Below are 137036 nucleotides of genomic sequence, written 5' to 3' on the forward strand. Positions count from 1 at the left end.
ACATTCATAGCTCCAATGAGCTCATGATACCTTGTGATCCGTCCTGCAGTAACATCAATTCGATAGTTCTCAGCAACCATCAATGCAGAGACGGGGAAGGTAGAGAAAGTCTTCTCAATCAACATCGCATTTGTGATCTCTTTACCACAGAATTCCATTAAGGATTTAATGCGAAGTGCTTCCGAGTTGTAGTCAAGAACTGACTTGAAATCACAGAAGTGGAGGCTATGTCATCTCACTTCTAGGTCAGGAAGCAGGGAGTCATGGACGTTGCCAAATCTTTCTTCGAGTGAGACCCACAGCGTTTTTGGGGTCTTCTTCATTCATACACTCGTACTGGAGCGAATCATCCATATGACGAGTCATTAGGATGATGGCTTTCGCCTTATTTGCCTCTAAGGCTGCTCTATTTGCTTCCAAATCTTGAGCTTGCTCAACAGTTAGCACGTCCTGGCTAGGCTCGAGAATTGTATCCAAGATTCCATCGGCCTTGAGATGCTGGCGGATATCACGAACTCACCTGTGATATTCAGAGCCAGGTGTTCCCAATGGAGCAAAGTCCAATTTGTTCAGTTTACTCATCCTGAAAGAGAACAAGAAATTAGGGTAAGTTTCGGAGCAAAAAAGGCTACCACGAAAACAAATAAATTTCTGAGTGTAGTCGCTTCCAAGAAATTAGGAATTTCCGAGCGTAGTCGCTTCCAAGAAATTCGATTTCAAGAGGGGTTGGATTAGATCGAAACAATGATGTTTACGGTCGATCATTTTATCTCAACAAACTCTAAGTTTGGAGAACTCTACAAGCTCCAAGCTTGGAGTGAGCACGAACCCCCACAGTTCGGCTTAATTTGGTCTCCCCTATGATAAAGAAAGGGGGATAAAAGAAGGGAGGTTGCAAGTCCCCGAAAAAGAAGAGAAATTGAATTTAAAAACTCTACAAAAACAGGAATGTTTAGTAAAAAATACCTCGAAATAGGTCGCCGGAAAATTTGACTGGAAAAAATCGTCGGAAAAAGTGGGCGGGGTCGTTGACCGGAGTTGACTGTTGACCGTTGACTGTTGACCAGGGCTGACCGTTGACCGTTTGGCCAGGCTGACCGAGCTGACGTGGCAGTAGGTCCCTGGATGCTGACAGTGGGTCCCCCGGATGCTGACATGGCGGTTGACTGATCTGCTGACGTGGCAGTGGGGTCTGGTGCTGATGTGGCTTTGGGCCTCTACCTTGGGCTTGGGCTTCTGGGCTTCTTTTCCTTTCCCTTTTTTTTTTCTTTTCTTCTTTTCTTCTTTTCTACCGGTTCAAGATACAGCTGCTCAGGTGGCCGGTTCATGTCTTTTTAGGCCGGTTTTTATACTTTTTCTTCCGGTTCCTGAATCTTCAGATCAACGGGCTTCTGCTACCAAAATTTAGTGGAAATTGGAGGTCCGGAAGATGGTGAACCGGTGGAATATTTGCTGCGAGTTGTATGGGGCTTCCGGTGGCCGGTTCGGTAGGTTTCCGGCCGGTTCTTGGGGTGCCGCCGCCGGTTCTGGACTCCTGGGATCGAGTTCTTCAAGGTGTGAGGTGGAGGCAGAAAAGGCTTCAAGGTTTTGTATTCGGATTCAAGGTTTTTAGCTTCTTGAATCAGGGTTTGACTATTTGTTTCAGGGTTAAGGCTTCGTGCTGATAACGTGTTTAAGGAAAACTGAATTGGGAGAGAATTGAGTCATACTTTCATTGATAATAGGGGCCTCTTTATATAGAGGATTACAAGCATAGAGATAGAGTTGTACATGGAAACATAATCGTACATTGATTGGATATCTCTTAAGATTCTCCGAGAATATCTCTAATATAAACCTTATTTCAACTAGAGAAAGTAACTTCGAGTTTGGGCCAGACACATATTCTGGATTTACTTGAACACGCTTAAAGTTTTTCGTTAAACTCAATTTACGTGCTAGAGCATATAAAGATATATTGGTATTTGCTCACAAAATGGGTTACTTAGACTTGCTTTTAGTTACCTAATCGGTAATGTGAAAATAAGTGATTACCCTTTTTGGACATAAATAATGAAAATGCTCTTACAAAATAGGCACTTGAAATCCTGAAAATTTGGATGAAATCATGAAATTATTGAAATTGACGAGAGAAGGTAATTGGACAAACACTAGAAAAAATTAGAATTAATCAAAACTAAAAAGTCATTGGGTATAGGGCTCAACTCCCCACTATTTCGACATCATTGTTTGCCGGGGGTAGAATATTATTTGCCGGGGGTAGAATATAGTTTGACCATTCGACCATATTGTTGAACTGAGAATACCTGGCATCATATGTACTAACAAATTGACCCGCGCGATGCTGCGGATATTTTTTTTTTCTCCAAGTTTCATATGTAATAGATGAATACTCGCAATCTAAAAAACATCGGTGCTACTTAGAATATGATTTGTTTTGTTGTTAATAATAGATTAGCAACAAATGGGATACAACAAAACAAAAAAATCTCTTTTCATGATTTGTAAAAATTTACAAATACAAAACAGACTTGTTCTCCTTTAAAAAAAAAATAATAAAATAAAATAAAACTGAAAGGATATGGCAGGATTGTAATTTCAGTCAAAAGTCGGGGGTAAAACCGTCTTTTCTTGTGAATGTGATGAATAGTTGGAAATGGCAAACCGTAAATCATGAAAAACAAATGGCAAAACCGTATTTTCCCTCCATTATGAACAGAGCCACGAGCTTTAGAATATTTAAAATTAGTGAATGACATTGTTGAGAGAATCATAGTTGATTATCCAATTTGATTTTGTTATCTTAAAATCAACTATATAAGTAATACAATTCTCTTATCATGAACTCGATCATGCATGAGAGGGACTAATCATGAACTCGATCATGATCTTGGTTGATTGTATTAGGTTATTGGTTAAAATTTTGTGAAGCAGCTTTCTGTTCCATTCATCTTTAAAGTAGATAGAAAGAAGTTCTGAAAAGAAATTTTATATTGTGCATTGGAATCTAAGAAATGAGGTCAAGGAAAGAAAAAAAAATCCCTCCACTGTTATACTTGTAATAAGATTAATTACCGATTGCTTAGTGAATAGCTACTTTTCATAAATTAATATGTACAACAACTATGGAGTCACCATTTTTCAAATATGTAAGAGAAATACAAAGAAGAAGAAAAGGGGATAGAATAAGAGAATTGACTTGTCTGATTCTGTTATCTTAAAATCAACGTGTCTGCTCTAGGTAGGCGGAGAGTTCCTTACTTGGTCAAATGGTCGCAGCCTCTTAGTGGCAGAGTGAAGTTAAGTGTTACCGGATTTATCTTCTGGTGGCAACATAGTGGGAAAGCTGTGTTATTTGTAATGATGCTTCTTTATAATAGAGTTATGTTTCCGGTATGTCACCACAATTGTAAAGCGAATAGAGTAGCCAGTAGAGCACTATTCGTTAATTGGTGCTTGTTAGAATACATTGTTTTAGTTGAGACTCTTGTTACTATTTCATGAAGTTCTCTTGATGCGTATTGTAATATAGGGTTTAGGCACCTTGTCCCCTCATGTATTATGCTGTTTTAGTAATCAAGGCTTGAAAGCAGCTGCACCGCCCCTTTTTCAGGAAAAAAAAATGGACATAGAAAAAAATCAATTGAGGTCTAACAAAATAAAATCATATAACAAACCTACCAGATTTAGATTCATGAAAGGAATGAATAAAGTTTAATTCTCCCCAACATCTCATTCTATAATTTTACTTGCTCTTTTTTCTTTTTACACAATTTCCTTAGAGTATTAGAGTGTCATATATCGAATGAAAAGCTCACTTTCACATGATTTCATGCATTTATCGTTACAAAGCTGTAAGAGTGAAAATATATATCATGTGAACCTTAATGTAATTCATGTTATCACACTAAAAAATATCTTGTAACATGTGATGTTCCGTTTACCATGTTACATCTTTTTTACCCAAACTGTATAAATTTACCTTGGGGAACATAAATTATGGCTAGGGATCCATCAATAAAAAAACATTTAAAGAAAGTACTCTTTCAGAAACCTAATTGCAACCACAAGATCAAGTGGTCCGTAGAACATCAACTGCTAAATGGGTTAAACCTCAGATTCCCTTCCTCAAGTTAAATGTGGATGGTGCAACTGATGATGAAAGAGCAGGAGTTAGAGGCCTCGGCGTTGTTCTTCGAAATGAGTTGGGAAATGTGTTTTTGGCAGCTTTTAAAGGATTGTAAGGCAGATTCAATCCTAAGGCTACTGAGATCCACATAGCAGGTATGGGATTGCAAGTGATTTAAAATTATGGTTTTCATTCTTCTCATATAATTCTGGAGTTTGATGCTTTGTCGGTGGTCAATGACTTAGCTAAAGATGTGGCAGACTTGTTTGTAGAAAGCATCTTATTAGAAGAGGTGAAGTCCTTGTTTCACATCTTCACTTCAGTTGTTTGTACTTATTGCCCACGTAAATGTAATCAGGCTGCGTACTTGTTAGTTAGAAATGAGGTTTTGTCTTAATTCAGCTGCTATTTTGAAGTTTGCTTGGGACTCTTTTACCTCTTCTTCTCAATGGGGAGAATATGTGCGGTCTAGATATCCAATTTTGTATAATCGCAAATTGGGTTATCGTAAGTCTTCAATGTGGACAAGCTTCCGATCAATTGCTTCTCATTTTATTCACAATTGTCGATGGTTGATTGGGAATGGTAAATCTGTGTCATTTTGGAAGGATAAATTGCTTCTCATTTTATTCACAATTGTCGATGGTTGATTGGGAATGGTAAATATGTGTCATTTTGGAAGGATAAATGGCTTCAAGCTCTTATATTGGAAACCTTGGGTATCTAATATTGGTCCCATTTTAGCAATCTTTAGGTGACAGATTTTATTTCACATCATTCATGGCAACTTCCTCCTTTCTTTTGTCACTCTTGGCTAGACAAATTTCAGATATTGTTCTCCCTCTTACTGATGAGTCAGATATGCTTATTTGAGAGCCTTCTTCCTCTGGTGAGCTATTTTTCTCGGCTAGTTATGAATTTTTGAGGCATCATCTAAGTGTAAAGGATTGGGCTTCTAATTTATGGCGGTCTTTCATCCCCCCTTGTTACTCTTTGATGGTTTGGAGAATCCTATTTGATCGGTTACTTACTGATGATCGAGTGAAAATATGTGGGATTCTTGTTGTGTCTATTTGTCAGTTATGCTATTCTTCTGCGAAATCATCATTACATCTATTCTTACACTGCCCTTTTGCCCAACGGGTTTGGAGATGGTTGGCTGCTCAATTCGGTACTTCTTTTTCTTCTGTTGCCTCTCTGTTAGACTTTTGGGTGAGCTATTGTCGAAAGTCTTTCTCTTCTCAGCTCTTTAATTTATGGCTAGCAGCTGGCATGTTTACTTTTATGGCAATATGGAAGGCTCGAAATAGGCTCGGGTTTAACAATCGTCCCCTTATCTTTTGTACTATGTGTTGTTCAATTTTGGCATGGATTCGTCAAATTAGTCTGTTTGCTCATGGTCACTGTAAGGGTGTTTTGGATGACCAATTATTGTCTTCTCTTGGAATTGCTCCTAAACGTGGTAAGGCTCCCAAAGTTCACCATGTTTTTTGAAAATGGCCAATTTTTCCTTGGGTCAAAGTAAACACTGATGGCTTGGCGCAAGGCAATCCAGGCCCGGCAGCTTGTGGGGGTGTGTTTCGGGATGCCTCAGGTGGTTTTTTAGGGAGTTTTTGTCAGTCACTTGGCTAGAATTCTTCCTTCTATTATGAACTTTATGTTGTTATCTTGGCTATCGAAATTGCCTATGCTAGAGGGTGGTTCTATTTATGGTTGGAAAGTGATTCTATTAGTGTGGTAGCTTGCTTCTCTTCTAGATCATTTTCTCCTCCATGGAATTTAAGAGTTCGTTGGCGCAATTGTCTATCTAAAGTACATCAAATGAATTTTCGATGTAGTCATATTTTTAGAGAAGGTAATGTTGTAGCTGACAAGATGGCAAATTTGGGAATCTCAAACGCAACGTTTGCTTGGTATGATAATCCTCCTAGTGAGCTCCATAAGTTTCTACAAGTTGATTATTTGGGTTTTTCAAATTATCGTTTTTTATAGTAGAAGGGTTGACTTAATTTTATGGGTGGAAAAAGCATGAAAGATAAGAAGTGCCTCTTTTTCTTGTCTTTCAATACTATGTTTGTTTTGGAAGCGGTCTTGGCCTAGTCCCCCGCTTGTCAAAGGATCTTAGTTATCTTTTGTACTTTGCATTTTTGTATTTTCTCTTGGCAAGGTTTGGTATAGCCCCCCTTGCTATGTATCTTGTTTTCTTGATTTTTAATAAGTTTGGATAAAGGCGCTGAGTTAGCTCTTATACCGCTTTTTTTTTTTTTTTTTTTTTTTTTTACTTTGGACGACAATGTAACTCCCCACCCCACCCTATCCCTGATGTTAGTGAGATTTGAACCCGTGACCTCCACAGTGTTAATTATGCTAACTAACCAACAGGTCACGGCTCACCGACTATACCGCTTCCTTAAAAAAAAAAAAAAAAATTAGCTTTTGTCTCTTGCTTTACGTGTTTGGTTTGAGAACATGCCACAATGGTTATCCCATGTACTAAGAACTTATGTAACTATCTAAATTGTTCATCAATGCAGTTACTACTTTTCTTCTTCAAAAAAAAAAAATGAACGACAGCAGGTTGTTGGACTAGTTCAGAGTGACTGGATGTTGATTTATTTTCAACTATGGCGGAAGATCAGAGCGCTAGAATCGAGGCCCTCGAGAAAGGTTATCACAGGAAGAGGCTGTATATTTCTAAAAAAAAAATAAAAATAAATCAAAGACAACAGGTAATTGGACTAGTTTAGAGTGACTGGATGTTGATTTATTATCAACTATGGCGGAAGATCAGAGTGGTGGAATCGAGGCCTTGGAGAAAGGCTATCACAAGTTCTGAGGAGCCAATTTTGTGACTTTACTGTGATTAAGACTTCCACTTGTAGTAAGCTTTGAGGAGTATTTACTTATTTTATTGTTGTGGCAATTTAATTCATAACTTGTGTAATATTTGACTCTGCGGAGCGAGTCTGTATTAACATAGTAGGTTCAGGGCATCGGTATGCATGTACTTGGTTTAAAAGGAAAAAGTTTTCCAAGTATTTTGTATTGATGGCTGAATCTTCACGCATGCATAATTATGGGAATATATATATCGATTTTTAAGTGTGTTAAAAATCGGGGCGTGACAAATTTGGAGAAGTTATGCATCTCACCAACACCTGATGCTTTGTGTTCCTAGAAATCTCAACTCTTTCTTGGTCAACACAACATGCTTTCTAACTGCACGCTTGAACACTTCTGCATTTAGGAACACCATTCCAAGACAGAACCTTGGATTCTTCATATTAGTTTTCTCACTAAACTCTACCAAGTCAGCAAACCTCTTCTTACCCTTTACCCTAAAGGGACCAACATCATTTTCATCACTATCAGACTCATGTGCACTGACAAAACCATCTAAACCTCCATCTACTTCCTCATCTTCACTAATGTTTCCCTCATATCCCATTTCATCTTGCCCTTGCACCCCATGTGTCTCCCCATCAACATGGGAATAAAACATTGCATCATCATCTTCTTCAGCCAAGTCATTGTCACTGTCCACAATTCCATCATAGTCCTCATCACTTGATTCCTCCTAGGCTGCTGCAGGCATAGACCTAGAACACTCACCCCCACTCCTGGTATTATATGGCCCCTACTTGTTTGATCTCCTAACCTTTCTCTTTGGTTTCTCCACGACCTTCTGCTTCCCTTTCCCTTTATCCTTTGTCACTTGAGAAGATGGACTTAGTTGAGCTGGCCCATCACTTGGCTCAGTAATGCGTATTCCAGCCCTTGACCTTGTCCTTGGGCCATTTTGTGGGCCTGACCTTGGATTCCTCCCATGTGACAACCTGAATTTTAAAGTGGAAAGTTATTATTGAGAAAAAAAATTTATCCAATTTTACTAGTTTTAAAGCTCTTGAAAAATATTTGAAATTCTTTTTAGTAGGTCAAATTTTATTTTCAGTTACATAAGAATAAAGTAGACATTTTCACGAGTTCGTAGCAATTTTCGGTGATTTTTTCGGATTCTCCAGCTATTTTTAATGATTTTTTGAAAGTTTGAGTAGAAATTACATTAGTTTGGACACATGTCGCGTTATTATTGGTCGGTATGCATTACTTGGTGACCAAGGACAGCAGCCCTACGTGTTGCAAGTGGGAATATGTATATCAGATGTTTGACATGTGGCGGATAGTGATAATGCAATTTATCAGATTTGGACATGTGGCGTACAAGTGTTGGAAAATTAGTAATGCCTTGACATGTGTCATTCACTTATGGACCAAAACCTTTTTTTTTTTTGACTTTGTCAAGGGAAACCCAAAAGCTTCCTAAGCCCAAGATAAACCCCTTCGGCGCATGTGAAATGCTTCAACTATACATTGCAGCACAGTGTCTGACCATTTTGACAACTTCGGGGTTCGAACCTAGGTTGGGGAGCACACCCCACTAGGCAAGAACTACTAGACCACTTGCAGTGGTTTATGGACCAAAACCATAAAATTGACCTAATTGTGTCGGTTATTCAGCCCTATAAATAGGACCCAACCAGATCATTATTTCTCCACAATTTTCGGAGTTTCTCTCTCCTACATTTCTCTCTTTCCATTCTCTCTCTAGGATTTGTTTTTGGCATAACTTTTGAACCGTAAGTCAGATTTAGGATCCGTTTTCGCCTACGGATTAGTCTTGACGAGCTCTTTCTATTGGTGAAAACAAAATTTATATTTGGTGAAACTATTTTTTGACGACCTAGGAGGCTTGATTTTATTTTGTATTGTCCACGATTATCAGAAATAAGATAGGGGGATCTCGGGGTAACTTTTTATGATTGGATATTGATTTTATGTGCTTCGTGTATATGGTATTCTTGTTAATATTATTTTTGAATGATTTATTTGATAATATTTGAATTACATGTACTAAATGTACATTGATCGATGTAAGTGCATGTTTTCATGGAGGTTGTTATTTATCAAGTGTAAAGGAGTTGGGGGGAAATTATGGTTATTTGGTGATTGTGGGAATTATTTTTTGTGTAGTTGAGTCTGAACATTGTAGGGATCAAGCTCAGGCGAGCCCTTGTGCACAATTAGGTTTAGAATATCGGCTGTATAATTGTCGATATATTTGGGTGATTTGGGCTTGGAGATCAATGTTTTCGGACAAGATGACTAGCAAAAGGGATTTGGGGGATTTGATTGAGTCAGGGGATTAATTTATATGTTTGGATATTCAAGTCACAGTTGCAAAACTGTAAAGTACACGGTATGGGACATGTAGGCTTGTGTATTCTGGTATATGAATTAACGGGTATATAAATGGAGTTGGATTGCATCATTGTTTGATATGCATGTTATAATTGAAATATATGATGGAATTATCTTTAGTCAATTATCCATGAGGAAGTTTTATATCCCTACTGAGCCGCTGGTTGAGCTCACCCCTTAACAGATTTTGCAGGTATGAAATCAAGATACTAGGGCAAGAAGTTCTGATATGTATATAATGTCAAATGGGTTGTGAAACTTGTGTTTCCTTTATGTTTGTTTGGAATAAAGAATGAGTACTAATGTACTATGTGATAAAGACTATGTAATATATGCTTCCGCTGGAATTTTGAGATCTTGTTATCTAGTTTTAGTTCACGATTTATTTATTTATTTTGTCACATTTTGGTTATAGAAATATTAGTTCTATAATTAAGATGTGATTCACACCTTAATTCGAGATTAGAAAATTAGCTCGAGTCAGGGCGTGACATCCCATCACCATAAGGCTCATTTCTTGCACTAAAAATTTGGTCCATCAAGTCATCATTATCCAAGACACCATCCATACCCATTGGAGGCTATGCTGCAAGCATAGACTGCTCCCTCCCTATAGGGTCTTCTGACTGGACAAGCTCTTGTTCTGGAATTAGCATTTCTTCAACCACTGGTTCCTCCACTTGCACATCCTCATCATCTGTTAAAGGGAGGTCCTCAATAAAATTTCCAACAAAAAAAAAACGGATATGGTCCACCACATCATCAAACTGTTCCAACTCCCACTCTTGGAACTCTCTCATTGGCACCAAATAGACAATGTAGACATCCAGGATCCTCCCATTTGCATCTGCATCAGTTGTCACTGGCAAGTACCCAGTGCCTTCCTCCGAGCCAGGGATCCTAAACCAATAGCCAATTGGGCCTTCAGTGTAGCTGATGTGCTTATATTATCCTATATTTCTATGCCTCTTAATCTTGGTTTTTATGTTTAGTTCTCCTTATTTATGACTCATTTATATCTTTTACTGTTTTTGTAGGTTTGTTACATAGAAAGAAGAAAAGAAGCCAAAATGAGCTAAGTAGGATTGAAAGGCAATGTGCAACCTGAGACTGGGAATCTATCTGTGCAGAACACCCATCTTCCCTGAATTTCTGGGAGTTACCAGATCGAATCAGACAATGATCCTTCTATGCATGGGAAGCTACGGATGTCTACTTTCTGTAGAATTTTACTGATCTCGATTTCGATACTTCTGGAGAAAGTTATGATTATTTGAGTGAAGATAGGTCGGACAGGAAATCTGCTCGGGAATTTACAACCATTCGTGGAGAACTCAAATTCCGTGGCACAAGATCTTCAATCCTAATGTTTCAAGGAAGTTAATTTAGATGAGGATTAAATGATGAACTTATTCCTACTTCTACAAGAGATATTTCAAGGTTTTCCCATTCCAAATGAAGAAAGGAATCTAAACTCAAGTTTTACAAAGAAACATGAAGCCAAAGATGAGCAGAAATCTTCCCTATATAAGGGAGTACGAATTTACATGAGAAGAGAGTCTCGAGAGCACAATGTAGACGCCTAAGGAACGGAGACGACTCATCCATCTTCCCCATCTTTTCCCTTCCATTCTTTTTATGTTTTTTCTATGTTTTATTTAGTTATCTTTTGCTAAACCTTTTTCTTGGGTTAGGATGATGCCCTAGCATGATTGTTTATGTACTTTGATGATTTGTTGATGGATTTATAGTTTCTTTATGATGAATTCTTAGTCACTGTTTGAATTGATGCTTTATGTTTAAGTTCTTTGATTGATCACCTTAGGGCTTTGAATCTAGTAATTAGAAGACGAATTTGAGGCGTACCTGCAATATAATTCAAATTAGCTTCTTGTGATTAAGTGTGGTAAATTACATTATTATTTGAGAAAGACTAATGGTTTGCTTGATTCTCTTGTTTTCTAGAACGTAATGAATCCTTGCATGTTAAATTTATACCTAAGAAGGATAGACTGCATAGCTAGGGTATAAGATCTTGACCCGAGAGGGAGAGCATCATACACTTAAAGAAAACTATGGTCTAGAGTACCTGAGAAGGACTTAGATACGGGAATTATCATCTAGAGAAACAAAAGAATCTGTTAATTGCATCGAAACATAAATAGGATTATTAGTGGTTGATTATGAAACCCTAGGTTTTATCATCTTTACATTTCAACTTATAAACTTTATTTTGTTTGTTTCACATTATTTCTTTATTTGAAAATCTAAAAACAATACTTTCTTTATCTTAATTGTTCATTGTGTTTTTGTGATTTTGTGTTTGGATTAATTGAGTTAGGGTTTAAATTAATTATCAATCCTCAGTTGGAACAACCTCGTACTTGCACATTATACTAACGACAATTCGTGCGCTTGCGAGTTTTAATTAAAATTTCACAACAGTAGCCCAGGTCATTGGCCCAGTAATTAAACCCAGTTAGTGACAGCTTATCCAGGTCTACACCATCCACATATACAACTGGGAAACCACCCCTGTACACCCTATTCATGCCACCATTACTGTGAAACATACCATCATGATGGATGGCTAATGTAAAAACGCATGGTCCTGCAAAGATGGATACAAAAATTGAATGTCAACAAAGCATCCAACCCTACAATCCATATCCATCCAAAAAGGAAAAAAACAGTCATCTAATACTTCCTCTACTTTCTATGTCAGTTATTAATTTTTCATCCATTTTTCATTCAATTCTTCTGATTTCACTTCACTTACCTGTTTCAGGTGGATAAATAGCAAATGCTTTGCATTCTACTTATTAACCCCCAAACCTCCATACCAACCAAACAATATTACACCTAAACCATCACCAATAGCAGGTTCCAAAACCCTAATCACATTCAATTTCATTTCTCAACCAACCCTAATAGTATGAAATTGGGGTTTATTTGAAAAAGCGGGAAGCGACAATAGAGAAAAGTATTGATTATACACAGTACCCCCCAAACCCTATACAGTGCGATATTGACTTCCATAAATAAATGTGGAATCTTTGGACCACAATCATTCAAAAATACCATAAATAGAGACAAACCCCTAAAAGGAAAAAAGATGGGTAAAGCCGTAAAGGCAACCACGTTTTCCATACCTCTGAAATTGGTTGGATCTCCATCGAGCCTAAAGTACCTCCAATAGTTCCTAAGATTTCTGAATAAAATCTCCTGCTACATATATCCTCTCCTCCCAAACTTCTGCAAATATTCTCTGCTCTCTCTGTTTCTACAGGTTTTTCTGAATAAGAAAACGACAAAGCAAAGCTTTCGGGAAGAAGAAAGGACTTTGACTGTCACTAACCCCATGTGGACTTCGATATATACACGGATAGGGGGTTTACAAATATGCTAGTACTATTTTACCCTTCAATTTTTTTCACAATGGCATATGTCGTTACGGGGAAAGTAACGCGTGTATATATTTTGGGTCGGGATTTCAAGTTCGTGTACCGAAATGATTGATTTGAAACTTAATGTACTGAAGTTTGGAGTCACCTATTTGGGGTATACTGTTGTTAAAAATTTCCCTCTTAAAATGGTATCATGAAGCCACCAAGGAAATCAGTAATTCACCAAGGTAAATGATTAAAATGTATTTACCTTAAGGTAAAAGCAATTATGGTATGGGAATATGAGATCCACGAAGAGAAAACATTTAACGAAAGTACTTTTTGAAAACCTAATTGCAACCACAAGATCCAGTCGTGCAGAGAACATCCAGCGGCGACAGATAGTGAGGTTCGAAAAAGAGTTTGAAGGGCCAGGTAGAGTTGTCACTTAATGATATTAAATTGTCGGAAGCATCTGTCTATAAAACGTGGGAGATTTCAAAGTTATTCATTAAAGGTTGGTCGCCGGTGGAACAAGCCTTTTTGGGTTTTTGTTTAATCCTATTCTCTGTGAAAGTTTCGAAGCAAACACAGAGAGAAAGAAACAGAGCAGCAGAGAGAGAGAGAGAGAGAGAGTGGCTGAAATTTTTTTGCTTGGTGATGTGAAACAGCCCAAAGAAGAAGCTGTGGAAATTGAGGCCTCTTCTCATGATCTGCCCAAAGAGATTACCATTTTTGGGCATAAATAATGAAAATGCTCTTAAAAAGTAAGCACTTGAAATCATGAAAATTTGGATGAAATAATGAAATTATTGAAATTGACGAGAGAGTGTAATTGAACAGACTCTACAAAAAATTATAATTAATTAAAACTAAAAAGTCATTGGGTATGGATCTCAGCTCCCCATTATTTCCACACCATTGTTTGTCGGGGGTAGAATATAGTTTGACCATTTGACCATATTGTTAGAATTGAGAATACCATATTAGTGATTGACATTGTTGATACGAGGGAGAATAATAGTTGATTATCCAGTTTGATTCTGTTAGCTTAAAATCAACTATAGGGGCACGTTTACTTACTTGGAAGGAAAGGGAATGATTACGAGGTAAAAACATTCCTGCGTTTACTAACACATAAAGGAATTGGAATGATTCCGGGTAAAAGAAATCCTGCATTTACTAACACATGAAGGAATCGGAATGGATGTAGGTCCCACCTCCTTATCAGGAATCGATTCCTGAATACTCAGGAATTCGATTACGAAGGGGGGAGATGAGTTTAGGAATCATTCATCCGGAATCAATACCGATTCCTTTCTTCTCTCATTCCACTTGTCTCCGATTCATGATTATTTTCCATTCCAAGTAAGTAAACGTGCCATAGAAGTAATACAATTCTCTTATTCTATACCCTTTTCTTCTTCTTTGTATTTCTCTTACATATTTGAAAAATGGTGACTCTATAGTTGTTGTACATATTAATTTATGAGACGTAGCTATTCGTTAAGCAATCCGGACTTAATCTTATTACAAGTATGTTAACAATGGAAGTTTTTTTTTTTTTTTTTTTCCTTTACCTCATTTCTTAGATTCAAATGCACACTATAAAATTTCTTTTCAAAACCTCTTTCTATCTACTTTAAAGATGAATGGAACAGAAAGCTCCTTCACAAAATTTTAAACAATAACCTAATACAATCAATCAAGATCATGGTCGAGTTCATGATTAGTCCTTTCATCCATGGCCATTCAAAATTCATTTAACATAAAATCGACATAGAAAAAAGGGTCTTGGACCAAATGCACCAAAATTGGCCAAATTTAATCCACTTATCCTAGCAACTGATTTTTATTCCTACTAACCCGATTTCAAAGGAAATGACAAATTTACCCTCAACTTAATTAAACAATTACATCAAAGCCACTATCTCTTATCTCTCTCTCTCTCTCCGTACATATAGATCACCAGTCCCGGCGAGAGGCGTGACGACGACGAACCGAGCCCGGCGTTGTTTCTCCCGCACCGTCCAAGGTCGAGCCCGTGGCCTCTACCAGCTATGACACCAACTACAATCGCTCCGAGTTCGACTCCGACAATCACCGATCTGAGGGTGTTCACCTTCTCCGAGCTTAGAGCCGTGGGTCCAGTCGAGCCTTGCTGATCGGAGACTTCAAAGCGGCGTCGTCGCTAACAATGAATTGGAGTTTTGAATCTGAATCGGAATCGGAGGATTCACGGTCGAGAAAGGGGAAGACGGGTTCGGGTTCTCAGCCGGTGCTCTCTCTCTGCGAGTTCGACGCTCTTCCTCTGCAACACCGCCGTTTTTGCCCCAAAACAGCTACTATGTGTCCTTCTCCGGTCTCGGTCGTCGTCCTGGTCTTTCTCCGTTCTTGCCCCGAAACAGCAACTGGCGAAAGAGTGAGAGGCGGGTGCCCAAATCTTTTTTTTTTTTTGTAAAATGGGGCAGAAGGCCCTTGGAAGAAAAATGAAAAAAAAAAAAAAAAAAAGAGGTTATATTGGGGGCAATAGAGGTTTGTTAAATGTCTATTGGGGGGCAATAGACATCTATTGAAGGGCAATAGACGTTTTGAATTGATATAATCTCTTCGTTTTTTTCTTTAATCAAAGTTTTATTTGTCTAATTTTAGAAAAATTAATTCCCATTCCGGCAACCGAAAGTTCTATTGGGGAGCAATAGGCGTCTATTGAGGGGCAATAGAGGTTTATTGCTCCTCTATTAGGGGGCAATAGACATCTATTGGGGGTCAATAGACTATTGGGGGCAACAGACGTCTATTGGGGCACTAAATCTTTCTGACGACCTATTTGGGGACCTCCGGCGAGGTTTTCGGCAAAGTCCGGCAGGCGGCGACTAGTGACCGGAGTCCGGCGACTGGATTCCTGCGAAATTTGGCCGGATTCCGGCGGTCGGTGACCGGGCTCCGGTGAAGTCCTATGGTTTCTCCCTCTTCCATTCTCTCTCTCTTTCTAAGTAACAGAGGTGAGGGTAAAATGGTATTAAAAAAAAGGATTAAATTCTACTTACTACCTTGTACTTTCAAGGGTTCATCAGGTCAGTCCATGTACTTCTAATTTAATAAGAAAAGTCCTTGCACTCTCCAATCTCATCAAATCGATCCAATCCATCACTATTCCATCAATTTTCGCTGTTAAAATGCTGATGTAGGACCTTCTCACAGAAAAAATTCCCAAACTACCCATCGCTAGGCAGCCCGCCGACGCGTCAGTGTTGTGAATGCAGATGGGTAGTATGAAAATTTTTCCCAAAAATTGACGAAGTGGTCACGGATTGGATCGATTTGATGAAATTGGAAAGTGCAAGGACTTTTCTGATTAAATTAGAAGTGCAGGGGCTGAACTGATGAACCCTTGAAAGTATAGGGTAGTAAGCAGAATTTAATCCTAAAAAAAAATCTTAATGGGGTATTAGGGAAGATCTCCTTAGAGTGTTTTGAGTAAGAGGGAATTAAAAAAACTTAATGGGGTAGTGGGAAAAAAATATCTAAAAATGGGGTAAATGGACAAAAACCCAATCAATTGAGGTGTGACAAAATTAAATCATATAACAAACCTACTAGATTTAGATTCATGAAAGGAGTGAATAAAGTTTAATTCTCCCCAACATTTCATTCTATAATTTATGTTACCCAAGGTAAATTTATACAGTTTGGGTAAAAAATATGTAAGAAGGTAAACGGAACATCACATGTTACAAGATATTTTTTAGTGCGGTAACATGAATTACATCAAGGTTCACAAGATATATATATTTTCACTCTTACAATAAATGCATGTAGAAACGCGTTGTTCTCTCTTGCTTTACGTGTTTGGTTTGAAGACATGCCACAATGACTGTCCGATGTACTAAGAACTGATGTAACTATCTAAATTGCTTATCAATGCAATTACTACTTTTCTTAAAAAAAAAAAAAAAATCAACGACAACAGTTAGTTGGACTAGTTCAAAGTGACTAGATGTTGATTTATTTTCAACTATGGCGGAGGAGAGAGTGCGTGTGTGGTGGGAAAAAAAAAACTTCAGAAATTAAAATTACTCATACACCCTTCAAAATATGTCACTTGAGGAGACGTTGTAACGAAATTAAGACTCTATGTACTTATGTTGGGTTGATGGCAAAATCTCAGATGCCAATGTTACTAATGGGCAAAACGTCACACACTGTTTGTATTTTTTTCCTTAGATACGAATAGTTTTTTTTCCTTCTTAAAAATGGTATCACGAAGCCACCAAGGAAATCAGTAATTCACCAAGGTAAACGGTTAAAAATGTATTTACGTTAAGGTAAAAGCAATTATGGTATGGGAATATGGGAATATGAGAATATGAGATCCACGAAGAGAAAACATCTAACGAAAGTACTCTTTTGGAAACCTAGTTGAGTAATTGCAACCACAAGATCCAGTGGTGCAGAGAACATCCAACGGCGAACCGACAGGTAGTAAGGTTCGTAAAAGAGTTTGAAGGGGTCAGGTAGAGTTGTCATTTTAATATAATTGTCGGAAGCATCTGTCTTTAAAACGTGGGAGATTAAAAAACTGTGAAATCATTAAAGGTTGGTCGCCGGTGGAGCAAGCTTTTTTGGGTTTTTGTCTATTTCTATTCTCTGTGTAAGTTTCGAAGCAATTACAGAGAGAAAGAGAGAGAGAGAGAGCAGCAGAGAAAGAAAGAAAGAAGAAAGAAAATGGCTGAAAAATTTGAGCTTGGTGATGTGAAACAGCCCAAAGAAGAAGCTGAGGAAATTGAGGCCTCTACTCATGATCTGCCCAACATTAAGAGCAACAGGTACTTTGCATCTTTTGTGATTTATGTTACAAATTTACAAGCTTTAGTGGTTGTATAAAGGTTGTTTTTTGAAGATGAAGAAAACTTAGAGGTTTTGGGTGTTTCTGTAGTGGAATTGAGAAGATTGTTGTGATGGGTTTTTGAGAAGTTTTTATGTCGTGGAGTTTTGGGTTGAGAGAATTTGTAAAAAAGACTGAAACTTTGGCTATTTGTGATTAAGATAAGGTCAATTTGGCTTTGCGAGAGCCCCACAGTTGAAATTCACTGTTTATCTTTGTGTTCCCACAACTTTTTCAAGGTTATGTAGTTGTTGGTTAGCAATCTGGCAAAGTAGTTGTTGAATGATGGTCTAGGTGAGGTTTGAATTGTAATTTGTGGTGCTGGAATACAGTAGTGTCAGATTTTGGGTCTTGGGTTTGATCTGGGAATGAGTTAGAACTATGGTGCTTTCAGTATTTGAAACAAGAAAAACAGATGAGTTATGTGCAAATTTTACACAGAACTCCACACTTTTAGTGCTGTGAAACCGTCTGTGACTGTCAAATTACATATGACCTGACATCACTTTGCCTTTGTTGAAATGCTAAGCTAATTTGTGTTTGACATACAAAAGATGCGTGTTTTATTTCTTCTTATTCGGTTAGCTAGATCATGTCAGGCTTACAGAAAATTTGGTGTGTTATGTTTTGATGTTTGAGGGACAGAAACAAGCCATCTGCACTTAATATCCCTGCTCGTGCTCCTGCTCAGCTTACCATCTTCTACGCAGGGAGTGTTACCGTCTTTGATGCAGTTACTGCAGAAAAGGTGAGATCTTATGAACTTCAATAACCTTAATATCATAAACAACTTGCATCCGTGTACTATAGAGTCTGTACTTTGTCATTTATGCACTTAACCTAATCCTTTTAGCCCTTATTCATAATAGGTCCGTGAACTTCTTATCGCGGCTGCTGCAGCTGCTGCTGATAAGGTCATTGATGTAAATAATAGTGGCAACAGCTGTCCTCCAAGTCCACAGATACAAACTGGGTCGAGTTCTCTTCAAAATTCTTCTACTGCTCCTGGTTCACCAGTTGTCCAGCTCTACCCTGACCAGAAGAGCTCCATTTGCAAATTGCAAGCTGGTAATTATTTTGGTTACTAAACTAAGACACATCATTATTGATACAAATGGTTTCATAATTTACACTCTATTTTCTTTGTTGGTTCAGAATTCCCAATTGCAAGAAGACACTCTCTTCAGCGTTTCCTGGAGAAGCGTAGGGACAGGTACTCCCCGTAAATACTGTCATCAAATTGATTAGAATTCAAGTTCGCCATCACATGATGTATGCCTTTTGTTTACAGGACATTAATTTGTTTTCTTACTGTTTTTGTTATTGCAGATTGGGCAGCAAGAGTCCATACCCTACTTCTCCAGCAACACCGGTGGATGATAATGCAAAGACAAACCTCAGCAATAATGCTTCTTCCGGTTTGGGTTGTTTCAAACAATCTGCCGTGGGTCAGGAACAAATTCAACCAAGTTCTGCGGCCTAGCCATCTTGAACTTATTATGAAGAACTTCTGGATCATATGAAACTTCTATCTTTATTAAAGTCTCAACATTTCTATGGTCCTTTAGCAAAAACCTTTTAACTGTTGATTTGTATGTTTCACTTGCCTGTTCAGCGTTATCGGGGTGACATGCATACAAGTTCTCCCAAGCAATTGAGCATAGAGAATGAACCTCAGGATAGATGGAGGGTCAGGTCTCGTGTTCCGTTGCTAGTTGAGAATTTGTAATCATGTGGCCTGGGTTATGCCAAGGCATTTGAACTGTATTTGAATATGGATTGTCTAGCATATGACTATTTGCGACATTGTAGTCTTGCCTAGAACAAATAACGAACTATCTGGCGCAACTGTTGTTGTGTGTTGACTATTAAGTATCATTGTTCGTTTATATCTAGATAATTTTAGTATTGGAAATCATTTATCGGGATATTTTTAGATCAACAGTTTTTCTTGGTCTACATCTAGTTGTAATTTGCATTTTGCCAGAAGGAATATATAGATTTGGAAAAGCACACGACCTGTCAAGTAGGGTTATTAGGCATGTATGCATGCACTAATCTTTTAGACTTGTCAAGTAATATATTATTACTAGACCTGTCAAGTAATATAGGAATATATAGATTTGAGATTCATGTGCTTGGGTATTAGGCATGTATGCATGCACTAATCTGAATCTGTCAAGTAGGGGTTTGGTTTAAACATTGTTTCATGTTTGGCAATCTACGAATCATATTGCCATGACCTTACCTGAATTTGGAAGGAAGGTATCAGACCAACCGGTTGGCGGAATAGTAGAGAACAAGAAGCTCATATCTATAGAATTAAGCAATGTAAGAAGCTCATATCTATAGAACTAAGCAATGCATAATCCAACGGCAAGCAATATCATCTTTTGACAATCTTTTTTTGGGTCCAAACTATGCCTGAGACGCGAGGAGAGGAAGACATGAGCCATGACCATAAGTATGGGAACACATTATATCATTGAAAGCTGTTATTGAGCTCCTAGAAGGCCAACACAAGAGGGAGTGGAAGATATATATTCACAAGCAATAATTTGTTTCTTTTACTTTATAATGGATAGGATGCTATAACTGCAAGCTCACAAAAGATTTTCGAGTTCTAAACCAATTCTGGTGGGTTTCCATTTGGGATTAAAATGGGGACTAAACAAAAGCACAATTCATGCGTATACATGCATCCTGGTTCCATATCGTTATTATAGGATGCCAATTCATCCCACAGTAACCTTTCAACTTTGTATAAAATGCTGCAAGAGGTAAATGGTCTTGTGTGTGCAAAGCAATCTTCCCATGAATCTCAAAGATACGGGGTGCATTGCTTTGTGATCGAAAATCTATCTTTTATATCATTTCATGCCTCGTGCAGTCTCAGCGTAACACCGTAACTCAGGCTGTTGGCAAGTTCCGCTTCAAGAGAGTTGAGGATCCATGATAGGATCATATCATTGCATCTTTTCCGTGACTGGTATTCAAACGGCTGCTTCAATGGTGAAGGTTTCTCGATTGTTCCACTAATGAAGGCCAGATTTTGCACTAAGAGCAATATTCATGGAACGGCTCCAAGTAGCATAGTTTTCTCCAATTAATGGTTTTGAAACCAAAATCATTACGGGGTGATCGGAATGATTAATGTAATAAGGACTTAAGGGATCATTTGTCCCTTCAAGACTGCTTCTTCTGTAATCACCACAAGGTTGAGCAAAGCGGCTAGGAAAAAAAAAAAAAAAAAGACACGATCAGGAACCCTAGAAGGGCTCTGGTACCATGTTAAAGTCTCACACAAATAAAATAAGTCAAGTAGTATACAACGTCAAGTTGCTTGGAGAGCAAGACTAAATCTCTTTCTGCGAAAAAAAATAATAATAATGCAAGACAATTAAGTTGCCATGTGATTAGTTGAATAAGGGCTGATATTGGTGCACATAGGTGCCTTAAAATCAGTCCTCCTTTTCCGATCAGAAACCCTAATCCTCAATGTCAGCAAATTCCGTTACCAAGTTCTACTGGTGAAAGGATTCAGACACTCTTAAGCTCCTATATAAATCGAAAAATGTAGCATTTGATCTACAAAACCTTACTGTTTACTTGTTTTCCTTCATCAATTAATGTCTACGGCTCAAGACTCCACGGTAGTGATTGGATATCCAGCTGGGGCGTATCAAGTCGACACCGGCTACCCTTACCCTCCATCCCCTGCCCGCTCAAACTACGACCAACCCACGAGGTCGGACCAGCGCACTAAGTCCGTCAACCGCGCAGTAGCTATATTACAAGGCGTCACTCTTGGAGTCTTCATCATAGGGATGGCTCTTCTGGCCTTGAGACGGAAAGACCCCGAGTTCAAGCTCGAGTCGGCGACGGTGTCTCGACTCAACGCCACTGGCCCCGAGTTAACGGCCACGTTGAACATCACTCTCCTCATCACCAACCCCGACCACAGATACAGAGTCTCCTTCAAAACCCTCCAGGCCAGGCTCCTCTACCGGGACCACAGCCGTCCCATGCTGCAGGCTGCGACGCCGTTGCCTCCCTTAGTTGTGAACAAGAGGAACCAGACACGTGTCGATATGAAGCTCGCGGCGGTGAGCCAGTGGGTCGGCCGTGACGTGGGAAAGGAAATCTACGACGACAGGAGTCGGGGGTTTTTGAGTTTTCGACTTAGGGTGAGGGCTTGCTCTGGACATGATGTCCACAACTTTGTTACAGGCTGGTGTTTTCGGTTCGACTGTGATCGGGTTTATTTCGGGTTTTACCATAATGAGACGGGCACGTTGATCGAACCAAGAAAATGCGATTTATTGATTGGCCCAAAGTCAAATCACTGACTAGGAGTTTACCTTATTTTTTTATTTTAGACTACTAATATGTAATTTTTGAATCGATCTAGATTTTTTATTTTTTTAAAAGTCTTAATATTTCAATATATATGATGTCTAATGAGTGGACTTATTTCTATGTATCATTGCCGGTATTTTTAGATCTTCTTGTTTGCCTATAGATGATAGCGGAATAACATGTAACGGTCATTTCAATTTGAGATGAATATATTGTTGCCCATTTTGAGTTTGATTCAAAAAAAAAAATGTAATTTTTTAATCGATCTAGATTTTTTCTTTAAATGTCTTTATATTTGTTTTTCCTTTCGATAATCTTCATTGCCTTTGTAACAATAATCAATAAATTTATTCATTCTTCTCGAAAAATAAGCCACTTAATTGTTTCTTTCTGCTGTAGTATGGCAATCTATGGATCATAATGCCTTGACCTTACCTGAATGGCTGAATTTGGCAGAAAGGCATTGGACCAACCGGTTGGCGGAATAGTAAAGAACAAGAAGCTCATATCTATAGAATTAAGCACGTAAGAAGCTCATATCTATAGAACTAAAGCAATACAGAATTCAATGGCAAGCGATATCCCCTGTTGACAAATTTTTTTTGTTGGTCCAAAGTCCAAACTATGTTTAAGAGCTGAAAAGAGGAAAGACATGAGCCTAACCATGTCCAAAAATATGGGAGCACATTATATCATTGAAAGCCGTTGATGAGCTCCTAGAAGCGAAGAGACTTCTATGGACCAAGGTCCACCTGCACCAAGCCGTAATTCCGCGCTTGACAGACACGCGCGGTGAGTTGACCGCGGCTGGTTATGCAGAATTTTGGATGGGTACAGTACTACAGTTGAGATACACATGGGAGGCACGTGATAGCAATATAACCCTAGAGCCTATCTCAGATCGATCGATCCCTCTCTCTCTCATCGTTCTCCTTGTCTCTCCACCCCCCGAATCAGAGGAGGTGATTGAGATTGCGAGTTCCGGCAGCGATCGGAGGCACCTGATCGATATCGATATCGTTCTCCTTCTCATCGTCATCTCGCTCATCGTTATCCTTGTCCCCCCCAATTTGATTCACCTCCCCGATTCAGAAATTAGAAGGTGTTGATAGATTGGGGTTTCGAATAAGTCATTCGATTGGCGGCGGCGTCGTATTGGGTTTGGGTAAGCTGCTTTACTTTACTCTCTCAATTACTAGGTGTTCATATATTGGGGTTTCCAATTAGTTCTGTGATTCATCAAGCAGAATAGATTTTTGTAATTGCTGAATAGGTTTTGTGGTTCATCAACAGAATAGATGAGCTTGAGCAGTGGTTTTGTAAATGCTGACTGGGTTTTGTGATTCTCTCTGAAACCCCCGACTTCTTCAGGATCGGATGTTCTCTGGGGTTTGATTCTGGATTGCTTATTCAATTTGTTGCTCTATTTGTTTGTTTGGTGCGACAATGTGAGATATTTACTGCTATCCACTGCCAAGCTTACTGGCTTTGTGGAAACAATTGTAGGTGTGAAATTTTCACTTGCCAAATTCCTCAGGAACTAAGTGAATTTCAGTTTACTATGATGGAATTTGTTCTACTGTGGCCGAGTGTCATGATGTGGTGCATGTTAGGTATTTGTGAAATGTTCAGGGTCGGTAAAAACTTAGACTTTTGTGTTTTGGGGTTTTATTTTGGTCAGGGGCTGTAAAGTCAACCTTTTTTTACCGTACTCTTGCAAGCACTGAGATATAAAACACCAGTGGCGTTTCCCAGTCAAATTATGTCAGAAAGGCGGCCTGGGTCTGTTTGAGACCTATCTATCTATCAAGTTTTTAATTTCAGAGGAAGTAGGAAAAGAATGGGGCAAAGCAACCACTAAACCACAACATCTTTTCTTATGAAATTTGAGAGTACTTTTTCTGAGGGGTTACGTGAATGCATTGCGGTCCTGTTACCTCACAATGGAAACTGCTTTTGTCTTGCATGAGGGGTGAGAGTTAACCCCACTCTTTTCTTCTGCATTTAGTGTCATACCTACTACTGTGCAAAATGCCTTTACTCTAATGATTCATCCATAAAGAGATGATGATTCCTGAGCTTTTTCGATTTACTGCCTTTTGAACAGCTCTGATTTATGGAATGTACGATGTAATGGATTGCCGTATGATGGAACTGCACAACTTTGTTCATCGAATTTGCCCATTTTGTCTTTCTAGATGTTAGTTGAGTTTGTTATTAATTGATAACAGTAATTGGGGTTACAAATATTGTCATGATAATATTTGTAAGGTTGTGTTGAAGATGATTGGTAGCTAAAGCATTCATGAGATTGCTTGTCTTCATGCGGCCTCACAAGTATACATTCCTTTTTCTAGTTCTGCATTCCATGAGGGGTGTCTCCAATTTATACTATTTTGTTTACTCAGACACAAAGCATCTTGAAGTTTCTGAATTTTTAAATGCAAAAGAGCCAGATGTTTTACCTTTGAAGTGGATTTGCAGGATTTGTGAAAGCTTGTCTGTACCTGCGTATAGCTTCTGGTCTTCTAGTACTAGAAGCCAAGCTGTTTCTGCATTTGGAGGATTTGCTTTATGTGGTTAAAGCCAAACCCCATGATCACAGGATGATGTGTGACGCACCGATTGTGCAACCTAAGTTGAGCGAGTAAGGCTGCATTCTTGTTCTTTGTAGTTACTCTTTCTTGTTTTTGTTATATATGCAGGGGATCTCTGAGCTTTTCCTTTTTAATGATTTCTTCTTTGTTCTTTGGTTGCATTTTGCAGAAATGATTCTCTCTGTAAATATTCTCATTCTAGCATCTCATATAATTTTATGGATACCTATTCTATATGTTCTAAGCTTTTTAGTCTATTTTTCTTGAGACATTTTCATTGACATTTATACTTTAAAGACTACATTCTTAATGTTTATTTATACTTTTTTAACTGTAGATAGTCATTTGCAGGTTAAAGATTTAACTGAGCAGTTTCCAGCCGCTACACGCCTTGCTTTGGTACTGAAACAGTTCTTGGCAGATCGTAGTCTGGATCAGTCTTATTCTGGTGGCTTGATTTCCTACTGTTTGGTGAGTAATGCTGGAACACCTCTCGTCGGGCTTAATGTAATTAAATTATATCAATGCTTAGTTTTTAAATTTAACCATTTTTCAGTAGGGACAAAAATGGTGTCAAAGGTGATATAGAGTTTTAAACATTTACTGAACATTATGCCTGATCAAAGTATACTTTTCTTCCTTCCAAAAAAAATATATATATATATATATATATATATATACTTTGCTTTAATACTTATTCTTTTGCTGGTCAGTAGTGGACTTGATATATCAACTCATACAATTAGATATGTAGTGTTGCCGCAAAAAGGTACCAAATCATTGAGGGTTTATCTCAGATTTTAGATACCGTGATGCTTCATCAATCACCAATTTTTGACAAAGTTGAGCAAGCTAGTCTATTAACAACTTTTGTGGTTGCAAAGAGGGAAATGATACTGCAGCTTGATTTCTATTTAAGTCTCTTGTATTGCTTTACAATTCTGACTGAGGATAGGTTCGCAAAGTTCTGTCCATCTTGAGTTGATTTCAAAGACCAGGAACAAAGGGAACTAAGATTGATGAAATTCCATTCTTTATGGAACTGATAACCTGTTTGACTAGGCTGTAAATATTATATCACGAGTTTTGGGAACACAACCTAAGCATTGTCTTTGTGATATGTACTTATTCAGTTGGGGATAGGGCATATTCTAGTTGGAAAGGATGTTTAAGTTCACATATTCTAGTTGAAAAGCAAATGTAATTGGTAGCTGAAAAAATAAAAATGAAGTTGGGGAGTCAAGTGCTGTGTGAATTGGAGAGTTTTTCTTTGGTATAGAAAGTTGAAGATAAATTAGAACCAGCCCTTGGCTATGCATGAAGTGTCACTTGATTCCCTACTCATTTTTAGGAAGCATGAACATGTTATATTTTCTGGAGCAATTTAAGTAACTTGGAGCCTACAGTAATAATGGCTCTACTAACCTGTTGTTCTCTCTTAGTGGAGCATTGCATGATATAGTTTTGCATTTGAAAGTTTGTTGCTTATTCTTTTAGTCAGGTCTTTGATATTATTTTCAGACATATTTTCTGGTAAGAAAAATGCAAAAATTCAACAGGTACTCTATGTTTCTTTAACTTGCTGTTTCACTCTTATCGTAGGTACTACTAATTGTGCGTTTTCCCCAGCATGAGTGTCTTCTTGGCCAACCTATCAACCAAGTAATTTCATTTGCCACGTTATATATTTGTCTTGTTAGTATGCATGGTTTCTGTTGGATGACAATACATCATACTAGCATTTATAATCTTCTCTTTCGTAGACATAGTAGGATATTTTGTACATTTATAGTTTTTCCATGGATCATAATATGATTGTACTGTGGTTTCTAACTCTGTTTTTGTTGTAAAGGGTGTGAAGCTATGTGTTAAAATATGTATTTAACTAAAGAAACAAGAATAAGTATTGCATATTTAAAACCTTAATTAAAAATTAGAGAGTAATGGAATTTATATGCGTGGTATCAACCAATTTCTCTCTGCTGCATATTTTAATTTGTTTCCTGTCTTGCATTGGGCCATGGGCTTTGCTGCCATAGCATAACTGTAGTTGCCTAGGTGAATGCTTGTTTGATTCAATAGTGGGGAATTTTTTCACTAAACAAAAGGGATATTTCAGAACTTTACGCTGTTTTGAACCGGCTTTTGCCACACCAATGTAAGTAAATACACCAAAATATAGAAATCCACAATTCTTGTAGTGATAGAGTTTTGATGGGCTGTAGACACCGGGACCAGACTGCTTTTATGGACCCTATCCACCCAAAAGAAATTTCCATGCTCTTGTGAAGCACTAAGTAAAGATTCCAGATATATTGTGCAATGCTGGAAATAGTATTCCATGTCCTGATAATTTTTTTCCTGTCTTGTTCTGGTGAATTTCATGTGGCTGGGTTTAGTTTGAAGTTCCATTTCAACTTCAGTACTTTCTGTCCTTTTCTGTTCCACAATTGTGCCAATGATTATTACTAGATTGCTTTTGCTTAACCGCTATACTAATGATCTTGCAGGACTTCGGAGACCTTCTGATGAATTTTCTTTATTTTTTTGGGTAAGCCAATTGTTGATAACGATTTCTTTTGGTTTATTTATTTATTTATTTTTCTATCATTCATAGTGCTTCGATTTAGCTTTACACTGATGATAAGCCTACTTTGTTTTTTATAATACAGGCATTAAATGGCTATTGTTTAACATTTGATCTTTTTCTTCCCTAGGAATGTTTTTGATCCTCGGAAAATGCGTATTTCCGTACAGGGAAATGGAGTTTATATAAAGAGGGAAAGAGGTTGCAGGTAATGATGGCATCCTTTGCTTTCTTATCTGTGCATGACATATGGATTTCTTGACGTCCACTACTTATATCTTGTTCGTTTACTCCATGTAGCATCGACCCCATACACATTCATGATCCCCTTTTTCCGACTAATATTGTGGGACGCAATTGCTTTTGGATACATCAATGTATCATGGTAAACTGTGTTATTTTTTGGTTGGGTTATCATGATATTTGCTGATCAATTCCCAATAAGTTTGTGCGAAAACCTGATGTTTGTTGAGAGAAAACTGCTTAAATAAACAATTGCAGTTGTCTGTAGTCTTTACTGATAAATCAGTATATTTCACACGAGTCCACATGTTGAACTGGGTATCATATGTTGAATGTTATCAAAATAATGTGAGGATTCTGGAGGATTTTGGCTACTGTTTGCACATGCAAGTGCTAAAACTTTTATTAGTAGGTCTATAACTTAATATCATCTCTCTGGGTACCGTCCCTAATTGGGTGATTTCTTCCCCGACTCTTTCGAAGATGGGTGCAGTGTGTGCAATTTCCTTTGACTCCGTTTCAAGGATGGGGTGGTATACCCCGTCTGGAGACTGGCCCAATTCTTCACATATATGTACATACATTTTTATTTTATTTTATTATATAAAATTTACTAAATACTAATGAAACCCAAGTTGAACACTTTAATTAGCTGCCTTTTCATTTCTCTGTCAATATTTTGATTATCAGATTTATAGAATGATGTGCGTGTGTGTGGGCGTTTTCATAAGATTAATTCTATTTTGGAGAATGAGCTTGCTTCTATTTTACAGATTTCTTAAGAAGGAAATGGATTTGAGCTGTTGAGTTCATAGATGCATTAATTGCTGGTGCTTGAGTGTAGTTGCCCTCATTCTCCCATATTTGTTGACTGACATTATAACTTCTCTTGTTGCTAATGTAGGTTTTGCACCGCTGGGCTTCCTAGTGATGTTGTTGAAGTTGGAGAAATGTCTTTCCATCTTCATAATGTAAGTTTTGTTCTTTTCATGTTTACATTTACATCATTTTGACATGTATATTTTTGTCACTTGTAGTTATTGGTTATATACATTGGAATAACTTTTCAACTTCTAACACAGTTCACTAAGAAAATGATCTCTAATTTTATATACACGATGTTATAATGGTAGTTATAATTTTATTTGGTTGCCAAGTTCACACATAAATTGTATTCGATGCAGTTTCTTTTGCTCTCAAGAAGTGAGTTCATGGAAAGTTGATTTAAGAAGCATCCGAAGATGGAGAAGAAGCATGCAATATAAACTTCCCTGATATTCGTGGTAGGCTAAAACTTTCGAACTGGTAGCCAAGTTCTGCTATGGGGTGAAACTTGAACTGACTGCCTCAAATGTTGTATGCCTGCGATGTGCTGCTAAGCACCTTGAAAGGACTGCAGAGTATGAGGAAGGCAATTTATCCTAGTCTTCTGAGGAGAGTTGGCTGCCCATCGCTAGCATCGTTTTCTGCATTATTTATATCCAGGTACAATAGCCCTCTCTGTTATTCTTTTTAGCTAGTTCAATATGTGTATTATGTGCATCTTGCAGAAACTAAGTTGTACTTTAATGATAATGAATACTCATACGTACAAGTGAATAAAGTTTGTTGCCTTTCGGTTTCTGTGTTATTGGAAAGAAATAGAGGAAACTATAGAGATTAGGCTCATTTCCGGCAATGATTCGATTCAGCTTCTGAACTTGTTCAAAAATTATGATTCTTGAAGAGAAAAGAATAGGGTTGTTCCACATTCTAAATTGAGGAACTGAGCTTATTAATAATTTTAGAGAAACTATTAAAAAAAATCAATTAGAGTTTGCTATAGAGGACAGAAGATGGTGAACTTCGAATTTTAATACTTAAGATCTAGAAGGGGCATAACAGGTTTTCAGAAGTGATCTTATGGAAACTTGAAATTATATGTTCAGAGACAGATTTTTCATTATTGCCAGGTAGCATATTCTCTGGTTTATGTCAGTTGATAGGTGGACAGGGTTTTAAAAACGTTCCTCGATTTAAAATGCAAGCTTAACCAATGAAGTGAAGGAACTCAATTAAATCGATAGAAAAAATTCTGTAATCCCATGAAGTGAAGGAACTCAATTGTCGAGAGAGTGACAATTTATAATGCATTAATTCAATGGTAATTTCTGAGAGACCATTTCTTATTCTAGAAATTAAAATCCCAAAATTGCAGCTCAAGGGTTTCTTTGTCTTGACTGATAATGAATGCATTGAACCAAAATGTGAATATTTGTATGTGTGTGATTTAGTAATATGCTAATACTCTTTTCAATTCCTCTGCATCCTCTTCCTTCTTGTCATTTTATTATTTGATGTTGGTATCTCTATACATATGCAGGCTTGAAGAGGATTGAGCTCTGTGCATTTGGAACCAAAATCGACGATACCAGCTCATTGGCATCAAATGATCATGTCAGTAGATTGCTTTCTTCCCAGGCCTTGATTCAACTAAATGACAAAAGATCTCTTCTTTTGTATAGTTTTCTTCTTATTGTTGCTACCCAAAATTTCTGGCGGAGACCTCCGGTGAGCTTAGTAATTCAGGGGAGAAGGTTTCCAAACCAGATATGGTCTCAATTATTGTTATTTTCGAGTTCTAGGTATTTAGTATGCTACTAGCTTATGATGTTCGAGCACTAGCTTTTTGTTGATAGTTTGTTACTTTTCTTGCTGTTACTAATGTTCTTGTGTCTGACATGTCTTGCTGCCATATATATTTTCTTTTTTCTATCGGAATCTTGCTGCCATGTTGAATGGGAAAATTTTGGTGGTTACTGACTATGGCTTGCTGGATACATCTTGATAGGGGAGCCAAAGAGGGCCGGTGGATGGGACATATTCCTGTTTAATTGTTGTTCAAGACCACCTTGATTACAAGCTCAATCCTAGTATATCCATATATAGAATTTCTTAATCTTGTTGTCAATCTATTCCTTACATGGAAATATAAATTGTGTGTGAGCTCCTTGGAGAAATTAAGTTTAAATTACTTTCATTGTATAGAACTAGTGTATAAATTACTTTCTGAATATAGATATGTATGAACTCAACCTAATAGTTTGACCATTGTTGAACTTGCACACATGCAGATAATCTGTAATGCATTTGGTGGTAAATAAACTTCAATTCTAGGACAAGTTACAGATAAACATTGTCTAAAGATGAAATTGGCTGTTTTCATTATTTTGCTTATTCCAACTTCTAGAAAGTTAGTGCAAGTACTTGATATGACCAAACTAGAGTCTGTATGCTTAATATTTGACAAAGGGGACTAGACTTCAATCACAACTTGATGCTGAATTCACACCTCGGCCTGTTTTACATTCTCATCAAAACTACCACCTTTCATTTCTACTCTAGTGATGAAGAGCTCTAGGTTTGATCGCCATGCCATCTCTTTACACATGTTTCAACATCCAAATTCCTCCAATGCTAAAATAAATAAATAAATTAAAAAAAAAAAAAAAAGAGAGGCTTTTAATGCCAGTGTGCCAGATTGGAAGAATTTATATGGATGAGTTCGGAAATATGTTTTGGGGAAACAGATAAGCATTTCAGAAGGTTGCGTCGCGTCTGAAATTGGCATTAAAAGAAACTTCAATGTAGGGAGATTCCACTTAATTTACGGTTGTTAAATGAAGCCGAGAGTTCATTGGTCATTAATATGTTTCTTAAGTTCAAGTTGATTACATTGACCTAAGTAATAAGACATTTTTATTGTATTGTGTGGAATATTGCAATGCAATGGCCATATAAAGTCGGTGAAATGGAATATACACAATTTTACAAATTCAGAAACTGCTGAACAGGTCATTTTAATTTCCGAATGGTGATCGCAACTTCCATTTCAGATACCTAATATTTCCGGAAGACTAGTTTTCAAATTCAGAAACTGCCGAACAGTCCATTTTAGATTCCAAATGGTGATTGCAATTTCCATTTCAATATAGGCACTTCAATATAATTAGTTGACTTTTTTATCGTCTACATCTTTGGTTTCGAAAACATCACATTGGAGACTACAACATGGTTTACACTAGTGTTCTTTGAGCTGAGCTTAGCACGGACAGGACATGTATCAAGAAATAACCATAATGCAGTGCCTACTTATCCGGTGAAACATAACGTAGACTAAATTGGGAAGCATTATTGCTCGAGAGAATTACGGTAAAACACCATAAACTAAATTGGCATCACTAAAAGCCCAAGGGGGTCAACGTAAATGGCCATTACAACCCCAGGCGGGTTATTGGTTCTTTGACCGGTACGCTTAGCATTACCCTCCAAAGTGGAATTTCGAATACGATTAGCGGTTTGCTTCCTTCTCACCATGACCAAACAGCTTCAGCTCGAATAAATGTAAAAAATGGGTCAGCATGTAGTTAAGAACTTGAGGAAAAATCAATTGGATAGTGTATGGAACGACGTATTTTGTTCAATCAGTTCAGATATTGTTGCAATATAGAGATAAACTGTGTTCGAACTAAACGAGACCTACAATTCTGCAAAAATAAGAGGAAGCCATTAAAAGAATTTTGGATAAGGATGCAATTTAAAGAATTCTCATGCGGTCCAATTGTAATTTTATAAGGCCGAAATCATTAAGCAAATGAAAAACATAAAATTATATGAACTAGTCAAGTAGCCCGCGCGATGATGCGGGGTTGAGTTTTTTTTTTGCATACTTACCATATATAAAAAATGAGGTATAGCGAGAAATTGTGTGATGACTGATGATTACAAAAAGTAAGGCACACATTTGGGATAAATAAGATGCATCTACAGATTTTGTTTCCATCTGCAAGACTTGCAGACAGACAAATTAAAACTGCACTGACAGAGTAGAAACCCCATCATACTAAGGCTTTCGTGAATAGTTACCGAATACTTGGACCTTTCACGTGTCCTTAAATCATCAATGGCACTGTCATGCTTCACTTATTGATTATGATCCTCCTAAGTGCAAATCAAGGCACACAATTGTATAGATGAAGTGAAAGCTGAGATTTGTAGCCAAAGAAATAAAGGCACGGATATGAGTGTATAAGAGCACTTACATTCTGTAGAAACCCCCCATCATACTGTGGTCTATTCAGGTTTTCGGCATGTAATGATGGAATACTAAATTACATCCTTCTTCATTCCTTGGATCATCAATGGCATTGCCAATGCTCCTCTTAATGTTTTAGTTCCTGGTCAGTTCAAATCAGGGGAGACAACTATAAAAGTGGATAGAGTGAAAGCTGAAATTCAACAACTACCGGCCTTTAGGTTTTAAGAAAGCCAAATGTGGGATTGTAGCTTTTGAAATTAAAAAGTCAAGCCTAAACAACAAATATAAACTATGGGGCATAACTTTCTTAAGTAAACAGTCGTGAAAGTCAATGACAAACCCTTAAAGCTATTGCCACCATCTCAACTAAGTTTATAAGCCCAGGTTACTAATACAGAAAGCAACCATACCTTGAAAAATAAGGCATAAATATAACGATGACATCAATATTATTAAAACAAAAATAAATTACTAGAAAGATAAAATCGCTTAACAAAGTTAAAGTAGCAAGCTTTAAATCGTGCAATACTCAAATTGTATATATCATGTGACAAACACTAAAACAAATTTTATACCAGGTAATTCCAGGCAGGAAACTACGGGAGCTGGAACAGATAATCAAAAGATAAAAGAAATAGAGAGAAAGATAATTGACTTACCAAAGGGTTGTGTGATCCTCAGTACTGAATGATGCGAAACCGATGAAGATGCTAGTAGAAAAGGCTGAAAATACATTGAGTCGGCCTTGTGTGCTAGTTCAGTTAAGAAGCACCACAATAGCAATTTAAATAAATGAAATGATCTGTATCTTCAATAACAAATTAATTTAGCAGTCTCTCTTTTGTCCAAACATAGGCTCTATGACTCATTTATAAACAAAGTGGTTCAGATCTAAAATCAGAGCAAAATATAAAATAACATACATACTAGAGTGCTTGCATGTTATTGCTTTGTAAAGATATTACTACAGTTCAAATACATAGGAAAGACTGTTATCTTCCGCAGCTAAACCATACTACTTAACTTCCAACTTCCAATGTTAAACTATTTTCATCCGCAAAGTATTGAGCCCTACGGAATTCCTATTTATAGCAATGCAACTACTATGTCTAAACCCAGTTGCACAATACATATAAGCTGAATACGGAACTGCTAAACAGGCCATTTGAAGTTTCAAATCAAAGTGCAACTTCCAAAACATTTTCTGTGCTTAATAGGCAACTGCCGAACAGACCAGTTAAAGTTCCGTATCAAAATGAAACTTCCATGACTAACTATAAGCTGAATAGGCAACTGCTCAAAGATAATTTCAGAGTAGAAATGCAATGTGCCGAAAAGTAACAGCTGAGACTTCCCTCCAGAGCATATCACAAACGTGGTGATAGTGCCAACAGATATGTTTAAACCATAAATCGTGCGACTCGGTTCTGAGCACTACCTTTAATCCTGCTGGTATCCATGCTTTCCTCTTTGCTCCCACTGAAACAGAAAGGTTTGCACTTAGAATTGAGAACACAATCCAATAATTCATGATTATATATGAACTGAAAACAAGGGTCATACTGTACTAAACAAAACAGTTAAACATTAAAGGTAATCACCAAGTAGTAAACTGCAATAATAGAGAAACATATACTAGAGCTATTAATTACTCCTACCACACTAAACCAACAGTAACTGCGAAGAAGATGGTTGAGGTTAGCTATTGAGTCAAGCTGGAGAGTCTGGTATGTTAGGAAATTAATCAAACCGTTAATAGAAGCTTTGTCATCCTTACATTGGAGGAGTAACATTATGAATCAATTTCCCAACATTGAAAACCAAAAATGGCAGCTGTGTTCAAGAAGAAGTTGGCAACCTTAGATAGTTTTTACTGACATAGAATTACTAGTAGTTTTATGAAATATCATTTCATTTAATTTAATTTTCAGCTTATGGGGTTTGCAAGCACAAAAAACACTTAATAATAACCATGTAAACTAAATTCAGAGATTGCATACTGAAGGAGTTGCTAATGACCCATGACATCAAGTAACATACATGATTGACATGACCTTTTTGGTCTAATTAAGAAATCAATCTAACTCAAATCCTAATTCATTGATTATTGCTATTGTTGCTACTGCAATCACTACTACTCTGTATATTATCATTACCATTTCTACTACTACAAATAGTAATTATACATAATCAGACAAGCAAAAGCAATATTGCTACCCATGACTATTAGACTTATTTTTGTGATCACTTCCACCCTCTAGAGGTGTTACACAACCTAACAGATACTCATAAAAAAACCCTTGTCATAATATAAAAACCCGGTATAAACCTGTGGAAAGAGGCAATGTGAATGTTGCTGCATGCTCTCAAGCTAAAGCTACTGAACTATTCTCTCTTTTATCCATGTAAGAAATCTGGTATCACAGATAGGAATTAAATGGAAAATGTAAACGAAAAACATGCAAGGAACAAATATTAGTCATATTTAGAATGTGACGTGGGAGTTACATATGTTCTGACAGAATGAATATCTAATATATGGATTGACAATAATGCAGAAGGCAAGAAGGAATTTTGAATGATTTGTGGGAATAAGTTTACCACAATGCAGTTATGTAAGCTAACTCAGGGAATAGTTACCTGTTGTCTCTATTTACGGAAATTCAAACAGCTTTTGATTACCCCGCGCTCCCACCCAACTGAAATTCAAACAGGTTTTGTTAGTAACATCAGGTTATGGATTGACGGTATTGGTTTTGCATGCAGGACAATCTTTGGGGACCATGCAACAGCGAAATGGCACATCTTTTTTTGTATAAGAGTCATTGGGGTGTTTTTAGATCAGGAAAGGTCTTACCATCTATGATTATGAAGCACTTCTGATTTCTGATACAATATTCGACCAAGGTCTTGCCATATCGTAGATCATCTGATAGTGGTAGCAGCCCATCTGCTATCCTACAAGAGGATGACAAAATGATTTCAAGTCTACCATAAGCATATAACCATGACAAGCCAAAGGAGGCATAGATTCAAACAAATGATAAAAGTGTTCGTACAGATAACATGACTGAGAACTCATTATCTGAACATTCTTTCTACCGCAGTAAAGGATAAATGCATGAATCAACCAGGGGCAGATCCAGTATTACAAGCTCGATGGGGGTTGAACTTCTTAACAAAGGGGGAAAAAATTTCCCTTCGTATTCGGATCATGATTTCACATTTTAGTGTAACACCTAATTAACTTATATTAGATATATGAGAGCAATGCCAATACAATTATAATTCACACACATGCAGGCTGAAGCAATACACATACACCCCACAAAAAATGTACAGCTAACATAATGACCTAAGAAAGTACTAATGATAGATAGTAATTAGTAAATGCTGATCCTTCATTTGTATCAAAATAGGAAGATTTAATCAGCTTGCTTTTTTCCTTGTTTTTTTTCAAGCTTTCATTTGTGGAATTGTGGCCATCTGCTTCTCAATACTAACTTTTATAGTGAGCAGTTGCTGGGTTTTATAAAAGCTTAGAAGTTACAACATCTTTACTGTAATTTCAATGTTGATTCACACGCACAGTGCCACAAATCTCAGCACACCCGACACACCCAAGAACTGGGTTTTATCAGCTACATACAATTTCATAATTTCATTACAATTTCAATTGCAATATCAAATGGGTGTGCCTTTATACCTCTTTAACCTGACGGATTCAATTTCAATTTCAAATGGCCCAGCCGCCCAACTGCCGAATAACTGATCAATTGAAGTAGAAGAATAAGTCAATAACCCGCTAACGATGTGAAGAACTGAAGATCAAAAAGTCAGAAAAATAAATAAAAAAATAGAGCTTTCACATTACGAATAAGAAGAGAAGAAGACGAAGAGGGAGAGAGATACCTGGAGGTCGGGACTCCTGGAGCTCGGTGACCGAGAGGAGGAGAAGAAGTGAACAGAGTCAGAATCGCCGCTGTGCTAGGTAGCCTGGGTTGGTGTCTTCGGTTTCGCGGGTTATTTTTGGTGAACAAAAAGAAAAGATAAAGTTATGACCTAGTTTATTTTTGGCCCCAAAAATGTTGGTGGGCCTTCAGCCCAACCGAGTTACTACTTGGATCAGCCCCTATAATCATCTTGGAGTATATGTATTTTTTTTTTATTTTTTTTTTTGAGAAGTACATATCATTAAATTAATAAAAAACGCAGAGTTTAAGTACTCTCTTTCCTTAAAAGAGGTAAGTACTTTCGATCCACTAGGTCAACCAAATGAGGTGTAATACCGCAATATGTATCAACTCCACGCTTGAAAATGAATATTATAAATTTTGCTTGACAACCTTCGAAGGGCAAGGTCGTCATCGGATCGTGCACTTGAGAATCATTACGTCATATGTCCCAAGTACAATATTTTAGGATTCCAGTCAAAAATTTAGGAAAATCTGTCATTGATAGTATGTCCATCGGCTAGGTCAAACGACTAGGGCTTAATAAACCTATTTTTTATCTATACAACCTTGAAAGGGCAAGGTCGTCATCGGATCGTGCACTTGAGAATCCTTCCGTCACATGTCCCAAGTATAATATTTTAGGATTCCAGTCAAAAATTTAGGAAAATCCGTCATTGATAGTATGGCCATCGGGTCGGTCAACCGACAGAGAGTTAACAACCCAATTTTTTCCGTATACAACCTTCCAAGGGCAAGGTCGTCGTCGGATTGTGCACTTGAGAATCCTTCTGTCTGATGTCCCAAGTACATTATTTGAGGCTTCCAGTCAAAAATTTAGAAAAATCCGTCATCGATAGTATGGCCATCGGTTCGGTCAACCGACAGAGAGTTAACAACCCAATTTTTTCCCCATACAACCTTCCAAGGGCAAGATTGTCGTCGGATCGTGCACTTGATAATCCTTCCGTCAGATGTCCCAAGTACATTATTTGAGGCTTCCAGTCAAAAATTTAGAAAAATCCGTCATCGATAGGATGTCGATCGCATCGGTCAAACGACTAGGTATTAATAACACATTTTTTTCCCTATACAACCTTCCAAGGGTAAGGTCGTCGTCGGATCGTGTACTTGAGAATCCTTTTGTCTGATGTCCCAAGTACATTATTAGAGGCTTCCAATCAAAAATTTAGAAAAATTCGTCATCGATAGTATGGCCATCAGGTCGGTCAAACGACTAGGTCTTAATAACAGAATTTTTTCCCTACACAGCCTTCGAAGGGCAAGGTCGTCGTCGGATCGTGCCCTTGAGAATCTTTCCGTCTGATGTCCCAAGTACATTATTAGAGTCTTCCAGTCAAAAATTTAGAAAAATCCGTCATCGATAGGATGTCGATCGGCTCAGTCAAACGATTAAGGGTTAGTAACCCTATTTTTGTTCTCTACAACCTTCAGAGGGCAAGGGCGTCATCGGATTGCACTTGAAAAATCCTCTGTCAGATGTGCCATGTACATTATTTTAGGCTTCCGTTCAAAAATTCTAATAACTCCGTCCTCGTTAGGGTGTCGATCGGATCGGTCAAACGACTAAGGCTTAATAACCCTATTTTTTTCCTATACAACCTTCCAAGGGCAAGGTCGTCGTTGGATCGTGCACTTGATAATTCTTCCGTCTGATGTCCCAATAATATTATTTTAGGTTTCGGCTCCAAAATTGAGAAAAATATGTCATCGTTAGCATATCGATCGGCTCAGTCAAACGATTAAGGGTTAGTAACCGTATTTTTGTTCTCTACAACCTTCAAAGGGCAAGGGCGTCATCGGATCGTACACTTGAGAAATCCTCCGCCAGATGTGTCATGTACATTATTTCTGTCATCGGTTCAAAAATTCAGATAAATTCGTCATCGTTACGATGTCGATCGGCTCGGTCAAACGACTTAGTTTTAATAACCCTATTTTTTTCACTACACGGTTCAAAGACCAAGGGTAAAGTTGGATTGTGAGATTAAGATACCATCCGTTAGATGTGCCAAGTACATCATTTTAGACTTTAGGTAAAAAATTCGGAAAATTCCATAATAGGTATTACGTTGATCCGCTCGGTCAACCGACCAAGTTTTTTTTCTTATTTCTATTAACTCACACTTCAAATGACTAGACCGTTCACGAGTAAAAGTTTTGAGACACAATATTAAGGTACATGTCACGTTGAGTTTCTGAGAATTTTTATAAATTTTTGCCGACCCCAGATCTATTTATTACAATTTTTAGAAATTTGAGAATTAAAAAAAATTATTTACGTATTATATTATTAAAAACATATCAGTTATTTATTAGAAAATAATTTTTTAGAGGTTCGATCTGGACCGTACGCTCTGCAGCTTTTGATCTGCACCGTTAATAAAAAATTTATATATATATATCTCGACGTCGCCGCTATCGGCCCAGAACTTCGCATCTACAACAGCACCACCGCCAACGTCGACGTTGTAGGTTACGGTTTTGGGGTGGTGCTTCTGGAGCCACAGCGCTGCCGTCGCAGATGAGCTTTAGGGTGGCGGAGCCGTTCTCGTTGAAGCCCATCGGGGGTTTCGGGGTTGGCTTGTTGAAATCGCCGACCATGGAATCGATGAAGGGGTCGCCGTCTCTGGATCTCCTCCGCCTCGGTGGTCTCCGTTGTGCAGGTGGTTTAACGGAGGACGGAAGGAACCTCAAGGAGGACGAAGTCGGGGAACAGTCAACAACCCAACAGTTGCAGATCCCACGCCGTCAGATTTCTTCTTCACTCACCCCTAAACCGCGCTTGCTCTTCACACGCCGAATTTAACCGTGGTCTATCTGGACCTTGGTCCATATTAGAATTTTGGCTCATCAAAATCATTTGCAATAGGACAAATAGTGAGGAAACCACCTAGACCTGTAAATGGACCGGATTTTGATCCGGACCCGCTCCAGATCCGTGACTATTGGACGGGTTTGGATCGAAAGTTTTGATCCGTTAATGATCTGAATCCGTTAACCCATCTATTTAACGGATCAAATACAGATCTAGGTCGATCCGATCAGTTAATGATCCGGCCCGTTTTTGAAATAATAAAATATTATTTTTTAATTAATATATTATTATTTTTAAAATATATAAAATATAAAATATGAAGAATCCGGCCCGTTTTTGAAATAATAAAATATTATTTTTTATTAATATATTATTATTTTTAAAATATATAAAATATAAAATATGAAGAATTTCTAATACATTTTTTTAACAGAAATCTAAGGGACAATCTATCACCCAAGATTCCAAGAAGCATTAAGAATTTTGATAATGTAATTCTACTTTTGGTGATACTTTTCATGTTGTTTTAATATTTTATTAATATCTTATGAGGTATCATGATATAAAATTAATATTACTATTTAAAATTTTAAAATATTTGAAATTATAACGGGTCGGATTAGCGGATCAGGTATCCCTTAATCCGGCGGATGCAGATTTGGATCGAGCTATCAACGATCCGCCGGGTTAACGGAGCGCGTTTGGATCGAATTTTTTTAGGGGTTAGGTCCAAAAATCATTTCATTTTGCCACGATTAGGAGTTCGATCCACTAGGTCAACCGAATGAGGCGTAATACCGCAATACGGCTAAATAACTCTTTTTTTTATCTATACAACCTACAAAGGGCAAGGGCATCACCGGTTCGTCTACTTGAGAATCCTTCCGTCAGATGTCCCAAGTACAATATTTTAGGATTCCAGTCCAAAATTCAGAAAAATTCATCATCGATAGGATGTCGATCAGTTAGGTCAAACAACTACGACTTAATAACCCTATTTTTTTATCTATACAACCTTCAAAGGGCAAGGGCGTCATTGGATCGTACGATTGAGAATCCTTCCGTCAGATGTGGCACGTACATTATTTTAGAGTCTCGTTTCAAAATTCAGAAAAATCCGTCTTCAATAGGATGTCGATCGGCTGGGTCAAACGACTAAGACTTAATAACCCTATTTTTTATCTATACAACCTTCAAAGGCCAAGATCATCATCGGATTGTCCATTTGAGAATCCTTCCGTCTGATATCTTAAGTACAATATTTTAGAATTCTAGTACAAAATTCGGTAAAATCAATCATCGATAGGATGTTGATCGGCTAGGTCAAAAGACTACGGCTAAATAACCCTATTTTTTATCTATACAACCTTCAAAGGGCAAGGGCGTCACCGGTTCGTCTACTTGAGAATCCTTCCGTCATATGTGGCACGTACAATATTTTAGAGCCTCGTTTCAAAATTCAGAAATATCCGTCTTCAATAGGATGCCGATCGGCTGGGTCAAACGACTACGACTTAATAACCCTATTTTTTGATCTATACAACCTTCAAAGGGCAAGGGCGTCATTGGATCGTACGATTGAGAATCCTTCCGTCAGATGTGGCACGTACATTATTTTAGAGTCTGGTTTCAAAATTCAGAAAAATCCGTCTTCAATAGGATGTCGATCGGCTGGGTCAAACGACTAAGACTTAATAACCCTATTTTTTATCTATACAACCTTCAAAGGGCAAGGGCATCACCGGTTCGTCTACTTGAGAATCCTTCCGTCATATGTGGTACGTACAATATTTTAGAGTCTCGTTTCAAAATTCAGAAAAATCCGTCTTCAATAGGATGCCGATCGGCTGGGTCAAACGACTACGACTTAATAACCCTATTTTTTTATCTATACAACCTTCAAAGGGCAAGGGCGTCATTGGATCGTACGATTGAGAATCCTTCCGTCAGATGTGGCACGTACATTATTTTAGAGTCTGATTTAAAAATTTAGAAAAATCCGTCTTCAATAGGATGTCGATCGGCTGGGTCAAACGACAAAGACTTAATAACCCTATTTTTTATCTATACAACCTTCAAAGGGCAAGGGCATCATTGGATCGTACGATTGAGAATCCTTCCGTCCGATGTGGCACGTACATTATTTTAGAGTCTGGTTTCAAAATTCAGAAAAATCCGTCTTCAATAGGATGTCAATCGGCTGGGTCAAACGACTAAGACTTAATAACCCTATTTTTTATCTATACAACCTTCAAAGGGCAAGGGCATCATTGAATCGTACGATTGAGAATCCTTCCGTCAGATGTTGCACGTACATTATTTTAGAGTCTGGTTTCAAAATTTAGAAAAATCCGTCTTCAATAGGATGTCGATCGGCTGGGTCAAACGACCAAGACTTAATAACCCTATTTTTTATCTATACAACCTTCAAAGGGCAAGGGCATCATTGGATCGTACGATTGAGAATCCATCCGTCAGATGTGGCACGTACATTATTTTAGAGTCTCGTTTCAAAATTCAGAAAAATCCGTCTTCAATAGGATGTCGATCGGCTGGGTCAAACAACTAAGACTTAATAAGCCTATTTTTTATCTATACAACCTTCAAAGGCCAAGGGCATCATTGGATCGTACGATTGAGAATCCTTCCGTCCGATGTGGCACGTACATTATTTTAGAGTCTGGTTTCAAAATTCAGAAAAATTCGTCTTCAATAGGATGTCGATCGGCTGGGTCAAACGACTAAGACTTAGTAACCCTATTTTTTTTATCTATACAACCTTCAAAGGGCAAGGGCATCACCGGTTCGTCTAATTGAGAATCCTTCGGTCATATGTGGCACGTACAATATTTTAGAGTCTCGTTTCAAAATTCAGAAAAATCCGTCTTCAATAGGATGTCGATCGGCTGGGTCAAACGACTACGACTTAATAACCCTATTTTTTTATCTATACAACCTTCAAAGGGCAAGGGCGTCATTGGATCGTACGATTGAGAATCCTTCCGTCAGATGTGGCACGTACATTATTTTAGAGTCTGATTTAAAAATTCAGAAAAATCCGTCTTCAATAGGATGTCGATCGGCTGGGTCAAACGACTAAGACTTAATAACCCTATTTTTTATCTATACAACCTTCAAAGGGCAAGGGCATCATTGGATCGTACGATTGAGAATCCTTCCGTCCGATGTGGCACGTACATTATTTTAGAGTTTGCTTTCAAAATTCAGAAAAATCCGTCTTCAATAGGATGTCGATCGGCTGGGTCAAACGACAAAGACTTAATAACCCTATTTTTTATCTATACAACCTTCAAAGGGCAAGGGCATCATTGGATCGTACGATTGAGAATCCATCCGTCAGATGTGGCACGAACATTATTTTAGAGTCGCGTTTCAAAATTCAGAAAAATCCGTCTTCAATAGGATGTCGATCGGCTAGGTCAAACAACTAAGACTTAATAAACCTATTTTTTATCTATACAACCTTCAAAGGCCTAGATCATCATCGGATTGTCCAATTGAGAATCCTTCCATCTGATATCTTAAGCACAATATTTTAGGATTCTAGTACAAAATTCGGTAAAATCAATCATCGATAGGATGTTGATCGGCTAGGTCAAAAGACTACGGCTAAATAACCCTATTTTTTATCTATACAACCTTCAAAGGGCAAGGGCGTCACCGGTTCGTCTACTTGAGAATCCTTCCGTCATATGTGGCACGTACAATATTTTAGAGTCTCGTTTCAAAATTCAGAAAAATCCGTCTTCAATAGGATGCCGATCGGCTGGGTCAAACGACTACGACTTAATAACCCTATTTTTTTATCTATACAACCTTCAAAGGGCAAGGGCGTCATTGGATCATACGATTGAGAATCCTTCCGTCAGATGTGGCACGTACATTATTTTAGAGTCTGGTTTCAAAATTCAGAAAAATCCGTCTTCAATAGGATGTCGATCGGCTGGGTCAAACGACTAAGACTTAATAACCCTATTTTTTATCTATACAACCTTCAAAGGGCAAGGGAATCATTGGATCGTACGATTGAGAATCCTTCCGTCAGATGTGGCACGTACATTATTTTAGAGTCTGGTTTCAAAATTCAGAAAAATCCGTCTTCAATAGGATGTCGATCGGCTCGGTCAACCAACTAAGACTTAATAACCCTATTTTTTATCTATACAACCTTCAAATGCCTAGATCATCATCGGATTGTTCAATTGAGAATCCTTCCGTCTGATATCTTAAGTACAATATTTTAGGATTTTAGTACAAAATTCGGTAAAATAAATCATCGATAGGATGTTGATCGGCTAGGTCAAAAGACTACGGCTAAATAACCCTATTTTTTATCTATACAACCTTCAAAGGGCAAGGGCGTCACCGGTTCGTCTACTTGAGAATCCTTCCGTCATATGTGGCACGTACAATATTTTAGGATTCCAGTCCAAAATTCAGAAAAATCCGTCTTCGATAGGATGTCGATCAGTTAGGTCAAACGACTACGACTTAATAACCCTATTTTTTTATCTATACAACCTTCAAAGAGCAAGGGCGTCATTGGATCGAACGATTGAGAATCCTTCCGTCAGATGTCCTAAGTACAATATTTTTGAGTCTGGTTTCAAAATTCAGAAAAATCTGTCTTCAATAGGATGTCGATCGGCTGGGTCAAAGGACTAATACTTAATAACCCTATTTTTTATCTATACAACCTTCAAAGGGCAAGGGCATCATTGAATTGTACGATTGAGAATCCTTCCGTCAGATGTGGCACGTACATTATTTTAGAGTCTGGTTTCAAAATTTAGAAAAATCCGTCTTCAATAGGATGTCGATCGGCTGGGTCAAACGACCAAGACTTAATAACCCTATTTTTTATCTATACAACCTTCAAAGGGTAAAGGCGTCACCGGATCGTACGATTGAGAATCCTTCCGTCAGATGTCCCAACTGCATTATTTTAGAATCTTGTTTCAAAATTCAGAAAAATCCGTCTTTAATAGGATGTCGATCGGCTGGGTCAAACGACTAAGACTTAATAACCCTATTTTTTATCTATACAACCTTCAAAGGGTAAAGGCATCACCGGATCGTACGATTGAGAATCCTTCCGTCAGATGTCCCAACTGCATTATTTTAGAGTCTGGTTTCAAAATTCAGAAAAATCCGTCTTCAATAGGATGTCGATCGGCTTGGTCAAACGACTAAGACTTAAAACCCTATTTTTTATCTATACAACATTCAAAGGGCAAGGGCGTCATTGGATCGTACGATTGAGAATCCTTCCGTCTGATGTCCTAAGTACAATATTTTAGAGTCTGGTTTCAAAAGTCAGCAAAATCCATCATCGATAGGATGTCAATCGGCTGGGTCAAACGACTAAGACTTAATAACCCTATTTTTTATCTATACAACCTTCAAAGGGCAAGGGCATCATTGAATCGTACGATTGAGAATCCTTCCGTCAGATGTGGCACGTACATTATTTTAGAGTCTGGTTTCAAAATTTAGAAAAATCCGTCTTCAATAGGATGTCGATCGGCTGGGTCAAACGACCAAGACTTAATAACCCTATTTTTTATCTATACAACCTTCAAAGGGCAAGGGCATCATTGGATCGTACGATTGAGAATCCATCCGTCAGATGTGGCACGTACATTATTTTAGAGTCTCGTTTCAAAATGCAGAAAAATCCGTCTTCAATAGGATGTCGATCGGCTCGGTCAAACGACTAAGACTTAATAAACCTATTTTTTATCTATACAACCTTCAAAGGGCAAGATCATCACCGGATTGTCCAATTGAGAATCCTTCCGTCAGATGTTCTAAGTACAATATTTTAGGATTCCAGTCCAAAAGTCAGCAAAATCCATCATCGATACGATGTCGATCGGTTGGGTCAAACGACTAAGGCTTAATAACCCTAATTTTTGTTCACTACAAGCTTCAAAGGGCAAGGGAGTCATCGGATCGTATATTTGAGAAACATTCCGTCAGATGTGTCAAGTACATTATTTTTGTCTTCGAGTCAAAAATTGGAAAAAATCCGTCTTCAATAGGATGTCATCGCCTCGGTCAAACGACTAAGACTTAATAACCCTAATTTTTTTTGCTACAAGCTTCAAAGGGCAAGAGCATCATCGAATCGTACACTTGAGAAACCTTCCGCTAGATGTGTCAAGTACATCATTTTAGGCTTCCAGTCCAAAATTAGAAAAAATCCGTCATCGTTAGGATGTCGATCGGCTTGGTCAAAGGATTAAGGTTTAATAACCCTATTTTTGTTCACTACAACCTTCAAAGGGCAAAGGCGTCATCGGATCGTATACTTGAGAAACTTTCCGTTAGATGAGGCAAGTACATTATTTTAGGATTTAGGTAAAAAATTCAAAAATTTTTGCATTAGTTATGACGTCGATCGACTCTGTCAACCGACTAATAGTTTTTTTCGTATTTCTATTAACTCGCACTTTAAATGGCTAGATCGTTAATGAATAAAATTTTTTAGACACAATATTAAAGTACACGTCACGTCAAGTTTCTGAGAATTTTCATGAATTTTTTCCGACCTTAGTGCTATTTTTTACAATTTTTAGAAGTTTTAGAATTTTAAAAATTATTTATGTATTATATTCTTAAAAACATATTAATTATTTATTAGAAAACAATTTTTCAGAGATACGATCTGGACCGTATGCTCTGCATCTTTTGATCTGGACCGTTGATATATATCTCTCTCTCTCTCTCGACGTCGCCGCAATCGGCCCGGAACGTCGCCGTGTACAACAGCACCACCGCCAACGTCGATGTTTCAGGCTACGGTTTTGGGCAGCGCCGCCGTCGCAGATGAGCTTCAGGGTGGCCGAGCAGTTGTCGTTGAAGCCCATCGGGGGTTTCGGCGTTGCCTCGTTGAAATCGCCGACCATGGAATCGATGAAGGGTTCGCCGTAATGGGGCTCCGGTTGGGTGGCGGATCGGTTGTCCGGTTGAGCTGTGGATGTGATCTTCTGCGCGTCGGTGTTCTCCGCTGTGCAGGTGGTTTAATGGAGGACGGAAGGAATTCGACCCCGACGAGGACGAAGTCGGGGAACACTGACAAAACCCAGCATTTGCAGATTAGCGGGTCCCATGTCGCGTCAGATGTCTTCGGCTTTCTTCCTCACTCGCCTGAAAACCGCGCGTGCTTTTCACGCACCGGATTTAACCGTGGTCCACCTGGACCCTGGTCCATATTAGAATTTTCGCTCCTAGAAGGCCAAAACAAGAGGGAGATCGAGGAAGCTATTTTCATAAGCAATAGTTTGTTTCTTTTACTTTATAATGGAAAAAAACTATAGCAAAAAGATTTTTTGAGTTCTAAACCAATTCTGGCAGGGAGGGGTTCCATTTGGGATAAAAATGGCAACTAACAGGAATTGAAACACATACAAAGTAGAATCAGCAAACATAAAATTTCATTATAAAAGTTAAAACTTTCAAGCACCACATCCTACAGTCAAAAGTCTAGAAGTTGTTTATACTCTAGAGATCTGGTATTGAATACCAGATATTTAACAAGAAAAAGTGGGGGAAATATCCAAAATATCATAGTAACTCATATTATTACATCAAGCATATTTCAGTGCATGCCACGTAGAATTCCATGAAAGTAGCCACCAGTCATTATGAGTGACACGAGAGATACAACGCCGGCTGGAAATATCTTCCCTGACCTCTTGAAACGAGAGCCCATCACAACCAGAAGGGCAGCAGACAGCCCTGAGGTTGGAGAAATAAAAACCGTTAAGGTTGAAGAAAATAAAGAAATACAACTGCACATGCGCCTAATATGACCCAAAAATATATGTACAAGCAACTGGTCTTATATTCTGAAGGCAGATGTTGGTTTCCTTTGCAAATCTCAAAAGCTAAAATACCATGATGCTAATCAAAAAGGAAAATCCAGGAACTTTGAGTATTTGGAAGAATCAAACAATTGAAATAACAGAGAACATTTTGAAGAATAACTAGAGCAGGTTTTGTCCATAAAGTACAAGAGGTCCTCTCAATTGAACACTAGCAATTAACAATATAGTGCTCAAATATGTAACAGTTTAGCATAGCAGATGATCACTTACCAAGCCCAAGAGATGATGCAAAAACTGTTCTTTTAGGAAGCTCAGTATAAACAAGATAGAGTAAGGATGCTGATATTCCTCCTGCCAACAGTGACTTGTTGCTGCCGCTCTTCAAAAAGCCCATAACGCCACCCACTGTCAACAAAATTAACTGTGAGAGTCCAATACAATCAATGCCATAGACTCAAGATACACACCAAAAACAGAAAAGTGACCTGTTGAAGGACTTGCCATAATGCATAAGAATTGGACATAATAGAGTGATATATTTGTATTGATCATTGCTGTCCAAAAGATCATTATTCATTCCAGAATTTTTTTTCATTCAGTCCACTCTCTTGGGACACAAGATGCTAATTGGAGAACTGAATCTAAACAGGTAATTCACATAACCATCTAGACCTCCTTGTGGAAGAAAGCTTTTCAACGGGTAAGACCCACAAGGTATTTACGACTTAGTGACATTCTTGTGGAATAAGAGTGTCACTCGGTTACAACATTTTCATCTACATGAAAAGGTTGGTTGTAACCGAGTGAGAAAACTTTCCATCTGAAAGATAATTGCTAGAACAACGGATCTTTACATTTTGCTTTAGTTTAGTACATGATACTTAAATAGCTTGGGAAATAAAAACAACGACAAAATCCCTCTAAACTTGAAAAATCTAAGTGTTCCTAGCAGGACACCCATTAGCTTTATGTACAAATCACATCTAAAGGCTTTCTCAGATACTTGAACACATTAAGTCAGCTTTTGGGTACCAGAGTACATTCGAGTAAACTAATACTGATTCAGTTATTGCAGACATAAGTATGCAAAGCTCTCAAGTAACCTATTCAATAATCTCACACCTGAAATGAAAAAACCCCAGGTCATGACAGGAGTCTGATTTTTCTATATTTGAAAGTTGAAACTGTAATCAAATTGGCCACATACCTGCCTGAAGCCGGAATAACATTGTAATCCTAAATAGGGTGTTATAATACTAACATCCTAAGTTCTTGAAATTTTGTGGCATGGTATCTACAATGATAGTGGCTATTAAGTAAGGTTACTGAATGCAAGAGTAAGTCAGTAACATGTTTAGTCCTAAGAAATTAGCATTCGCGTCATTGACTTCGGGTAAATCTGATGGGATGTATGAGCTTCTTGTGGCCTGAATTCGAAAACAAATGCAAATTCAACTCATGAACGTTGAAATGTCATTAGTATAAAAGTTACTGAATGTAACAGGAAGTTCAGTAGCATTCAGGTTGGTAACTTGCTCAATCTGATGGGATGTATCAGTTACTAGTTACACAAGTTGGAAAACAAGTGCAAAATCAAGTCGTGAATGCTGAAATGCAAACTCCAATCTCTAAACACAGGGAAACAAAAGCACAAATCAAGCGTATACATCCTGGTCATTGGCACCCCTGCAAAGAGGACGCTAAGGCCAACCAAACTAAAAAAGGCAGCACTGATTCTAAGAGCCAAGCCAATAGAAAACCAACTAACAGAGACAAAAAGAGCCACTACACTCTAAAACCAAATGGACAAACACACAATTGTAGATTACATTGGAGATCACCAATCAAAGAAGAAATCAAACACAAAGGTCTCTATTTCCTCGCCACTAGTAACCGACTCAAGAATTCAGGCCCAAAACATACCCACAATCACAAGAACAGAAAACAATACAGTCACAAGCTACTAATTTACAGAACCTAATCCAACTAAAACCTAACACATTCGATATCTTCGCAATCTAATACAAGATGATAACTTTTACAAAGCCAATGCAATATGACACTTCTCCAAGCTGAAAATTCATACAATTCGAACAAGCTAATCCAAGTATCTTCATTAAAAGCCAACACATTTGCACAAGATGACAACTTTTCGCAATTCGAACAAGCTAAAATTGAAAGCAAAGCTAGGGTTTGTTTACCTCCAATAAGCAGAGCATAAGCTAGGGTTAGTTTCTGAGACATCGACATCCCCTTCTTCTTGCTACTATCGTCAGCTCCCTCCTCGCTTCTATCGTCACTATTATCCCCTCCTCCTCCTCCGCCGCCTCTCCCGCCAGAATCGCCTCCGTTTCCGCCGCCGCCGCCGATCTCGGGCTCGATCACAATACCCTTAGTGCCAGAATCAACGGTGAATAAGCTGGGAGCTGTAGGATCGGAGACCACCCCGAGCCTCAAGCTACGAGCTTGACCGGAGGAAGCCGCGAATCGCAGGCGCGGAGCTCCGGCGCCGCTTAGAGAAAGAGAAATGGCGGTTCGGGGGTTGTGGAGAATTCCGGTTTTGGGTCGGAGGAGGAGAAAGGAGGACTGAGAAGAAACGCTTAACTCTGCCATGTGAGAATGTGATGATGTAAAGTGAAGCTTCTGGGTTATTTGTTCACTATTTTTACCGTATGGGTATTTATTGCACGTAGAAAGTTAAAAGTCATTTTTACCGTATGATTATCTATAGTGTGTAACTATGTATGTAGTCTTAAAGAACAACAAAAAAATTTGCTTTACCTAGTAAGAATTCTTGGTTCTACCCTTGTTCCCAACATTGAAATTGATTCGTTTTGGTGTTATGGATAGTGAAATATACTACGATGCAAATTACAAGTCGTAAATAAAATTTGGAGTATAGAATGATTATATCGGTCAAGAATGCAACCAAAGCCGGATTAAAAAGAGGAATGAGAAAGCGAATGGCATAACAGAGTGCAGTAAAAAAGTCCACCCCTAGGCTATTGCCGGATTGGGTGGGGAACATGGCGGTTTAAACAAGAGTGTAGATGCTTTACTTCAAGCTGGAAGGCATACGACAGTAAAAGTAGATTAATATTTTGAGATTATCTGTAATCTAGACTAGTAAAATGATCGACGACCATATTAATTTCGCAAAAAAAAAAACATTGAAAGAATAAAATCAATGCATGCATACGTTTTGAACAAAAAATTAATGCATAGAACCCTTGGCAGCGCTGCCAAATTTCGTAAAAAGCCACTGTGGCCGCCGGTAGCCACCGAGCCACCGCCCGGACTGCCACCAAAAAAGAAGAATCCTTTGAACAAAAACATGAGTAACAAAAACATCGTACTTTCTAACTGTATTACGTCCTCCCCCTTTGTATTCATCTATTTCATCAATGAAGGTCTGAGGGCAGCCGCACCAGCCCTTATTTAAAAAAAAAAAAAAAAAAAAAAAAAAAAAAAAAAAACAGTACAGTGTATTTGTCCCGAGATTGGGCCTGTACTCTTAAAAAGAAGAGTTGCCCAGGCCCATAATCAAGGCTCTCTCTGTTCCAGCGTCAGAGCTTTCTCCATTGAACCCCAGAACCAAAACTCGGCGCAAAATTCTACATGAAAAATCAAATTGTTGAAATTTCGTTTCTAGGGTTTAGTCTCGCATGGCGCGAAGAGTAATGGAATGGGCGGGTCGGGCCGATTACATGGGCGGCATTCCAAGGAAGATAGTGATCGGAGCCGTCGGAAGCTTCGCGAAGGCCTGGGTCACCATTCTCAACTCCACCACCGTTCACAATGCGGATACGCTTCTTAACCTAGTCCGCTCTCGCCCTATTGGCCTCCCTCTCATCACTGTAAGCAACCACATGTCCACTCTAGACGACCCGTTTCTGTGGGGTTTCAAGGGCTTTCCGATTTGTGATGCCAATTTGTCGCGGTGGGTTTTGGCCGCAGAGGACATCTGCTTCAAAAGCTCGCCGCTTTCGTACTTTTTCCGGCTTGGTAGGTTGTGATTTGAGGGGTTGGATTTGGAATGTGGCTGTGTTTGTTTGTGTGGTGGGATTTGATTGTGGTTTGGTGATTTTTGGTGCAGGGAAGTGTATACCGATTACGAGAGGCGCTGGGATTTATCAGGAGCATATGAATGAAGCTCTTGAAAGATTGAGTGAAGGAGCCTGGGTAAACCAGTTAATCTCTTTGTTATAGTTGATTGTTCTTGTTGTGATAGTAATGGAGTCTAGTTTCACTTACTGAGCACTATTAAAGTGTTGTTTAGAATGTCAATGTGCTTTGTTTTATGGCACATATGCGACATTGCACTGCTACTACTCATCGAAAACTGTGTGAAGTTTGCAATTCCTTGTTTACAAAGTCATTTTGTAGTGTTTGAAATGTTTGTTTACTGGTGTTGTGGGATTTTATTGTTGGAGTTCAAACTTTTGAATTTCTGCATGGCAGTTGCACACTTTTCCTGAAGGAAAAGTGTATCAGGAAGATGCACCTATAAGAAGATTGAAATGGGGGACTGCTAGTCTCATTGCTCGTGCTCCAGTAACCCCAATAGTTTTGCCAATTGTACATAGTGGGTTTGACAAGGTAATTTTTGAGTTTCTTTACCTTCATCTGGCCATTTGTTCAAATTATTTGTATGCAGATTCATTAAGAGTCAAAGTACATGGTTCTTTGATGTTGGCCAACTGCTCAAGATGCAAATTTCTGACCCCCTTCCCCCTAAATAAGAATGCATTATGGTGCCTACTACACACTAACACAAATTCTCTGATATGAGCGAGGCGGTTTCATATTAGTTATTAGGTTCCCTAGGAAAGTGTTGCTTGTATCCTTCTAATGGTTGTTGTTTGGTTTCATGCTTCCATTTCATAAATAATAATCTTATGTCTCTCTTCATCCAACAAATTCATTTGTAGTCACGTCCTGATTTGAAGTCCTGTGTCAAATGGCAGAGCTTTACCCAGCTATAATGCAGGGTGTGTTCTGTGGACATGTATTAACTTTAATCTTTTCTGAATGTATTGTCTAACATCATAAGTATGTGATGACGAATCTTTGGTGGTTCATTTTGTTCAACTTCGCTAATTGTTGCTACCTTTTAAATTTTCAGGTGATGCCTGACAAATCTTCTCGTGGTAAAAGGCCTCCCTTTCCATTGCTTAATAAGGAAATTAATATAATTGTTGGGGAGCCAATGGAATTTGACATACCTAGAATGAGGCAGGTGGCTACCTCTCTGTCCCCTAAAATGTCACATCCTTCTTTAGGATGGCCAAGCCTTTGCCCAGGTGGTTTGGATGAGGCAGCACAGAGATGTCTGTACGGTGCAATTTCAGAGAAAATCCAAAATGCCTTGGAGAGATTACGAATTTTTGGTAAAAGTTTTACAAACTCAAAAGATCAAAATCCTTGCTAGTTTATGTTTTGTTACAGAGTATGTCAAACAGAAAGAGTAGTGCGTTTTGAGTCTTTTGACCATCTTAACCAAGTTTTGTTTACCAGTATGGAATGCCATCTCTTTTCTCGAGGCTTCAATCACTTACCAAGTTCAGTTTTAAGGAACAGAAAATTCTTCTAGCTCCATTCAATGGCTTTACAGAGATACAGTTGAATTGAGATTTGTAGTTGATTTATATGACTGGTATTGTGAATTCATTTAGAGGGTGCTAGCAATATAACCCATTTTGTAGTTGAATACATATTCACATTCTTCTTCTATTGAGAGAATCCTTACTGTGAATTTTTATGGATAAATTGATGTTTTTGTTTCGGTCTTCCACCAGGGTGATGACATTTTTACCTCATGTGTTGTTATCAATTTTAAACTTTTACGTGTTGTATTATGAAGTTATGTCCGAAATAAAAGCTTTATAACTGCATTCATTACAATTGTGCTTAATAAAATAACGTTCCACTAAAATATCGTATAAATAGTGATTGGTGTTGATGATACTACATACTATAGAGGAAGAGGAAGAAGAAGTAGAAGATCGATTATATTGTGTAGAGGGGAGCCATGGAGTCGAGGGCATTTGGTTTCTTCTTAGCACTCTTCTTGGTCTTCTTGACATCAACTTTCTATTTCTCTGTAAGTTTTTAAATGGCAGTTCTTGGATGGGTGCCAAATAGTTTTGCTAATGTGAATCATCAGCTGTGTTTTGGAAGTCATAGGTTGAGGGTTGGAGTTTGATAACTGGAAGGTTTGAATCTCCAAGTTATGATATGTTTTGATTTTACGGGCTTTAATGTCTTCTTTTAAATGAAAAGGGGATTTCAGAATGACCTGTTATTTGGATTTCTGTAAACATTAAACTGATTAGTAAATTGTACGTTGTTCCATATTTCAGTTTCGAAAACTGGTCCTCGCTATGTAGCAGTCCTTTTGCGCTTCTTCTCTCTCTCTCTCTCACTCTCTCTGTGTTACGGTTTCGTTTAGTATGTGTGTGCGTGTGTTTTTGGGGCGTGTATTAACTTTATCTCTTCTGAATGTAATGTCCAACTTCATGAGGATGTGATGATGAATCTTTTGTGGTCCATTTTGTTCAACTTTGCTCATTTTTGCTACCGAAAACATATTGCTACAGCCTACACAAGGAATGCCAACTCTTTTCTCTAGGCTTCAATCAGTTCCATGTTTAGTGTCCAAAAATTGTAATAAATAGATCCGGTGTTTGAAAATTTCTAACTCGTCGGCAAATAGCGGAGACAATGGCCGGGCACACAAGCCCAACCAAAACAGAATGCATAGATCTATCACTCATGATACTGGAAAACATGATTATGAAGATGATGTGCAAACTGCAAATCAATTGAAATATATATATAGTTGAAGCAAAAAGATTTTGGAAACTACATATGTATAATCGTCGAAACAGCAATTCACTTGCTTCTGTCCATTCCGATTGGTCGACTTGATCGACAAAATTTGGAAGCAAGTTGGTTATTTCTTCATTGATTCTCTAGAGGAATACGTTTATGGATTCAACTGAGTAGTCTATTCAGTGGTTAGTCTAAAATGAACGTCACCGCCAGAAATAAAAACACAGTTGGAAAAAAAATTAACGGAGGGAATGGACAGTCCTCTACTACCTACACGATTAGGCTGCTCAACCTTTTACTGAGACTGTTGGGCTATAAGTGATTAACCGTGCTGGTTTTCATTCTGCAACTATAATTTTGGAGACGGATATTCAAAAGGTCTCTGTTAACAGGTGAGTGGTCACTTTGGGCGAGTGGGAGACTCTCCGTTATGTGACTGGTATTGTGAATTCATTTAGAGGGGTGCTACTAATATTGTCCATTTTGTAGTTGATTGACTTGTATATTTTGTTGAATACATATTATACATTAGCATTCTTCTCCTATTGAGAGGACCAAATTAAAGAGTTGAATGTTAGGAATGCGAAGCTCAACCCTGTAATCCAACACAATTAGTCGATTACAATATCATATGATTCATATCGTAGGGTGGAGGTTATGAATCATATAGTACACTAGGATGAATTAGACAATGAATGGAAAACAAAGCAATATATGATAAACAAGTTGGTAGAGATTAGATTGATCCTCCCCAAAATGTCAACCAACTCTAATTCCATGATCCCCAGCACTTGGCAAATGCTTAGAACGCGCAAACGAATAATTAATCGAATAAGTCGCTGCGGTTAGCAAAGCTAATGATGGATATCACCATTCCTTTCTCTTAAAAAGGTGCATGTCTAGCCCTCTGAATGTCCTGCAGACACTGGACTTCAAATGGCAGAGCTTTACCCAACTATAATGCAGTGGACATGTATTAGCGCTTTAATCTTTTCTGAATGTATTGTCTAACGTCATAAGTATGAGATGATGAATCTTTTGTGGTTCATTTTGTTCAACTTCGCTCATTTTTGCTACTTTTTAAATTTTCAGGTGATGCCTGACAAATCTTCCCGTGGTAAAAGTCCTCATTTTCCATTGCTTTATAAGGAAATTAAGATAATCGTTGGTGAGCCAATGGAATTTGACATATACCTAAAATGAGGCAGGTGGCTACCTCTCTGTCTCCTAAAATGTCACATCCTTCTTTAGGATGGCCAAGCCTGTGCCCAGGTGGTTTGGATGAGGCAGCACAGAGATGTCTAGCTGTACAGTGCAATTTCAGAGAAAATCCAAAATGCCTTAGAGAGATTACGAATTTTTGGTAAAAGTTATACAAATTCAAAAGATCAAAATCCTTTCTAGTTTAAGTTTTGTTATGAAGTATGTCAAACAGAGAGAAGTTCGTTTTGACCATCTTAACCAAGATATATATACTAGAAAACAAAGAATGCCATCTCTTTTCTTGAGGCTTCAATCAGTTCCAAGTTCAGTTTTAAGGAGCAGAAAATTCTTCCGGCTCCATACAATAGCACTACAGAGACACGATTGAATTGAGATTTGTAGTTGATTTATATGACTGGTATTGCATGCATGTGAATTAGTTTAGAGTGGTGTTAGCAATATTGTTCATTTTGTAGTTGAATACCTTCACATTCTTCTTCTATTGTGAAAAAGAGTCATGATTTGGTTATCGGTGAACTTTGTAGGATATTATTTGACAACAATCCCAGCACGTACGGTGAACTTAAATTGATGTTTTTGTTTGTTTCGGTCTTCCAGCAGGATGATGACATTTTTACTGAATGTGCCGTTATCAGTTTTATACTTTTACGTTTTGTATTTTGAAGTTGTGCCTGAAATAAAAGCTTATTTATAACTTCATTTGTTACGATTGTGCTTAATAAAATGATCATAATTAGAAATTACGTTCCACTAAAATATCGTATAAATAGTGATCGTTGTTGTTGATACTACATACTATAGGAGAAGAAGAAGAAGGTCGATTACATTGTGTAGCGGCTAGCCATGGAGTCGAGAGCATTTGGTTTCTTCTTAGCGCTCTTCTTGGTCTTCTCGACATCAAAATTGATTCGTTTTGGTGTTGCAGATAATATGATATTTGAAATACCCTGTGAGAAATGGGTTCATACCGGCCTGGAGTGCGCTACCGGTGTTTGGTTTATAAATGGAGAGAGCTAATAAGTATTGTAATACAGAGTGCACTAAAAGAGGTCACCCCTACGGAACTTGCGAAAGGGTGCCGAATCAACCATCGGTTACTAATCAACAGTGTTATTGCTACGACCCTGTGCCATGCCCCCCTGATAATTGGTATTCTTGAAAAGTTCTAGCTTATCATAAATGAGTCCGTGATTCATAAGTCCAATTCTAAAGTATTGCATGCATATGTTTGCATGATTTTTTTTTCTTTAGCAATCTCTTATGAATGTAATGTCCAAGTTCATAAGAATGTGATGATGAATCTTTTGTGGTCCATTTTATCCAACTTTGCTCATTTTTGCTAACGTTAAACATACTGCCAAACGAGGAATGCCATCTTTTTTCTCGAGATTTCAATCAGTTCCAAGTTCAGTTTTAAGGAACAGAAAATCCTTCTGGCTCCATTCAATGGCACTTCAGAGATACAGTTGAACAAAGATTTGTAGTTGATTTATATGACTGGTATTGTGAATTAATTTAGAGGGTGTTGGCAATATTGTCCATTTTGTAGTTGATTTTGTTTGGCTCCAAAACCAGCTTGGCTGCAAACAGTCTCTTTTGCTGCTGTGATTGCGCGAGCGTGCCAGCACCGTGGGGTGCAGTCGTCGGGGGAGTCCCTTGACTTGACTTCTGACTCAAACGATGTGGACGAGGAGAGCACCAACCTCGTCACAAGGTTCTTTTTTCTCCCTTTCGGAAAAGGACTTCTTGCCTTACGGATAAGGGCTTTGGTTGTGATCTCTTCGCGTCACCGAATCGATACTCAACGTTGTAGGTTGAGCAAAGCAATCACTGGGAAGTTTGGAGAAAGCACGGGTTTTGCTAAAGCGTGACTTCAGCTTCGCTGGGTTGCGAGGGCGTTACCCTTGCTTCGCTGGGTTGCAACTAGGTTGCAGGTAGGTTTGCTTCGGAGAGGCTTTGATAATCTGTGTGATTAGTTGATTTTAGAGTTGTCCTTGATTCGTCCTTGAAACCTGATATTTATACCTTAGGGTTTCGACTGTTCCTTACCATAGAATGATTATTGATTGAAGTTTCCTATTCAATCTCCGCTACTTGATTCCAATAAGGGCTCGTTTTCCTTATGGATCCCGGAATGGGTGAAGCTGTAACCCAAACCCAAGTAGGTTTATTTTTGGGCCTCATGTATCGGCCAGCTACGCTAAATCCCCTAAGGAATCTTGCCAAAAATACTTTTGGGCTCAAACAGATTTAACTTGTATCTTTTGTTGAATACATTTTTTCTCCTATTGAGAGAACCGAAAAGTGAACTGTTAGGAATACGAAGCTCAATCCTGCAATCCAACAGAGTTAGTCGATTACAGTATCATATGATTCATATCATAGGGTGGAGGTTACGAACCATATATAGTACAGAAGGAGGAATTGGACAATGAATGGAAAACAAAGCAAGCAATGATGAACAAGTTGGTAGAGATTAGATTAGATTGATCCTCCCCAAAATGTCAATTTGGCAAATGCTTGGAACGCGCAAACGAATAATGAATGGAATAAGTGGCTGTGGTTAGCAAAGCTAATGATCCATTTGCTTGTATCAAAAGTTTACATCATCATTGTATGAGAAAATTTGTTGCCCTCTTGATGGAAACTGTATCTACTTTGCTGTCTCAAAGCATAAAATTGCCTTTCCCTTACCTGCTGCTATAAATTATTTGGTGTAGTGCAGTTGGTTTGCTTTTAAGTATTTGTTCTTATTAGCCTCATTTTGGGCCTCCTCAACTTTTCCATGATTGTCTTTATTGCAATTCAAGCTGCTAGGACTGGTTCTTCTTTCTGGTTTTCATTGTTTATGGTTGACAATACCAGAAAGCAATAAAGACTTGCATGATATAGGAATAGGAGAGACCTATATTTGTTTCCCAATAAGTGGCATTTCTCGTGAGTATTATTTAAAACACCACATTCAATATAATCATACCCTCTGAACTCTTCCTCTACATGCTTTGGGATAAGCCGGCATAGCCTGCCATTGAAAACCAGTCATATGCTATATTTTTGGCCTTTTCTATTCAAACAATATGCAATTTCTATTAAGCAAAATACCTAGTGTCTACATGTGTAGGTACATAATGGGATTATGGAGCCCAAAAATCCCCTTGTTTATAAAATGTGTATATCACTCAATAATCAACAGTCATGTGGTCCACTCCGCATGTACTTTTGGACATGACATGATGCTTTTGAGAAATTTCTTACCTTCTAAGAGATGGGTGGGTGGGTATGTCCTTTCTTAGCACAAGAGTTACACCTTCAGGGTTTGGCAGAAGAATTTTCAATCGACGCATAAGATAGTCTCATATGTTATGTTAAATTTTAGAGTTAAATTATACCTTATATGAACGCACGGATAAAAAAGTGATGTAAATCATTGTATTAAACAGTTATTACACAGGAAAAAAATTGGCAGTTATGAATCTTAAGATTATTATTAAATGAACTCAAATCCAATTGTTTAAACGATAACGGTTGACAATCTGATAACAGAACATTATATCATTTTCGGAACTAAAATGAAATTGTTCCATACTTCCATAGTTGGAACTTGGAAGATTAAAGTTAGATTTGGATGGGACCATGGAAAAGAACAACCTGGAGCAGGCAGCGGCCTGTGGGTGAAAGGCCCAAAGTTGGCATCTCCCGCCCCCAAAGCATCCCCAAAATGACAACATCACCCCCTCCAAACCTTTTCAAAATGATACCCACATCATCTTCCACAATCATTGCCTACGTATGGGAGGGCCATTTACGTAATTTCGAAATTCAAAAAGTTTTGGAGGATTGACAAACACACAAAGTGACACAACGCACAACGCTGAGAAAAGGTGGAAGCTTTAAATAATAATTTGGCACCCGAAATGACGAAACAGCCCTTCGTCATTTATAATAGTCCCGTGAATCTCTCCCTGCTTTCCAGTAGACAAAGGTCTGGTTTTTTTTTTTTTTTTAGCTCAGATCTCTCTCTCTCTCTCTCTCCTCTCGGTTCGTTTGTGGTTTGAGAACAAGGGTCAAGTTTCAGAGAGACAAAGACCGACCCTGTTCTCTGTTTCATCCCATTTGTGAATGTCACATTTCATTTGGGTTCATATTGTTGTTGATTCCAGCTCGATCTGTAAGGTAGCTCAGACCCAAAAGCCCCACAAAGGTAGGAGCTTTCTTGTTCAATGGTGATTATCTAATATGTATTTTCAATTTTCCGGGTTTGATCATTAATGGGTTGGTGGGTTTTTGTTCAACTATGGCTTTTGAGCGATAAAGTTTTTGGCTTTGTTGTGTTTTAATGGTTGTTGTTGTTGGTTTCAAGAGATTAATGGGTTGTGTGTTTGATTGGAAATGGGTTTACATAGCTGTTTTTGGCATTGGGTTTCTTTCGGCTTTATTATTAGGTAGCAAAAGAAGGGTATATATAAATCTCACCAATGGCTGTATAATAGGTGCATGATTGAGGAGCTGGAATTGGTGTCTGTGGAAGTAAGGTTGTGTGTTGGGCTGTAGTGAAATGACAATGGATCTACACCCATCAATGGCGCAAAGTGTGAGAACGAGTAGGTCCTCTTTTAGCTCCAGCAATGGCAATGAGGATACTCCCGTGCACAGCTCTACGGCCTTTTTGAATGGGGATGATTATGACAGCGATAGCTCCAGCGTGGCACCACCGTAAGTTGCTTGCCTATTCCTCTTGACCAATGTCACAAAAGACTGTAACTTTTGCTTTCAATGCCTTCATTGTACTGTTTATGAATTCGTTATGCCAATATAATGTGTTAGGTTATTAGAAATGGAATTGAAGTGAGGCATGAAAATTTATAGACGTGTATGAAATGAACATCAACGTGTTTATTCAAAATAGTATTATTACTGTGAATGGTTCTCAAACTTATCGGTTAGCAAATCTCAAGAAGGGTCTGCAACTGACTTATGATGTTGTATTGCCTCTTACTGTCACCATTGCTTCCACTTGCAGTACTCCAAGGACGCTATCGATGGATATCCCAGCAGAACTTGCTGGTGCCATACCCTTGATTGATAGATTTCAGGTAGGAATGTACATTTTCTAACTATTAATATGGTAACCCAAGTTGCTTACACAAACAAATATGCACACACTATCCTTTGGATTGTTAGTTCCACAAAAATCATATTAGACAAAGACATCAAGTACTTACTATCCATTATTTTATAGGTAGAGGGATTTTTGAGGTTAATGCAGAAGCAGATTCAGTCTGCTGGAAAACGGGGGTTCTTTTCTAAAAAATCTGTTGGTCCTCAACCTCGAGAAAAGTTCACTTTTGAGGACATGCTGTGCTTCCAAAAGGTAAGTAGATTCTATGTTTCACTACATCATTATTAAGTATAAGCTCAGAACCCTTTAAAGAGCTCACACACGCTTTTACAGGATCCTATACCTACATCCTTACTTAAAATCAATAGTGACCTGGTTAGCCGGGCAATGAAACTGTTCCAGACCATTCTGAAGTACATGGGAATAGACTCATCTGACCGATTTACTCCACCAAGCTTAGATGAAAGGATTGAACTTGTTGGAAAGTTGTATAAGCAAACATTGAAGCGAACAGAGCTCCGTGATGAACTTTTTGCACAGATTTCCAAACAAACAAGAAATAATCCTGATAAGTATGCATCTTTTTTGCCTTTCCCAGTTTCTTTTATTTTTGAAATGATTTTGGCATGTAGATGATTTTGTATGCTTGATATGTTACCTTACCTGATTTATTTTTACATAACAGGCAATGCTTAATTAAAGCATGGGAATTGATGTATTTGTGTGCATCCTCCATGCCCCCTAATAAGGACATCGGCGGCTATCTGTCTGAGTATGTCCATAATGTTGCACATGGTGCGAATATTGACTGTGATGTTCGAGTCCTAGCATTAAATACTTTAAATGCTTTGAAGCGTTCTGTCAAGGCTGGACCAAGGCATACAATACCAGGCCGGGAGGAGATAGAAGCACTTTTAACTGGTCGAAAGCTTACAACAATAGTGTTTTTTTTGGATGAAACTTTCGAAGAAATCACATATGACATGGCAACAACAGTGGCTGATGCTGTTGAGGTACCTTCAAGCTCAACTTTACAGTATTGCAACTGTGAATTAAACCAACTTATATCTATGGTCCTGAATTGTCTGAATGATTGATGGCATATGCTTAGACTTTACCATGTTTGTAACCTTTAAGTCCTTATCAAGTTCACTCTGATTTCAGTTTTGTTCTTTAAAATTTCTCAAATCTTATTAGTTCTGGTTCAACTTTTTTGCAGGAACTTGCAGGGATAATTAAATTGTCAGCATTTTCTAGCTTTAGTCTGTTTGAATGCCACAAAGTTGTAACGGGCTCGAAATCACCTGACCTCGGAAATGGTACATCTTTTACTTACTCCTGGAAGGCTTCCTATTATTGCATTCAGTGAACTGTTTCTCTAATGTGCATGCTCTTGTTATTCAGAGGAGTATATTGGCCTAGATGACAACAAATACATAGGGGATCTGTTGGCAGAATTTAAAGCAGCAAAAGATCGAAGTAAAGGAGAAATTTTGCATTGCAAGCTGACATTTAAAAAGAAGCTATTTCGGGAGTCAGATGAAGCTGTAGCAGATCCAATGTTTGTGCAGTTGTCCTATGTTCAAGTGCGTAATTCCTGTAGAATCATTGTTGAGCTGCTTAATCCATTGTTTTATCAGTTTGGTGATGTTCATATTCGTCGACATGTTGCTAACTTGCTCTTTGAACAAAACTGACGCAACTGTTGCTTCAGAGCTGTCAATGTGTGAATGCGTGGGCATAACAATTTCTATGCTACTATTTTACTTATAGAGTTTGGTTATATTGTTACAGTTGCAACATGATTACATCATGGGAAATTATCCTGTGGGAAGAGACGATGCTGCACAGCTTTCTGCATTGCAAATATTGGTTGATATTGGATTCGTTGGTACCCCTGAATCATGCAAGTTAGTACCGTCCCTAATTATTTCTTATTTGTGTTTACATTTCGCTTTCATCTTGTATAGCATTTGCAAACATATAGGTAGTCCCGTATTCTTTTTATTTTCTGATTCCAATTTGTTGAGAATAATATTTTTCAGTGACTGGAATTCGCTTTTGGAACGCTTTCTACCTAGACAAATTGCAATCACACGCGCAAAACGGGAGTGGGAGTTGGATATTCTTTCCCGTTACCATTCAATGGTAAAATGGAACTCTTTATTTCAGTGAATGACTAAATTTCTCCAATAGAAGCTACTGTTAATCTACTTAAATTCTGCAATTTTTTTTTCTGTTTTTTGTTTTTTTACAATGGAGCATTCAGTACCTGGCAATGCAAATCAGTTGTACAATTTCTTCTCTACAGCTGTGAAAAAATTAGAGACAACATTTTTGTATAACTGTTTACATGGGATTTTTATTTTATTTTTTTATATAAGATACCTTTTGTTATGTGGTAGCAAAACTTGACAAAAGATGATGCAAGACAACAATTCTTGCGAATACTGAGAACACTTCCTTATGGGAATTCAGTGTTCTTCAGTGTTCGCAAGATAGATGATCCTATTGGACTTCTGCCCGGGCGGATCATTTTGGGAATCAACAAAAGAGGGGTGAGTTTGAGTGTGTATATTTATATATGTGAATTTATATTTAAATGTACCTTGTTTTAATCTCATATTGACATTATGATGTTTCATTCTACAGGTTCATTTTTTTCGTCCTGTTCCAAAGGAATATCTACATTCAGCAGAACTAAGAGACATAATGCAATTTGGTAGTAGCAATACTGCTGTTTTCTTCAAGATGAGAGTTGCAGGTGTTCTTCACATATTCCAATTTGAAACTAAGCAGGTTAGACACCTCTGTATGTTAGAAGTTTGCTTTTCTATCCAGAAAATTTGCAATTTGCTGATTGTTCATTTAAGAAGTTTCAGGCTTCTACACCTTTAGTTCTTTATTCTTTTTATTTTATTTTTTACTTCGTTGCATTTCTCCTTTTCATTCAGGGTGAAGAAATTTGCGTTGCTCTTCAAACACATATAAATGATGTCATGCTGCGGCGCTACTCTAAAGCTCGGACTGCTTCTAGTGGTTCGACGAATGGAGATATTTCTAACAATTTGAAGCCCTCTGATGAAGTGCATGAAAAACGTGTACAAGATTTGTCAAAAGCTGTTGAAGAATCTCAGCGGAATGTTGATCAAGTAAGAAACTAACTTTTTAATGTGCTGAACTATTCAATAACTGTAACGAATTGCTTTTCGAAAAACTAATTGCTGGTTGAATTAATAATAATATTTGCATCGAACACAATGACTCTTCTAAGGTTAAGGAGATGAGTTTATGGACCTTTAGTTCTTTGATTGAATATGTATGTGGAACAACATAGTGCAATGATACTTTATAACCACATAGGTCATCTTAATAACAGCTTTACATGATTGCTTGCTGAAAAGCAATTCATTATATGACCTACTTGGTCCCTCCTAGTAAAGGGGCTTGCTATGATAATAACATCTGCTCCATGTAAAATATAAGCCTTTTATTATTTGGTAAAATCTCTACACATTATTAACGAATTGAGTTTAATTAATCCGTATGTTTCTTCAGTTGCTGGAAGAATTGCGTGAAAAACAAAAACAAGAAGCGAAACTGCAAGATGATTTGGATAATTTAAAGCAATCATTGGCATCTGAGAAGCAAAACTTGTCAGAAGTTGCAGGCGACCACAATAGACTAAAGTCATTGTGTGATGACAAGGACAAGGCACTTCAGGTCAGTGTGATTAGTTTTGCATAGTTATTCTTTGCAGTAAGCTAAGGTTGAATTCATTCTAATTGATTCCGAAATCTCTTAGGCTGCACTGGCAGAGAAGAAGAGCTTGGAAGCACAGTTGGCAAAGCTGAGTAATCAAGCAGTGCAGAAAAATGACAAGACAAATCTGGTTGGTGGAGGAAACAACCAGGTAATTTGTTGGCAACAATATATCAAATGCTATCGATTCAATAAATTTTGTTATTTCAAGTGATAGAAAAATCACCATGGACTGTATTTTGATATCTTACATAGGTTTTGGATAAACTCAAAGATGAGATAAAGCTTTGTACTGAGGAGTTAAAAGAAAAAGAAGAAACTATAAGGAGACTAGCAGATGATAAATTACTACTGGAGCAAACCATATCTGGCCTTGAAAAGAGTAAAGCTGATGAGGTGATTCCTTTAAAAGATGAATTCGGTGCTGGAATCTTTGTTTTTCCTTTTGAGTTTTTGCCTTTATGTTTTATGGTAACACAAAAGAGAAATATATCCACTGTGAGTGTTCTCTGCAGATTGATTCTCTTGAGAAAACTTTTGAGCAAGAGCGCAAAGCATTAAAGCTTCGAGTTTTTGAAATTGAAAAGAAGCTTGAAGGAGTTAATCAAGAATTAGCTGTTCTAAAGTCAACTCTTGCAAGCAGGAACTCTGAGATTGCTGCATTACAGAATAACCTAAAGGAATTGGACGAATTGAGAGAAATGAAAGAGGTGATGATTGGATTTTATTTTATTGTTGCTCTTACTTGCTTGGACGTATTTTACTTTTAAGTTTCTTAAAATTGAGAGTACTTTGCCAATTAATATGTGTGATTGCAGGATATTGATAGAAAGAATGAGCAAACTGCCTCCCTCTTGAGGATGCAGGGGGCTCAACTAGCTGAGATGGAATCCCTTTACAAGGAGGAACAACTTCTAAGGAAGCGCTATTTCAACACCATAGAAGGTTGGTATTTTCTCAAAATGTTTTCAACATGTAAGTGAGCATTCTTTTAATCTCTCACTATTTGTGACAACTAAAATTTGGTCCCGTTGTACACCTCTCAGATATGAAAGGCAAGATCAGAGTTTATTGTAGATTAAGACCTATGAGTGAAAAAGAGATTGCTGAAAAACAAGGATGTGCAGTTTCAAGTATTGATGAGTTTACGGTTGAACATCCATGGAAAGATGAAAAACAGAAACAGCATACATATGATCGTGTATTTGATGAGCATGCTACCCAAGAAGATGTGTTTGAAGATACAAGGGCAAGTTTCTTTCACTCTCATTTTCCTTTAATTGCTATGAAATATATGTCACTTGTAATCTATTAACAATTTATCCTGGCCTAATGCAGTATTTGGTACAATCTGCCGTAGATGGATACAACGTGTGCATATTTGCTTATGGGCAAACAGGTTCTGGGAAGACATATACCATTTATGGTGCAGAAACTAAACCTGGACTTACTCCTAGAGCTACTGCAGAACTTTTTAAAATCTTGAAGCGAGATAGCAACAAGTTCTCATTTTCTTTGAAGGTATATGTTCTAAATTTTATAAAATGAACAGTTGTTACCACTCAAATTAAGTTTCTGAAATATGTTGCATTGATGCATCTCTCCTATTTGGTTTATGCATACACTAGTATTTACAGCCCTCAGAGACTAGTATGTATGTTCCCCGCCCCCCCAAAACACGTGGTGAATAAAAAACCAGACTTTTATCTATTAAAATTGGAAGGAAATATAAGGAGAAGTTGATCATATCTTGTTCAACCCCCAGAAACATATACAGAAACCTCATCTGTTGTCATTAAGCCTTTGAATTCATCTATATATTCTAATGCAGGCATATATGGTGGAATTGTATCAAGATACACTGTTAGACCTTCTATTGCCCAAAAATGCAAAGCGTCCAAAATTAGATATCAAAAAGGATTCAAAGGTAACTGTTTTCCACCTTTATAAGTCGTGTATACTTTGGATTCAACCTTTTATATTTGAATTGTTCCTGCATGTTTGAGGTCATTCTTAAGGGTTATTTGTGGTGCTAGGGCATGGTATCAGTTGAAAATATAACGCTTCTATCAATTTCAACACATGAGGAACTGAAAAACGTCATTCAAAGAGGATCTGAACGACGGCATACGTCAGGCACTCAAATGAATCAAGAAAGTTCAAGATCTCACCTCATAGTGTCGGTTATTATTGAAAGTACCAATCTTCAGACGCAGTCTGTTGCAAGAGGAAAGGTATACTATTATTCAGCATAAAATGTCTAAATATTTTCCTATACACATTCGATAAAATCATACAGATAATACACATTTGTCTGCATTTAATTCTCACCCTTTTCCTTCCATTGTTATCCTGAACGAATCTGGCATTTACTTGTAATGGTAGAATGTAAACTTTAAAGCCTGGTTTGATTGTTTGGAATTATGATTACTAATATCTTTCATTCACTTAATTATTTGCAGCTAAGTTTTGTGGATCTTGCTGGTTCGGAAAGAATAAAGAAGTCAGGTTCTGCGGGCAGTCAACTCAAAGAAGCTCAAAGCATCAACAAGTCACTTTCAGCACTCGGAGATGTGATTGGTGCTTTATCTTCTGGTGGACAGCACATACCCTACCGGAATCACAAACTAACAATGTTGATGAGTGATTCCCTTGGTGGTAATGCCAAGACGCTGATGTTTGTCAATTGTTCTCCTGCTGAATCAAACATGGATGAGACGTACAATTCTCTAATGTATGTTCTATTCTTTATTCACTACAGAAGTTTTTAGTCTTGCATTACTTTGATTCACTTCTTGATTATGTATAGGGACCTCTGTATGTAAAACAATTCATTGATTTGTGCTGATTCAGGTATGCATCAAGAGTTCGAGCAATCGTGAATGATCCAAGCAAGAATGTATCTTCAAAAGAGATCATGCGACTGAAAAAGTTGGTTTCTTATTGGAAAGAACAAGCTGGAAAGAGAGGAGAAGATGAGGATTTAGAAGAAATCCAGGACGAGCGACCACCAAGAGAGAAAGGAGATGGCCGGCACTCCATGTAATGTTTCCCTTGCACACAGTGGGAAAATTCAATACCAGAAATACTGGTTTTGCAACATTGTAGGCAGAATTTTGGGAATGTAAACTAGGGCTTCAGCAAGGTGTACCGGATCAGTATACTAGATTTAGATCGATTATCTGTTGTAGTTGCTATTTGTAGGATCTTGATGACCTCTTTTTCTCATTGTACTATGAATGAGGATGTTGTAATTTAATTAGGAGGATATAAGTTGTACACTTGTACAGTCTACATCTTGTGTATATATTTCAAACTCTTCTTAATTTGTATATGGAGTTCTTCTCATTTTTTAATTCAAATCGTCTTCTGCACTGTAAACATATCTTCTTATCCAATGCAGGACAAGAGTGGAAATTGCGTGCCCAAAATCTCACATGCAATGTATGCAAATCAGCAGATGTCGTGCTAAAGTTTCTTGCTCTTTTGGCCGCCATGTCAGTTTAAGCTTTTACCAATGCAGGCAATAAAAGGGATACGGAATTGGACAACCACTGAATTCCAAGATAACACTCCGATCCCATTAAAGATATGAATCCATTAATACGTGTAATGGAATATAGCAAGGACACTAGGACAGACTATATCAGTATAAATTGGACTATCCAAAATGACTCCAAAGTCCAAACCTTAGCGTGATAACCAGAGAAAACCAACAAAGAAACTCAGAAATGGCTATTCCAGTGATTGATCTGAATCAATTTCCAGACTCTGAAGAGTACAAAAAACTGAGGGAAGCATCAGAGGAATGGGGTTGCTTCAGGCTAGTCAACCACAAGATCCCATTGTCTCTCATGTCAGAGATGAAGATGGTGGTCAGATCTCTTCTTGATCTGCCCATGGAGATTAAGAAGAACAACACTGATGTCATAGCTGGCAGTGGCTACATGGCGCCCAGCAAGGTCAACCCTCTCTATGAGGCTTTGGGTCTCTATGACTTGGGATCATCTCAGGCTGTGCAGACCTTTTGCTCTCAGTTGGATGCTTCTTCCTACCAGAGGTTAGCTAAGGGCTGCTTTGCTAACTCCATCATTTCTACTTGCTGCTCATATTTTGATGATAATCTTGCCTGTGGTCTTCAGTAGCTGAATTGATGTATTTAGTTAGTATATGATCGGATTCATGTGTTATGTACAATCTTTATATTGACCTTCTGATGCCATAACATAACATATGTTAAATAAGACGACAATTAAGTAAACAACATGGTCCATGTTATTGCATTGTTTGCTGAAGTTGGTTTTTTTTTTTTTTACTGTTACTGAATGAGCAGAGAGGTGATAGAGAAGTATGCAGGAGCAATTTATGAGCAGATAGTGGATATAGGGCATAAGTTGGCAGAGAGTCTCGGTTTGAAGACCGGTTTTCTTAATGGGTGGCCTTGCCAGTTCAGGATAAACAAGTATAATTTCACTCCTGAATCCGTTGGATCTTGCGGAGTTCAGATGCACACAGATTCGAGTTTTCTGACAATTCTTCAAGATGATGAAAATGTTGGAGGTCTTGAAGTGATGAGCAAGTCTGGTGCTTTTGTACCAGTTGATCCTTGTCCAGGCACTCTCGTTGTCAATCTTGGAGACATTGCTAAGGTAGGTATATGGGTAACATAAATTATATTGCTAGTAACTTTTGCTAATTTACCCTAATAAAAAGCCAGTAAATTACCCTAAATTCTGTTTCTTACATGCATCTTGTTGTTGTTGGTATATACATTAAGGCTTGGAGCAATGGGAGGCTGTGCAATTTGAAGCACAGAGTTCAATGCAGGGAGGCCACCATTCGAGTCTCCATTGCTACCTTTCTGTTGGGACCAAAGGAGGAAGCATTGGAAGCTCCTCCAGAATTTGTTGATTCGGAGCATCCGCGTCTCTATGTCCCTTTCACTTATGATGATTTCAGAAAGCTCAGAGTCTCCAAAAAATTGCATGCTGGTGAAGCTCTAGAACTTGTGCGCATCAAGTCTTAATTGACTGATATGATCCAAGCTAGTTGGCATATGTCAGCCTGCCTCTTAGAAGTTGACTAAATAATCCATTGTAGACCGTACCTGTATTAACGGTACTTGTCTAATTATGAATGGTCAAGTCAGATTGGTTCTATGAATCTATCAGCTGTTCTTGAACTTATTTCTGTTTACCATTAATGAAAAAGAAATCGGCAAAGTAGTTAATTCCTTTTCATTTTGAGAGGAAAAATAAATAAAATGAAAATTACACACCAATTCAATGTGTGAGAGTTTGAAGTCAGAGTCAGGAATGGCTTAAGGAAACATTTCAAACCAGCGAGGACATAATTTCAAAGAATGGAGTGCATATGGAGTTGTAAATAACTAAATACTCCCCAACGCGACAGGAAGGCCTTTCAAAGAAGCATATGGAGTGCACTTTTTGATAAGAAGCAACAAGAAACTAGTTGTTCTTCAGAGTTGGTAAGATATATTTAGCAATCCATTAATAAATAGAGAGAGGAATGAGAAGACGGTTTGGTTGGAAGGTTTGTTTATAAGCTAGATGTTCTTCCTGTACGTAGGTTTTCCATTGAACTGATTACCAAATTATCAGAGTCATAACCTTGATCCTATCATTACTTTGGTATGAGAGTTTATCACACAAAATCAATTATTCATAGCCATATGGTAAAACAAAGAGTTAAATACTGGTTACTCCCTATAGTTATAGAGTTTCGTCGTTTCAGTCCCTGACCTTCGAATTTCACCTAAAAAGTCTATGAACTCTCAATTTCCTCCCATTTCGTCCCTGCAGTCAAGCTCCGTCCAAATTGTCCGTTAAATTGCTGACGTGACATTCCTCACGCGCTGAAATGTCCAATTTACCCTCACTTACTTTTTTTTTTTTTAATTTATTTATTTTCTTCTCTCTCTCTCTTCTGTTTTTCTTTTTTTCTTTTTACCTCTTCTTCTTCCTCATCTGTTTATCTCTGTCTTCTTCTTCCAAAAACAAACCCAGCTCTCTCCATCTTCACTTCCTGCTCCCTCAATCTCCTCCACTTCTCTTCCTCCATCCACCATGAAGAAATAGTCCTAAGCCGCACACTTGGACTCCAGCATCGGCGGCGATGAGGACCCTGTCATCGCTGCCGCCGCCGTCGCCGCGCCCATTTCCTTTCTCGATCTCCGGCGAAACCGTTTTTCTTCCTCATGGTCCTCTTCTTCCTCATCCTCGTCCTCGTCGATCACCAAAACCCCCAAAGATTTCGACTTTCCACAACCATGGCTTCCTCCACCACCGACGACCTCAAGAAAACCCTCGGCGACCTCGACAAGGACTCCTTCATATCCCTCCTCTCCAAGCTCATCGGCGAGGCCAAGTTCGTCCAGAACAACCCCCCTGACCTCATTCCTCAGGAGGACCGAGTCGTCAAGCACGTGCTCGCCTCTCTTGCCCCTTAGCACCACCACCGGCGGCGGACCTCTCCTCATCAATCACGTGACTTACCACCCCGGCAGGGGCAACGTGATTGTGGAGTACCCAGGGACTGTGCCCGGGAAAGTGTTGTCCTTTGTGGGGTGCCACATGGACGCCGTCACTGCCAATCCTGATGATTGGGTTTGTTCCTCTGGTTCCATTGTTTCTAGTCTGAAAGTTTGTTTCTTTAATTGAATTTTCAGCTTTTCGGGTTTTGCTCTGTTATTGTTGTCTATGGTTGGTTTGTTAATAGTCTGTTTAGCTTAATTTGTAATTGTGTTGATGATTTAGCTATGCTGATTCGGAGACCGATTGAGTGTTGTGCAAACGAAGCTTGCTGTGTTGTTAGCTTAATTCGAACAGAGGAGGAAAGAGATGGAAGGAGAAGAGGTAAAAAGAAAAAAAGAAAAAAAGAAAAACAGGAGAGAGAGAGAAGAAAATAAATAAATTAAAAAAAAAAAAAAAGTAAGTGAGGGTAAATTAGACATTTCAGCGCGTGAGGAATGTCACGTCAGCAATTTAACAGACAATTTGGACGGAGCTTGACAGCAGGGACGAAATGGGAGGAAATTGAGAGTTCAGGGACTTTTTAGGTGAAATTCGAAGGTCAGGGACTGAAACGACGAAACTATAGGGAGTAACCAGTAATTAACTCTAAAACAAACAATGTCCTTAATTCATTCCAAGTCAACCATACTGGATTGGCCGATTTGGTCGGACTAAATTTGATCCTGCACACCGGTGTCACTGACTCACGACTAAATTTGATCCTGCACACCGGTGTCACTGACTCACTGCCGAAGGTGATGTTACTCATGAGTAGGCCGGCAAAATCTGAACTTCTGAAGTATATCATAGGTCTTGGGCCTGTCGTTAGCAATCGGATGAGAGCAGGGGCAGGCCAATAAGCAAAGACACAGAGTCTATTCCTATTCTTTCATGCACAGCCTCTAATGAACGTCCTTTTCTATGTATAGGCTAGGGATACATCTGTATGTAAAACAATTCAGTCGCTCCACAAGATAGAACCATTCCTCCGTGACCGCTGCAGCACCAACAGTCCCAAAGTCGACCACCGCCTCTTCCGTTAAGGCTAACGCCTCAGCCGAACGAGAAGCCATGTCCTCTGCCATTAGATGATCGGAAAAAGTGTGCTAGAAACCCTAGAGTTTCACTTTTTATTTTTAATACCATTGATATACTTTTTAAGGCTCTCTGGGCTAAACTTATAACAATTTCAATGAGTTGTTGACTTGACTTCTTACGTTATCATAATCTTAGCCGTTAGATTTAGAATATGTTGCTGAGGGCACTTGTCCTCTTACGTTTTAACGTGTTCGGTTGGTGAATACTGCTTGGAGTTGGGTCCCCTTGCTGTTGCGTTTGGGCTTAAAAGATCTCTACTTGGGCCTCCATATTTAATTACTTGTCCCGATGCTACACCTGGTAGTTGGTTTGCTCGGCCTCTTATTTTTATTTTTCAGTTGAGTCCAGGGACGCCCTTTATGTGGTGATTCTTCGGAAACATGAATAAACCCCGATTTGGTTGGAGTCTTCTTTGGTAATATCAGGTTACTTAGTTACTTGAAACTTCACTTTATGGTAGCATTATGTTAGATTCTTTGAGGGTTTTATTTCATGGCTCAATATTGTTGTAGCCCGGTTTTTCGAGTGAGTATATGAATTTATCACTTTAGTACACTTCTGTACACTTCCGCTAGTTGATTTTTTATCTGGTTACAGTCCATTGTTCCATTTTCCAGGGCTCAGGGCACCGGAAAGAACCCGGAAATAATTTGGAATGTAGTTTGGTTCTTCTGGCATTTATACAACACTTTTGTCAATACATTTAAGCCTAGCTAATCTTTGTTGTCATTAAGCTTTTAAAATATCAAGAGGATTTCTATATACATGGCACACTTTTGTGCTACTGCAAACATATTTTTGTTTCAATAAAAGTACAGACATGAAAATGAGGGAATTCTCCTATGCTAGCTGTGGCACTTCATGTAGTGAAATTCAAACTGCCTAAAAAATCTCACATCTTCTATTTTGAGAATGGGAGGCAAAATAAAACTCGGTCATCTGCGGCTTAACTGCCTAAATTACAGCCAATAATTGTTACTGTACCTGTGCATGATCAAATACTTGGCATCCAAGCTACCAGAATCATTACAAGCATTAAGTGCCCTGTCACTGCAAATGCTTGCTGGCATCAAACCGAGATATTAAACGGCCGCGATTGAGCGTCAAACCGCATTAATCCGGTGCTAGAATGAAGTCAAACCAGTGAGGACATAACTCAAATGAATATATATAACTGGACCAATAATGTTTGGGAGTGATAGAGGATCGGAGCAGAGGCTAGAGGAGCCGGAAGAGAAGCAGTAGTGGTGGAGAGATCAGGGGTTGAAGAGCCAGAATCCTCCGCCATTGGAGGTGAAGCTAGGTTGACGAAGAAGGAGTGAGAGAGCTAGGTTGGATCAGATCGATATATAGCTAAGAAAATGTGAGTGAAAAGGGTGTCTAGTTTTCATTGAGAATTACATGGAGGTATATAAAGAGACTCAGCAACACCTAACAAACTAATAGTCTTGAACTGGTTGGTTTGGAAGGGATTGTTTGGTTTAAGCTATTTGTTCCAACTGTTTAATTTCCATTGAAGTCCTGGTAACCCAATTGTCAATATCATAATCTTGGATCCTTGATACTATGAATTTTAATATTTTATCACAGAAAACTTAAGTCAAGAGGCAGTAAAAAAAAAAAAAATAATAAGAATCTGTATCATCTATAAATATATCAACAGAATTTACAAATTACACATGGACATTCATTCACCTTTGGTGAAAAACAAAAGAGGAGCCAATCAAAAACTATGAAATTTCTATGTTTATTCAAATGGTGGAGAGGAAAAATAAACAAAATGGGACTAACAGTACTGGTTGAGATCTTACAGAATGAGCGAACACTTAAACCAGGGAAGAGCTGTCACTATATATTCCTGCTCCTCCATACCTGTCCAGGCTATCCCTGCTGTCCAAATGTGGGCTCCACTCAGACCTATCGGAGGCTGACATCCCGACAGGCCAGGACGACGTCGTGTTAACCGTGTTGGCAATGCTGCTCACTCCTTCCGGCATGGAAGGCCACACGAAAGATGGTTTGAAAGGTGGGACTCGGGGGACTGGAACCGACCCGGAAATGATTTGAACTATAGTTTGGGTCTTGGGCCTCTCGTTCGCAATTGGATGCGAACAAGCCAGCCCAAGAAGCAAAAGCCTTTGGGCCTCCTCAATTACGTAGTCATTACCCAACCTCTCGTCCACAGCCTCCAGCACACGCCCTTCTCTATGCAACGACCATACCCAATCCACTAGAAATTGGTATCCGCCGATTTTAGTCCACGGCCGTTGACCGCACACAACTTCTAGAACCACCGCCCCGAACCCGTACACGTCAGACTCGCATGTGGCTTTTCCCGTGTGGAAGCACTCCGGAGCGATGTACCCCATCGTGCCCGGGACACCTTCGAGTTCAGCGTATGAGTTCTTTTCATTGTCCAAGGCGCGCGCCAAGCCGAAGTCGCCTAGGCGCGCGTTGAAGTGGGTGTCAAGCATTATGTTGCTAGCCTTGAGGTCTCTGTGGACTACTCTTTGGTCGTACTCGTTGTGGAGGTAGTGTAGGGCTGAGGCCACACCCGTGACAATCTTGTACCTCTGTTTCCATCCTAGGGTTGTGTTTTCCGGCCCGGAGAATAGGTGGTTGTCCAAGCTCCCGTTTGGCATGTACTCGTAGACAATGAGAAGCATCCCATTCTTGTGGCACCAACCTGTTTGTCACAAATTGAATCGATCAAACACAATGCACCATCCCAAACATGTTCATGCCAGCTGGTTCAACTTTCCATTGTACACGCAAAAATGCAATATTTCTTCAATAACAACACATTAATACACAAAATTAATCCTGAATATTTCAGTCAACCTTCATATGCGTATCCAATGTTGACATCCCCAATTGTTGACCAATACTCTTGCTAGAAATTGTCAACTATCCTTCTGGCATTCACGATTGACTTTGCATAATACTCTAATACTTTTTTTTTTTTTTTTCAAAAAAGGAGGTACTGGGAAGGACCACAAGGAGGCACGCAATGGCCTTTTTACCCGAAGTCCAGCACAGTGCCGCGCCAAAGACGCAGCGACACCCCCCCTCCGGGCATCGAGTACACCAAATAGGTGGGCTTGCCCTCCCCGCATAGTCTTTTCCATACACAAGGCTCGAACTTGAGACCTCTGCCTCAAGTCCCTCAACTTGCTTAAGGAGCACAGTCAACTTGCCAACTGAACTGGACCATGTGGGTATAATACTCTAATACTTTACTCTTTGGCTTAGTCCCTCTCTCCTTGTATCTCTTTTAACTTTTTTAAATAAATTTGCGACGTTAAAGAGGTTCATTGTCTATTCAGCCCCCAAAAAAAAAAAAAACTCTAATACTCTACTCTTTTAATTTTAATTTTGTTGGTCAACTAAATAGTAAATACTAATCTTTGGTATATGTAAGAGTCCACATCTTGTTAGAGAGAATAAGCTAAACTTTCATGACCGATAAAAAAAATCGGCTAAATTTCGTTCTGGACCCAGAGGATGGACCTTACCGGAGACTCACTGACAACTAAGTTTATAGCATCTATGAATCAGTAGTTTAGTACCAAGATGCAAATCCTCTTGGTCTTATCCTCTAAGGTTGGTGATGCACATTAGGTCCCATTTCATTATGTCACACCCTAAACATTATAGTAATTTCACCATGCACGACGACTGGAAATACATGTGATTAATATTGTTAATCGTGCATGGACGTGAGTTTTAAAATGATTTGAAAGACTAAGCCATAATTAATTAGGAATTAAGAAAGAGATTAACAAAGTACTTACCGAGTAACCGGACGAGGTGTTTGTGGCGAAGGCGGTTAATGATGGTGAGCTCGGCCAAAAAGTCGTCTCTGCCCTTGACCTCGTCCCTTGAGAACATCTTCACTGCCACTTCGAGATTATCCTCCTTAGCTAGCACAGCTCGGTATACCACCCCGAATCCACCTTGACCTAGTTTGTGCTTGTCGTCGAAGTTGTTGGTGGCTTTCTTAAGCTCTCGGTAACTGAATTCCCTTGGTGTTCCGGGAAGGCTCTTAAGCGCGCCCAAAATGTTAGGGTCCGACGCCTTAGCCTTTCGCCTTTTGTACACATAACAACCCACCCCGAATAAACACAATAGGACCAAAACCAACCCGGCACCCACCCCTAGTGCTATCTTCAACACCTTATCGTTGTCCCCTCCACCTTCCACGTCCGGCAGAATCTCCACCGTTAGATTCCACATCAACACGCAGTTGAGCTGGATGTAACTTCCGGTGGACGCGGCGAATCCGAAGTAGGACTTTTGGTTGACAATGTCCTTGAGGTTAATGTTGGCGGTTAGAATTGGGCTGGTGGGCCGAGGCCGGATATTAACAAACGCTCCTTTCCCGTCCTTTTTCTGATCGGTCTGGTTGGCCATGAACACCGACAGATTATGTGACCCACCGTCGTATTGGATCCACACCATATAAAGCTCCGTGCCTGGTGGCGCGATCTCGATCCCGTAATCCGAAAGTGGCACCGTCTTGTTAGACTTAACCGAGTTGATATTCAGCCCCATGTGGTTGTTGTCCGGATCGAAGCCCTCCTTCAAAGTGTCGAGCTCAATTGCCACCAAGTGATTGGAGGGGTTACCGTCGGTGGTGGCGTTGGTCAAACCGAGATATTGACCGGCGCTGTTTGCTGGGAGGGTCAAATCCGGGGCTATAATGAAGGCGATGCCCTCTCCGGGGACGGCGGAGTCCTCGTGGATGCCGGAGCTGTTGAGACGATAGACGTTAATGAGGAAGGACGAGTTGAAAGAGGCGACGTATCCCGGAGAAGAAGAGTTGAGATCAGAGTTCCAGAGGGTGAAAGACTGGTTGTACAAGATCCTACCTGACTTGTTGGTCATGCTGAAGTTGCCATTGGCGGAGTCCGGCGTGATCTGAAGAGCTCCTAAGCTGATCGTGGCGGGGATGAGGACGGCGAACCTGTCGTAATATGTTGGATCAAAGGGACCGAACTGGTAGGGTTTCACCTCGTAGGTCTGAGCGTCGGTGAAAGCCGCTGCCGGCAACAACAGAAGGGAGAGAAACAGAATCACCATGCGAGATAGCTGGGACCGGCTGTTTCAGTCTTGTAGTTGCTGAGCTCAGAAACGACGACGCACGTTGGGCAGTACAGAGATCAAAATGTGAGGAGGATATAGATGGAAGACTCTTTTAGAGTATAGATTTTTGGACAACCCAGCAGATCCTGCAATGTTTCATCTGTTTATTTAGGTCGCTGCTTTGTTTTATTCCCAGAAACCGAAGTGTTTGAATTTTGAAAACGGGGTTTCGGTGATATACTCGGAACTTTCGCATTAAAGTATTAAACTATTAATCAACTATGAATTTTTAAACAAGAAACCATGTTCCTTTAAAAAAAAAACAAGAAGCCATGTTTTTAAAATTGGAAGGGTCAGGTTTGTGATAAATTCAACTTTGTATATCGAAGCTTTTTTTAGCTTTATCTAGCAATAGACAGTAGGGGTCTGGCGGCCATGCACCCTTCATTATCATTCAGCCACCTCATTTTTAGGTTTTTATATACATTGTTTTTTTTTTTTTTTTCAAAGGGATCAAATGATTTCACTCCTACCCCATGGTGACTCGAACCCATTTTTTTCAAGGGGATCAAAGGATTTCCTTTTTTATATACATTGCTTCGTTTTCTGAGTTTTGGTTGTTTCCTATTGGTTTATTGGTCATGAAAAAGTTTATGTTTCTCTGATTCTCTCCAATCTTCATCTCAGGCAATTAGCATTCACTGATGTATGTGATGATTAAGAACCATGATCGATAGAGAGAGGGAGAGAGACCCTCAATAACTTGATTTGCAAACTAACAAAAAATAAGTCGTTGCTTGATAATATGGCAATGCTAAATGTTTTAGTATTTTTGTCTAGACTTGTATTGTTAAAGCTGTTTACTAGGGTTTAATTAATCTCTAGTTTTGGGCGAAATTCCAACTTGATATCTCAATCCTAATTCATAATTAAGCAATGAAATAAGATTTACCCTTATATGTAGCTCAACTCTAATCCATAAGGAATTATGAATATTGAATAAGATTACTAGTTAAATGTAGAACATGAAGTAATTAATAAGTAGATACATTACTAGTCAAGCAGTACGTATTAACATATGTACATACATTTATCGGATAATTTCTCCAAACAAACAAAATTCTAATAATTACGTGTTAATTTCGACCGTAACTAATTGTAAAAGCATGAAACTAATCATATTAAGTACCATATAGGAATTCATTTAATTAAGTATACTGTATACATAACACCCATGAAGTATTGGAAATATATATATATGAATGCAGTAGTCTCTCATTTTCTTGTGTCACCCACCAGATATACCAAAAATGCTACATGTTCTCACCATATATAGTAGGGCTGGCCCTGGTACGGTTACCGACTTTTTTAGGCTGAGCCGACTACCGTACCGATTGAGGCGGTAATTCAAAAAGCTGTACCACTACCGTCCCGCCAAAACCGGTAACCGTACATTTCGGTTACCGAGTTTCCGGTCGGTTAAGGCTCGGTTTAGGCCCAACCGAAAATAAATGGGCCAAACAAAAATTGAAAATTTTCAGCCCAGTTACTCAATCAAACTGTAATAATCCTTTTTTTCTGATAAGTTATTTATTCAATGGATACCAATTACTCAACTCAGCACCGATAATATATCTTCATCAAGCCTATTTCTCACCTTCTTATAGAGTTCTAGACTTAATGTTTCTCTAGTTTAGCTTTTCTCCAGTTCCACATTACAAGAACACAAGTTCAGAAATCATGTGCATGACTGATTTCAAAGTCTAAACGTGTACTTAAATATTACATAACTTCATAATAGGAACTACAAACAAACAAAAATCTGCTTCTGATTCACTGATTTGATGACTTCAATCACTTGACAAAAAACAAGCCGCTATATCTTCAGCACCAATAGTTTGCAGCATCCAAATCTTCAAGTAGCAGTTGTTGTAGAAGAGGTTGCACCTCCCAAATGCAGCGCAGCAGTTGCTTCAAATTAAAAAAATAGACAACCAATACAAACAGTTCAGGCAATGCTCAATGTTGCTTTTTTTTTTTTTTTTTTTTTGAGGCAATGCTCAATGTTGCTTGAATGCACAAAGAATCAGATAACATATACAGTCAATCGTTCCATCACATCAACTCACCAAGAAAAAGTACGGAAAAATTCATAACCACACGGACAACATCGAATTCAAAAGCCACAAAATCGATTTAACCTAACTTTCAAAAATAACCACAAAAAACACACAAAATCAAATCTACCTTTCGGAAGCGAGGCATCTTCTTTTGACTTTCCAACGATGTCCATCGGCTCCATCCTTGACCTGCGTCAACCACACCAAGCCATAAAAATCAATACAGAAACTATGGAAAATCGAGCAAAACCTAACAGATCTGGAGCAGATAATGCATGCATGAAAAAATCAGCAACAGATTACAATTTTTTTCATAGAAATTAGACTAAAATGAGTAACAACAGTACAAGACTAAAAGGATATAGATTTTACCTATTTTTTTCTGCTCTGAACCACCACTTCAACACCGTACAAGCATCTGAGCAACCACTTCAAAGTTCAAACTAGCAGCTAGGGTTGGGTCGAAGGATTTGGGGATTTCGAAAATCAAATGATATTGGGGTTAAAATTCATGTTGGTGAGGTTTGCATCTTGCGTAGATCGTGTTTTTGGGATTGGAATGGCCAAAGATTTTGTACAATTGGGGCTGGATTCAAGAAATTAGAGCTGGGTTCTGAGAGGAAGAGAAAGGAATAGAGGGTCGACTCGAGGGAGAGAGGAGAGAGGCTGCGGGCACAAATGACCTAACCTCGCTGACCCCCTTAGGTTATCTCAATATCCACTAAGATCCAACGGCTGTAATTTACAGATGATAGAAATCAACGGCTCAAAACATATCTCGTATTAAAAATAAATAAAAAATAATAAAAGTATATATATACGGCTGGTCGGTAATACCGTATATCTGCAAATAGACGTACCGTTACCGTACCGTGTACGTATATACGGTTCGGCAGAACCGAACCGGACCTTCGGTTACCGTTTTGGTCGGCGCCGACGGCGGCGGTTCGGCCGGTTTCCGGCTGGTTTCGGCAGGTCCGGCATTTTCAGCCACCCCTAATATATAGTGCTTCCTGTTTTTCATTGTCTACCATATAATCCGCCGAAATCGTCATGATTCTACACTTCAATCTTGACATAACCTTTAATAATCTATTCTGATTTGCAATGAATTGACTAATGCACCATCATTCACAAACAAATTCACATATGCTATACATGCATGTTTTCTACACAATCACTCTTTCACCTTTGATTCGAGAAAGCCTAAACTATTTCATATTACAACGAGTTAATCGAAATCAAAATATACCTATTGTGGATGACTAGTCTAGCTAAGCTTAGCTAGTGACATGTATTCGTTAAAAAATAAAAGTGTCGATTCGATCTTAATATGAACTCAAAAGCAAATGATTATAATTTATTAGTCATGATGATCAAAGCTAGGGAACAATATAATGCAGTATTAACTTTGTTAAAAAACAATGAACCGAAAATTGTGATTTATATATATTTTATATATAACAAAAACATGAACCGTGTATGAAGTAGATTTTTCTTCTAATGTTTCGTCCTTTATTGAATTGCCATCATGCATTCACACATCAAGAAACAAAAAGGAATTGCCAGCCTTGTCAGTGGTGCTCTTTAATTTGGCTTTGTAACAGTCATACATCCTTTAACAGATTACAGATAATATTTTCATATAAAGTTCAATTTTATCAATTAATTTGTACCAAATCAGTCAATCAGTGACTGGGAAAGCCAGATTGCAGTTGAAGGGGGTGCATATGCACATCGATCTACAAACATAATAATTGTTATCTAAAGTGGTTGAATTCTTTAATTTTTGGAAAGAAAATTAAGAAGCCACTTTATTCCAAATTGACATGTACTATGTACATGTTTTATAGCGCTTGGCATCATGTCGTCGATCAATACAGTACAAGATTCTACATAAAGTATTTCCTTTATTTCTTCTTTAATTGTCTAAATTTTAAGGCATTTTTTTATCAACTGCCTTAATTTTCTAAAGCATGTATTATTAAGCAGCTTGTAGTCAACCCAGAACATTTTCAAGGTGTTTTAGGTGGATTTGATATGATCAAATAATCTAAAAGGAACATTCTTCTTTTAGATCCAAAAGAATTAATTAAACACAACTTATATATATATAGTTCATGAACTAGTGATACTAACTGAGGTTCTTTTTACGATGGAAATGGGGAGTTTTGTATGTGATCAATCTGATCATGGCTGGACACTGGACACGCTTAATTTGGTAGTGAATGCTACTTTCCATGTCATTAGTGTTCGTTGTGTACCTACCCTCTATCTTAATTCTTAAAGCATACTAGTGAAACAAGAAATATGAGAATGAGTGCGTTCACTCAATTCATTACATGATTCCGGCCTTGTGTGAATTTCAATCATGGTTAAGTAGAGAATATTTTTCCTTTTCTTTTTGAGAAATGAGATTAATTCACTTATCTTTTTTCTTTAACAACATTAATCACACACCCTTTTATGTTTTAGTCAACACACGAAAAGATGTATATGATTAGTAATGTCTAACACAAAATAGTGTGTGAATATAGCCGGTTTTCAAAGGGAAGGACGTCCGGGAACCTTTCAACTTCTTAGGAAGTTTGGTGAGTATTATTATACTAAAGAAGTATGATGATAGTAATTAAGTGTAATCAAATGATCAATTTGGATTGTAGATCTACCGCTTAGTTTTTGAAGTCTTAGAGTACGTTACTCTATCTATAAATAATTTTTTAAAAATAAAATTATCTAGACATTGTAGTGGTTTCTATCACTTGACTTACGAAATTAATTAGAATTGAACCCTAAATTTTATATTCTTCCTTTCTATTCTTTTTCTCTATCGACTCTTGGTTTTGATTATGTTTTTGATACTTGCTTTCTTTTTCATGATCTGAAAATCAAAAGAAGGAAAAAAAAAATAGTGGTTCAGCCGGGTCAGCCCACCAAGCAATATGGGTTGACAGTGCACAAACCCGTAATCCTTACACTGTTGTGGGCCGACCCGTTGTTCCACCACTTTAATGCCCTCGCTTGAGTCACAAGCTGGCGCTACACAGCTCGGCGAGCACGCTTCGCGTGTAAGGTTTTATAAAAAGTAACTCTCATCATTTTTCTTCGATGTGGGAATAAACTCTAATATATACAAGTTTTTCCTAGTGCAAATTAGGCACTCTTTTTGTGACCGCTATGATCGACCTGACTGCACAAATTGGGCTGCTTATGGAGGTGGGGTGGCCAAAGATTGATGATTGCTTATCAGGTTGTTAAGATTAACACAGATGAGAAGATAGTTGAGCTGTTTGTGAGTGTAATTACCAGGGATTTACTCTCCATCGCAATCGATTCTTGATTAGTCTCAAAAACATATCGAACAAGGAGCAAAGATTAGCTTCAAGATTTAACAGCTTCCTCATTTTGCCAAGCTTTGTGATCGAAAAAGACTGAAGGCCAACCTTTGTAGGTCGGTGGGATTGGGGGAAGAGTTGCAGCTTAACAGGATAGACATATGGATAGTCAGCTTGGGGAAATGAAAGTTGAAGGATGATGCTTGTAGCTTATAGCTTAACAGGATAGACATATGCTTATAGCTCGGAACTTTCGCATTAAACTATTAATCAACTATGAATTTTTAAACAAGAAACCATGTTTTTAAAATTGAAAGGGTCAGGTTTATGATAAATTCAACTTTATATATCGAAGCTTTTTTTAGCTTTATCTACCAATAGACAGTAGGGGTCTGGCGGCCATGCACCCTTCACTATCATTCAGCCACCTCATTTTTAGGTTTTTATATACATTGCTTCGTTTTCTGAGTTTTGGTTGTTTCCTATTGGTTTATTGGTCATGGAGAAGTTTATGTTTCTCTGATTCTCTCCAATCTTCATCTCAGGCAATTAGCATTCACTGATGGTTTATTAGTGCTTCCTGTTTTTCCTTGTCTACCATATAATCCGCTGAAATCGTCATGATTCTACACTTCAATCTTGACATAACCTTTAATAATCTATTCTGATTTGCAATGAATTGACTAATGCACCATCATTCACAAACAAATTCACACATGCTATACATGCATGTTTTCTACACAATCACTCTTTCACCTTTGATTCGAGAAAGCCTAAACTATTTCATATTACAACGAGTTAATCGAAATCAAAATATACCCATTGTGGATGACTAGTCTAGCTAAGCTTAGCTAGTGACATGTATCCGTGAAAAGATAAAAGTGTCAATTCGATCTTAATATGAACTCAAAAGCGAATTATTATAATTTGGATTAAATTCAGTTTACCCCCCTGAGGTTTGGGGGTAATTTCATGTTAGTCCCTGTCCTTTCAATTTAATCAGTTTACCCCCCAAACTTGTCAATTCTCCTCAACCGTGTCCATTCCATCCAATTTGGACGTTAAGTCCGACTTTTGAGGGCTAAAATGGTCATTTCAAGACAAAAAAAAACTATTAAAAAAAAGGAATTTTATTATTATTTTTTTTCTTCTGTTTTTTTTTTTTTTTTTTTTTTTCTGTTTTTTTAATTTTTTTTCTTCTATTTTTTCATTTTTTTTTGTATATAAATTTTGTTTTCAACCTATACACCACAAGTTATAATAGGTTGATAAGAATAAAAAGATACTCTAGGTGGTTGAAAGCCGCTCGCTGATCTACGATATTTGTGATATATCTCCGATAAAGTGAAGAATTTTAGGAGATATCCCCAATAAAGTGAAGAAATATCTGTAAAAAACGATTTTACACTTTATCTATAAATATCTGTAAAAAATGATTTTACACAGATATTTCTTCATGATTTTACACTTTATCTGTAAATATCTGTAAAAAATAATTTTACACAGACATTTCTTCACTTTATTGGGGATATATCCTAAAATTCTTCTCTTTATCGGAGATATATCATAAATATCGTAGATCAGCGAGAGACTTTCAACCACCTAGAGTATCTTTTTGTTTTTATAAACCTATTATAACTTGTGGTGTATAGGTTGAAGACAAAATTTATATAAAAAAAAAAAAAGATGGAAAAAAAAATTTTAAATGAAAAAAAAAATAGAAAAAAAAAACGAAAAAAAGAAAAAAAAATTGTTTTTTTTTTGTCTTGAAATGACCATTTTAGCCCTCAAAAGTCAGACTTAACAGTCCAAATTGGACACGGCTGATTGAAATTGGAAAGCTTGGGGGGTAAACTGATTAAATTGAAAGGACAGGGACTAACATGAAATTACCCCCAAACCTTAGGGGGGTAAACTGAATTTAATCCTTATAATTTATTAGTCATGATGATCAAGGGAACAGTATAATGCAGTATTAACTTTGTTAAAAAACAATGAACCGAAAATTGTGATTTCTATATGAGTTTTTCTATTTGAACCTCCAAATAAACTCACTTGACCTCCTATGCTTTTTACACCTCCTATCAAATTCTCAAATATTAAATTTACTCACTAAACCTCACTAAAGTTCCTCAAATAACCTCACTCATATAATTTACAAACAAACTATTATCTTTAAAATAAAAAACTTAGTCATTTCAATGATTTAATTACTCTATAAATCTTAATTACATATCCATTTCTTAATCAGACAACATAAATCTCTTTTTCAATAAAAAAAAAACTCAAATACAAGGTATTGAGTTTCAAAAATTAATTTCTAATTAACAAGAAAATAACATGAACTATTCTGTTGGTTTTTTTTTTAAACTTTTTTTTTTCCTGTTTTAGCTGTGCAAAAAAAATGAAGATTAAACAGTTTTTCTGAATGTTTATTTTATTTTCTCTTTTTTCTATACCTCATGGTTAATTATTTAAATATTTGTTTAGTTTTTTTTAATTGCTAGCTCTTTTTTTTTTTGTTCGCAAATATATAATGGATAGACTTAGATTTAGGTCATAATATGATTTATTTTGTTTTCCTTCACCAATATGCGTTCATCATGTATATCATACATTTTTAAGTCACATGATCTTAATCATAGTTTTAATTATTATTAAATATATATAAATGCTTTAATGAGTATGTAGTGAAATTGAAAAATGAAAATAGATAAGAAAATAATAAAGAATACAATCTAATATTATTGAATTGGAAAGTCTAGAGAAAATCAATGTAATATTTTTTTGGTATAATTATTGTCCTTAATAGTCATTTTATAGTAGGTTATATATGTCATTTAATAATTCATAATAGAGCGAGGTCAAGTGAGCAGATTTGGAGGTCCCAATATAAACACCCTTTGTATATAGTATATATATTATATATATAACAAAAACATGAACCGTGTATGAAGTAGATTTTTCTTCTAATGTTTCGTCCTTAATTGAATTGCCATCATGCATTCACACATCAAGAAACAAAAAGGGATTGCCAGCCTAGTCAATGGTGCTCTATTGACTCTTGATCTTGGTTTTGATTATTTTTTTGATACCTGCTTTCTTTTTCATGATCTGAAAATCAAAAGAGGGGAAAAAAAAATAGTGGTTCAACCGGATCCGCTCACCGAGCAATATGGGTTGACATTGCACAAACCCGTCATCCTTCCACTGTTGTGGGCGGGAGGTTTTCGCTGCTCTGTGAAACCAGCCTCATGCTTTGCCCTCCTCTCTAAGAGCCAGGTGGCACAGGCCTTCACCTAAACCACAAAGCCCAACTCACAACTTGGAACGGACGGGTCAGTGGATCGCACAAATCCAACCCTGCAGAGTGTGGGTTGACCCGTTGTTCCACCAGTTTAATGCCCTCGCCTTAAGTCATAAGCTAGCGCTACATAGCTCGGCGAGCACCCATCACGTGTAAGATATTATAGGGACTAGCTATTATTCTTTTTTTTCTTTTTCTTTTTCGATGTGGGAATGAACAACATGGACAACTTTTTCTTATTGCAAAGTAGGCACTTTTTTTGTGACCGGTATGATAGACCTGGCTGCACAAATTGGGCTGCTTGTAGAGGTGTGGTGGCCAAAGACTGATGAATGCTTATCAGGTTGTTAAGATTAACACAAATGGGAAGATAGTTGAGTTGTTAGTGAGTGTTTAGCAGAGATTTACTCTCCATCGCAATCCTTTCTTCATTAGTCGCGAAAACATATTGAATAAAGAGCAAAGATTAGCTTCAAGATTTAACAACTAATTCCTCATTTTGCCAAGCTTTGTGATCGAAAAAGAGTGACGGCCAACCTTTGTAGGTTGGTGGGATTGTGGGAAGAGTATGGATGTAGTCAGCTTGCAGCAAATGAAAGTCGAAGGATGATGCATGTAGCTTTGGATATGTACTACTCAAGGCTCTTGTTGAAGCTTCTACCTCTGCTAAATAAAAGAGGCATTCCTGTGAAATGGTAATGGTAATGGTAATGGAGCAGTTCTTTGTTAGCCTAATTCAGATCTTACTAATGTTTTCAATTTCACTTGGCTATTGATACGAAGCTGTGATCATGTCATTGATAAGATGAAGACATTACCTGAAGAAAAGAACAAGATTACAAGGCTGCACAAGAGAACAACACACTCCAGCACAAGACAATTGAGAGACAACTCGTGCTCTCTCACCTAAGTACAATAGACAAAGCTTGTTGCTACGTTGCAGACCAAGAAGACTAAGCATTACCACATATTGAACTGCACATCTGACATCTCTATTAACTTTCACATGTGATCTTATTGTATGATAGCAGCTAGGCTTGCTCACAATTGTAGTATTTATATGTGCTCTCTTCTAAAAACATAGAATCACTTCAATTAAGCTATTTCATTTATCTTCATGGTATCAGAGCCATTTGCCTAACAGCTCTTGATCTTGTGAACTCTAAAATTCTCCCTGGGTGTATGGAGAAAATTTCTCCATACACCTATGGGTCTGAAAGCACAGCATCTTTGAATCCTTCACACTTAGTTCAATTTTGCATTTCTTTCTTTAAATTCTGGTTATGCCTCTCAATTCCTTTTTCCCTTGATATCTTTTCTAGTAGTCTAGTACCATCATGTTTCAATTCCTCACCAAATTCCAACAACCCTCCTCCATAGCTTCCTTCCGATTCAACTTAGATTTTTGCTTGGAGAATAGCATCCGCATTCCTCTATTCATCTGCCCTCTCACTCCCTTTGCTCATACAAGTTACCCCTTTGCTTGAAGAATAGATATCTTGCTTAACAGCTCTCGGTGCACTCTATGGCACATATTTGGAGCCCTCCCATTCTGAAACTTCCTCATCTCAACTCATTCTTCTCTCTCTTTAAGCCCTCCCCTTTTAAGGGTCAAGTTCTTCTTTTTCGCATCCATGAAACCTCCATAAATCATAAATCATCTTTTCTACCAGCTTTCTATTCCACCCCACGCCGCACAACCTCAACCGGGATATTCTTTCACATATCTATTGCACAACACTCTTCTCTCCTGCAACAGCATCTCTCTACTTCGTATATGTTTCTATGTTTCCTCTTCGCTTAGTTCTGAATTCCCTCATCAATCCTTGTTCAGTAATTTCATATGAGATTTTCTTCTACCTCTCTTTGAAATCTTCTTCTTCTCCTCCTCCTCTCCTCATCGTTTAAGATATGAAAGTCCAAAATCACTTCTTCTTCTTTTTTTGTACCCTGCTCACTATCTTCTTCTCACACCTACTATGGTAACCGTGTCTTCGTCACCCCAAACCCCATAATATGAAATTCCAAACCACTACTCATCCTCTGTATAATCAATTCATCTCTTTTTCTCAATTTGATCGTTTTTTTTTTTAAATCTTTATTCACTCCTTTTTTCTTCTCCCCACATCTTCCGTTTTACTTTGTTTACAGTTTCCTTTTCCCATGCTTGCAAACTCTCTCTTCCTTTCTTGTCAGGACTGTGTATCCTGCTCTTTTCTTGCTATTACTTTGGTTTAGTCTCTCTGTTCCATGCTTTTGTTTTCTGCCCTTTTTTTTTCTTTGTTCAAACCTCTATGCCAAACTTAGCCAACATATTTCACAAAGAGTTTTCCAAGGCTTAGTTTTCGTCATCTAAGTTCCAAGCGGATTGCTTCACATCCCGCATCAGCTTGCGGGGGATGATAAGATGAAGACATTACCAGAAGAAAAGAACAAGATTACAAGGTTGCACAAGAGAACAACACACTCCAGCACAAGACAATTGGGAGACAACTCGTACTCTCTCACCCAAGTAAAATAGACAAAACTTGTTGCTACATTGCAGACCAAGCACAACCACATATTGAACTGTACATCTGACATCTCTGTTAACTTTCACATGTGATCTTATTGTATGATAGCAGCTAGACTTGCTCACAATTGTAGTATTTATATGTGCTCTCTTCTGTAAACATAGAATCACTTCAATTAAGCTATTTCATTTCTCTTCAGTCATGTGGTTCTACATCAACATCACATACTTTTTGAGATTTTTTCTGCCATCAAATTAAGGTAATTAAGATACACTCCTTAACTGTTAAAATAGTCGAAAACGTATTAATTATACCAATGCTTATAAAGGAATCAAAAAATTTCATCCTCCATATGGTTAGCGATCTGTTGTGGAGAATGTGAATATGGGTCAGAAAAGAAACCAAAACTATTGTCTTCAACCATAACATATACAATTATCTATTTTTTAACTACTTTGTTCTAAACACAATAAAAGATAATGGATCTTTTTATTTGTTCCGCCATGGGTGATGTGTAAGATAAATCTTTAAATATGCCTCATTCTAGTTTTCATTAAGAATTACATGGAGGTATATATAGAGACCCAGCAACACCTAACAAACTAACAGTCTTGAACTGGTTTGGTTGAAAGGGATTGTTCGGTTAAAGCTATTTATTGCAACTGCTTTCCATATGAAGTATTGCTAACCCGATTTAGGGTTTAGGTCTGGCCCTAATCCCTTTGGTGGTAGCGACGGCGTACGGGGCTCTTGGACCGTGTCTTCTGATTCTCTTCTCCTCGAGGATGTGGTGGATGGTGGAAGTGTGAGGTTTGCAAGGGACGATATCTTGGGTGGATCTGAGCGTGGTGGGCTTGATATCGGCAAGGATGGTAGCGGCGCCGATAGTGGCTCTATTGCTGATGGAGGAGCTGCTGCAAGGAACGTGGCTAGGGTTTCCTATGGGTGGAGATTCTAGGCATTAAGTTGGAGTTTGGGCCTCCCTTATGTGGGCTTGGGTCTCTCCTTAATATTTTTGTTTTTCTTTTCTATTGTTGTCTTGGACCTGCCTTCTTTTTTACAAAAGGAGGCTAGGGCATTTTTCTTTTTTTGAGTAGGGAAGATTGACAAGAGACAGGTTGATTCTTGGTTAAATTTATTTGTTCTTGGGGTAGCTCTGTTTTCTTGTTTTTGCGCTTAATCAAAAAAGGTGGATGTGCTAGGGATGTACGTAGTAGTATGCTCGGGTGATGAGTGTGCTAGTGTTGTCTGCTTTATGTAATAGTTTTTTCTGACAGCCTTAACGGACAAGTCATTATTGTATTGCTTGCTGAATTGTATAATGGATGACCTTTACAACTCAAAAAAAAAAAAAAAAAAGACCCAATTGTCAAAATCATAACCTTGAATCCTTGATAGTGTGGATTTTAATATTTTATCACACAAAACTGATCAAGAAGGTAATAAAAAAATTAGAATTTGTATCATATATATATATATGGGAAAATTACTGGTCCCCCCTGTACTTTTGGTGCGTCGACAGTTCAGTCCCTAACATTTTAATTTGGGGGGTGAAATTTGCACCCCCAAATTTACAAACCACACCCCATTTTATTTTTTTAATAATATTTCTTATCATCTCTTTTGCCACTTCCTAAAACACCCTCCCCCCTCTCTCTTCCTCCTCCTCCTGTAGTGAGCCCTCCTCTCTGAATCACCACCTGGAATTCCAACTTTTCCAAATCCCAGATTCCAAATTCCTTCTCATTTCCTTTCAAATCCACACATTCCTACACGTGCCTTACTCTGATCCAATTTCTATGAACCGACCTGAGTCTCTGAGGTAGGCGACTCGGCCTAGTTTGTTTTGGTTTGACTGAAAGCATGACCGATAAGCCACCGGAGCCGTCCCTATCGCCGCCGTCGAAGCCTGTCATGCTCCAAGACTGGGAGTCCTTAATTGACGATTTCTAGCACGGCGGCGCACGCCGCCACAGCTGGACCTCCGCGCACCCAATCATCATGGACCAAGCCCTCTATTGTCTCAACAAGCGAGAATTCCCTCTCAAGCTCCAGCTCATCGTCTTCCTTGAAGAATTCTCCGACCCGCTCTTCACATCCGACCCGGACTCCCTCTTCCGGCGACGACGCCCCCGCTCGAGTATCGCCGGCCGAATCCACTGCCGCCGCCGATCCCGTCGCCTCGCTCCCGGTCTTCGCCTTCTCCGCCATCAAGCACCGCCGAGCCTCCTCCACTGCGGTCGTTGCTGCCGACTGCGCCGTCTGCCTCTCGAAGTTCGAGCACGACGACTAGCTCCGGCTACTCCCTCTCTGCTGTCACGCCTTCCACGTATCGTGCATCGACGCGTGGCTCCACTCCCAGCAGACCTGCCCGCTCTGCCTATAGCCGATTTCCGCGTCCGACTCCGAGCTCATAAAGATTGGGAAGAAGAGAGAGAGAGAGAGGACCTTGGTGGTGGTCTGGAAGATAGGGGGGGGGGGAGGGTGTTTTAGGAAGTGGCAAAAGAGATGATAAGAAATATTATTAAAAAAATAAAATGGGGTGTGGTTTGTAAATTTCACCCCCTCTTTAATTTTAGCAAATAACTCCCTAGACATTCAAATCTCACACAATTTGGTCTAAAATGACCATTTTACCCCTCACTTCCTCTTTTTTTTTTTTTTTTTTTTTGCCTCTCCCTCCCTCTCTCTCTCTCTCCTCTGTCATTTTACCCGCTCCACCTCCTCACCCGACTCCACCATTAAAGGCTCTTCACTGAGCTTTTGAACCCCAATTTTGACCAGAATCTCGACTTCCTATTCACCCACTCCTCAATGGCTCCGGCTAGTCCAATGTTCGGTTTCAGCTACATTGACTGAAGCACTTGATCGGTGACCAGACAAGGCAGTTCTCAACCGTCGTCCAAACACCGGTCAAACCAGTACCAAATGGCTGACCGCTCGTACGTCTGCGATGACTGGAGCACCAGCGGGTTTCTCATCACTTCCTTCGACAAAGGACAGAGAAAATTCTTGAACGAAGATATTTGAGTGTCGTCTTCGAATTCCAGGCCTGTCATGAAATCGCGCTGCACAACCCAATTCTCCACAATCCTTTCCAACGACACCAAAATCCGACGTTCCGACCTAACAACATAGTTCAGTTAACCCCTACATCACATGTCAACAATTTCACAGTAAGCATACAACAAAGCAATCAACCCCAATCCAAAATTTTGATACCAGTAGCAAATTCATCAACACACACTCATTCTGAACATGCAACTCATACCGCACAGCCAACCCAAATCTTCAACTTTCAGGGACTAACATCCGATTGTCACCAAGTACCAAACTTTGATTAAAGGTCGGGGTTATACCTTGGAAAATCGAAAATCAACTTCAATCACCCAAACTCAGCTTCCCGAGCTCACTGCCGAAACTGGAATGGTGGTGAACTATTGACTTTCATGCTAGCTGCTCAACAAGCTTCTCGAGGGTTGATCTTTGAGTGTAGCCGAGCAAGAAACAGAGCCTAGAAATGTTGGGAAAGTCGCCGGCGTCGAAAAACACAGCAGAACCGAGATGAACCCAGAAATGAAGTTGTCAAAACATGATCCAATTTGAAAACTAATTACATAAACATGTAGAGCATGACGAGGGGATGAATTTCCATACCAAATACACCCCAAACGGTGGCCGTAGTAGCCGGAATTCGTTGAAACTCGCCGGAGGTTCTTCAAGCTTTGGATCGTCGATTCTTCGTTCTCAATCGCTGCATGTATAATCTGGGACCACAGGGATGTAGACGACACCGAGACGAAGCTTCTGGTGGCCGCGCGCCGTCGTGGGGTGGCAGGACGGCGTCCCCCTGGTGGGGTTTCCTTCTCAGGTCGCGGTGGCGTCCGGGTCAGAGCTCCAAGCTCTCACTCTCTCTCGTGGTTTCTGGAACTGATCCCCATCATTGATCTGATCAAGGAATATAAATACCCCAACTTATATTGTAATCAAGGGCTAGGATGAAGCAGTGGATAGATCAACGGTTAGGATTGCACCGCAATAGTTTCTTTTTATTTAAATGAATTTCCATAATTTCCAATTATGATTATATACGAGAGAGAGAGAGAGAGGGGGGGAGGGAGAGGCAAAAAAAAAAAAAAAGGAAGTGAGGGGTAAAATGGTCATTTTAGACCAAATTGTATGAGATTTGAATGTCTAGGGAGTTATTTGTTAAAATTAAGATATTAGGGACTGAACTGTCGATGCAACAAAAGTACAGGGGGGGACCAGTAATTTTCCCTATATATATCAACACAATGTACAAATTACACATGGACATTTTATGAATTTCTTGAAAAACTATGAAATTTCTATGTGTTGTAAATATTATAAATATGTGGCTGTCCACGTAAATTCTCATCTTTTATGTCCTTAAAATGTAAATCCAATTCCTATATAAAGGGGTCCATGAGAATGAATAATACACACTTCTATCTCCTCATATATTATGTTTCTCTATTCTATCTCTCGCTTATTCTCTAGTTTAACACGTTATCAGCACGCATTTGCTCTTATATTTCTTCTTCTTCTTTGAACTCCATGATGATCCTCAAGCCTATGGTGCAACATAGTTGCCTATGACCAAGGCTAATGATCTATGAGTTTTTCTCTCATTCTCAACGAATTACTTCATATATAACATAGATATCTTATATTATCGCATAACAGATATATGTGTTTCATGTTTATCATCTTTGTTACTATTACATATGAACATCAATTTTTTTTTATGTGATCATATAATTTGCAGATATTTTATGTATAATTATTGAAAATTTATATTTGTATAATTATTGAAAATTTATATTTCATATGCGACTTTGAGAACTACATGTTCCAATAGTCAAGACTCGAGTCCGCTGACCGAGTAGTCTTAGAACCTATGGTTCTTTAGACATCACACAAATGTTTTTCTCGTGTTTTCCTTATGGGATCCATTGTTCATATTTATGAACACTTTGAAACCTCTGTTTCGTATATGATTGTTCTATCATTTTTTCATAGAACATACTGTTCTAATACTTATGGATCTTGATATATCTCATCTTTTCTCTTTGTAGAAAGATGACGCATCTGACAAAATTGGACTTTGATCCTTTTGAATTTTCTGGCAAGAACTATTTCAGTTGGATTCTTAATGCTGAAATTCACCTTATGGCTAACAACCTTAGAGATGCCATCAAAGTTGACAATTAGTCATCTGTGCAAGATCGCACCAAGTTTATGATTTTCTTGCGTCATCATCTTGACAAGAGCCTAAAAGATGAGCACCTTACAGTGAAAGACCCGCTTGAGCTTTTTCAAGCATTGGCTGATCGATTTGCTCACTAATACAATTGTTCTACCTAGAGCACGATATGAATGGACGCATTTGCGTCTTCAAGACTTCAGCTCTGTCACTTATTTCAATTCCGCTATGCATCGGATGACCTCCCAACTAAAATTTTGTGGAGAACTTGTCAGTGAAGATAACAAGCTCAACGTCTCTGATTTTTTTGTGGACAATGGACAACATGCTGACGACATGATCAACAACGATGTTTTTGGCTCGGATTAATGTTTGGCATTTTCAGCCTATGTTTTCTCAATTTGGAGTTGAATAAAGGAAATTTTTTTTGTGCTCATATTAATTACATTTGATGACATATAATAATTACATTTAATTATGTACATTGATTATATTTATATAAATTTGCTGTTATATGTGTAATCATTATATTTAATAACCATTATTTACTCATGATTATTTTTGTCATAATAATATTAGGGTTTAAAGAACCATTTTGCTTGCTACCTGTACTTTCAAGGGTTCATTAGTTCAGTCCCTGCACTTCTAATTTAATCAAAAATGTCCTCGCACTCTCAAATTTCATCAAATCGATCCATTCCGTCACTACTTCGTCAATTTTCTCTGTTAAGGTGCTGACGTGGCTAGCTAAGGTCTGATCTGGTAGTTTTGTGGGACCTTCTCACATGGAAAATTCCCAAAATATCCATAAAAGTATAAACACAAACTCACACACAAACTCCGTCTTCTTCAACACCCCAAGAATCACTCTCCACCTCTCTCTCCTCTCACTTTCTCTTTCTAATGACCTCCATGAAAGAACCACCTCTCTCTTGTCGCAAAAAGCCTACTACCAACCACACCCAGCCCAAGAAGCTCAAGCTCGTCTGCAGCTTCAACGGCGCATTCCACCCTCGGCCACCGTCCGGGAAGCTCCGCTACGTCGGCGACGAGACCTGGATCATCTCCGTCAACCGGACCATTGGGTTCTCCAAGCTCCGGTCGAAGATTTCCAATCTCTCCCCCAACATTTCCTCGTTCATCATCAAGTACCAGCTCCCCGACTCCGGATCGAGCTCCGGTGCCGCCTCGCTAGTCCGCGTCGACTCCGACAACGATGTCCACCGCATGGTCGAGAGAGAGCCGAAGAGTGGAGCGACGGTCAACAATTCACTTCTCTTCAAGTAACTCCAATTCTCTTCTCTTCTCTTCAAATTCAATCAAGATCTAAATCTCTCGGCTCCTTTTTTCGATCCAATTCGTTTCTCCACAGTCAACAATTCATGATCACGACTAAGATCTCGGGTGCCGGATTTGCAGGTGAAAGAAATCTCTTATGGAGTGGATGACGATGCAGCATCTCGATCTACGACACGTCGCGGGGAGTAAAATCCCTTGCAGCCTTATGTCGTCACAGACCCGGACCCAGGTGGAGGATGGGAAGGCGACGGTTAAGAAACACGGCGATGAATCGCTAAAGAAGATGGTGTTGAAGCAGCAATTGCTGGCTAAGCATCGGGTTTGGTCCGTGGGATTGGTTTTAGTGAGAGTGATATGGAAGTTGTTGTCTTGGGTGAGACTAAGAAATGTGAAGTGTATGAACCCTTGCTTATAGATTTAGACCCTGATCATGATGAACCCCCGTTTTCACTCTCATAGTCTATGGGTATTTTGAGAATTTTTCCTGTGAGAAGGTCCTACAAAACTGCCAGATCATACCTCAGTTGGCCACGTCAGCACCTTAACAGAGAAAATTGATGAAGTAGTGACCGAATAGATCGATTTGATGAAATTGGAGAGTGCGAGGACTTTTCTGATTAAATTAGAAGTGCAGGGACTGAACTGATGAACCCTTGAAAGTACAGGGTAGTAAGCAGAATTTAATCCTAATATTTATGTGCACAATGATTATATTCATTGACATTTATTTGCTACTTATGATTATTTCTATCATAATAGTAGTTATGTACATAATGATTATATTTAATGACTTATATCTATCTCATATGATTGTTTCGTTTTTCCTTGTGAAAAAATATAACAAAATTGTTTTCCGTTGCAGAGAATTGAACCCGGGTCTTTTTGGGTGAGAGTCAAATATTCTAACCAATTAGACTACAACAGATTTTTGATTATTTTGTTATAATATATTAATGCATGTATCAATTATTGGCTCTAAATGGATATCTCTCTATTTTGGCATATGGTACTCATGAATTGGTATCAATAATATTAATTATGTTTCCAACAGAATCGAGGTATGTATTTTCATGAGTTTGACGACTTCAATTTAATTTTCTCTTATTATCTTATCTGATAATTTGATATAAAATTGTCAGTTTATAATGAGATCGAAACTATATCTTTGTTGATCAATTACATGAGGACTTAAAATTCCTCCGCCGATTGTTATACAATCAAATAGATCGAAACCTCTTGTTTCTTGATCTCCATTTATGTCAGGACTTTTGTCCCTTCTCTTTATGAGTACATGTGAACCTCTGTTCACTCCACTTTTAGAACAAGCTTCTAATTGTGAAGACTCGAGCTAAATGCTTTGAATACAATATGAAATTTGATGAGGCTATGATCCTCCATTGTATTATTAATGGAGTATATGCTTATACCCATACGGACCGCTGTCCCAAACTCGAAATTCGAGTATATCATTTTGGCATTTTTTCATTGTCAAACAATAATATAAACCATGTGTTCATCAATAAATTTAATTTGAACTATGAATGTTCATGTTAAACATAATGACAAACATATTTGTCTTGCATATAATGCAACTATGGACATGATCCATTGCAATTGTTGATAATTTTTCACAATTGATGCTTCAAAAAGCTAAGGTAACAATCATCTCAAGAGCTGCAGATCTTGACTGATGGTTCCAACTGAGCTCGTATTATGTTACCTATATGAAATACCATTGCATATATTGGTGATGAAATTTCCACCTAATTTAAGTTGTATTAATCAACTATGAGTATACTACTATATCATGAACTAAAAATTTCATTGAGCAAAATAAAATTATTTTTGGCGTGATCAATGTGTCATTATTTTATCTACTATGTCATATAGACTCATCTACATACTTTACATTGTTGTATAATACAACAATAGTTGCAAACCTTCCTAAACATAATTTAATCCAAATTATAATATATCGCATATTTGCGTGTTGTCGCTATAATGGGACAATCCTCCTGCCATTAAGGGGAGAAATATCGTTTATGAAAAATGTGAATTGGTGTGAGATTTTATCTACCATATCTCATTTTAGGTTTGAGAAAAAATCTAAATTTATTATCTTTTTTACCTAAAATTTGGTTTGGGCTCGCCACCCCCCAATGGATATCATAGATCCAATATTTTTGCACGCATATTTTGCTAATGGTCAAACTAGATAGTCTTCCCGCCGTTAGGGGGAGGAAACACTATTGTAATATATCCACCAAGTCCAATGTTTCAAGCTCCCTATATGCATGGGAAGATTATACAAGCCCTAGCCTATAACGTTCTTCATGAGGTTATACAAAGATCCACATTCTCTAATTAATTTATCCTAAAGAGACAATACATTCCCTAAAACATGAATGAGTACTTGATATCAATAAAGCTTATTATAGCTAATGCATGTATATATGAATGTGTGTGATAGAAATTTGATGATATCTTATCTATAATAGCGCTGCTGAAAATCATCAAGGGCTGTATACTATACCACGTTTCGCTGTGTCGACAAACTATCATATTGGCCAAATTGGAAAGAGGCAATTCCAATGAATTTGAATATTGTAAACGTGATGATATACTTGGACTTTATCAACCCTAAAAATTACAATAGGGTGTTCATTCCAGTGAATTGGAATCATTATGACACAAATATCTCTTTATAGAGGAATGAGATTATCATTCTTCTTTAAGGGATAACTTTTCTATAAGTACAATGTTACATATAGTTGTTATATTGACGAGAGGCTTATAGCAGGTTGTCATGGTTATTATGAAGATCTTAAAGGCAAATTGCTATAAGCAAATTCCCAAATGTGTCATTATAATTAAGCATATTGCTTAATTAAATCCTTGACGGATTCATATTGCCAAAGGCAAGTCCATGAATGAATGAATGAGCTTAAAGCTCACTCATGGAATCAAAAAGTGTAAAGCTCATATATACTCATTCAATTACTGTCAATGTGACTTATTGCCTCAATGAGTACTATGACAAATACTAAGAAATCGAATTCGTATCAGGCTCACAATGTTGCAACATATTCTAACTTTCGAGAAGTTATGAATTTATCGAGAGCTCATATTGAGCCTATATGAAATTATCAATTACACAAATTGATATTTACGGCTAAGTATGCCATACTTAAATTTCAATGCTCAGATAAAGGTAAATGTGTCAATTGTTGTTTCTTTATATTGTTATTCTTTAACTAATATTTTTATCTATAATTTGAGCATATGAAATTGGTTCTACTCTTATCATGTCAGGTAAGATTCATTAAGAATATCATAGTTTTATTGGTATTACCCTAACCTTTGCAGGAATTGCAATTCATGATGAGTCCCCTTTATGCAAAGCACACATGTCTCACCTAGGTGATCAACACACCATAACCAATATACATGGTGCATATATTTTGTTACATACATGATTGAAGCTTGCAACAATCAGGGGGAGCATTCAAAGTTATGCTACCTAGGACATATGCGCGTTGCACTCTTTTTCTCCTTCGACCAGGGTTATTTTTGTCTCACTGAGTTTTTGTTACCTGGCAAGGTTTTTGACGAGGCAACATTAAGCGCGTCCAACACCATATCACAAATTGGTGGACATTCAAGGGGGAGTGTTGTAAATATTATAACTATGTGGCTGTCCACATAAATTCTCATATTTTATGTCCTTAAAATGTAAACCCAATTCCTATATAAAGGGGTCAATGAGAATGAATAATATACATTTCTACCTCTTCCTATATTATGTTTCTCTATTCTATCTCTCGCTTATTCTCTAGTTTATAACACTATGTTTATTTTTAAGTGGAAAAATAAATAAAATGGAAACATATGGGACTAACACAGGTTGAGATCTTACAGAATGAGAGAACACTTAAACCAGGGAAGAGCTGTCACCATATATGCCTGTTCCTCCATACCGGTCCAGGCTATCACTGCTGTCCAAATGTGGGCTCCACTCAGACCTATCGAAAGCTGACATCCCGACAGGCCACGACGACGTCGTGTTAACCCTGTTGGCAATGCTGCTCACTCCTTCAGGCACAGAAGGCCACACGAAAGATGGTTTGAAAGAAGGGACTCGGGGCACCAATACCGACCCAGAAATGATTTGGATTATGGTTTGGGTCTTGGGCCTCTCGTTCGCAATCGGATGCGAACAAGCCAGCCCAAGAAGCAAAAGCCTTTGGGCTTCTTCAACCACGTAGTCATTACCCAACCTCTCATCGACAGCCTCAAGCACACGCCCTTCTCTATGCAAAGACCATACCCAATCCACTAGAAATTGGTATCCACCGATTTTAGTCCACGGTCGTTGACCGCAAACAACTTCTAAAACCACCGCCCCGAACCCGTACACGTCAGACTCACATGTGGCTTTTCCCGTGTGGAAGCACTCAGGGGCAATGTACCCCATGGTGCCCGGGACACCTTCGAGTTCAGCGTATGAGGTCTTTTCATTGTCCAAGGCGCGCGCCAGGCCGAAGTCGCCCAGACAAGCATTGAAATAGGTGTCAAGCATTATGTTGCTAGCCTTGAGGTCTCTGTGGACTACTCTTTGGTTGTACTCGTTGTGGAGGTAGTGCAGGGCCGAGATCACACCCGTGACAATCTTGTACCTCTGTTTCCATTCTAGGGTTGCATTTTCCGGCCCGGAGAATAGGTGGTTGTCCAAGCTCCCGTTTGGCATGTACTCGTACACTATGAGAAGCATCCCATTCTTGTGGCACCAACCTGTTTGTCACAATTTGAATCAATCAAACACAATGCACCATTCCAAACATGTCCACGCTAGCTGGTTCAGCTTTCCATTGTACACACAAATATGCAATATTTCTTCGATATATAACAACCCACGAAACCACTAATATATACACGTTAAATCCCTAAAGATTTCAGTCAATCTTCATTTGCGTATCCAATGTTGATATCCCAAATTGTTGACCGATACTCTAATTATACTACAGCGTTCTAATTTCTTTCTTCAACTAAATACTAATCTTTGGTCAACTAATTACTAATACTATACGGTGAGAGTCGAAATCATGTTAGGTGAGAATCAGCTAAATTTTCATTAATAAAAAAAAAAAATTGGCTAAATTTCATTTTGGACCCAGAGGATGAACATTGTCGGAGACTCACTGATAACTAAGTTTGTGGCGTCCATGAATTAATTAGTAGTGTAGTACGAAGATGCAGATCCTCTCAGTCTTATCCTCTAAGGTTGGTGATGCACATTAGGTCCCATTTCATTATGTCACACCCTAAACAATATAGTAATTTCACCATGGACGACTACGAGCAGTAGCTAGATTTACACGTGATTCATATTGTTAATCGTGCATGGACGTGAGTTGTAAAATGATTTGATAGACTAAGCTATAATTAATTAGAAATTAATAAGAATAATGTGAGGTGAACCACATTTTTGGTTATCACCTTTATTCCATTTTATATGCAGGAGAGATTAACGAAGTACTTACCGAGTAACCGAACGAGGTGTTTGTGCCGGAGACGGTTAATGATGGTGAGCTCGGCCAAAAAGTCGTCCCTACCCTTGACCTCGTCCCTCGAGAACATCTTCACTGCCACTTCGAGGTTATCCTCCTTAGCTAGCACAGCTCGGTACAACACCCCGAACCCACCTTGACCTAGTTTGTGCTTATCGTCGAAGTTGTTGGTGGCTTTCTTGAGCTCTCGGTAACTGAACTCCTTCGGTGTTTCGGGAAGGCTTTTCAGCGCGCCCAAAATGTTCGGGTCCGACGCTCTAGCCTTCCACTTTTTGTATGCATAACAAACCACCCCGACTAAACACAGTAGGACCAAAACCAACCCCGCACCCACCCCCAGTGCTATCTTCAACACCTTATTTTTGTCCCCTCCCCCTTCCACATCCGGCAGAATCTCCACCGTTAGATTCCACATCAACACGCAGTTGAGCTGGATGTAACTTCCGGTGGACGCGGCGAATCCGAAGTAGGACTTTTGCTTGACAATGTCCTTGAGGTTAATGTTGGCGGTTAGAATTGGGCTGGTGGGCCGAGGCCGGATATTAACAAACGCTCCTTTCTTGTCCGTTTTCTGATCGGTCTGGTTGGCCATGAACACCGACAGATTATGTGACCCACCGTCGTATTGGATCCACACCATATAAAACACCTTGCCTGGTGGCGCGATCTCGATCCCATAGTCCGAAAGCGGGACAGTCTTGTTAGACTTAACTGAGTTGATATTCAGCCCCATGTGGTTGCTGTCCGGATCGAAGCCCTCCTTCAAAGTGTCCAGCTCAATTGCCACCAACTGGTTGGTGGCGTTACCGTCGGTGGTGGCGTTGGTCAAACCGAGATATTGACCGGCGCTGTTTTCCGGGAGGGTCAAATCCGGGGCTATAATGAAGGCGAGGCCCTCGCCGGGGACGGCGGAGTCCTCGGGGATGCGGGAGCTGTTGAGACGATAGACGTTAATGAGGAAGGACGAGTTGAAAGAGGCGACGTATCCCGGAGAAGAAGAGTTGACATCAGAGTTCCAGAGGGTGAAAGACTGGTTGTACAAGATCCTACACAAGATCCTACCTGACTTGTTGGTCATGCTGAAGTTGCCATTGGCGGAGTCCGGCGTGATCTGAAGAGCTCCTGAGTTGATCGTGGCGGGGCTGAGGACGGCGAACCTGTCGTAATATGTTGGATCAAAGGGACCGAACTGGTAGGGTTTCACCTCGTAGGTCTGAGCGTCGGTGAAAGCCGCCGCCGGCAACAACAGAAGGGAGAGAAACAGAATCACCATGCGAGATAGCTGGGACCGGCTGCTTCAGTCTTGTAGTTTGCTGGAGCTCAGAAACGACGACGCCCGTTGGGCAGTACTGAGATCAAAATGAGAGGAGGATATAGATGGAAGATGTTTTTAGAGTAATAGATTCTGGACAACCCTGCAGATCCTGCAATGTTTCATTTATTTATTTAGGTTTCTGCTTTGTCTTATTCCCAGAAACCGAAGTGTTTGAATTTTGGAAACGCGGGGTTTCGCTGATATAGCTCGGAACTTTCGCATTAAACTATCAGTCAACCAATTTTTAAACGGGAAAACATATTTTTTAATTTTGGTAGGTCAGATTTGTGATAAATTCAACTTTGTATATTGATTTTTTTTTTAATAGCTTTATCTATCAATTTCATAGACAATAGGGGTCTCGCGGCCATGCACCCTTCACTATCATTCAGCCGCCTCGTTTTGGTTTTTATACATGTTAGAGAAGAATATACGGTTTATCTAGAATGTATCATTTTGGATATTGCAACGATTTTGTTTAATCGATACAAATTGTGACCCACATTTTGCAGATATTTTAATTCCAGCCAACGATGACGCCATAGCTTCAATCCGATATTAACTCTTAACAAATCAGTATTTACAATATTAAGAACAATTCTTAGGTTCACCCTAGGGTGGACGAGCATATTCACCCTCATTGTCGATTAACATACTTTTACTTAATAAATTTATAATAAAACGGTCCATATCGTAAATAAGCCTTTAAAGATCATCGCTGTAAAAAATCAATCGAATCAGAAATCATTTAATTATCTAATTGAATCAAACAAATGGATGGTTCTAACAACACTTACTACTATTATGATGAACCGTCCATGTATTTCATAGAAATGAATAACTAAAAGGTCTTCAATTTGATTATTTTTTGCAGAGCTAATCTTTGTATTACGTTATACAACATGAATGGTTGGATTAGAAAATTATAAAGTTATTATGCCTTAATCGCAAGAGATGGTGAATATGCTCATTCACTCAAGGGGTGAACCTAAGAATTGTCCCAATATTAATTGCTTCGTTTTCTGAGTTTTGGTTGTTACCTATTGGTTAATTGGTTTAGGGACAAGAAAATGAGAGACCAATGCATTCATAACAACCAAAACTCAGAAAATGAGCACTATATGGTTGTTACCTATTGGTTAATTAGTTTTGGTTGTCCCACTGTGGATGTAACATCCCGTATCTTAATTCACCGGTTTACTAGTCATTTGGATAGTAAACGACAATTTGATTTACTTTTACTCAGTTTCGGTAACTTTAGTGGCCCTAAAAATTGACTTTTTGTTCGGGTCAAAATTTGAGAAAATGTTCTTCATGAAAGTTGTAGAGGCCGTTAAACCGAGCGCGTGCATATGTGGTACCTAAAAATCGGAGTTCTTATGTGAAAGTTATAAGCGAAATACTAAAATTACTGTTCATATAGTAAGTTTCTATAAATAGCCGAGTTACTGTGGTAAGTTTCCATTTTCGGAAACTTACCGAACCCTCTCCCTTCTCTCTCCCCGACCCTCTCTTCCTCTCCGACCTCTTCACCTTCTTCCGGCCATAATTCCTCCATCCGGCGACGGATTTTGACGTATAAGATGTCGTTGGAAAGCTCTCTTCCTATTCTTCATTTCTGGGTTCGTTTCGTAGCTTAATATGAACTGTGGAAGGTGCAGCAACGAGAAGAAGAGGACGGTCACTGTAGCAGTTTTGAGTCAACGCCGATATTTTCCGATTCCGGCAGTCTCCGGCCACCAAACTGGCATCGAAGGTTCGGTTTTTGACATAGATCATTTCCCCTAAGGTCTTTCATTTCAATTTACAGTGTAGAGGTCGAATTAACAATTTCAATTACGGTTCTTGGAATTTCTGGAAATTTTTCACCGGCCAAATTGGAGCTCTTCCGGGTAAAATTGGAACTTGTTGTAGTTGAGAAAGAGGTTGGGTTTGTTGAGTAGATGGTGCTTCCAAATTTGGGTGGCCATCGGAGGTGGTTGCCGGTGGCGCGTGGGGCCCACGCACTGCCACTGTTGGTGGCGCGTGGAGGCGTGTAGGGCAGTGTTTTAATTTCAGTTTTTAGCCCATTAAATTGTAGAATTGTTGTAGAGCTTGTATGTGAAGTTTGGTGAATTTTGGAGGGGTTTGGAATTATTTGTGAATTTCCGAAGTTTGAAGTTTTGTGATTGAATTGTGGGAAATTCGGCCGTCTGATTTCCCTCGTTTTCGTTGTGGGATATATAAATTGAGGAATTGGTGTTGTGGAAGAGATTTGGGTTGAATTTGAGAAGTAATGGAGATAGGGATTTTCGGGTTTCGTTAGGTTTGTAATTATTTTTTCGGATTGTCGTTTACGGAAATATAATTGTGTACAGGGTAATGCTACGAGCTACGGTTAAATGAAGGAACTCGTTTGCGTGGTCGCCCAATAGTACTGTGAGTGGACTTTTATTTTCAAAGAATGATGCATGCATTTATTTATTTGTTTCCGAGATGATAATTTATTTATCGTATTACTTTCCCGTGCATATGATTATTTTCGGAAATGGTTTTGGATAATTTATTATTTGAAGATTTTATGGCGTGCGGGGTCACGTCATTGGATTATGCTTATTTTATCTTTCATATTTATTTATCCACTTTCGGATTTTGGTATTGGGAATGCCTTGATGATGATTTTGGAATTGGTTTTGTTTCGAATTATGGAGATTATGATTTATTATTATTTCTCACATTTTCTCTATTGATTTGAGATACTCTTGGCGTGTGGGACACGTCGTTGGAAATTCATTTGCGAGAGTTGGGGAAGCCTTACGTATTTATGATTTTACTGTGGTTTTCGGATTTTCTTTTGCCATACTTTGGGTGACTATTATCATTGCTAGCTTTGATCTTCCGCCTTTGTGGCGAGGTGATGGGATCACCGAAACCCTCCGCCTTTGTGGCGCTGGTTACTGTCTCTGTGACAGTAATTCTGAAGCCTAGTATCCTATCGCTACACTTAGTGGCGTAAGGGTATATTACGGGAGTAATGGGAGTACTTTAGCCTGGAAGGCTATCACCCGAGCCTGGGAGGCTCACTCGTATGGCTATCGTCTTCCCCTACTCACTTTACTATTTTTGACTAGCGGGGCTAGTTCGATTTCCGTTTAACCAGCGGGGCTGGTCCTATTTTTCTTGAGTACCGGAGTTTCAATCTTTTCTTTTAGTTGTGACTAGCGGGGCTAGTCGGTTTTTCTTGTACAGAACTTCTCTTGTTTTGTTGTCCTTAAACATTGCATGCATCGGGAGTTTTTAGAGAAATAAATGGGGAAAGTATTAAATTTCCTTTTGTTAAAATTTGTTTATTTTTATCCACTCACGCTAACGTGTTTTTCAATACTTTTCCCCTGGGCCCTTCGGTTTCAAATGCCCAGTTTGCAGGCGAAATTAGTTGAGGTCGGGCGTACATGGAGTCGAGGCATAGCCAACAGCATTGCTTCCGCATACTCATTCTATTTCTGTTTTCTTTGTTACCTAGTGGATTAGTATTGCTCTGATAACCTATGGGATTAATATTGTTTTTGGGTTGAGACTGATATTTGTGAAATTGGAGTTGTGATTTGGGGAGCAGATGGCTCCAGAAGATTAAGGATGGATGATTTAGAAGTGTAAATGTTTTCCTACAGGTTTTGGGTAGCCTACTTTTAGGGGAAGTTCCGCTAAATTTTTGGTAGAATCTCTTCTAAAGTGGGCCCCGCAGGGCCACTTCGGATTTCAGGGTGAAATCTGGGGCGGGTCCTGTCTGTGGATGACAATTCAGCTAGTGACATGTATCCTTGAAAAGACAAAAGCGTTGATTCGATCTTAATATAAACTCTAAACGCGAAAGATTGTAATTTTACTATTAGTCATGATGATGAAGGAACATTTCAATGTAATGCAGTATTAACTTTGTTAAAAGAAATGAACCGAGGGTATTGTATATGGAATTAGTGAATATTTTAAAGAAATTTATGGAATTTAAAAGTATGAGTATATTTAATATAGACTTTTAACAATCCATGAAAGTCTCGGATATTCAATTAGAATTAAAAAAAAAACTTCATGAGTCGCACCAAAGTCTAGGGGTATTTGATTAAGACTTTTAAAAATGAATGAAAGTGCAGGGATATTCAAAATATCATTCATACATACGAAATTAGAAAATCATGGATAATTAGGTATAAATACCAAACTCCAATATTTTTTCAGCCACCAGACCAAAGATTTGGAAAAGTCTATCAGTTCTTCTCTCTGTGCGCGAAGAAGTTGGTCTTCCATCATCTCTCTATCTTGGTTTTTTTGTATCTTCTCTATTTTTTCGTTGTATCAATGTATTTTAATATTATTGTCAAAGATGCCAGTCTGCATCGAGTCGATTAGGAAATGGGAAGAGCATCATGAAGCAACGAGGTTGGTAAGGCTGTTGACGAAAGCGGATCACGATCTGACATTGGTTCAACACAGGCTCGATAAGAAGTTTAAACAAATTTATCCCTAAAATGCAAACCCGATGAAGCTGGTTTCCAGAATTAAGAAAATTCAGCAAGACTTGTCTACTTTGGAAGACCAGTGCCATCAAGCATGCATGTTGGACTTTTGTTGTTTAATCTTTTGGGTTTTGCAGGATTTGATTGTCAAGGCCTTTGGGTAGTTTATACTGAGATCAAAAAAGTCAAAAACTTTGCATGATCACATTGCAATTTCCAAAGTTTTTAATGGTCCCTGGGGTTATTGGATAGAGCCAGCAATATTTCGATAGTTGAGAACATGGTTTATATCCTTATAGCAATCAAATGGTAAAATGGAGTATCTTTGTAATGTATGTTTTAATCTTGCTCAGTGTTGGCATATACTGCATAGTCCTCGGTTGTGTAGTTTCCACATGGTGTCAAGTATTTGCACCATTTTCCAGCAAGCAACCAATATCAAATCTAGCTATCGGCACAGCTAAGTTCATGTAAAATACTGTCCATTTAATTGCGGGTTGCTTTATTCTTCTGATAAATAAAAATTAAGCCTTGTTATATTCCCTCAGCAACTTCCACAATTGTTATAGTTTTGCTGATTTCCATGTACATAAAGGGCCTAAAACACAATCTTATGACCATATTGATCCTTTTTGCAGATCAACAATGAGTGACAGGTCCAAGCCAGATCAAAAGCAGATAATGATTAACAGTCCAGTGATTAGTAACACCGTTGTGGTGATAGTAGCAAAACAAGCCTCCAGGTTGAGCGAGAACTGCTCAACTGGGAAGTGTTGTACTCAAAGCAGGAAGTGACTAAATAGAAAACCTTCTATTAAAAGAAAAACACATTATGTGTCTTTGTTAAAGTGACTGACGAAGAGGGAATCAAAGAATTGCATTTACAGCTCAATCAGCATTTAGTATCATTATTGTAATTTAATATTTCCGTTGTAATTCTATTCCTATATCAAGGGACTATGAAATGAAACGAGTAAACTAATTACAATTTACTTTTACACGTTATCAGCACGAGTCTCTAGCCCTAGTTTCGAAGAAAAAAACCCAAATCCAAGAATTTTTTTTTCTGCCGTCCTAAACAAAAAAAAAAAAATATTCTTTTTCCCCGTCCAGACCGGCTGTTCGAGATCTGGAGCAGGCTGATCTCCACCGTCAGCTCCTCCACGTGCTTCTGCTTCTTCATCCTCGATCGCCGGGCCGATTCACGATTGGATTGCATCTGCTTCCTCTTCTTGTCATCCACCGCGGATCCGTCGGAGCCGGAGCTCGATTGCCGCTCCAGCAAATCAAGAGGAGATTGTCGCCGTACCCAGACCTCCGACGACGGACCTCCGACATCTGACATCAGCTTCAAAGCTTGAAGTGATCTCCGACGACCGCCGATCTGTAGTACCGGACCCGACGTCCCTTTGTCAACAAACCCGTCGACAAACAATCTAGACCAGACCGCCAGACCTCGACTCAGATTGCCAGATCGACATCGAGCCACCCATCTGCAAGCCAGAAGAAAGAATAGAAAATTACACACAAGTATCATTTTAAAACTTTAATTAGTCATAAGACCACCTAAATTTTCTTGTACACATAAGGCCATTTGCATTCACAAATTATTTCATACATGACAATTTTACCCTTCTACCTAAGCCCAATCCCATTTTTACATCGATCACAATTCACAAATCCATCTGCTTCGCTCTCTCTCCCCACTCGATCACAGTCTCTCTCTCTCTCTCTCTCTCTCTCTCTCTCCCCCCCCGATCTCTGCCTCCGATTCCGGCAACCACCAGCACGACTCTCTCTCGGTCCCTCTCTCTCCTTGATCACAGTCTCACAGATCACATCTTGGTCTGCACCTCCAATTCCGTAGACGACCGTCGCGGTGCTCTCTATCTCTCACTTTCATCGATCACGGATCTTCGTGGCGCCGGTGTGATGGTCCTGCTCCACTCTAATTCCACCGCCTTATGTCGATTGATGACCGGGAGGACGCAATCAGGCGACCGGAATTGGATTAGGTTATTCGAACAATTCGGCCGCAAAAGGACTCTACTCCACCGCTGAATTTCAGGTCATGCAGAAGACGACGGCGACGAAGAAGCTCCGATTGGGAGCTACCTTACTAGAGGCGAACTCAGATCTATACTCAGATCTATCTGATTCTCTACTCTACTCATATCTCTGAGATCAGTAAGTTGCAAGAGGTCCTTTCACTCAGTTCCGACGTGCAATTGTGCTCGGACGAAGCGACAATGTCGAAGAAGGAGATGGACGGTAACAGAGCATCAATTCCAGAATTACATTTCAGTAGACGTTTGATTTGTGCATTTGTTCTCTTAATATGTCTAGGATCATTAGTTAATTTTGTGATTTTGATGGATTAGTTTCTTAAGTTCTAAGACCATGATATGGAATAAAACTATCATATGCTGGAGAATAGAGAGAGGCTGAAATTGTTTATGTCTATCTACACCGAGGACTACAGTTGATTTATAATCTGCAAGTACAGTACCATTTCAAAACATGTTGAGCAATTGAGAGTTTATAATATGATGCTACTGTAAACATAATTTAGTGTGTTATCACACTTCTTTTGAATGAAATTGAATCTTAATTTTATGCCTCATTGTTGAATTTGGATGCTATGGTATTTGTGTTAATTTGTCAGTTTGATATTTGGATTCAAGTTTTGAGCCCAAGACATGGCTTAATCAAAGAATTCACCTTGAGCCTGTAATGTTATTTTCTTAGTTAGTAGGTGTTGTGGAGTGTGGCATGTGAATATCTATTGACTGGTTTGTTATTGATTTTGGCCGATTTGGCAAAATTTGCGCCCAATTGGATTTGTGTTTGTTGAAATCAGGAGTAATAGTTTTCTCTGTCTTCAGGAGTAATTTGGTTCAGTTTGGTAGTATCTTTTGGTGCTGGTAAGACTAGTTTTTGGTATAGATTATAGTGACTTTTGTTGTTGGTGACAGTAGTAATCTGGACAGTATCTTTTCTTGTTGGTGAGCGTAGCTTTTTCTGTTGGTGGCAGTAGCTTTTTTTGTTAGTGAGAGTAGCTTTTTATGTTTGTGACAGTAGCTTTTGGTGTGGGTGATAGTAGTTTTTTATACAAGAATAACTCTCTAATGTTAGTGAGAGTAGCTCGTTGGTGTAGTGATAGTAACTTTTGTTGTTGGTGAGAGTAGCTTTTGTTATTGATGAAAGCAGCTTTTGCTGTTGGTAAGAGCAGTTTTCTAGTTTGGTGAGAGTAGCATTTGTTGCTGGTGAGAGTAGCTTTTGGTATTGGTGAGAGTAGCTTTTGTTGGTGAGGATAGTAGCTTTTCGTTTTGGGGAGCATAGGTTATTTGGTAAGCAGTAGCTTTTATTGTTGTTGATAGTAGCTTTTGTTATCCCAACGGAGGTTGCCGGAAATCTTACTAGAATAGTTTTAGTGACAGTAGCTTTTGTTACTAGTAATAGTAGCTTTTGTGACCTCGCCGGAGATTGCCGGAAATTTCTTCGGAGTAGCTTTTGGTGTCAGTGACAGTAGTTTTTGTGGTCGCCGGAGACCCGCCGGAGTTGGCCGGAGGTCCGCCGGAGACTCGCCGGAGTTGGCCGGAGGTCGACCGGAGACCGGTCGGAGTTAGCCGGAGATCTTGCCAGAGAGGAGAGAGAGAATGATTGTTGACTTTTTACTCTAGTGGCATTTATGTAAATATGTTGGTTTTTAATATCCAAAATATAACATATTTTTTAATCTAGTGGCTTTATGAGGGAAAAAACTTGTTGGTGGCTTTATGGCTAAAAAAACATTCAAAGATGCACTTATATGTAATTAACCCAAGAAAGAAGAAAGAAGAAGAGAGAAAAGAAAAGAAAGAAGAAGAAGAAGGAAAAAAAAAACAAAAGAAGTAGGCCCTGCGGCCCAGAAAAAAAAAAAAAAAAAAAAAAAACAAGGCCCACTGCTGAAAAGAGAGAGGAAGCGGCCCAGTTTTCTCAAGCCCAAAAACATCGCTACGCACGCCTGCATCAATACGCGCGTGAGCTAGGATTGTTTCGTTTTCTCGAAACTAAGTATGTTTTATTTTATTTTATTTTATTTTTGGCTGCCTTATTTATATTTCACTTTTCATATATCTTCTTATATGTGTTATATATATTCGTGAAACCTAAAGCATGTGAATTTTATTTATGTTTACTATTTTTAAGCATGCTTTATATTTTATTGTTTATTATATGTGTTTTTTTTTTGGTAAATTTTCAAGCATGCCTTGTGAATTTTACATAATTATGTTTAAGCATGTTTTAATTATGTTATTGTTTATACATGCCATATATATTTTGTTATATATTATTTAAGAAACTTTGAGCATGTTTTGTGATTTTTATTTACGTTTATATAATTACCCCTATGCATGCCTTTATATTATAATTTTTTTATTTAAGAATGCTACATATAAATTGCGTTTTACCATGATAATGAAAATTCTTGCGCATTATAAATACATACTTATGGTGATAAAGCATTTTCACATAGCATCAAAAAAAATGTGTGACCATTACGAATTTTGGTCTTGAAATCTAATTCATATTTTTAGAAAATAATTCACGTGAATGTCTTTATGACTGCGTAATTTATATCTTCCCTCTTGTTTATGTAGATGGCTGATCTAACTCAACCTGAATTTGACATTTTGGACTCAGAATGACTTGAGTACCATCGTTGGTAGGGCTGGCAAATTGGGCCGAAGCAACCGAACCAGCCGGAATTCGAACCGGCCCGAACCGATTTGGGCCGAAAACTTGGTCTGCCGACTTTCGGCTCGGCTGAGCCGTACTGATGGCTCGTATTCGGCTCGGCTACGGTATGAGATTTTGCATACCGTCGGTATACCGTACCGACTGTATACACGTATACATACCGAATTATATACAAAATATATATAACTTTGTAAAAGGTGAGCTTCGAACCCCTCACCTCTTATACACCAACCCAACTCCCGACCACTTGAGCAGAAGCTGCTTTTAATATATTATGTACATACTTTCTATTTATAGTTTCTTAAATAATAGATTAAACAAAACAAAACTCCTTTTCTTATTTCTCTCTCTCTCTCTCTAGTCTCTTCTATCTTCTCCTTCGACGTTCTTCGTTCTTTTTCTTCTTCACAGACCTGTGGCTTTGCTTAAGTTATGCTTCATCTTCTCAATTTTTTTTTCTTTCCTCCACAATCCCCATCAAATCAACATCAGATCATCATCAGATTCATCATCAGATCATCCTCATCTAATTAGATCAACATCAGATCATCATCAGATCAACATCAGATTCATCATCAGATCATCCTCATCTAATTAGTAATTACCATATCTTCCATTATCAAATCAACATCATCTGATCATCCTCATCTCCAACATCATGAATCTCCGGTGGAGGAGGAAGAAAAAAAGTCTCAAAATCATCAGATTTCAAACATGAATCTCCGGCTGCAAATCCACTCAAAACCGAACTATGCCAACCGAAATCTCGGCTTGCCGACAATCGGTATACCGACTATGTCGGATCGGCGGCGGTTTGAAAATCTTGATACCGACAGAGGTCGGTTCGGCAGTGGTTTGGGGAAAAATGGATCGGTTTAGTACCGAATCCAGCCCTAATCGTTGAGTTTCTAATGTGGAAACCACTTTTGTAGCAAAGGACTACACTGCCACCATCGTAACTCCCACCGACCCCAAAGACAATGGACAGTCTAACAAGGTGAAAGCAAATGCCTTAATGTTTCTAAGGCGACATATTAAACCTAGCCTACGCTGGGAGTACCTTCAGTTGAAGACACCCAAAGAACTGTGGGATGCGCTTAAGGGACGTTTTGGGAACATTCATGACACTTTACTCCCAGAACTGACCGTTTAGTGGAATGACTTCAACAAGGACATGTTGTGCCTAAAGGCACGTCTCAATTTCTGTGGAATGGAACTCACAGAAGATGATATGATCCAGAAGACTCTTTCCACTTTTCCTACTTCAGCACTTATACTAGCAAACCAGTATAGGCTGGAGACCTGGAGTATGACAACAAAAGAATCACAACCTTCAATAAGCTGATCAACCTACTGTAAGTGGCTGAGAGGCATAATGAGGTTCTTTTGAACAACAATGCCAGGCCCGTTGGGACAAAGAAAATTCCCGACGCTAATTATGGTAAAGTGAAAGGTGGAAAAAACCCTAATGCAAAGGGGGTTGGACGTGCTTATCCATACCCACGTGGCAACAATGCACCACGTGGAAAGGGACGTGGAGGTCGTGGAGGCCCTCCCAATGTATGGCGCAGAGATGGTGGTGTTGGCCTTAGTGGTCATGGAAACAAGGTGCAAAAGGAACCTAAGAACCCTTCAGTCAAAAAGGAAATAGTTGGCAATGAACCATGCTATAGGTGTGGAGTCATTGGGCATTGGTACAAGAACTGCCAAGCAACCAACAAAGTAGCGGGTGGCGCTTTCGCCATTAATATTTCCTTTAGGGATTGCAGTTCCATCTGCGATCCCTTTTGTCTCTCTGTAAGGAAAGAATAGTCTCAAGTCAATGGTTCATTTTAGGTATCGGAAAATGTTCTTGATACCATTCCGGTGACGCTGCGTTGGCGCTGAGCTAAATCTAGCTAACAAGTTCGCTTAGAATGCAATGTTTGGTCGAGTGCACTGGGCTAAGTACAATAATGCGCCTATTGCACTTAGATAGGGAATTTCATCATGGTCTTTGTAGGGGCTCCGTACCGCCCGGTTACTTATGCTTGATGAATTCATGATTTGAACTCCCCAACCAAGAAGCTCCTCTTACTTGGGGACTTCGGGGGCTTGTACATACCTCCAATAATATGGAGTATTTACTACGTCACCAAGCATAAGTAACACCCACTTTGGGACATCCACAAGACATGGCAAGGCCCAACCGAGACATGCATCGTGTAGCCCTATGTTCAGGCTACGTGGCGGTATCCGGAAGTCGCAAATCCGCCACCGGGAAGCCACTTTCCCGCCCTTGCCAAGATGCCACCACAACATAGCTTTCTGCATGATAAATAGACTAGAAATATGTGGAAACTTGTCCCACATCGAAGAATAAGTAGAGGAGATGGCTTCCTTGTCTTATAAAAGGAATGCCTCCTCCCACAACTCAACACATTCATTACATCTCTTGTAATCTTGTTAGGCCGCAAGGCTCGACACACTAGTATAGCTTTCAAGTGGAGGTAGTCTCCCGCTCATGCGGAGGCGAACCACTATACTTCTTGTGTCTCTCTCTCTATCTCTTTACTTATCGTTAATTAGATCCCCCCGGATCCAAGCATTAACATTGGCGCCGTCTGTGGGAAGCCAACACAATGGCTTCGTCACCTACCGTGAGCTAAGTCTGCTTAGCGGAGCTTGAAGAAATTTCTTCCTTCTTTGAGTTTATGTTTGAAATTAATGTTTCTTGGCGGTAACTAGAGCAGAGTGTGCAGAAATTTGCACCTTATGGGCTGGTCAACACGTGGTCAACGCCCGGCGGAGTTGGTCAACGCCCATGAAGTGGTGAAAACTTGCAGAAACTGCTCAAAACACCAACGTATGGGCTGGTCAACGCCCGGCGGGGTCAGTCAACGCCCATCAAAGCTTGGTCAACGCTGGCACCACCAAAAAAAAAAAAAAAAAATTTCGGGCGGCAAAAACTTCTCTGGGCACCCAGACATTTTTTCTGGACACCCTTGCAACTTCTTCTTCGTCGCTGCGTTGCCTCCTGCCTCCCCTGCAACTTCGCCGCCCAACTTGCAGCTCCACCCAACTTGTAGCTCCGCCAGCTGCAACTCCGGAGCTTCCTCCGCCGGACTTCTCAGCTGGACTAGCCCCGCTCCGCCGAGCTGCTCCACCGCTGACCTCTCCTCCCACCGTGCACAGCCTCCTCCGCTAAAGCTTCATCAGCGGGAAACTGCTCCGCTAGGCTTCCCTACGAGCCACCGCTGGCTAGGTGCCAAAGCTCCGCAGAACACCAACTGTGCTATCACCGAGCTGCTCCACCGCTGAACTCTCCTCCGCCGGCCTTCTCGCTTGGACGAGCTCCGCTCTGCCGGTCAAGAGCTCTGCCGTCCATCTTCATCAGCGGCACTTTGCGCTTCCGCCGAGTTCTGCCCAGTTCTGCCCAGTTGACAGCTCGGACCAGCTCACCGCCAGCCCAGCCCAGCGCCGGTATGCCCAGCGCCTCCTCCGCCGGGATTCTCCGCGCTTACAAATCACCGCTGACGAACTCTCCTCCGCCGGACTTACTTCCTCCGCCGAACTCAGTCAGCGGCAGCGGTTCTCATTTCATGTGCACCACATGATGCTTCACTCTTAACACATCCGCCCAAGAAGAGCACCGCTAGCCTCAACCGCTGGGCACCCCTCCCCCATCCGCTAGGCGCCCCTCCGCCACTACCAGGCTGTTGCACCAACGTCAGTGGGTTGCTCCAGCAGCGCTGCCACTAGCGGCAGCCGCAATCCACGGACACCCAGTCCAAGAATTGATTTGGACACCCATGGCAACTCCCCTCTTCTTCTTCGATCGGTGTCAAGGAGAGAGGTCTTCAATCATTACCCATGACGCCTTGATCCGCTGATGACCAAGTTTCGCTGATGACCCATCGCTTGCTCACCACCATGATGCTTAATGGATATCAATTGTAGCGGCCTCCGAGCGTTCAAGCAATTAGTCAACAGTATCTGGGTTATATTCTTCGCACCCAGCCACCGAGCAATTTGCTCTGTACACCGGCAAGCTAAGTCTCCCTCGATCTCACTTTCCCTATTTACTGATACAAGCACATGCTGCTGCTCTTTCATTGTTTATCTGCTATACCAGTTGCACCAATCAAATCCCGGCACGCACATATCTCTTGGCCTCTGTTTTTAGCGCTAGGCATATTTAATTCTTGTCCACTGGCCGCGTGTCCCATAATCAATTCATAGACATTCAAACTTGTTAAGTAGGCACCACGTGCCATGAACTAATTATAATATGGTTTATAATGGTGTCCTCATGTATATGCTACTTCCTGAAAGGCCATATTCAATACTATATACAGCTAAGTACATCTTCATTTATACCTCGTGAATTGTGCTCATCTTAGTCTATCTAATTATGTATTGGCTGCATGTGCTCCTTCCTATCATCTCATAGACGCATGCACATGTATAACTAGTACAATTTGGCTAGTGGTCCTTACAGTGTTCCAATTATCATTGCACATAATGCGTTCGGTCAAACACAAATACAAAATAGACATATATACATGCTATTTGTCATCAACCACCACATTTGCTTATACACTTTGCTTACAATTTTATCAAAGTACATATGCAAATTATTTATGTTGATTTTACAAATCTACATATTAATCATCTATTTTGTTTCGAGGAAATTCAACTATTTCTATTGAGCATTCAACCGCAGCTACGAGTTGACGGACATTATCGGAGTACTTTATCCGCCACAATACAATGGAGCATCACGCTCGGCCAAACTCCGCTAGCCCCCTAATTGGCACAAGATAAGTAGCTTCATCTTATCTCTTACGCTCTTGCAAAATTTGAGCTACCACACATGCCATGTCTATACATGCTTGCTCTGTGTGTTTTGTCATTTTTTCGTCCACATACACTGTACGAGTCCACGGTCTACGACCAAAACCGCCAAGCGGTCAGGCAACGCCTCATAATAGCCATTGATCCGGCAGCAAGGGACTAGTTAACACAGCCTACGGCAGCCATTGATCCAGCAGTTAACCCCGACGCTTGGGTACCAAAGATTGGGATCGCTTCCCAACACCCTCTGCTCCGTGCAGCTCCCCCCGCCCCATTGAGCTTCCGCTCACGAGCTTCCCGCTCATGCCTTCCCGGCACCCCTTGAGCTTCCGCTCACGAGCTTCCCGCTCATGCCTTCCCGGCACCCCCTTGAGCTTCCGCTCACGAGCTTCCCGCTCATGCCTTCCCGGCACCCCTTGAGCTTCCGCTCACGAGCTTCCCGCTCATGCCTTCCCGGCACCCCTTGAGCTTCCGCTCACGAGCTTCTCGCTCATGCCTTCCCGGCACCCCTTGAGCTTCCGCTCACGAGCTTCCCGCTCACGCCTTCCCGGCATTCTACTCGACACACCACACGTTAATGGAACATGGAATTCTTCTACCATTTGTCGATCCCGAAAAATTGAATTCTTTTCGCGTTCCATTAATACGAGCGGCAACCAAACGCTTACCTTCGCAGCGCTCATACAACTTACATTTCTCATATGCAATCCATATGCTCACACGGCCATACGCGCTCTCGAGTTTTGTACGTCGTCATCGATCGTCCTCGACGCCATTCGCGTGTATACATCAACATGTATCACGCACCTCATACGTTTATATATGCCAACGCATATCAATGCAACGAGCATTCTACGTATGCCTGCTTTTTGTTTTTTGTTGTGCAGGTTACCGAGTCCCTTCTTGCTTACGGAGTTCGGGGACTTGTAGGGGCTCCGTACCGCCCGGTTACTTATGCTTGATGACTTCATGATTTGAACTCCCCAACCAAGAAGCTCCTCTTACTTGGGGACTTCGGGGACTTGTACATACCTCCAATAATATGGAGTATTTACTACGTCACCAAGCATAAGTAACACCCACTTTGGGACATCCACAAGACATGGCAAGGCCCAACCGAGACATGCATCGTGTAGCCCTATGTTCAGGCTACGCGGCGGTATCCGGAAGTCACAAATCCGCCACCGGGAAGCCACTTTCCCGCCCTTGCCAAGATGCCACCACAACATAGCTTTCTGCATGTTAAATAGACTAGAAATATGTGGAAACTTGTCCCACATCGAAGAATAAGTAGAGGAGATGGCTTCCTTGTCTTATAAAAGGAATGCCTCCTCCCACAACTCAACACATTCATTACATCTCTTGTAATCTTGTTAGGCCGCAAGGCTCGACACACTAGTATAGCTTTCAAGTGGACGTAGTCTCCCGCTCATGCGGAGGCGAACCACTATACTTCTTGTGTCTCTCTCTCTATCTCTTTACTTATCGTTAATTAGATCCCCCCGGATCCAAGCATTAACAGTCTTCTTCTTCCATATAGTGAGCCTCTTGTTCTTTAAACTCCCTATACCTCTTGTAAGTGGCTGCTACTCTATTGCTTGTTTGGCAGCTCTTGTACCAATGCCCAATAACTCCACACCTATAACATGGTTTATTGCCAACTCTTTCATTTTTGACTGAAGGGTTCTTAGGTGCCTTTTGTACCTTGTTTCCATGACCACTAAGGCCAGCACCACCATCTCTGCGCCATACATTGGGAGGGCCTCCACGGCCCATACCACGACCTCCACGTCCCTTTCCACGTGGTGCATTGTTGCCACGTGGGTAGGGATAAGCACGTCCAACCCCCTTTGCATTAGGGTTCTTTCCACCTTTCACTTTACCATAATTAGCGTCGGGAATTTTCTTTGTCCCAACGAGCCTGGCATTGTTGTTCAAAAGAACCTCATTATGCCTCTTAGCCACTTGCAGTAGGTTGATCAGCTTATTGAAGGTTGTGATTCTTTTGTTGTCATACTCCAGCCTATACTGGTTCGCTAGTATAAGTGCTTAAGTAAGAAAAGTGGAAAGAGTCGTCTGGATCATATCATCTTCTGTGAGTTCCCTTCCACAGAAATTGAGACATGTCTTTAGGCGCAACATGTCCTTGTTGAAGTCATTGACCCTTTTGTAGTCAAGCAAGCAGATTTCATTCCACTGAACGGTCAGTTCTGGAAGCAAAGTGTCATGAATGTTCCCAAAATGTCCTTTAAGGGCATCCCACAGTTCTTTGGGTGTCTTCAACTGAAGGTACTCCCAGCGTAGGCTAGGATCAATATGTTGCCTTAGAAACATTAAGGCACTTGCTTTCACATTGTTAGACGGTCCATTGTCTTTGGGGTCGGTGGGAGTTACGATGGTGGCAGTGTAGTCTTTCGCCACAAAGGCGGTTTCCACATTAGAAACCCAACGATGGTACTCAAGTCCTTCTGAGTCCAAAATGTCAAATTCAAGTCGAGTTGGATCAACCATCTACATAAACAAGAGAGAAGACATATAAATTACGCAGTCATAAAGACATCCACGTGAATTATTTTCCAAGAATATGAATTAGATTTCAAGATCAAGATTCGTAATGGTCACATTTTTTTCCGATGCTATGTGAAAATGCTTTATCACGGTAATTATGTATTTATAATACACATGAATTTTCATTATAGAAGGTAGTAACATAAATTACAGGACATGCTCAAATTTCACAAATAATATATAACAAAATATCTGCTACACATAATAACAACAATAATATAGCATGCTCAAATTTCTACGAATAATAAAACATAGATAAAATAACAAGGCATGCTAAAATGATCAATATTATCTAACCAAACAGGTTCAAAAGTTCTAATTGTAAATAATTAAATTTACCGGAGTATGAAATTAAATAAATAAAAGAGAATATACTTGGTTTCGAGAAAACAAAACTATCCTAGCGCACGCGCGTGTTGATACAGGCGTGCGTAGCGATGTTTTGGGCTTTTGCTGGGCTGACAAAGCTGCGCATGACCTCTCTCCTTCCCCTTCCCTTTTTTCGGAAGAAAAGGAGGATCCGGACAAAATCGATGAAACGGAAGAGGTCCGCGGACCTTTGTGACAAAGGTGGGTAGGAGGACAGACGTGGGCCAAGGCTGTCGTTGGCTGATTGACGCGCGAGTTGCTTGGCTTAACAAGGAAAGACGCGGCGCGGATCGGCTTGACAGATCTGGGTTTTTTTTTTTTTTTTTTTTGCTGGTTTTGTTTTCTTCTGGTTTCGACCTGAAGAAGAAAAAAAAAATCTAGGTTTTTTTTTCTTTTTTTTTTTCTTGGCTATTGGCTCTGAGAGTGCTGATAACGTGTAAAAGTAAAATGGAAAATTCATCTACTCATTTCATTAGATAGTCCCTTTATGTAGGGTGAGGATTACAATGGTAATTGCAATTACAATAATGACAATAATGGATGATTGAGCTGTAACCATTAATTCCCTAATTCCCTCTTCGTCAGTTACTTTGACGAATGCACATAACGTGTTTTTCCTTTAACATGGTTTAAAGAAATCAATGGAAGTCTATGAACTTTTCAAAAAGGCTATCTTTTATAATAAGTTTATACAAATTCAAATACAATACACCCCCCTTAGATTTTGCAATTTGCAATATTAATATATTATAACAACATCCAACTCAGCCCAATCAACCATCAAAGCAATCTGCAACTTGACTCGGAGGGGATGAAGTCGGCGGAGAGCTCGGCCACTATCGTTGAAGTCAAGGAATCGTCGGTGATGAAGAAGAAGCTGCAGAGGCTAAGCTGAAACGTAGAGAGAGGGAGAGAGAGAGAAGATCGGGATGGAGTCGGTGGCAGAGAGCTCGGTCATCGCCGCCAGGGTCAAGGAGTCATCGGTACACAGAAGAAGCAACAGAAGCTGAACCATAATGTAGAGAGAGAGAGAGAGAGTGAGTAGATCGAATGATGTGAGAGAAACCTTAGAGAGAGAAAGAGGAGAAAAGAGGAAAGAGAGAGGCACGATCTGTGTTTTTCAATGAGAATCGAAGATGTGATTATTTGAAATAAGTAGGATCCCCTAGTTATTTGAAATCATCAACTTTTGCTATCTAGTCCAGATCTTGTTTGGTGGTCCTGTTGATAGTGATGATGGATCTGCTCTTGATTCGTTGATCGATGGTGGTGATAGCGACCAGCGCGGTGGCCAGATTGTTGCTATTGGAGGTGGTGATGCCTGGTGGCGTTCCGATGACGGTAGTGTGGTCTTCGATGGTGGAGGCGGTATGTCTCGGGCTGACCTCTATCCGATGCAGTCTTCTGGTTCGAAGGTGGCTTCGTTTGGAGGCGGCGGCGACTTCTGGTTGAGATCTATTCCCCTTGGAGATGAGGGCAGCAATTTGCTGATGGTGAAGGATGGTGATCTGGCTCGATCTGTTTTCGTTGGCGATGCTGGTGGCTGGGGTGCGAATTGGCCTGGTCATGGTGGCCTAGCAGTGGCTATGTGGCGGAGTTTTGCGGCGGTGAGGCAAGTCGGAGGTGGTGGTGGGGTGCCCTTAGTACTTCTTGGGGTGCCCTTCGTAATTGCCATGTGGGCTGGGGCTTGGTGGGCTGATGCTTACTGGTGGGCCTGCTGGGCTTGCATAATTTTGGAAGGGATGGAAGGTGACCTGTCATCTTCCATTCCTAGTTTTTAGTTTTTTATCAGGTCAAAAATATCATATTCTCTAAGGATTCATTTTACTATTTGCTTAGGAGAATTTTGATATTTGTTTGGAATAAAGGTGCGTTAATTTCCTAAAAGGTAGGTGTACTGGGGGTGTCCTGGGTCTTATTCTTGTTCTAGAATAGGTGTTTAGGGTTCCCTAAGGAACGATTCTTTCTGTCGACCCCATATGAGTGTTTCATTTTTCAACTGCTTGCTGAATATATATAATGAGCTGATCTCTTTTCATTAAAAAAAAAAATCAAAATCCTCAACTCGAAATGCCCCCTATCCAAACTAGGTAAGGAACATTCTTCTTTAGGTTCAAAAGGATTTATCAAAACTTATAAATATATATATATATATATATATATATATATATATATATATATAAAACTATGGTTCTTTTTACAATGGGAATGCGGCATTTTGTATATGATCATGGTTGGACACGCTTGATTTGGTAGTGAATACTACTTCTCATGTCACTAGTGTTCATTGTATACCTGCCCTGGATCTTAAAGCACAGAAGTGAAACAACCAAAATGAGAATGCGTGTGCTCGCTCATATCCTTACATAAGACATTTTTCAATCATGGTTACGTCGAGTAATTTTTTTCATTTTAATGGATAATGGGGGTAGTGATGACAATGTAGGCAGAGACTTTTAAAGGGAAGGTCTAGGAATCTTTCAACTCCATGAAAGTTTGGTGAATATTATACAAAAGAAATATTATGTTAAATAATTAGGTGTAATCAATTTGGTTATAGATCCGCTTGGTTCTGAGTGCATTTTTTTTTCTTTTAATAGGAATTGATTTCATTAGTAATCAAGCCATGAAAACAGGCCAAAGTCTAACAGAACTTACATAAGAAAATCCGGAAAACCATATAACTTATCTAAGCCAAACTAAACTCATTAAAATCTAAAGGGACGCTTGCTGAACAGCAAGCCTAAGCTAAGTAAGAACAATCTCGCTTTCTAAGAAATAAATCATTCATCTAGTCTAACCTGCCAACACGCATTTGTGGTACAAATATGAACTAGAAACATCTTAGATAAGCTTATAGAAATTACTCCTACTTTAAAAGGCTTGAGTTTAGAATGTCTATGTCTTTGAAACCTTAAGCAAGTACTTTTTCCTTCCCCTTGGGGTCGGAACTAGCACTTGCCTCAGGCTCGTCAGCAGCCAACAACCTCGGTAACAGGTTGGTCTTCTTGCTCTTCTTTGAAATCTGTTGACTCGAATGGAGCCCAAGCCCAAAGGCCCAAGTTCGAACCCGAGTTAAGGAAACAGAAGCCCAATCACATTGCCAGGCTATCACTGTCGCCGCCAGCATCAGGTCTTCCGGCGGCCGACCTTTCCACCACACCATATTGTTCAATCAACTAAGCACCAAAACTTGAGGAATCTGGTTTAAGATCCCGCTTATGTGCCTACTCGACGCCACGCAAATCAGTCGCCAAATAGCAGTCTGATGCAAACTAGCTGCCCGAAGCAAAGCGACTACGCCTAGCCCTCAACCTGCGACCTCGACCTTGTTTAGTTGTACCAGCCAGAAGAATACTGCCCGTAAGCAATCCGGCAAGCCAATTTGCCAAATCCAAACCCGAAAAAAAAAAAAAAAAAAAAAAAAAAAAAAAAAACAAAAACAAAAACCAACGCAGTAACTTGGAAGAAAACGGTGAAGGACATGGAGCCCGACGTCAAGCATCGCTATGCAAGACGGGATCCAACCAGAGGACGGCGCTGCCGCTGTGAGTTTGAAACCCTAGGCTTCGCTTCTTTAGTGTTCTGAGTGCATTCTATCACCAAGTGAAATTTTTGAAGTCTTAAAGTAATCATATCTATAAATAAATGTTCTCCAAAATTCCGTACTAATTTCTATCACTTGACTTACAAAATTAATGATTATTCTTTTTAGGGCTGGGCACGGGCCGGGTCCAACAAAAATTTTATTGGGCTCGGGCCCGGCCCGTTTTTTACGGTTCGGGCCCAAAGCCCGTTTTGGCACTAACAGGGACCGGCCGTTTCCTTTCGGGCCGGGTTTCCAGGCTTCCGGGCTTCCGGGCCCAAAAACCTGTTTCTCAGACAACCACAACTCCGTTTCAAGAAGAACACCAAGCTTTTGTAAAACACTAGACAATCACAACTTCGTTCCTCAGGCACCTCTAGAGCCACCAGTTCGAAGGCAAAGACTTTTGAAGCTTCCAAGAAATAAACAAAGAGAGAGTGTCAGAAAACCACAAATAAGCTATAATTATATAGGAATTAAAATGAATGCTAATGGTATAGATGCAGTTTGATATATAATCATGAATTTCAATTCCAGCTTGATAAAGAATGAACCAATGATTCATCAGTCAAAGTGTCAAACAATCATAAATGAACAACAATCAATTTGACTCCCCAGGTCATGATTCATGAATCTAAATCGAAGTTGGAATCTAAAACATTCCCAAGTAGGATCAATGGTTGTTGGGTACTTGCGTGATAAACACATATGTCGTACGGTCGTACATGATGCCTCCTAGAAGCAGAGCTTGTCCTCTTCCTCCTTCCAATTTGGTCTCGGCAATCAGAGAGAGAGCAGCGCAGTCTCAGCGAGCTGGGGAGAGAGAGCATCGCAGTCTCGGTGAGTTGGGGAGAGAGAGCAGCACGGTCTCGGCGAGCCGGGGAGAGAGAGCATTGCAATCTCGGCGGTCGTAGTCAGATATGGCTGAGGCGGCTGAAGAGTGAATAGGCAATATGGGGGACCCTTTGGAGCTGCAGAATGAAGACCCTAATTGACTAATCCAGTGAGTTCGACCCCATGATAAGGGTTTTGAGCCTTACCATATGACCAATGATATATAAACATCTGTCTATTTTTGTACAACGGGCCTGACGGGCCTTTACATTTCTAAAACTCAAGGCCCGGGCCCGAACCGTTTTGATGAAGAAAAAAAATAGGGCCCGGACCGTACGGGTCGGGCCTTGCTAGGCTGGTCCGGGTTTCCGGGTTTTCGGGCTTAAATGCCCAGCCCTAATTCTTTTGATACCCTGCTTTCTTTTTCATGATCTGAAAATCGAAAGAAGGGAAAAAAAAGTTGTTCAACCGGGTCAGCCCACCAAGCAATATAGGTTGACAGTGCACAAACCCGTTATCCTTCCACTGTTGTGAGCAGGAGGTTTTCGCTACTCTGTGAAACCAGCCTCACGCTTTGCCCTCCTCTCTAAGAGCCACTTGGCACAGGCCTTCGCCTAAACCACAAGGCCCAACTCACAACTTGGAACGGGCGAGTCAGTGGGTCGCACAAGTCCAACCCTGCAGAGTGGGCCAACCCGTTGTTCCACCAGTTTATTGCCCTCGCTTGAGTCATAAGCTAGCGCTACATAGCTCGGCGGCCACCCAGTAAGTGTTAATGTTTATAAGCAGTAGCTCTTATTCCTTTTTCTTCAGTACGGGACTGAACTCTAACATAAACAAATTTTTCTCAGTGCAAATTAAGCACTCTTTCTGCCCAAATTGGGCTGCTTATAGAGGTGTGGTGGCCAAAGATTGATGAGTGCTTATCAGGTTGTTAAGATTAACACAGATGGGAAGATAGTTGAGTTGTTAGTGAGTGTTTACCAAGGATTTACTTTCCATCGTAACTGATTCTTGCTGTTCTTGATTAGTAGTGAAAAACAAATCTAACAAGGAGCAAAGATTAGCTTCAACATTTGACAGCTTTCTCATTTGGCCAAGCTAATTTGTGATAAAAAAAAGAGTGATGGCCAACTGTAGACACCAAAAATTTAATGAAAATAAAATTCATTAAATAATTAGGTCACCACTTGAAATTATGACCGAACAAATTTAGTCAGCATGTGGGTCCCGCAAATTGTCCGCGTGGCTTGTGAGTCAGCAAAATCACGCAGACTCAGAGAATGACACTTGGCGATACATGAAAGGCTCGACGGCAATAAATGAATTTGCTCCGGCTAAATCAATTGATATTAAAGTGGATCAATCAAATCAATTGATTCCGAATAAAATCAAACATTAAATCTCGTCTGCTGATTAGATATCAATTTATTTAAATTGATAATCAAGACGAAAATCAGCCATCAAATTAATTGGCTAATTCCTTAATAGTCGTAATTAAATCAGTTAATTAAAGCTGATTGATTTGATTATGCTATTAATAAAATACAATTAAAATCAGCCATCAAATTGATTGGCTAATTCCTTAATAGTCGTAATTAAATCGGTTAATTAAAACTGATTGATTTGATTATGCTATTAATGAAATGCAATTAATTACGTGTCATCAAGTCATTCCAAATCGAGAGAAACGCCGACACTATAAATACCCCTTCTCAAAACAAGAGAAGGACTTCAGCGGAAGGAGAGAAAAATCACTCCCAAAGTTCATAAGTTTTCAAGCACGTGAAGAGCCTTCAAGCTGCCAAATAGCCGGTTCATCACCAACCTCAAGCCAAAGCACTCGTCAATTGTCAACCCTCGTGGCCATCATACGACTCAAGATCAAGCGTCAATCGCCCTTGAGTCAAGTACACCATCGAGGAGGACGACAGACAGAGGGACGCAAGCAGACGGAAGAAACCTCTCCAAAGCTCAGAAGCCTCCCAAGCTCGTGAAGAGCCATCAAGCTGCCAAATAGCCGGTCTCTTCACCTCGCCAACTTCAGACAAACAAGGGAAATCACCTGCAAGCTCATAAGTTGTCAAACTCGCGGAAAATCAACAAGCACCAAGCAAACGTGCCGATTCATACGCCATCAAAGCCATACTCGCCACGTGACACCGCTCGTGGTTCAAATCTGATCAAGTTCAAGCCTCTGCAGCCCTTGATCATTTGTCGTCTTCAAGTCGTCAACAAAGCAAAGCTTCTGACAAGTTCTTCATCAAACTCGCGGAAGATCAACAAGCACCAAACACACGTGCTGGTTCATCCCCTACGAAAGCCGAAGAACGCCCACCACGTGACACCACTCGTGGCCTAAATCTGATCAAGATCAAGCTTCTACAGCCCTTGGTCAATCGTCTTCCTCAAATCATCAACATAGCAAGAAGTTCACACTACAACCATTCGATTCAAGATCAAGTGCTCGCCACCCTTGGATCAAATCAACGTCAGAGATCGAATCAGAGGAGATTCTTGTGAAAGAGCATCTACAGAGATTGTAACCCTCAAGTTCATTAATAAAAATATATTATTTTGTACACGTGTCCTTCTTTCATTCGTTGCAGGATTTTCGTGTTTACACCAACCTTTGTAGGTTGATGGGATTGTGGGAAGAGTTGCAGCTTAACAGGATAGACATACGGATATAGTCAGCTTGGGGCAAATGAAAGTTGAAAGATGATATTTATAGCTTTGGATATGTACTAGTCGAGGCTCTTGTTGAAGCTTCCACCTCTGCTATATAAGAGAGGCATTCCTGTGAAATGGTATGGTAGTGGAGCAGTTCTTTCACTTCTTTGTTAGGCTAATTCAAATGTTACTAATGTTTTCAATTTCACCTAGCTATTGATGCGAAGCTGTGATCATGTCCGGTAGTTCTACATCAACATCAAATACTTTTTTGAGATTTTTTTTTTACCATCGATCAAAGGTTGATCATAAGTACTAAATAATTAAGATACGCTCATTAACAGTTAAAATAGTTTAAAACAGATTAATTATACGAACGGTTATAAAGAAATTAAAAAAAAAATCATTATCCGTATACAATCTATTGTGGAAGATGTGAATATGGTTAAAATAAACCTAAACTTTTGTCCCAGCCATAGCATATACAAATATATATTTTTTAACTATTTTGTTCTAAACACACAGAAAAATAAGGAAAATAAAAAGAATTTTATTTGTTTCACCATCTGCGATGTGTAAGAGCCTCATTTAAAGAGAATCTTAAATCCATCACGCAATAGATTGGAACTCGACGCACGCAAAATAGCAACTCATATTTTTTTTTTTTTTTTTTTTTTTAAAGAGGATCAAAGGGTTTCACTCCTGCCCCTATGGTGACTCGAACCAATGACTTCGTACATAGATAGTGGGTGCTCTAACCACTGAGCTAACACCACTTCGTACAATACTCTTTTTTGGACCTTAATCCCCGAGGTACGATAACACCACTGAGCAACTCATATCTAACTCTTTGTACAATACTCTTTTTTGTTACTGATCTTGATCATTGCTTGTCAATCTTTGATTTTCATATTTGAAAATCTTGAATGATAGATTTCGAAAGAGAAATTTGTAAGAATCTTGAATCTATTATCTCCTTTTAGTTTCCTCCAATATCTTATTCAATAAACAAGCAATAGTTACATACTTCATACTTGAATTCTTATATTCATAGGCATCATAGCATCCAAGAATATTACAATAGAATACTAATGTGGTATTAGGCATGATATAATTATTTTTCATCCAAACTTCGCATCTAGTTTCACAATGATATAATGCGGTTGAGATTATACATAACAACGTACTGTAATTCTTAGGTACAATGTGATTTAGCATATGTTGGTGTCGAAAAATTCCGTAGAGGAGTTTGACTCACCAATGAATGAGGACTGGAGCGGGAGCTGACCGAGAACAATCGAGAAACTTCCTTGGAGCGTTGACTCAAAGTTTGACCGTCGGTTCGAGGAGGGGGTACCTGCAGAAAACCCTCCGATGCCTAAGTCAGTACGTTTCTTAGTAGTGAAGTAGAGAGAATTGGAATTCGATGCATTACCTTGACGTCGAGCAGCCTATTTATAGGTGTACCTCGGCGTGGGCTGCAAGTAAACTTGCACAGCAAGCCGTAGTGACTTGAGCGGCACGCCACCATTAAGGCCGTATTTACTCCTGCAATAACCGTCACTTATTGGCGGCCATGATTGCCATACTGAATGTCGCATTTATCATCGCATTTACAACTACATTAACCGTTGCATTTACTGTTGCCATTACTTCTCTTTAGTGTCGAAAAATTCCGTAGAGGAGTTTGACTCACCAATGAATGCGGACTGGAGCGGGAGCTGACCGAGAACAATCGAGAAGCTTCCTTGGAGCGTTGACTCAAAGTTTGACCGTCGGTTCGAGGAGGGGGGTACCTGCAGAAAACCCTCCGATGCCTAAGTCAATACGTTTCTTAGTAGTGAAGTAGAGAGAATTGGAATTCGATGCATTACCTTGACGTCGAGCAGCCTATTTATAGGTGTACCTCGGCGTGGGCTGCAAGTAAACTTGCACAGCAAGCCGTAGTGACTTGAGCGGCACGCCACCATTAAGGCCGTATTTACTCCTGCAATAACCGTCACTTATTGGCGGCCATGATTGCCATACTGAATGTCGCATTTATCGTCGCATTTACAGCTACATTAACCGTTGCATTTACTGTTGCCATTACTTCTCTTTAGTGTCGAAAAATTCCGTAGAGGAGTTTGACTCACCAATGAATGCGGACTGGAGCGGGAGCTGACCGGGAACAATCGAGAAGCTTCCTTGGAGCGTTGACTCAAAGTTTGACCGTCGGTTCGAGGAGGGGGTACCTGCAGAAAACCCTCCGATGCCTAAGTCAGTACGTTTCTTAGTAGTGAAGTAGAGAGAATTGGAATTCGATGCATTACCTTGACGTCGAGCAGCCTATTTATAGGTGTACCTCGGCGTGGGCTGCAAGTAAACTTGCACAGCAAGCCGTAGTGACTTGAGCGGCACGCCACCATTAAGGCCGTATTTACTCCTGCAATAACCGTCACTTATTGGCGGCCATGATTGCCATACTGAATGTCGCATTTATCGTCGCATTTACAGCTACATTAACCGTTGCATTTACTGTTGCCATTACTTATCTTTAATTGCCTTGATTGCAGGGTCAAATTTATTGACCACCCCCACAGCATAAAAGTATTTTAAAAGCATTCTACTCGTCAATCTTTAGTAACTTATATAGTTATATTTGGATGACTTCACCATAAAAAAAAGAGTGCTTCTATTCATACCTCTTTTATTGGTATGTATACATCCTCTCATTTTTGGACATTTTAAAATCCAATATTGCCCCTCTTTTAAACTGAAAAGAAAAAAAAAGAAAAAAACTTGTTGTCGCTTGTATGTCGCTGTCATCGTCCTAATTCCTCTTTGTGGTTCCGTTTTATTGTCTCTCCTCTTCCTTTCCATCTCCATTTTTTATTCTCTTCCCTAATTCCTCTATAATCCTCTCTCCAACTCTTGTAATTTTCCATGTTTTCTAACTTTCAGTCCTCAATTTCTTAAACCTCGATCTCCAATGGTCGTGTTGCCTAAAAAGTGTCAATTTGGTTGTATATATATATGCGTCTATGTATGGTATATGTTTCTGTTTTATTCTTAATCAATCAAGTTTATACTGAATTCCTCCTATACTCGGTAAGTGCGAGTTTTTACCACTCCATCAGTTTCTATCATTCCTCCATTACTTCTGGCCGCTAACAAATCTATAAATTAATTAAACTCAACCTCATTGTTTCCTCTATATTCTTCGTTCCATCAAGGAGCAACATCTAAATTGATCCAATTAAAGAACAGTTTGTCAAATGGATAATCAATAGAGAGGACGATTAATGTTGCTAGAGAAAGGCACATGGTGTGGAGTTACAAAGGTTCGAAGAATAGGAGGTTTAAATAGAAAAATAATGGACAAAATGAAAAGTTTGGTGGTAAAAATATGGTTGGAGGTCCAAATACTATATAGGAGGTTTGAATAGAACCATTCTAGAAAAAAATTAAAAAATATGTCTCATGTTTTTTTTTTTTTTTTTGAAATAATACATGTCTCATGTTAAATGACTCAATCACTCAAATAATCATTATCAAAATCTTCTACTAATTACATGACCCAGTACCAAACACATATATGAAATTTGTTCATATTATATATTTTTCGATTATTGTTTACTTCCCACTTAATTACAAAAAGAAGACTTATATCATTGGATCAAATTGTACAAGTGCTTTTTTTGTTTCTGTTGGAAAATCGTAGTCTTTAATTATTGTTTTATTTTTATTTTTTGGTAAAATTTATATTGAAATAACCAAAGAATAATCAATTTTCAGAGAATGAAATTATCATAGGCAATGAAGTTATAAAAGAGGAGTTGAATGAAAAATTGATGGGGCAGTGACTGGACTCGTTAGTTTCAAATCAAGTTGGAAAACTTTTCCATAATCATGGTGACCACCAAACGTCTGTCTTTGATAGCATTAAAACAAAAACACATATAAACAGAAGAAACCCAAACGCAAGCGCATCAAAAACAGCGAAGCTCTGCCCAAAAGCCCCAATCTTCAGCGGTTCAGCTTCAGGTATGTACTTGCCTCCTTCACCCCCAAATTTTCAGTTCTTCCATCAATCACTTTTGTGCTGCTATAAACCAATTTGAATTTGAATTCCCAATTTACGGTAAATAGTTGGTGAAATTGGATGTCTAGGGTTCATTACATGGCTAATCTACCTTCTTTCATGATTCAATTTTGTGGGATTTTTGCTTCCGGAGGAAAGATTGAGGCTTTTATGTATGAAGTTTCTTGTTGCATGAAGATTAATGTCTTAATAGCATTGGGTTTGTGCACAACTGGTATTTGGTATTTGGGTTTTGATACATGTATCAAATTTTGGAATTTCTCAGAGCCCATTATTATTTTATTAGCTATTTGACTCGAAAGTTGAAAACTTTGGCACTCCAAATTTCAGTTATAGATGAACTATGCATTGAACTGAACTATGGTAAGGTGGTTTTTGGGAACCAATGGTAAAGTTTGCTGTGATTTCTAATGCCTGTGCTCTGCATTGCAGCATCCGGTGAAAATGCAGGATTCAAAGATTCCCCTTTCGGATGAATTTTCGATTCCCAAGTCACGGAAGAAGAAAGTCTCTGCCCAGAAAGGCCCCTTGTTTCAGGTACAAGGGAATGATGTGAATGGGGCTCCTTCTCTTCCTCTAAAAGCTGGTGGGAACAAACCATCCAAAAGGAACTTGAAGAGGGAAGTTTCCCCAATGGTCCAGCAACCAGAGAGGTCAAACTCAAATTCGCTGCCTGATTCATCTTCGTCTGGAAGCAACTACCGTGAGCTAAGGCTTAAGTACTTGATGATGGAGGAAGAGAGCTTTGCAGTGGGGAAAGATCTACGAGAGGTTGAAGATGAGGTTAAGACCCTTGAGGAGGAGAAGTTTGCACTCTTGGATGAGCTTGTTGTGTTAGAAGGCCTCGTTGATCCTTCAGAGTTGCACCCCCAGGGGTTGCATTCATCCTAGTTTATTTCTTTGTACCAGTTTGTTTGATTAATCTGCACAATTGTATAATATGATATAAGGTCTCAAAGATTAGGGAATGATTATTGTTAAAACTTCAAAAAGATTGTATCCAGTTCCTTTAGTAACTCGGTATATGTATTTGACTGCTTCATTAGTTTTTCAGGTCTAATGTTTGATTCAATATTTGGTTGTTGCCCATTGGTGCCAAATGTTAATTTTTTTTTTTTTTTTTTTCTGTCAGATTGGATTTATTCACAAGCATACACATATGGAGCTATATGCTTCAAAAAGCAAAGCAAAGAAAAATGAGAAGGAAGAAACAAGCAAGGCACAAACTACACAGGTTCATCAAACTTTATAACTTATCAAAGTTTAGTGATATACATAAAACTTAAACCACTTGCCACTTAAGCAGGAAACTAACAAAAATAAACTTTCTTTAATTTTGCTCATATCGGCCAAAGAAAAAACAAATAATCTGGTAATAAATCAATCTCCAAGCTTTTAAACTATAGGCAACTTGGAATACTAATCTTCACTTGGTTCTGCATTGGCATCTTACTGTGTAAGGTTTTAGTATCTGTAAGGACTAGGATATCAATGTCCTAAAGCTAACTGAACTTTTCCATGGGCTGTTATCTCATCAGCCCTGAGTTTGAATGCGCAACTTGGACAACGAGAGGACTGGTAACCCTCGATCTTCCACTCATCCATGACAAGAACCCAAATGTATATCCCTTCGATGGAGCAACCACCTTGAAATTCACAGTAAAGCTTAGCTTCTGACCGAGGCTGGTGAAGACTAGTCGATTTGGGATAACAGTAACATTGATTCCTTTGGGTGAGGACACAGCAGCTTTATAGATATTCTTTGGCTTCCCGACGTTGGTCACTGTTCTAGTTACTGAGATGTTCCCTTCGAGATTTGGTACAGTGATAGATGGATAGTTAAGGTCAGATGCTGTTCTGAATGACTGAGCACATGTACTGTTGTCTAGTGTGATTTGATGCAATGACTTCTCATCATATCCAACTGAACAAAGGAATGATACATAATCTGCTGGCTGTGCGTCAAAGATAAGACCTGGATCAAGTGCTCTTGTTGGGTTCAGGAAGCCTGAGCCATAATCAAATGCATTACCCTTTTTGCCTTCAGGGTCCACTGTAATTGGCTTGTGCTTCTTGTCCAGAAGAGTAGCTGTATGTTCATTTGTTGTCAGACTTAAATACAAGATAGGGCGAAAAACTACTGATTCGAAAACTTCATCAGATCAGGAATAATATATACAAGTGACCAAAAAATCTTCTAGAACTCACGAGAACTAAACATGTTTGAGAAACCAGAATAAATTTTTTTATGTTAACTTTAGCCTTTAGACTTGGTAATTTTACCAGTAGTCATGATTGCCGATCTAATAGCTGCTGGGGACCATGAAGGATGAACGGCTTTTATCAAGGCGGCAATTCCTGTTACATGCGGGCAAGCCATGGATGTACCAGAAAAAATGTTGAACTGCTTACCAGCTACTGCTGGAGACCAAGATGCAAGAATGTTCAGTCCAGGAGCTGTGATATCAGGCTACAACAGCAGAATAACACAAAAGTTTTTTTATATCAATTATAAAGGTGGAGCATAAAAATGTGGAACTAACAAATTAGAAAACCCAGAAAGCACATTGTGGCATCTGATCATTAGATAAAGTTTACCTTCAAAATTTCTGGGGTCAAAGCATTGGGACCTTTTGCAGAAAATGCTGTAACATGAGGTGCAGGTTTCAATCCCAGTGTAGTCTTTGCAGGGAGAATTCTCGACATTGGTTGGCTGTGCACAGTGGTCCAAATCAGTTAAACACAAAAACTAAAACACTGCAAACTCGGATGTCATGCTTAATTTTCAAAACTAACCGTGTGCGATTAATGTAAGATAGAAGATGTTTTCCTATCCTCCGTCTAATGATTGCTGAAGGGATAACAAATGGGACGGCAACATCCATATCTGCCTCATCGATAAGAACCATCCCGACACCACCAGCTTCTTTAACTACAACACTTTTTGCAAGCTTCGACTCTGTTGAACTCTCAGCATGACGACAGACCAGAACCTTCCCTCTGGCCTTGGTCTTGTTCAAGGAACTTTCTAAACAATAACTGCAGGTAAAAAGGGAGTAGAGTTAATTAAGGTTTCTCTATGTAATGACATCTAAATAGGACTCAGTTCCAAGTACCTTTTGATTCACCTGGATTGATATGGAGTGAAGTACCCTGCAAAGGCTTCAGAGGCGGAAATGATGCTTGCTGAGGCTTTCATTCCAAAGACACTGAGGCTTTCACCCTAATCAATTATTGAGAACTTATAAGGCTCGGCAAAAGTCACAAAATCATGAACCAATCTCTCCAACAGAAAGAAGTAGAGAGCATTACCGTGACATTAACACCATTTCCAAGAACGATATCAGAAGTGAAATCCCTATCCGTTGAACTTGCAGCAACAGTAATCATCCATGGGGCGAGATTTGTTACAGAACCCGGGTTTCCTTCATTTCCAGCAGAAGCAACCACTAAAATTCCATGCCTAGCAGCATGGAATGACCCCACAGAAATGGCATCAATAAAATAGTCTCCCTGAGGAGCATCAGGCCCGAGAGACAGAGACAGAATGTGAACCCCATCTCTAATTGCATCATCAAAAGCTGCTAGTAAGTCTACGTCATAACAACCAGTGTCCCAACAAGTTTTGTATACTGCAATCCTAGCCATTGGTGCACCTCCTCTAGCTCCTCCAGATGCCAATCCCTTATAAGTCATGTTTGACACATAACGACCAGCAGCTATAGAGGCTGTGTGGCTGCCATGACCGGCACTGTCCCTTGGAGAACTGAATGCCACTGTGTCCGCTGAATCTTCCTCGGCTTCATAACCGGACTTATAGTATCTAGCCCCAATCACTTTTCTATTGAAAAAAGTTATAATCAGTTTGAGATTACCAGTCAATAATTTTTGTTCAAACAATCTAAACACTCAATACAAAGCCATGATGGGAACCTGTTGCAAGTTGAAGCATTGAATGCCTCTCCTGATTGACAAACCCCCTTCCATCTAGCTGGCACTGGAGGCATTTTGTCATCATTAAAACTTGGAGATTCAGGCCAAATTCCTGCATTGATTAGGCGGTCAACACAATTGAGAAAGCAATATCTTTTTCCCTTTAATCATTAATGTAATAAACAGTCCATAACAAAACACCAGAGGCAAGCACATGTTCAAGCATACATAAAGCAACAAATTATGGCATGTTCATGTGAATACAGATAACAACAACTCGTGGCATGTTTTATACCTTAATAGTATAATACAAATCCCCCAAAGAAAGAGCAAAGTACAGTTTGAGTGATTAGTGCTTACCAGTATCAATGAAACCGACAATGACATTTACTTGATTCTTGATGTTAAAGCCGGAAACCTCCAAGGTCTGTTCACCCAAAAGACCCATGAAATCCCAAGAATGAGTGGTGTGCAAACTCCTTTTCGAGTTGGGAAAAACCGAAACAACTCCAGGCATCTCTGTCAAAGTTCAATGGTTATTCACAAATCCATGGACCTGTTTAAATTATAATTCCCGGAAATGGATTGAGGAACTTACTTGAAATTTGGAAAGCTTGCTGATCAGTCAACCTGGCAGCAAAGCCTTTAAAACCATGTCGGTAACTATGAATGTGAGATGCTTGAGCTTCCTCTATGCTGTTCAACACCATTAATGACAATTCCCAATACAATCAGAGATGGACCAGAAAAGCCAAGAGAGAAAAAGTTAAGCACCTTTGCTTTTGAATGAAGAACTATAGCAAAGACTGACCTTCCTGTGTGAACAGAAGCAAGTATTTGATGGTTTTGCGCCAGAATCTCATCTGGGTCTTCACCATTTTTGCTTCCCATATAAACCACATACACCTAAAACCCCAGCACAAGAACTTAAACCCAGAAACCACCAGAACAGAACCAAAAAAAAAACCCAGAAAACAACCAAGTCCAGAATCATAATAATTACCTTGGATGAAAAACAAGTGCTAATCTGAGCAACAAGAACACAAAGCAACATGAAAAGAAGACTGCTTCTTCTCCAAGCAGAACAAAAAGAAGCCATTTTTTTCAAGTGTCCCAACCTTTCTCAAAAGCGATAAGTATAATATGTATTGGACCAAAACAGTTTGGATAAAAGAGGTAGGAGATGGGGTTTTTTATATATAGAGAGAGGAAAGGTCTGTGCTTTTGTTACTTGAGGTGTGTGTGTGTAATGTGTATAGGTAAAATGGCTCAGGGAGAAAATGTGACACAAAGCCAAAAAAGAGACACTGACGCCGATGATATGATGAAACGTGAAGACAAGAATGGTGAGTGGGTGAAGGGGTGGGAGACTGAGAGAGAGAGAGAGATTTTTATTTGCTTTTGGAGCAAACCAAACCCAACGTGTCTCTCCACTACTCTCACCCAAAGAAACCAGGCTTAAAAGTAAAGCCTGAGCCTTGAGACCGTTAAAAAAGTGATCTTTGGGTTTCAACAGCTATAGAACAGTGAGAGTGCAGCACTGAAGCAACAAAGCACCTTATTATCATGATCAGTTTAACTTTACCAAGTGACTATAGTTGCATTTACTTTCATGTAGTTAATCATAGCTAGTTAGCTACCGGACACTCACCTAATATTATGTCTATCATTTGATTAGCAAAGAAGTCCCCTTTCTTTGTTGGGTTCAATATCAGCAATGTAGTAACCTAATCCAAATTAGGGAGATACAAAGCAATCATATTCGGATGAATAAATGGTTGAGTTTTGATACTTGCTTGATACTCAATTCAATTTTATTTCGCAAGGGGTTGAGAATAAACGTAAAGTTTGAATATCAATTTTAGTATTTTAAAGATATGTTAGGTTGTACATTAGAATCTGACACATACTCTAATAATTCATGAGCCTTACTGGGTTTCTCATTCTTATTTCATGGGATGACGGCAAAACCCAACAAACCCTGGAGAGAATGATAGCAAACGTGATTCTTTTTCTTACTATCTCAACATGATCCAACAGATGAAAATGGAAATAATGGCATTCCATCAAAGTATCAAATCTGACAAGTCATGATAGTGAGCTCTACCTCGTCATCATCATAACCCATTACCAACTTCTTAATCACCACCGCATTCATAATGATTTCCTCTCTACAATTTTGCCATCCGTGAGTTTATGTTTATACAGCTGCTCTGCAATAATGAATTATTCACCCCACATAGGATTTGTTTGGCAATTTCTTCTCTGTAGTTATGAATGCAAATCCATATGGACCTTAATTACTATCAATTTGACAACGAAATGATACTTCAAAATTGCACAATGTGCATATTATGCAATGCTCATTGTATGAAGGGCGTGTTTACTTACTTGAAATGGGAGTGAATGATTACGGGGTAATTTTATTCTTGCGTTTACTAACACATAAAGGAATTAGAATGATTCCAGGTAAAAGTATTCATGCATTTACTAACACATGAAGGAATCGGAATGAGTGTAGGTCTCACCTCCTTATAAGGAATCGATTCCTGAATACTCAGGAATTTGATTACGAAGGGGGGAGATGGGTTTAGGAATCAACTCCTCCGGAATCAATACCGATTCCTTTCTTCTCCCATTCCAGTTGTCTCCGATTCATGATTATTTCCATTCCAAGTAAGTAAACGTGTCATTTCTTGCTACAAAAACAGAGACCGAGTACCTCAAAAAAAAAAGGGAAAAATGCATTAGATTTCCCCAAATATATTTAGAGCCTAGTTTTGTAGAAGACAAAAGTATTTGGAATGAGTAGGCAATTAGCTGTGAATTGTATATAGGTCCAAATTCTTCCAAGAATCATGCTCAAACCATTAAACAACATATCACATTCACATCACCTTCTATTGTTCATATAGAAAAACTAGTGGTACCATGCTATTGTGATATCACTTTGCTTTGTTGGAATCACGTGATATCACAATCCAAACAATAGGTGCTTATCCATGTGACCCATATCTAATGGCGTACTAGTTTATCATTTAGGTTAAGAGTCATAGTACAATATGATGAATTTAGATAACATGGCTTCTACAAACAAAACAAAATATGTACTCATGTCACTACAACTTTTTCTTTTATTATCATGAAGTGTTATTTAAAATTTTTACAAAAATCACGATTGTCGATGCCTTACATTATATAATAACGTCTATTACTTAAAGTCTTAAACAAATATGAGTATCTTCTTGTTTATATATTTCGTTCTTGTAGTGAGGTTGCACATTCGATCACCAAGTATGTTGCCTTTCATTGGATTAGATAAAATCTATCATGGTTGATCAAAAAAGAAGTACAATGGTTATTGGTACTATCGTCATTAAGCTAACTATTTCTTTCTCCAACGGGAAAA

At 39.1% G+C, this 137036-nt stretch overlaps 9 protein-coding genes and 4 long non-coding RNA genes across 27 annotated transcripts; 7 read left to right on the forward strand and 6 right to left on the reverse strand.

Annotated features, from left to right (window-relative positions):
- Nucleotides 1–17322: 17322 nt before the first annotated feature.
- Nucleotides 17323–19527, forward strand: LOC133714862 (protein TIFY 3-like). Of its 2 annotated transcripts, none has more exons than XM_062141134.1 (5): nt 17323–17587; nt 18304–18410; nt 18532–18730; nt 18818–18875; nt 18992–19527. In XM_062141134.1, the coding sequence occupies exons 1-5, from the start codon at nt 17503–17505 to the stop codon at nt 19143–19145; spliced, it is 603 nt and encodes a 200-aa protein (XP_061997118.1). In that variant the 5' UTR covers nt 17323–17502; the 3' UTR covers nt 19146–19527. The 2 variants fall into 2 exon arrangements, with proteins under 2 accessions (XP_061997118.1, XP_061997109.1); XM_062141125.1 differs by having other exon boundaries at nt 17326–17603; nt 18308–18410.
- A 3509-nt stretch (nt 19528–23036) lies between these two features.
- On the forward strand, nt 23037–30458 carry LOC133714875 (uncharacterized). Of its 8 annotated transcripts, none has more exons than XR_009848834.1 (11): nt 23037–23186; nt 23315–23527; nt 24506–24668; nt 24970–25089; nt 26221–26280; nt 27129–27169; nt 27336–27413; nt 27506–27590; nt 28353–28419; nt 28633–28933; nt 29811–30458. It is a non-coding gene; the product is annotated as an uncharacterized LOC133714875 (long non-coding RNA). The 8 variants fall into 8 exon arrangements; XR_009848835.1 differs by having other exon boundaries at nt 23315–23410; XR_009848833.1 differs by lacking the exon at nt 23315–23527 and adding an exon at nt 23703–23993.
- Nucleotides 30459–31406: 948 nt separating this feature from the next.
- LOC133714899 (uncharacterized) lies at nt 31407–36555 on the reverse strand. 7 transcript variants are annotated; one of them, XR_009848863.1, is made up of 8 exons: nt 36438–36555; nt 36232–36293; nt 35383–35483; nt 35166–35224; nt 33964–34004; nt 33185–33277; nt 32530–32664; nt 31407–31814 (listed from the first exon to the last, which is right to left on the reverse strand). It is a non-coding gene; the product is annotated as an uncharacterized LOC133714899 (long non-coding RNA). The 7 variants fall into 7 exon arrangements; XR_009848862.1 differs by having other exon boundaries at nt 31407–31820; XR_009848860.1 differs by having other exon boundaries at nt 31407–31974.
- A 10200-nt stretch (nt 36556–46755) lies between these two features.
- Nucleotides 46756–49802, reverse strand: LOC133714916 (protein FATTY ACID EXPORT 2, chloroplastic-like). The gene is made up of 3 exons (XM_062141202.1): nt 49372–49802; nt 47441–47575; nt 46756–47081 (listed from the first exon to the last, which is right to left on the reverse strand). Exons 1-3 carry the CDS (start codon nt 49781–49783, stop codon nt 46942–46944), a joined length of 687 nt encoding a protein of 228 aa, XP_061997186.1. The 5' UTR covers nt 49784–49802; the 3' UTR covers nt 46756–46941.
- A 900-nt stretch (nt 49803–50702) lies between these two features.
- LOC133727150 (N-acylphosphatidylethanolamine synthase) lies at nt 50703–52959 on the forward strand. Its single transcript, XM_062154775.1, has 5 exons — nt 50703–51175; nt 51267–51352; nt 51632–51769; nt 52296–52560; nt 52688–52959. The coding sequence occupies exons 1-5, from the start codon at nt 50836–50838 to the stop codon at nt 52741–52743; spliced, it is 885 nt and encodes a 294-aa protein (XP_062010759.1). The 5' UTR covers nt 50703–50835; the 3' UTR covers nt 52744–52959.
- A 6255-nt stretch (nt 52960–59214) lies between these two features.
- LOC133714923 (kinesin-like protein KIN-14E) lies at nt 59215–67441 on the forward strand. Its single transcript, XM_062141206.1, has 24 exons — nt 59215–59429; nt 59719–59941; nt 60249–60321; nt 60468–60599; nt 60681–60919; nt 61033–61360; nt 61567–61666; nt 61752–61933; nt 62142–62257; nt 62393–62495; nt 62753–62905; nt 63000–63146; nt 63302–63499; nt 63906–64070; nt 64153–64260; nt 64365–64505; nt 64625–64819; nt 64928–65054; nt 65156–65358; nt 65448–65630; nt 65941–66036; nt 66146–66343; nt 66572–66843; nt 66963–67441. The coding sequence occupies exons 2-24, from the start codon at nt 59784–59786 to the stop codon at nt 67153–67155; spliced, it is 3810 nt and encodes a 1269-aa protein (XP_061997190.1). The 5' UTR covers nt 59215–59429; nt 59719–59783; the 3' UTR covers nt 67156–67441.
- Nucleotides 67442–67706: 265 nt separating this feature from the next.
- Nucleotides 67707–69266, forward strand: LOC133714929 (2-oxoglutarate-dependent dioxygenase DAO-like). Its single transcript, XM_062141217.1, has 3 exons — nt 67707–68169; nt 68443–68758; nt 68887–69266. The coding sequence occupies exons 1-3, from the start codon at nt 67841–67843 to the stop codon at nt 69133–69135; spliced, it is 894 nt and encodes a 297-aa protein (XP_061997201.1). The 5' UTR covers nt 67707–67840; the 3' UTR covers nt 69136–69266.
- Nucleotides 69267–73364: 4098 nt separating this feature from the next.
- LOC133714937 (probable L-type lectin-domain containing receptor kinase S.5) lies at nt 73365–77180 on the reverse strand. Its single transcript, XM_062141222.1, has 2 exons — nt 75535–77180; nt 73365–74426 (listed from the first exon to the last, which is right to left on the reverse strand). The coding sequence occupies exons 1-2, from the start codon at nt 76820–76822 to the stop codon at nt 73567–73569; spliced, it is 2148 nt and encodes a 715-aa protein (XP_061997206.1). The 5' UTR covers nt 76823–77180; the 3' UTR covers nt 73365–73566.
- Nucleotides 77181–78683: 1503 nt separating this feature from the next.
- On the reverse strand, nt 78684–79611 carry LOC133714944 (uncharacterized). Its single transcript, XR_009848905.1, has 3 exons — nt 79318–79611; nt 79073–79134; nt 78684–78796 (listed from the first exon to the last, which is right to left on the reverse strand). It is a non-coding gene; the product is annotated as an uncharacterized LOC133714944 (long non-coding RNA).
- An 18659-nt stretch (nt 79612–98270) lies between these two features.
- On the reverse strand, nt 98271–101605 carry LOC133727151 (probable L-type lectin-domain containing receptor kinase S.5). Its single transcript, XM_062154777.1, has 2 exons — nt 100167–101605; nt 98271–99417 (listed from the first exon to the last, which is right to left on the reverse strand). Exons 1-2 carry the CDS (start codon nt 101464–101466, stop codon nt 98558–98560), a joined length of 2160 nt encoding a protein of 719 aa, XP_062010761.1. The 5' UTR covers nt 101467–101605; the 3' UTR covers nt 98271–98557.
- Nucleotides 101606–102988: 1383 nt separating this feature from the next.
- Nucleotides 102989–105437, forward strand: LOC133739056 (uncharacterized). Its single transcript, XR_009860432.1, has 3 exons — nt 102989–103264; nt 103866–103926; nt 104907–105437. It is a non-coding gene; the product is annotated as an uncharacterized LOC133739056 (long non-coding RNA).
- Nucleotides 105438–129462: 24025 nt separating this feature from the next.
- Nucleotides 129463–130783, forward strand: LOC133714968 (uncharacterized). The gene is made up of 2 exons (XM_062141259.1): nt 129463–129636; nt 130127–130783. Exon 2 carries the CDS (start codon nt 130139–130141, stop codon nt 130583–130585), a length of 447 nt encoding a protein of 148 aa, XP_061997243.1. The 5' UTR covers nt 129463–129636; nt 130127–130138; the 3' UTR covers nt 130586–130783.
- A 128-nt stretch (nt 130784–130911) lies between these two features.
- On the reverse strand, nt 130912–135060 carry LOC133714959 (subtilisin-like serine-protease S). The gene is made up of 11 exons (XM_062141247.1): nt 134631–135060; nt 134439–134533; nt 134226–134323; nt 133988–134146; nt 133628–133739; nt 133007–133535; nt 132823–132917; nt 132491–132733; nt 132293–132407; nt 131978–132164; nt 130912–131783 (listed from the first exon to the last, which is right to left on the reverse strand). The coding sequence occupies exons 1-11, from the start codon at nt 134724–134726 to the stop codon at nt 131221–131223; spliced, it is 2292 nt and encodes a 763-aa protein (XP_061997231.1). The 5' UTR covers nt 134727–135060; the 3' UTR covers nt 130912–131220.
- Between the last annotated feature and the right edge of the window lie 1976 nt (nt 135061–137036).

The sequence above is a fragment of the Rosa rugosa genome, chromosome 1 (assembly GCF_958449725.1).
Source record: "Rosa rugosa chromosome 1, drRosRugo1.1, whole genome shotgun sequence".
Lineage (NCBI taxonomy): Eukaryota > Viridiplantae > Streptophyta > Magnoliopsida > Rosales > Rosaceae > Rosa > Rosa rugosa.

What these genes read in the sequence shown, in the direction of transcription:
- LOC133714862 (XM_062141125.1), top strand. Translation starts at nt 17,503, where the DNA reads ATGGCTGAAAAATTTGAGCTTGGTGATGTGAAACAGCCCAAAGAAGAA. An exon ending in ATGCAGTTACTGCAGAAAAG is followed by an intron (nt 18,411 to 18,531) that starts GTGAGATCTTAT and finishes TATTCATAATAG; the next exon opens with GTCCGTGAACTTCTTATCGC. An exon ending in CATTTGCAAATTGCAAGCTG is followed by an intron (nt 18,731 to 18,817) that starts GTAATTATTTTG and finishes TTGTTGGTTCAG; the next exon opens with AATTCCCAATTGCAAGAAGA.
- LOC133714916 (XM_062141202.1), bottom strand. Translation starts at nt 49,783, where the DNA reads ATGGCAGAGTTAAGCGTTTCTTCTCAGTCCTCCTTTCTCCTCCTCCGA. An exon ending in TTATGCTCTGCTTATTGGAG is followed by an intron (nt 47,576 to 49,371) that starts GTAAACAAACCC and finishes TTTTGTTGACAG; the next exon opens with TGGGTGGCGTTATGGGCTTT. An exon ending in TGCATCATCTCTTGGGCTTG is followed by an intron (nt 47,082 to 47,440) that starts GTAAGTGATCAT and finishes CTCCAACCTCAG; the next exon opens with GGCTGTCTGCTGCCCTTCTG.
- LOC133727150 (XM_062154775.1), top strand. Translation starts at nt 50,836, where the DNA reads ATGGCGCGAAGAGTAATGGAATGGGCGGGTCGGGCCGATTACATGGGC. An exon ending in GATTGAGTGAAGGAGCCTGG is followed by an intron (nt 51,353 to 51,631) that starts GTAAACCAGTTA and finishes TCTGCATGGCAG; the next exon opens with TTGCACACTTTTCCTGAAGG. An exon ending in TACATAGTGGGTTTGACAAG is followed by an intron (nt 51,770 to 52,295) that starts GTAATTTTTGAG and finishes TTAAATTTTCAG; the next exon opens with GTGATGCCTGACAAATCTTC.
- LOC133714923 (XM_062141206.1), top strand. Translation starts at nt 59,784, where the DNA reads ATGACAATGGATCTACACCCATCAATGGCGCAAAGTGTGAGAACGAGT. An exon ending in AAAAGAGTAAAGCTGATGAG is followed by an intron (nt 64,506 to 64,624) that starts GTGATTCCTTTA and finishes TGTTCTCTGCAG; the next exon opens with ATTGATTCTCTTGAGAAAAC. An exon ending in AATTGAGAGAAATGAAAGAG is followed by an intron (nt 64,820 to 64,927) that starts GTGATGATTGGA and finishes GTGTGATTGCAG; the next exon opens with GATATTGATAGAAAGAATGA.
- LOC133714929 (XM_062141217.1), top strand. Translation starts at nt 67,841, where the DNA reads ATGGCTATTCCAGTGATTGATCTGAATCAATTTCCAGACTCTGAAGAG. An exon ending in GATGCTTCTTCCTACCAGAG is followed by an intron (nt 68,170 to 68,442) that starts GTTAGCTAAGGG and finishes CTGAATGAGCAG; the next exon opens with AGAGGTGATAGAGAAGTATG. An exon ending in ATCTTGGAGACATTGCTAAG is followed by an intron (nt 68,759 to 68,886) that starts GTAGGTATATGG and finishes ATATACATTAAG; the next exon opens with GCTTGGAGCAATGGGAGGCT.
- LOC133714937 (XM_062141222.1), bottom strand. Translation starts at nt 76,822, where the DNA reads ATGGTGATTCTGTTTCTCTCCCTTCTGTTGTTGCCGGCAGCGGCTTTC. An exon ending in ACACCTCGTCCGGTTACTCG is followed by an intron (nt 74,427 to 75,534) that starts GTAAGTACTTTG and finishes TGTGACAAACAG; the next exon opens with GTTGGTGCCACAAGAATGGG.
- LOC133727151 (XM_062154777.1), bottom strand. Translation starts at nt 101,466, where the DNA reads ATGGTGATTCTGTTTCTCTCCCTTCTGTTGTTGCCGGCGGCGGCTTTC. An exon ending in ACACCTCGTTCGGTTACTCG is followed by an intron (nt 99,418 to 100,166) that starts GTAAGTACTTCG and finishes TGTGACAAACAG; the next exon opens with GTTGGTGCCACAAGAATGGG.
- LOC133714968 (XM_062141259.1), top strand. Translation starts at nt 130,139, where the DNA reads ATGCAGGATTCAAAGATTCCCCTTTCGGATGAATTTTCGATTCCCAAG.
- LOC133714959 (XM_062141247.1), bottom strand. Translation starts at nt 134,726, where the DNA reads ATGGCTTCTTTTTGTTCTGCTTGGAGAAGAAGCAGTCTTCTTTTCATG. An exon ending in GCTTCTGTTCACACAGGAAG is followed by an intron (nt 134,324 to 134,438) that starts GTCAGTCTTTGC and finishes GGTGTTGAACAG; the next exon opens with CATAGAGGAAGCTCAAGCAT. An exon ending in TGACCCCAGAAATTTTGAAG is followed by an intron (nt 132,165 to 132,292) that starts GTAAACTTTATC and finishes CTGCTGTTGTAG; the next exon opens with CCTGATATCACAGCTCCTGG.